Below are 129,398 nucleotides of genomic sequence, written 5' to 3' on the forward strand. Positions count from 1 at the left end.
TGTTGCTCATAATATGAATAAAATGCAAGAGCAGCAGCAGAATCAGTAAAATATACCAGAAGCTGGCAAAACCTTCAGTCACAATAACAGAGAGTGAATACTCTTATTGGGCAATGGGATGCCAGTGGATGGCTTAGAGAGCAGTACAGAGCAGCTTCCCCTAACCTGGAGCCCTCCAGATGTTTTGGACTGCACTGGTTGGGGTAGATGGGAGCCATTGTCCAAAATATCTGGAAGGTACCAAATTAGGTAGGGAATGTTAGTATAGCTCCTTAACAAAAAGGTGCCAGGTGGACAGACCAAGGGAGGGAGTGTCATGGCAGGCCTTCTCCAGTTTCCCACCTGGCAGACCTCTGAGCACCTGGAGAAACCTCTGAGGGAAATCTTAATTGCCAATGAGGTTCATGTGGAGAAATGCAGTTGTTTGATCAGAGGGTGATGAGCCTTGGATGTGGCCCTCCAGTCTTCTCTGTCTGGCCCTCAGAGTTCTGCTCCTTGCTACACCCCTGCGTAGGGCTTCTCTGCATCCTCCTCAAGAGCTTTTGTCTGGATAGAATGTTTCTTCGCACTGTGATTGTGCCTGGTGCTTACCTGGATGGAGGGATGTGGCCGTCCGCATGTGGAAACGCTCTGACTTTTCCTGTAAAGAAATGGGCAATATTGTTGCTGCCTCTGCTTCTGCCTCTAGCCCCACACACCACTGGCATGTCGCTCCTATAAGGTTGCCAACGTGGCCTTTGTGCTGAAAAGGGTCCCCCTGCCCTGCTTTAGATCTTGCTACATCCACCTGTTTTGGATTGTTACCCCTCATTTCCTGAGCGGTGAGAAGTCCAGGGTTTTGTTTTCTTTGGCGCCGAGAGAACAGTGGAAACTGAAGTGTCTTTGTATTATTTACAGCTAGTGAGCTTGCAAAAAGATAGGATTCCCAGAGCCCCCAAGCCTGCGTTAGATTCCCAGAGCCCCTAAGCTTGTACCGGTTTCTAGTCAGCTCCATCAGAACTCTCTACTCTCTTTAAATTTAAGGTGCAAAACTGGTTCCAGGCCATTGCTCTGTCCTCCCCTCTCACCAGCCGGAGGGTGCCACCTTCTCAAACATTTACAAAACCCAGCTGTTGCATCAAATACAATCAGCTTACAAAAAGGCAGCCTGTGACTTCCTTGGCCTGAATTCAGACTTTCCAGGTGAAAGGGTTTTTTTTTTTGCTCCGTCAAATTTGGCATAGTACGAAACAGTGGATGTGTTGTCCTGCTAGGCAGAGAACATCAAAAGTGTTTCTTGCCCCCCACTTCCTAAATTGCAGCTGACTGTTTTTAGTGCCAGAAGATCCTGGGAGTTGCATTATTGGCCTCCAAAGTGTTCAGGCGCATTACTTGACAGGAGAGGAAGCAATTTGTTCCAACTAATTTATGAGGAATAAGCTGGGGCCTGCTGATCAGGGGCATGTTGCTGCAATGCCAGATTTAGGGTGGTATGGGCAGTCCCCCCCCCCCAGTATGCCAAGCTGTGGGGGGCACAAAATCAAGAAGACCCATAATAGAAAAGATCTATTTGGGGGCACCAAATTTTGGCTTCGCACAGGGCGCCATTACGAAAGACTACCAAAGTCTGTCCCTGGCTGCTGTCCCAGGGATGATATATCTGTTTTGCAAAGTGGACAGGTTTCTGGAATGTCAAAATAATTCCAAGGAAGAGAGAAGCTTTGTTTGGTTGCAAAATCCTGTGCAGAGGCAGTTCTTTTCTTCAACGAGCCCCAGATTGGTTTTGTGCATTTGAAGAACATTTGCTGCACCTTCCTAAGAGATTAATGGTTTCTGTTTCATTTCTGACAAGACTGGCTGTATTAATAGCTGGAATGTGATACATTATTTGGACCAGATGCCTTTGGGCTTGGAAAAATTCTTTGATCCTGAAGATGTCCCTGGTGAAACAGCTTCTTCCTCCCCACTTTAGGATGTGATTGTTAAGAAAACAGTACGTGAGCCAGTGTAAAATTGAACTGAGTCCAACTACTATTCCTATCTTTTTATTATTTGATGGGACCATACAAAGTGGCTGTGCCTGTTTGTATCTGATTGGAAGAGGTCCATGTCAATAAAACTGCAGCCGTAGATAACTTAAGAACCGTACATTAATGTGCGTTAGGCATACCCTCAAGATTTACAACACAACACACTGCAAAATAATTTGGCTACTTTATGCTCTTACCACTCAAAATTGATATTGTTATGCCTCTATTTTATTTGCGAAACTATTTAAAAGGCATCAGCACACTGAACAACGATAAATAAAATTCCCCTCTAAATTAACACATTACTGAAATTTAGGGCAAATTAAAACAGAAGGCCATGTTTTTAAAAAGGAAAATTCCACAGCCATTGGATGAAAAGCTCAAGCTCCTAATTCAGTTTCCAGCGTTTAAAATATATTTGATACAGATGCCAATGCTTGTGCGCAATAAAAGAAGGTTGGAGGTGGGGAAAACAACTCACAAACAGATTCAAAATCTCCCTATAATGTCTGACTGGCCAGATTCCAGAAGATGATTATTTCTATTGCAATAAAAGCCATTGCTAGCACCTTAAAGAATAACAGATTCATGGCACAATCATATTCACAGACTCATAGAATTGTAGGGTTGGAAGGGACCATGAGGGTCAACTAGTCCAACAAGGCAGGAATCTTTTGCCCAACGTGGGCATGTTTACTTAAGTCTTATGCTCAGGTGAGTGTGAATTGAGTCGTAACCTTACTCTATAGCATTGACTTTCATAGGAGGAGCTCACTTTGATCTGTAGCATTAATTAGATGCTGAAGGTTCAGGATGGGTGTTGCTTTAAAATGTTAGAAATGGAGAATTCTCTTTATTCTGGCCTTATTGGCTGTTGCTTTAATAGTATTATGATGTCAGCCCCCCCATACCCAGCCAATATAAATTATACATTGTTTCTTTTTTACAATCTTGCTTCAAAATCTGTCAAAATGGACAGAACATTTTGTGGATATCCAAGGGTGCTGGATCTGTCTGACTGCGATTAGATTGGAGGCACCGTTTCCGGTGTTGTCTTCTCTCATAATACCTGGAAGTTGGAGATCTTGTGGGAGATGTGATTGTGCAGAACAAACAAAGGGAAGCTGGAAGTGTGGGGAAGTTCTGGGGAACTGAGAAATGGAGGCTGGGAGCTGCAAATGTCATTTCCTGCAGTTGTTCGTTGTCCACCTGTGTTTTCCTGTGCATTTTTGAGTTTCTACTCTTCATTCTGCAGCTGGGACAGGGCATGATGCTGTAGCTTGGCGTGTTCTGCTCTGAGCATGGCCACATGGTCTTCTCAGTGACGACTGTTGGGAAGCAGCAGCTGTGTCCTGGTTCCTCACCCTTCTGAAGCCTGATATGGGCAAAATGTTGAGTTGCCCTTTGGCCACTCTTGCCCCAAGGTGGTCTTTGATCAAGTGCCAAGAAGTGAGACCTGCATGGTGCCACAGAAGCACATTGGCTACAGGAAGGGCCTTTTCCTATTTTGTGCCACATGTAGTTGCTACAGCCTTACTTTCATGGCCAGCTGACGCTCCTGTCTGACTTGGGATGTGGAGTTAGGAGGTCACCAACTAGAAGAAGCGGAACAGCCAACTTTTGTTCATGGAGCTCTAGAATGCATTCATGGCAAAATGGAATAAGGCTGTAAGTGCACATCCAGCAGGAAGTGGGATCCTTCTTTCGGGCTTGTATTACTTAAGAAGTGCAGCAGGTTTGCATGTGTGAATGGTTAAACCTTTTCATCATACGTGAAGTTGATGGGCTAAAGCTAGGTTGGTGAAGGCAGCATTACCTGACTTAGGGAAGGAGCTGTCAGCTTGGAAACATGAGTAGACTCTATGTATGGTTTGGTTTGGGCTTGCTTCTTCATGAAGAGGGGAGGAAGTGGGGCGTTTGGAAGCTGGGAAGAGGATCTGGGCCTAGGGCATCTGAGGGGACTTTCTCTCTCAACATGTTCCCTCCACAGACTGAGAGTCCACCTGGGGAAGCCTTTGTCAGGTTAGGCCAGTGGCCTTTGCACTCATGGTATTGTCCAGGAGTGGCTAACCCATAGTTTGGAAACCTGATCCAGCACCCATTTATTCTGGCCCACCAAGACGCTATTAATTTTGGCAGCACTGGCAAAGAATAATGTAGTAGTAGTAGTAGTAGTAGTAGTAGTAGTAGTAGTAGTAATGGCATCACAGTGAGGTAGGCAAAGGCTAGTGCCCTGGTGATGAAGAATGAAAATTGCTCCCTCCTTCCTGAGATGAGGAAGCTGTGTGTGCCTTTAAGAGTTTGTGAGAGAGGCTGTGGGGTGGTTATACCCACTGCCAGCATCCAACCCTTGGAGGTTTAGCCAAGGGTGAAGGCAGCACTCAGGCCAATGATGGTTGGGCAGTCCTCGTGTTTCCCTTTGGAACTCCCTGCTTGAGGAGATCAGCCAGCCTTGTTCTTCTCACTTCCCACTCCAGCCCATTTCTGTTCAAGGACTGAACTCCCTTTTAACCACTGTATGTGGTAGATGCATTCTGGATTTTCCTCTGCAGATGCCCAATTGTCTTGGATCAACCCCATATGTCAGTGAAGAAAATGATGGTATGATGAAGATGAAAGTGGCTCGTTTCCTCTACTCACGTATCTGTTTCTTTCCTCTTTGCAGTGCTTAAACCCATGTGAAGAATGGAGTCCTATGTGGGCAGCTTCAGGCACATGCAGCAGCAGCAGCAGCAGCAGCAGCAGCAGCAGCAGCAGCAGCAGGACTGTGGGATCCACTTCAAGCTTGCAAGCAATGTGCCTCCAAAGGCAAAGAGTGCACTGAATGCAAAAGATGGGTCCTATGGAGTCAGCATCCGGGTCCAAGGGATTGACGGGCATCCATACATTGTGCTCAACAATGCAGAGGGATGTTTGCCTGACAGTCACGTAGCACCTGCAAATGGTCCACAGGTTGCAACCGAGACACCTGATAGGTCAGTGCTGGACTCCAGTTCTGCTCCTGAACTGGGGAAGAAAACTGGCGAAGAAAGACAGTGTTTGGGAACTTACAGCACATTGCCAAATAAGTTTAAAAGCCTGCAGGCCAGTGTGGATGAGGGAGAGAGCAGCACCTTGCATTTCAAGGCTGGGTTTGCCCAGTCGCCCAGTCTGTTGAACTTCCAGAGGCATCCTGAGCTTCTGCAGCCCTATGATCCTGAAAAGAACGTCCTGAATTTGGAAGGCTTTGAGGCTCCCCCATCCAGTAAATCCAAATCTCTTGCAGATGAAGAGAAACCAGACAGCAAACATTGGAGCTCACCATTGAAGGTTGCTTCATTAGATAAAATGACCCTCCAGTGTGTAGAACTGGCCAAGCCCAAACCAAAAACTGTGAATTTGACCATGCCTGCAGTAGGGGCAGACCAAAGCAAGCAGGAATTGGAATGCCCCAGTGTTGTTGACACTCCTAATGGAATGCATGGATCACATTCTTCTAGTGATGGATCTCCATCTGCTATAAGTCCACCCACCTATCAGGAAACAAGGAAATGCAGACCTGATCTCCTTCCTTTCCGCAGGCAAGATTCAGCAGGATCAGTCCTGAATGGCTCACGGCGGTCGTCGTCATCATCAACGACCCCAACTTCTGTTGCTTCCCTGTACAAGTTCTTCCTTGATGACCAAGAGTATGCCATCTATGCTGACAATGTTAACAGGCATGAAAACAGAAGGTATATCCCATTTTTGCCTGGGACTGGTCGCGATATTGACACTGGTTCAATTCCTGCAGTTGATCAGCTCATTGAAAAGTTTGACCGGAAGATGGGTCCTCAGAGAAGAGGCAGGCTGGGAATCAGGAGCAGGATTCACCCAGATGACCGTAAGCGGTCAAGGAGCGTCGACAGTGCCCTTCCCTGCGGGCTCAAGGTGAATTCCAGTTGTTCAGATGAATTTAGTCAAAGTTCGGCAACGTCATCCAAGCATTTACTACAGCCCTCTAAGGTTTGCCTTCAGAAGGTGTTCTCTTCAGATCAGAAGTCAGTGTCTTTTGGGGATCAGGTTTCTCCTCGGTCTGTGGGCAAACTCCAGGCAGCAGCAACAGCAGCAGCAAGAGATTCTCCCAGCAAGCATTTCAACTCTTTGCAATATCACAAGCAAAGTAAAATAGTCAGCGAGAGTTCGGCTTATAAATCATCCACACTTCCAGGCCAGACCAAGAAAAGTGAAAATAAAATGGTGACTTCCACTCTCTTGTTACCAAACCGTATTGCGACTCCGAAACTGCCTGTGAAAACATTTGCTTCTGCTTCAGGTGCTCAGGTATGTTTGCCAGAGTGTGATCTGTTGACATGATCCAGTGACAGGATGCTGTGCTACAGAGATGCAATTTTGGACATATGCATGAAAGAGCTGGTTATCCCTGCACCTTGTGGCCTCAGCCACTCGGAGGTGAGGTTGTTGAATGGAAAACTTAGAGAGACAGAAAGGGGGAGTTCAGCTAAGCAGCTTCCATGCTCTGGGGAGGTAGTGCGGGGTGGTGATGGCAAGTTAAGACATATTTAGGAATAATTCACATTTTTGGATTTTGAGCCATTACCTTTTTGAAGGCAAAGTATCAAATAAACAGAGCTCTCCGGACACAGAAGTCCATTTCCCCTCCTGACTTTGGCATCAAGGCAGTCATTTGCAAATCCTCTTCTCTGCAACTTTGCAAATATTCCTGCCGCACACCTCTCAGACCATCCTATAGCACTGTTTTGGGTTCACCCTGCTTGTGGCACAGAGGCTGTTCTGTCTGAAGCCGAAGGCTTTCCTTGCAAGGGATATGACTGATACCTGGCTTTGTCTTTCCAGGTCACTCCTGATCTGCTGAAGGGCCAACAGGAACTTGCACAGCAAAGCAACGAGGAAACAGCTAAGCAGATTCTCTACAACTATCTCAAGGAAGGGTTAGTGGGCTTGCACAAACTTGTAGCTTGTGGAAATGGCATTACGTTGAGGACTTGAGCAGATGAATATTTGATATTTGGGACTGATATGGTGGCTGTCTCCAATTAATACATTACACCCCCCTCCCGATTTTCAGTCCTTAAAGCAACCTTGAGGTCTAGGTAGGCATCTCTGATTTACTACCAGGAGGTACAATTCCACTCTGATCTTAACCTACTAACATCTGTGGCTGAGTGTCTTTTCATAAGATGGTCACTGTAGGAATTGGGGGCTTTCAGGTGACTGTGAGACATCTCAGTCATTGCCTTGCTGGCTGACGTTTGTTCATGTTTCAGAAGCAGCGAAAATGATGATGCAACGAAGAGGAAAGTCAACTTGGTATTTGAGAAAATCCAGACTCTAAAGTCCAGAGCAGCAGGGAACTCACAGGTAAAGTACACAAGGAAAACAAGGTTGTCTCTCTCTTCAACTTTCTTGTGTTTATCCACATCCCTCACCTTGTTGTGTGAAGAAAAAAGATTAGGGCTCCTCTGGGCAACCCTGAGGCTTGAGCACCCACTCTGATTTGCTTCCAGTCCTTATTGTTCTGATTTGTTTACAGGGCAGTTAGATGGCAATGAGTGTTCATCCTGCAGTCATCCTGATTTATTTGCAGGATGTTTGCATGCCTTTCCCTTAAATATCTCTTCATGTTTCCATGCATTTTCCTGTCACTTTCAGACTACAAAGTCCATTTCTTTTTTTAAAAGTGGATTTTTCATGCTAGGGTGACAGAGCAATATAATCTACTTTAATTGAGCAAATCTAAAGTTCTGGAATGTGCATCCATCCTGCAAAAGCGTGACAGTCTGAATTCCTCCTCACTCTATAAGATCTAGTAACTTGGCAGGGATTCTGCTATTTGGATCTCTGTCCTTTTTCAGCATGTAAACTCCAGAGAATAATGAAGCTTCAGACCATGCCAAGCTCCATAAGTGTGTTGGCGCACTGTTAAGCTGGCAAGCTGTGCTTTGTAACTGTTACACACACTTTTTATGCCTGTTCTTTGTTTTATGTAGATATCAATGGTTAGCTGAGCACTATCAGGTTCAAATGTTAGTTTCAAATTTAGGCTGAACTCCATTGAAGTAAAAACATGATCCAAAGGTCCATTCACATGTGATCCTGCCTTATGTTAAGCATGATATTAATACAGGAAATCCTTCTGCTAATTGGTACTCAGTGTTGAAGATGAAAAGGGATGCTGTGAGGTGAAACGGGGGAGGGGTGATGTTATGTATTCAGTGGTCTATGTTCACCTGAGCTCGAGTCTGGACTAAGGATCCTGAGCCCCTGCGTTCTGATTCGATACACGCTATCCAATCACGTAGCATTAGGGTTTGTGCTACTGGCATTGGCTCTTAAGCTCTGAGTTATGATTCGCTGCTTGCGGGGCTTAGACAGCCAATCACGTTGAGAGTGGGTGTGGCCCAGGCCTCCAGAAATATAGTTGCTTTGCCCTTCTTATGCCCCTGATCCTTTTGAGCTGAACTTCAGCCTCAGTCATGACTGAACCCACCTACACTTCACGGGAAGCCCCTCCCTTTGACCATTAGGACTAGGGCTGGGCCTGCGTGGGGTCCTTGAGACCCCCTGAGTTTAGCTCTTGCAACGGATTCAGAACCTGGATGGAAAATGAGAGTTAAATCTGCTGGTGAAAACAAAAGCAAAACCGAATGGACAATTTTGTTTCAGGCCTAGTTTAAGAGGGTCAGCTTCGGCCTGAGGGGGTCCCTTGGCAAAGGGGCTCCTTGTTTGCTTATTCGCTTGTTTAATTTATATACCACCTTTTCCTCCAAGTAGTTCAAGGTGATTTACATGGTTCTTGCCCTCCCTGTTTTGTCCTCACAACAACCCTGTGAGGTAGGTTAGGCTGAGAAATGGTGACTGGCTCAAGGTCACTCAGCTTCATGGTTGAGTCAGGATTTGAACCAGGATCTCCCAGGTTGTAGCCCAGTGCTCTAACCATTACACCACACTGGCTCTGAGTTGGACCCAGTGGGCTTACCTAGGAATGGTGGGTAGCACCAATGTGAGTGGTCCTTCTCTGTGGTGCACGCAAAGGACAGGACTCCCTGGTGACACGTGTTCCGCCCCCCCCCCCTACAATACATTATTTAGATATAGTACAGTGATGCTCCTTCAGGGACAGTGTGGGATAATCAGACCTGCTCCGAACTGAGGCATTGGCTCTTTTAGAACAAAACAATCTATAGATTTTTCAGAGCAAGGATGTGTTCTTTGACTGTAGGCCTCTGATACGTCTGCTTCAGTCAAGGCGTTGATGGAACAGACAAAGGAGCTGGAAAAGGAGGTTTCTGATCTACAGAGGAGGCTGGATTTGGAAGTCAAGGTAGGTTCCCATCCACCCTGTTGTTGCATCAGTGCTGTGCGCTGCACATTGCTCTGCTTTCTCAGGGAGAAGCAAAATTGTTTGCATGGGCAGGGACTGTCAGGGCAGCTTCGCCTTTGCATCAGAGTGCCCTTCTTTGGGGAGCCCATACCTCTAGGTTGGGCCTAGGCTCTGTTCCCCACCCGGGTCCAGGTAGCACCCTGTCTGCCCGAGAGCCAGTGCTGGCCTAGTTGGACCAAGGGCCTCTCAGAATACAGAAGCTGCCTAAGCTGGTGGGGGCTGGCTGTGGATGTGGCCCCGAGCCCTGAAACTAGGGCTGCTGCTGGTGCCGAGCCCAGCTGCTGGGTACAGTGAATTTCTGCAAACATTACTATTTAAAAAGGGGGGCACCTCTTATTATAGTAACTCAATGTAGTGCCTGCCCCTTTTCTCAAAAAGGCAGCATTCTTTCCGAAAAGGGCCCGCCCCAGCCTCTTTCCGGCATCTTGTCTTTCTGATCTCCCCCGTTTGCAGAACCAACAGAACATTACAGATGAAAGAGATGCAGTGAAGGCAGAGTTGAGAGTGCTCCAGCAGCAGCTGGAAAAGACCATAGAAGATAAAGACACCTTCCGGAAGCAGCTGGAGGAGAGCGAGAAAGACCTCAGGCAGCACCTTGAAGAGTGAGTTTTGTGCAAGAGGACTTGCCTGCCTGCCTGCCGGGGTGAATAGTGGGGCGTGATTGTCCGCCCTCTTGGGAATCACCCCGTCAGCCCACAGATCCCATCTTAATCTCCCTCCCTCCTTTGCAGCCTTCCATCAGGAGCCTGATAGGGATCCTGGCTTTAGGGGCACAATGTTCATGCCACTTTATGGTTTCAGTCCATTTCCCTCAAAAGCCACCCTCCAGACTTTGCTTCTTTGCGGCTCTCTTGCTCCTCTCCCAGCCTGCCTCTGCTCTGCGCCAGGAGTGGGGAACCTGGGGGGAGGAGATGTTGCCAGGAACCCCAACTAGCATGGCCAGTGGTCAGGGATAAGGGCAAAGGGAGAAGCTGAGCACTGACTGCAATTCTTTTCCAGAAATGATGAAAAAAGGGAGTGGCCAGAACAGAGGAAAACATCCCAGAAACACAGTTTGGTTTCACCAGATGTTTTTCTCTTACTGCCAAAACTGTGGCTCAGGCATTCCTCCATTGCTATGTTTGTGTAGGAGCTGCCCCCCCCAAACTACACCAGCGGCCTTGGCTTCCCTCTGTTCTCACCAGAAACTCTCCCAAATAAACCAGCCTTGAACCTTTTCCTGTGACTCTGGAGAGAGTTGGCTGAGAGCGTCTTCTTGGGTGGGGAGTTCCCAAGGCAAGGGGTTGGGAGGTCGCCAGCACCATGAAGGCCCCAACTTTCCATTTGCCATTACCTGAAAGGAGGGGACCCCTTTGGCCTTCCTCAGAAATCAGGAATATATACAGTGGTACCCCGCAAGACGAACGCCTCGCGAGGTTTTTTCGTTTTCAAGTTGCCTCGCAAGACGAATTTCCCTATGGGCTTGCTTCGCAAAACGAAGCTTGCCCCGCAAGCTCCGGGGACAGCGGGAAGCGCAGCGCGTCTTCCCCGCTGTCCCCAGACCTCTTTTGAAGCAAGGGGCGGCGGGGAAAAGCTGTCCAGGACCTCTTCTGAAGGCGGGCGGGGGGCAAAAGTCTTTGTCCCCCCTGCCTGCCTTCCCAGGGGCTTTTACATCGCCCCGGACAGCGGAGAAGTCCTCCGCTGTCCCAGGCGATTTTAAAATGCCGCCCGCCAGCATTTTAAGATTGCCCCGGACAGCGGAGAAGTCCTCCGCTGTCCCGGGGTTTTTTTAAAATGCTGGGGGTGGGAAGAAAAGCCTTTGTCCCTCCCCCCCTAGCCTTCAGAAGAGGTCGGGGGACAGACTGTCCCCGGACCTGGTCTGAAGGCGGTTTCCATAGGAACGCATTAATTGATTTTCAATGCATTCCTATGGGAAACCGTGCTTCGCAAGACGAAAAACTCGCAAGAAGAAAAAACTTGCGGAACGAATTAATTTCGTCTTGCGAGGCACCACTGTACATGAAACAATACATGACCAAATATAGGTAGAAAACATGATTCCGTTTCCCTTATGGAGGCTTTTTCAAGTGAAAATGGAGCAGGAGCAACAGCAGACGGAGATCCGGGACTTGCAGGACCAACTCTCTGAGATGCACGACGAGCTGGACAACGCGAAGCACGCTGAGGATGGCGAGAGGGAGATGCTCCTTGGGGTGAGTCATGAGGGAGGCAGAATACGACCTGGGGGAGGGGCCGTGGTTCTTTTTAGAAGAAGGGGCAGGAACCAGCAGGCCTTCTGCTGTGGTAGTCCAGGCCTGAGGGAAGTGATCTCCTATCCAAGGTCCCTGAGGTGAATTGGTGGCACCAGGGCAAAGGGTTCAGTTTAAGGGCCAAACAAGAAGGGATGTTGGAAGATAGCAACTTTTTCCTGATCACTGACCAAGCAGTGAGGCACTGCTTTTCATCCCATAGAACAGGTGGAGAGGGGAATTCTTGTCCCCAGTATCTTTTTCCTCTGTGTGGAGCCAGTGTGGTGGTGTGGTTAAGAGCGGTAGACTTGTAATCTGGTGAACTGGGTTTGTGTCTCCGCTCCTCCACATGCAGCTGCTGGGTGACCTTGGGCCAGTCACACTTCTCTGACGTCTCTCAGCCCCACTCACCTCACAGTGTTTGTTGTGGGGGAGGAAGGGAAAGGAGAATGTTAGCCGCTTGAGACTCCTTCGAGTAGTGATAAAGAGGGATATCAAATCCAAACTCCTCCTCCTCTTCTTCTTCTTCTTCTTCTTCTTCTTCTTCTTCTTCTTCTTCTTCTTAGCGAGAAACAGCTGGGGTGATTTGGGTTGCGAGAATGGTTAAGCACTCTCCTTCCTGCAGCTTCTGCCTGCTGCTACAGTCATATTCAAGGCCTTTTAAGCCTGTGTTAAGGTTACAAAATCTTCAGAAGACTGTGTTTCATCTTATTGTGCCCTGAGCTGGAGTTGGGTAAGGAGATGGATTTGAGCCAAAGCCAAAAGTGCATCTGTTTGGGCCAAGGGAGGAAATCTGGGCTCCTGGGCTCTGTACCAAGCCTGGCCCATCCAGAGAGTTCTTGCTGCCTGCCAGTGATAGAGGCTGAGGCTCGGGGTGGTGGCCTGTCCCATTTCGCCACCTGAAAATCTACATTGAGAACAGGCGGGGGAATCAAATCGACCTAGCCCAACGGTTGAAGTGGGACTCAAAGGCCACCGTGGGGAGGAAAGAGGCCCACTCTGAATCAGGCTGAGTGGGTGCAGAGTCCACAGAGGACAGCCCCTGCCATTTTGTCTCTAGGGATGGGAGGAGACCAGCAGACCTCCTACTTGCTGAGAGGTTGCTGTAGAGGTGGTTTGGGGGGATGGGTTACTGCTGAGGAGGAGGAGGCAGATTTGGCCTCTAATAAGGGCACCATCACTGCACTGCGGTGGCAGTGGCAGATAGTGCATTTCTTGAAGGCTGGACCTGTGGATCCTGCCGCCTGAGGCATTTGCCTCACCTTGCCTCTTGGGTGGGCCAGCCCTGCTGATGCTCTTCACTTATATCCTCTTCTGTGGCTGAAGAGGACTCTGCGGCCTGAGCACCAACAGTTTCAGGTAACTCTTCAAGCTAGGACTTGGTGCTGAGTTTCTGAGGGCCTTGGAAATGACCCTTCTGCTCTCAGTGGTTTTGACCTCTCTTTTTAAGCAGTGCTGGCTACAAGTCTCTTCTTTTTTTTATTGGTGCAGGAGCTAATGCAGCTGAAGCAGGATCTTCAGGCCATCCTGAGGGTCAAAGAACAGCAGGAAGACATCCTGAGGAAGCGAGAGCGTGAACTGACAGCCTTGAAGGGGGCCCTGAAGGAAGAAGTGTCCAGCCACGACCAGGAGATAGACCGCCTCAAAGAGCAACACAGCCAGGAACTCCAGACCCTGAGAGAGAGCTTGGAAGAAGCTACAGAGGTTAGTGTGGTGCAGAGCCAGACTTAACATTCAGCCAAGGCTGTTGTTCATTGGGAGACCCTGGAGGTGAACAACTGGTTTGCTGGAGCAGGGACTAGCCAGCAGCTAGAAGGGGACTCACCCAGCCCAGGACTCTGCTTCTCTTTGAGCCAGGTTGCTGTGCTGGGGTGGCTTTCATCCTGGGGTTCCCTATCACCCGGTTACTCCCCTGCCCCTGTTTGAAATGAGCCTCTTCCTGCTCCCTGGGCCTGGTCACTCCTGTCCTGCTGACACCCTTGGAGTCACCTGGGAGCGGCTGGGGCCATGTCCCTGAGTCATGTATTACAACATCTGCCTTTGCTGTTCTCGGTTCCTGGGCTGACACCCTTCCTTCCAGGGTGGGCATTGAACCCAGCTGGACAGGAAGGACCATGAGGGGGCAACAAAGGCTTTCTGGACTTTTCTTGTCTTCTTTTGGTTCTGATACCTGGCTTGCCACCTGAATGGAGCCTTCATTTGCAGAGGAAGTCTTATCTCTGAAACTGGATACTGACCATGGGGTGGAGGGCAGGGTAGGGGTGGGGGGCACCAGAACATGGCCCTAGAGAGACTTTTGTCCGGTTGAGCAAGAGAAGTCTTATAGAGCAGTTGCAGCCAGAACAGAGGCGGTTGCCCGTGGTCTCAAACAGCTCCCTGCTTTAGTGCTCAGAAGCCCAAGGCTCTTCCCTGTACCTCCACTTCCCTTAATAGGAACTGGGGGAGCAGGGGTAGAAAATTGGGGTTCAGACTCAGGAGGAGGATGTAGACTGGTGGGGAGGAGTGAAGAAGGCCTTTGAAATGGAGCAAGATGATCTCCTGGCAATTATGGGATGCTCTCCTGTCCTGACTTAGGTCCTTTTTAGGGTCCCATAAGCCCTCCTGGGGGGGAGAGGATCAGAGTCCAGAGGCAGAGCCCCCGAGTTGCATGCATAAGGTTCAATCCCAGGGAACCTGGAAAGCGCTGCCACTTGGGTGACTGGACTCAGCTAGCTGGAGAAATTAAGTGGCGTGGTGGAAGGCTGTCCCCATGTTCTTCCCATCTCCTTTGGTGGAAGATTTGTGCTGGCCCAGGATTTGTTTTTTTGTTTGTTTTGTTTTGTTCCTGTAGCTGTTGCTAAGGAGTGCAGAGAGGACAGAACTCTGCACCCCCCCACTTGCCTGCTGCCCTCTGCTGGTGCAGTGAAGGGTACTGTGCTATTGCCCGCTTTGATATAAGATTTAAGTGCCCACCACAGGCACTTCTCTGTTTGTAAAGGGGGAACCTAAGGTGTCAAAATGTATTCCCAGCCCTGGGAATGAAGCCGTTTCATACATCCTGGTGGATTGTACCCCAAATGGGGCCACATTTGCCTGTCCCCCCTACTTTGCCACACTGAGTGGCACATATAAGCCACTTGCTTGTTGCTTCCTGGCCAACTGGTCAAAAATGGAATAAACATTTACCTCCCATTTCAGATACTTTGCTCTGTTTATTTGCTGCATGTTCGGAATGTAAAAGCCAACCTACATCCTGCAGCAGAACTTCTTTGGCCTCCACAGAGCATCCTTGTGAAGCTGAGTCCATGCACATGTAAAAATCTATTTAATGGTCTTGGCAAGTCATTAGACAAAGCCTGCAAGGCACAGATTATCCCTTTAAACACTTTGTGGAAACTCAAAGGCTCTGATGCCGTCATCCTTCCCCTCCCCGGTCAGTCCCTTTAATCTTGAGTGTGCTAGATCCATTCAGTTTTTAATCTGACCAGACCACATTTTCCATTGTGAATATCATATTGCAGTAATAACAATAAGATATGTTAACACAGGCAGCACTTGTTTGCTTCCTGCCTGTGGCTTAGGCATAGGCCACCAATGTTTTGGGTGAATTTCACCAGCAATCTTCAGTAGCAAGAGCTGGTGGGAAGGAGCCAGTTCTGTTGACAATTTGACCCTTTTCCTGTGGCTTCCACAGCCACCGCCCTGCTCTGCCATGCATATATGGGTGAGGGGGAGGGGGTTGGCCCTTCACTGCGTCCCTTCCCAGCATTCTATCTCTCTGATGTATTCTTTGTGCATTACATAGCTCACATGTCCCCAGCCTGGTTCCCTTTAGCTGTTGTGAACTGCAACTTTCATCAGCCCCAGGATTATACAGTTGAACTGGCTGAAGTGGTGGGAATTTGGAAATCCAAGTGGTTGGAATTTGGAGAGCACCAGGTTGGGGACGGCTGGTATTGTTGACTGTCCCTGCTTTTTACACAATGATTTCACTTGATTTTTCTGGTTGCGTGGTGGAAATGGTGACTTATCAGAACTGAGCAGTTCTCCTACTCAAGCCTACTTAAATCTGCTTTGTGGGTGGGTGGATATTGGAAGTAAAAGGAGTTCCTTTAGATGTTTTGTTGTTTATTTGTTGCATTTCTAAACCATCCTTCATTCAAACAAATTCCAGGTCAGTTTACAAAATGAGTAACATTTAAATTATGAATAGAAGAGTAAAAGAGCAGTTTAAAATAATGAGACAAAATACAGCAGCAGGCATAATCTGCCTGGATTCCAAAACCTGTTCTGAGACTGATCAGTTCCACCAAGAGCAAGTCTGCTTGAAGAAGGACATTTTAACTTGGTACCTGAAGGCCTGATCAGTGCTGATCACACCTCTAGTGCAGGGAATTCTGTAGTCAAGTTGCTGCTGCAGAGAAGCCTCTGAATACAGATAACTGCATATCCCAATGGGATGTTCTGCTTGATTGTCAATAATTGGCTGAAAGATCTGGCAAATATATGTTTATATTAGCAGTTAAAAAACACACACCATGTGGTTAAAAAAAACCTAACATTCTGCACGGAAGGGTAATCATGTGGTTCTTATTGTTTGTCAAGCTGACATTATTTATATCTGGAAGTTTCATTTGAGCCACTTTGTTAAAACCCTCCCATGTTAATTCTTTTGGCCCAACTGAACTTTATATAACCAGCTTACTTTTTGGCAGAGGTGTCAAAATCTTCTGCTGTTCTGTTATTTCCATTTATTTGAACTGAATAGTCTGTTTGCCTTTCTGTGTTTGGGTTTTTAAAAATCATTTTCTTATCTACTTGGCTGCAGCACTAATTACAGCCATAAAGGCCCCATGAAGCAGCAGCGCATAGCACAATGTGGCACTTCCTGGCCAGAGGCCATGTGATGTGATTTCCCTCTGCTGTTGAATTTTTGGTGCTATGAAGGGGTGCAGAGAGAGATTGGGCCGGCCCATCAGGAAGTTCTCTAGCACAAACCCCACTGACGTGAACATGAGATGGAAAAAGAGCTTGGCTGTACTCTTGCATATTTATTTCAGTGGGGCTTGTGCAGGAGAATTTCCCAGTGCTCTGTGTTGTACAGAAGTTGATTTAAGAAGTGAGATGGTCTGTCTTGGGCACCAAAACGTTTTCATGCTGCCCCTGGTATCAGGTGTAATACATGCCATGCTGCCTTAGTTCTCAAAGCTTGGCCAGTTCTGCTGGAGTCTAGTCTCGCTCTTTTCCTAAGGCTATCTAGAAGCAAGAGAATACTTCTGTCTGATGGTGTCACATCTGAAACAGGGAAACCTATATTGGTATGGCGGGAGCTTTGGGGTTTCCCTGTTTAAAGCCTAACAAGTCCACAGGTTGAGGCCCTGAGGGAAAACAATCCACCCGTCTAGCGAGACCCAGGCCATTGCTGGGAACGCGAGTTAATCTTCTACTCGATTGGTATGACCTTGGCTGTGCTGGAGAGCCAAGCAAACAGAGTGTGGCAGAAGCAATGTACGGCTAAGAGGATAACACAGCCCTGAAATAACCACTTGTTGATAGGTTAATCCTTTTCCTGCTCTGGCTGCTTGTAGCCACGTTAGGCTGTGTTTATGCTGTGAATGAAGTGGCTTGTTTAGCGTGAACTGTACGTGGTAATCAAAGATAGGAGTGACACACTCTGTTATTAACCCAGGAACAAGGCTCTGGAGTCCTCTTTTGACTCAAACTGCACCTTGGTTCACACAGAGCAAGCCATCACTCAATAGCTGCAGCATCTGGCAATGACTAGAGGAGATTAGGCAAATTCATGGACAAAGAGAAAGCTAGTTGTGGCTCCATTGGACTATCCAGAGGCTGGATGTACTGCTAAATATACCAGTTTCCAGTCGCCCCTGCTCTCCCCAGCTCCTCTCTTCCCAGGGACGTCTTATGTCCTTTGATTTCATGCTTGGCAGGGGGTTGGACTCGATGGCCCTTGTGGTCTCTTCCAACTCTATGATTCTATGATTCTATGATTCTATGATTTAAAACAACAACATCCCCAAATTAAAAAACACACAAGTTAAAAAGCAGTTAGAAACAATTAAAACATTTAAAACAATTAGGGCACTAATAACAGCAACATAATCCCTCCTAACAGCAACAACGCCCCCCCTCAAACAATTCCCCAACCCAAGAGTCTGTTCAGCCACCTCAGCTTTGGTAGCTGGAGTCAGTCAAGGCGTCAGCCTCCCATGGCAGGTGGAAAAGGCCTGCAAGGCAGGGAACAGGTCTTCCAGCCGAGATGTGAACGGATTGCACCAAAGGCTCAATGTCCAATGCCAAGCGATGTGAACAGTCTGCCTGTGACACTTGGTCTGTGGTGATGGTCCATAACACAGACAAACCATCACATGATGTTGTAGCCCCTCAAGTGATGGGCAGGCTGCCACTGGGATGGTTCGTTCCCACAGCAAGCCCACGCTAGAGGTATTCCTTTTTTTCATATTTGTAGGCAAAGCGTGAAGACGGTGGCATGGAGTTGAGGCGAAAGTAGTGTTTGACGTTGCACACATTCCCCCCACTTGGGTGGGGAAATTTCTGAAATCCAGAAAAGCTGTTATTCCAGCACATGTGTTATCTCCAAAAGTTTTGTGTCAGGCCAAGTTTTGTTGCTAAGTCAAAAAATGGGTTGGGGGTGGGAACTTTGAAATGAGTGACAGGAACTGAGCTAACCCAAGGTATTTTTATGCCCATCTTGCCTCTTCTGGAATTAACACAGATCGTGATTACATGGAGATTTTACCTGTTGAAGTCTTCCTAAAGCGATTCTGTGCTACAGAAGCCTCCTGCCATTGGTGGAAATGTCTAATGAGTCAGACTTGCCTGTCTCCTAGTTTTCAGCTTTTAATGGCATCCCAAATGGAGAAGCCTTCAATTTAGAGTTCAAATTTAAGTTTAGATGTTAGATTAGAAGCCTTCAGAAGGAAGTCCAGTGATCTTCCTTTCAACTAAACCCTAATTCTGAGTGATAAACTACCAAGGTAAAATGGGTTAATCCAGCCCCCACTGTCTGTTATTAGCATGTCTTTTGATAATTAGGCTAAGTATACAATAATCTCTCAGGCGATGTACGCACCCAATTCCTTCTAGGATTTTAGTACTGAGAGTCAGAATTCAGATCCATTCTCCTGGGGCTACTGCATCACTGTATCCCTGGAAGGGAGTTGGCCTATAACTTAGGTGGGTCACAACTGAGGTGTTGGAAGATAAGTCACCGGGTCTCCTTCAGCATTGTGTCCAGTTATCCTTTGACCCAAAGGAGGAAAGGTTATTTACTATAAGAACTGCTTTGAGAGTTAAAGCAAAACAAACAAAATCCAGCCTTATTTTCCACCTTCATTTGTTGATGCAGTTTTTCGCCCCACTGTCTTTAAGCTAAGCAAACTCTCTAAACTGCTGTTGTATGGCCAGACTGCTGGCTTGACCTGTGGGGCAGGGGTTGTTTTCCCAACCCACAATATGCTTGTTTTTTAAACTGTCCAGACGGTGATATTCTTATATCCAGTTAAGATAACCAGCTTATTCCACATTCAGCACTAAGTCTTTTCTGTAAATTCATCAGCAGGATTGCAGGGCAACTCTTGGGCCCATCCAAGATGACCAGAAACTGAAAATCTGCTTTGAACTTGGCTTCCTTCTGACATGAAGGGAATGTTGTGAGTCACACTTAGCTGTGTAGTTAAATGGGCCTCCTGAGCTGCAAGGACTTAGCTGTACTTTAGCAACAGAATCCTAGAATTACAGAGTTGGGACCCCAGGGGTCATCTAGTCCAACCCCCTGCAATGCAGGAATCTCAGCTAAAGCATCCGTGACAGATAGCCATCCAGCCTCTGCTTAAAAACCTCCAAGGAAGGAGAGTCCACAACCTCCCAAGGGAGTCAATTTTTGAGCCACGTTGCAGATCTGCCCAGATTGATTTGTGCACTTGAGAGGGAGGGTGCAGTAGCAGCTAGAGTTGTGCTTCTGACACATTGGAAAGCGGCATTTTGGAAGCAGGAGAGGAAGAATTTGTATTGGAGAGACTTGGATCCGTTTTGGTCACCAAAGTGGATAGCTTTCTTGGTTGCTATGCTAGCCCATTGAGCAGCATGTGCCTCTTAGGCTGCACTGCAGAACTGGTGCCCCGGCAGATATTGCCCTCCACTAGGGAGTCTTGTGGGCTCCTTCTGCAATTGCACCATCCATGGTACCTTTTATGTAGTGGACCTGGAATGGTGTGTGTGTGTGTGTGTGTGTGTGTGTGTGTGTGTGTGTGGAGATGCTGGGAAGCTGGCTTTGGCTATAGGCCCAGGTGGTCAGAAATGCCTGGTTCTGCCCTGTGTGCTTCTCATGTACATTTTATGTTTATGTATTTTGTTAAAATATTTCTAGCAGAAGGATTGAAACAGTAGCAAATTATAAAAATGGAAGCAAGACAACATTGTTACTTAAAAATAACAGCTGAATTGAGTAATTAAAGGATGAATAGGCCAGGCACTTTCCCTAGGGCCAGCAAAAGTGCTGGGTATACATTTGTAAAAAGGGAGTTTAACGGGGGGGCCACCACTAAGGAGGCTCTTCTCTTTCTTAACTCCCAGGTCACTGAAGTAGAAGCACATGTAGGAGAAAATTTGAAGTTGACCTGCCAAGCTGGTGCCCTCCAGATGTTGTTGGACTACAACTCCCATTGGCCCTAGCCAACATAGCCAGTGATCATGGATGATGGGAATTGTAGTCCAATAAATATGGAGGGCACCAGCTTCAGCAGACACATCAACTTGGTCATTTTTATCTCCTTTTTTGCAGATGGAGTGGGTGGGGGCTGAGCAGGGGTGCAGTGCAGTAATTTAAGGCTCTGGTCTTATTAGGGCTTCTCTCTTTAGAGGACAATGTGTTGTGCTTGGCTGACGTCTCAATGTGGCAAGCCAGCCCTGCGCTGCTCAGAGCCTTCCTGCCATGTGGGGCCCAAAGCCTCTGCCCTCTAGTGTGGCACCAATGGCACTGGGGGTGAAAGGGCAGCAATTTGCCACAGGCAGCCTGACAAGTTTGTGGCTGAGCCAGCATTTGGCCTGGGGGGTTTCCCACCTCCCCGTCTTCTCCTTCTCAGTGTACTGCTGGCTGACTTCTGTACAGATTGGCATCAGCTCCTGGGGTGGGAGGTTGTGTTGTCCCAGGTGCCTTCCTAATAAATACTTGCTGCATTTAGCTATATGCAACCAAGCCTAACAAAATTGCCACTTGCCGTTGGCTGTGCTAAAAGAAACCCACCCTTCAAACCAGTGCAGTGCGCTGCTCTTTTTGTGGCAAACCAGCCCGGCCATGTGCCCGCCTCCCATGCCTTCTTGGCACACACTGAGTGTTGCAAGGAATTAGTCTCAGAAGTGAAGAGCTCAGGTTCAAGGCCAGGCCAGCCGGCCACTGAAGGCTCTTTTTTAAGTGGGTTTTTTCCACCTAGGTTCTTGAGATATTCTCAGCCTATCTGGATAAGTGAGCAGGTGATTTTGGCCTTTGCCTGCAGGAATCTTGCACAGCCGGTTCTGTGGCTTGTATTCTGTGCTTTGTGTTAAATCAAGTAATCACGTTTTAACCCTTGGGAGAGCTGCTGTGAATCACAAATGAAGGAGGGCAGAGCGTGGTGGGGCTGGGGTGGGGTTACAGTAAAACAAGGTTAGTCCAGCACAGGCATCTAACTCCAAACTTTGTATAGCCTTTAAACACTCTGCTGTTGGTTTGGGGGCATCTGGAACAAATCGATGTTGTCAACCTGGCTTAACCTGGCTGCTTCTGGATCCCAAGGCTCTGTATCTCTGTGTGTTTGAGTAGGGCAGGGGGGAGTAGGGAGAGGGTATGGTGTTCCTTACACAGTGCTTCCCCCATGTGCAATTCTTGTTATACGTAACCCAAGTTGTTAGGAAATAACAGTGCCTTTGGGCAGATCCAGAAGCTATCTGTTTCTCAGGTACGGAACACCGGTCAAGTTAGACCCCCAGGATCTGGCCACACCACAAATCCCCCCGCTTCACTCCAGCAGCTGAATCTTTTCTTAGCCTGGATTTGGGATTATTAGCAGCACTTTTGAGGCTTTCAGGACCATTAAATAAATAAATAAACAATTAAATCTCTTTTAAAATGTCATCTGCTTTTGTTTCAAAAAATCGTGCTATTTCTTTTTTCCCCCATTAGTTTTTATTGAAGATGTTCTTGTATTACAAAATTGACAAATACACAAGGGAAAGTACATATAGCACCTCCATTTTTGATTCATAGAGTCTTTTTCACGGTTCGTTAATGTTCAGTATGAGACACTAATGTCATAGGCATCTTATGGTTGGAGGAAGAGATGGGTAGGTCCAATATTTATGTATTTATCTTCATTGGCATTGCGAGGGGTTGGAGGGCCTGGGGTTTGGTTGGTTGTGTTCAGTTGGTTGCAGTGTGGCTTGTTTATATGTGGGGGTGGTTGTTTGGTCAGGTTAGCCATATTGGTTTGTATGTTATTGTGGGGGGTAGGTTGTTGTCTTGTTGTGCTGTGTATGTGATGAAGAGGAACCACACTGGGATGAAGGCGTCTTCCTTTGCTGGTCCCCATGCTAGTTTAAGTATGTTGGCTAAGTTCTCCAGTAGGGCGGTTTCCCATACATTTTGGTTCCAGTGGTCTATGTTTGTTCCTGATAGGTCTTTCCAGGGTCTACTTATGATGTTTCTAACTGCTGAGAGTAAGTGACTCATGAGTTCCTTGTTGTGTACATTTGCATTGTTGTCCTGGAAGTTATTTAATAGAGTTACTTCTACAGTGGTACCTCCGGTTACGAACTTAATTCGTTCCGGAGGTCCGTTCTCAACCTGAAACCGCTCGTAACATGAGGCGCACTTTCGCTAATGGCGCCTCCCGCTGTTGTGCTGCTGCCACGTGACTTCCACTCACATCCCAGGGCACCCTCCCAGTTTGGTGTCATCTGCAGATTTGATGAGCATCCCCTCAATTCCTTCATCCAAGTCATAAAGACATTCAGTTCAGTTTATTGTGTTTACATTACACACATAAAAATAATAAGAAGAATACTGCTGCTTATAGTGGCTCACATTTCTACTCCCCGACCTTTAGAGGATAAATGATTTCCTATTCCTCATTTAAGTTTTATTACACGAATTTGTAAAGCCTTGGCAAAAAAATTGTTCTAAAGGATATATACTTCTCTACATTAGACAACAAAAATCAAGCCTTTGCAAGAGACGTACCTCCCTTCTGTGATCTTAACAATGGGTGGATGTAATTATTTCTAAGATCGTTATAAAATGGGGATCCAAGGAGTACACGAATTATGTCTTTGACTGACACAGAGTTTCAGCCGCAAACTCTGTCCTTCTTAGGAACTCCTTTATGTTGGCCCATTTTTATAAAGACATTGAACTACAATGGGCCCAGGACAGAACCCTGTATCACTTTCCCCCCAGGATGATGAGGAACCATCAATGAATACTCAATCAACCAGCTACAAATCCACCTAGCAGTTACCTCGTTCAGCCCACATTTCTTCCAGCTGTGGGAGATGAGGCAGGTGCACAGACCAGATTGAGGCTGTTGGGATCCTTAGGAGGCGGTTTCCATATACACTGACCAGATCTTTCAAGTAGAGTCCATGTATTGAAATAGGTGGTACATTTGGAAAAAGAGAGCATTGTAAAATCCTGCAGTCCTTTGATATATAGAGCAGGAGGTGTCTTCTCTGTCTAATGTGAAACGTAAGACTGAAATGGCAGCTGCCAGAGTATTAGCTGCAGCAAGACAATCCTCCAGTTCTGTAACATCTTTATTGGTTCCAATCCTGGGACTGTCTCCACCCACAAATTTTCTACCTGGACTCTTCAATGGACACCAGAGGCCCTTCCTTCTCTTTCTTCCACCACCTGAGGTCCTGTGGGTGGGCACACGAGACATGTCTTTGTGCCAGAACTGTGGGATGTCTTCGGAATGAGGCCTATCCTGTTCCATTGAGGCTACTGCAAGGAAGACTGTTTGAGGGAGGTGCCCTTTTAACAATGATTCTGTATTCAGCTATTACCGTACCTCTCCTGGTTTTTAGCACAAGACTCGGCTGTGCTGCATTTTCCTCCTTGTCCCATATTTCCCTCATATTCTTTTTTTGTTTGTACAGTTAGCTTCTTTTTTAAATGGAAAGCTTGGGTAGAGATATTGGTTGAAGACTAGATCATCTCTATGGATTTAATAATATAATAAATAATAATAAATTTTATTTATATCCCGCCCTCCCCAGCCGAAGCCGGGCTCAGAGCGGCTAACAACAGTAAAACGATAAAACATTCTAAAATCATTTCATTCTAAAATTAATTCCAATCAAATTAATGGCAACCATTGGGCTAGAAACTATTTCTTGTTTTAAACCCTATAATAAGCAGCAGATATTGAGAGTGATCAGTGAGGAGTTGGTTAATGCACAGTTGCAAAGTATTAATTTGAAATATTACATCCCCACATCCCCGCCATTCAGTCTTGAGCTATGAACAACATAATCTCCCTCAGCTTTCACTTTCATGTGCATAATGGGATTCCTTTAGCAAAGTTTGGTCTGAGGGTGACAGGATGGTGGCAGTGGGACAAATCCCTCTTAAAAACATTTTGTACCGCAATGCATGGGAGAACTGGTTAAAGGGCAGCTCATTTGAGCGAAAGTGTAACCTTTGCATAGCTGCCAAGGTGGTTGGAGACCTGTGGCGGTTGGTGACTAAGTGCCGGTCACACAGCTTTGGGTTGCCTTCAACAGCTTTTACTCGTACACCCCCTTCCCCCCCTTCCTTCCAGCCTCGTGATTCTAAATAACATGGGGGGGGGGGCAGAAAGCCTTGGAATAGGTTCTCATAGCATGGCTCTTTACTGGTCAGCTCTGGGGAGCCGAAAGGGGCAGATGAATTGGCATCGAGGAGCTGATAAACATTAGGGAGAGCAGGCAGCAGCCCAAAGTCATTCCCCATCCAAAAGGGTTCAGTTTTGTACAAAGGACGTTGGGGATGGAGAGCACTCTCTCTCTCTCTCTCTCTCTCTCTCTCTCACACACACACACACACACACACACCCCTCCCTTCTCTGCTCTGTTTCAATTAATCCAATTTAAAATGCTCGATAGAAAGTAAGACAGAGTTTGGAAAGACTGGTGCTTCCAATACCATCTCTGTGCCAACTTCTCCCAATGGCCCTTGCCTTCTCTGGCTAGAAAACTGCCACCGGCATCTTTGTATGGAGCCACATGGCAGAATGCACGTCCAGCGAACCTTGTGAAAGCCCCTCTGAGAGTTACTACTTTCCCCCTGTTTCTCTCTCTCCCACTACCACATGGGAGCTGCAAAGCCATGCTGCCCGCATGACAAGAGCCCGTGTGCCAGGTTGATGGCGCTGGAAGTTGCACTCGAGTTGTCCCTAAACGTGGGTGTGACCAGCACTTGGAGGGTTATGAGAGACCTCAGCAATGCATTCACTGAGTTCTGCGGCTCAGCAGGTCCTTTCAGTGTGAGGCCAAAGGAAAGGCAGGCCCCTCTCTGGAGTGTTTGCTAATGAGCAGAAAACTCTCGGCTCTCCTTTGTGAGAACTTGGAACAAACCTGCGCAGCCACAGCAGAGGCAGACCCACCTGATCTGTCTATCTTGCTAGCTATCTGCTAGCTAAAGCCTTTCTAACAAATCATGCAATTTTAAAAATGACGTTCAATCTGATAGGCACGTTACAGTGGGGAAAAGGAAGGAGGAGTAGAAAAGCAAAATAGGCAAATCTGTGTAGCAACTCTTAGAAAGTATTAGATGATGGAGTGGCAGGCTGCCAATGGGAACAGTTCTGCGAAGGGAGGAGTCAAATGGCCAGTGGTGCTAGCCAAGCCAGTGGGACGGGCCCTTGCATCAGAGGCTGGCAAGAGCCCAGGAATCTCAGCTAAAGCACCCATGACAGGCAGTGGCGTAGCGTGGGTTGTCAGCACCCGGGGCAAGGCAAGTAATTTGCGCCCCCTAACCCGTGGATTTGCGCCCCTAACCCGTGGATTTGCGCCCCCTAATCCTAACCCCCAGATGTTGCGCCCGGTGCGGCCGGCCCCCCCTGCACCCCCAACACTACGCCACTGATGACAGGTGGCCATCCAGCCTCTGCTAAAAAACCAAGGAAGGAGAGCCATCATACCTGTCAATTAATCCCAGTTCTTCAACCCCAGCTCCATTCCCAGTGTCCATTGTGCGTTTTTGGTTAGAGAGAATGGCCAGGGAAGCTGTTTTAGTGCTGTCCATTGAACCATTCCTGTTAAATTCTGCCTTTCCACACTGTGGGACCCAGTGATGTCCAAAGCTGTTGCCCTCTGGTATATTCTTCCTAGTAGACTTGCAGCAAACCAGAGTTGAAAAGAGAAACCATATACAGTGGTACCTCGGGTTACATATGCTTCAGGTTACACACTCCGCTAACCCAGAAATAGTGCTTCAGGTTAAGAACTTTGTTTCAGGATGAGAACAGAAATTGTGCTCCGGCGGGGTGGCAGCAGCAGGAGGTCCCATTAGCTAAAGTGGTGCTTCAGGTTAAGAACAGTTTCATGTTAAGAACGGACCTCCAGAACGAATTAAGCACTTAACCCGAGGTACCACTGTATTTAGAAGACAGACTGTGTGAGCCCCAAAGCCACTTCCTTCACTGCCTCTCCCTGTTCACGGCATTCCTGCTTTGATGCTGATTCTCTAAGATATGTCATGCGATGGTTTCCTCCTCCTCCATGGCAGATGGTTCAAATGATGAATCCCAGGTGGGAAGCATGGACTCTCCTGGTTCATATCTGCCTAGTCTGAGTTTCTGCTGATGCAAATCTGCTGGTGGAGGATCTTCTATAACAGTGTTTGTTCCTCTTTTTTTTTAAGTGTTTGTTAAGATGGAATTGCATTTAAAGGCTCAGGACCCCCTCCTTGGCCACCTGCTAACTCCAAGCCCGTGTGTTAAGCAAACACATCAACAAAGTCCATCAGGCAACAGATGGAGCCTCTGCCAGCAGCCTGCTGAGAGGGTTCAACAGCTTCCTGATTTCTACTTTCTAATGACCCAGCATATCCTCTCCTCCCCACTCGCAAATGCTTAAGTTGCCTCTTTTTTGAGCAAATTGGTCAGACCATCTAAATTCATCAGCAAACAGGACTTTGGCTTCTGCCACTTTAAATCCAGAGCAATTCTGCCCCCTCCAGTCTCCATTTACAACCCTGTGGACATGAAGCCACATACTTTGAGGTTCAAGATGCCAATGTTGACCATCTCTTCAGATACAGGCCAGTGTGACTTTCCAATGGAGGCACATTCTATACATTGTGTGTGTGTGTGTGTGTGTGTGTGTGTCTGTCTGTCTGTATGTGGTGAGTCTTCTCAGAGCTGCCGTCTTCTGACCCATGTCATGTGTTGTGTTCCTAGAAAATGGGCTCCCTGTCCAGTGCCAAGGCTGCGGCCGAGAAGATGCAGAGGACAGCAGAAGTTCAAGTGGCCAAGATGGTGGAGCAGAGCCAGGAGTTGGAAGGAGCCATTGCAGAGCTGGAGAAGCAAAGCAAAGAACTCCAGCAGGAGCTGGAGAGCATGAGAGGAGAAGGAGGGAAAAGGGAGGAAGTAATAAAGAGCTATGAGGTGAGCATTGATGCACAACCCACAGCCAGCATGTGTGGTTTTTTAATATCTTATTTATTAAGTCTCCAAAAATGTTTCAAAGCATTTGTCATCATATACAATTTTTTTAACATCCAAAGTTTCTTCTTCACTTCCCATCCCTCCTTACCTGATGCTTGTTTTTTTTATTCCTTTTTATTCGTTGTTTTATAACAGATATATTTTTTATTATCTAAACCCCACTAAAAACACTAAAACTACCTAGTCATCATGTTGGGCTGCTTGGGCAAATGAAAAAATCTGCCCATCATCCAAATACACTAATCCACTGCTTAGCCACAGCCAACATGTTTAGAAGCCAAAAGAAACCTGTGGCTTTGAATGCTCAGCTGTAGCAAAGGCACAAGTGGAAGGGTTTAGGGTGACCTTTGCCGGCCTGGAGCCTCTAGATGTTTCAAACTACAACTCCCATCAGCCCCAGCCAGTATGGCTTGCGGGCCTTGTAACAAGGGGCTGGGCAGAGTAAGGAAGGTGAAGTCTGAACAAGATGGTTTCTTCTTTATTTGCTTTATTTTGTAAATACTGTACAGAAGTCACCCTTCTGCGTAAGATTGTTAGGTTGAACACAGTAGTCATGCCAACACAATCATAGTAACTAAAATCACCCTTGAAGATACACACTTTAAAATTAACTTTGTGCTGCTATTGCCTTCACACACACACACACACACACACACACTGTGTGAGTTTCACCTTTTACTCAGTGTAGACCCACTGAATATACCGTATTTTTCGCTCTATAACACGCACCCGACCATAACACGCACGTAGTTTTTAGAGGAAGAAAATCCGTAGGCATGCCACCTGTAGGCATTTCCTCCATAACACGCACAGACATTTCCCCTTACTTTCTAGGAGGAAAAAAGTGAGTGTTATGGTGCAAAAAATACGGTAATTAAGTTAGGCCCATTAATTTCAGTGGGTCTGCCCTGAGTAAAACTTAGTTGAATATCACTCCCTGGTTTGTTAAAGCATTGTGGATTGTATATTTATTTGATTTTGTTTCTACGGGGATATACGCTCGGTATTTATCACTCCTGTTATTCAAAAATCTCCAAATGGGTCCGAACTTCAATGTCTAAAACTCCTGGTAGAGGACAAGGATCTAGAGATCACGCTAAGGGTGGTCAAATTCTGTGCGACTGCCATAAAACTTAGGGAACAAGCTGTACTACCAAAGTGATTAAGTGATTTTAAATGACAATTTTAGGTTATAATTTAGTGATCAAGATTTAATATATATTTTTAACTGCCACTATATCTGAATTGTCTCTGTTATACCCAATGGCAATTCAATGTATTCCTGTTGTGTTTTATGTTTTTCCTGATATTGTAAGTGAGCCGGAATTGGTTTGTGACCGTAATAATAAATTCATTTGATTTTTAAATTGTGAACTGCCCAAAGGACACCATGGATTAGGCAGAATAAAAATGCCTACAAAAATAAATAGAATGAAAGCAAAGTAACAAAAGTAGTGGACCATATCCAAGGAAGGGCATAAAAACTCTAAAACTACCTAGTCATCATGTTGGGCTGCCTGGGCAAATGAAAAAAATCTGCCCATCACTCAGGTGACATCACCACTGACTCCAGGAAAGCTTCTCATAGAAAAATTCCAAATATGTGGTGCCTTTAACCCCCACCCTCCCACTTGACTTCTGCTGGGGCAGGGGGTGTCAAGGGAGGGTTTCAAAGGATGTGAGTAAGATAAATGGGGAAGGGCTGTAGCTCTGCATGCAGATGACCCTCAGCTCGATCTCTCTGCTGACATCTCCAGGTGGGGCCAGGGACCCTGGAGAGCCTCTGCTGGCCCGTGTAAACAGTACTAAGCTAGGTGGACCAATGGCATGACTTGGCATCAGGCAGCTCCGCGTGCAGCTGCAATAGCAGGGTTCAGAGGGCAATCCCTTGGCCCTCGTGGGGCATGCAGAGAGGGTGGTGAGGCCACATATTATTATTATTATTATTATTATTATTATTATTATTATTATTTATTTATTTATTTATACCCCGCCCATCTGGCTGGGTTTCCCCAGCCACTCTGGGCAGCTTCTAACAAAATATTAAAATACAATAGTGTGTCAAACATTAAAAGGTTCCCTAAACAGGGCTGCCTTCACTTGGTTTGAGGAGCTGGGTAGATAAAAGAGCAGAATTGGTGCCACAAGAAAGAGAGCCAAACTAGGTGAATATGTAGACTCATTGTACGGGAGCAGAAGTTTTGGAGTTCCAAAATGGGCAGAAGTTTGAAATGTTGTATCTTTGGGAGAAACACCATGGGGAGAAGGCTTCCTCAGTTTTTTCAAAGATAACCTTGTCTTTTATGGCAGAAAGAGAAGCAGCACTTGGAAGAGGCTCTGGCACGTCTGGCAGAGGAAAGGCAGGAACTGGCACTGACCAAAACCGCTTTGGAAGCCCAGCTGGAGGATGCACAGGTAAAGGAAAACCTGACCCTCAGGCTTGCATCAGGCCTGCTCTGTCCCCTTTTGCCCTCCCTGCAGAGTCTGTGGGCTTCCATGTCCTCTGGCCTTTACTGGTGTCCCTGGTGGTGTCACCAGCAGGATTGCTTTCCTGCCACAGTTGTTGAACATCAGCATCGTATTTTGCTTTCTAAGTCTGTATCCCTTCAACTTGCTTTGCAGCATTCTAAGCTGTCATTTTCTTCCTACAAAGCTGGCATGCTTCTCATAGAACGATGAGCAGCAGATCAACAGAACTGCTGCCGAGACCTGCTGGTTCAGGGGACTTTGAAACGGGCTGGATCTGCTGCCGCCACTACTCCAACTTTATCTCATTGGTAGTCTGGCCTACAGGCAGAGCACGCATTTTTTATTCTCCAGCACTTAATGCTTTTGCCATGCAGCCTCCATCTCTGTCAGATCTGAGTTGGTGTTGGTTGTTTTTCAAGGATTTGTAAACAAATGGTGAAGTTAAATGAGCTGTGAAAGATGGATTCATGGGGCTGCAGGAGTGTTTTGGAATGGAGCAGGGCTGGCAGATTTAGTTTAAAAACACACAGAGAAAAACACAGTGGTAGCTTTTAACATCATCTTGTGTTCTGGTTAAGTGCTACATTGCCTGCTAGGCTCTTTTTCTTCAGGATTCAAAGATCATGCTACTTTTTGCACCCTGTTCTCCTATTTAAATCCTGGTGTGAAACTTTTCAGCTATAAGAACTCCCTTTTATACTAGGGTAAAGGACGCGGGTGGCGCTGGGTTCTAAACCACTGAGCCTAGGACTTGCCGATCAGAAGGTCAGTGGTTCGAATCCCTGCGATGGGGTGAGCTCCTGTTGCTCAGTCCCTGCTCCTGCCAACCTAGCAGTTCGAAAGCACGTCAAAGTGCAAGTAGATAAATAGGTACCACTCCAGCAGGAAGGTAAACGGCGTTTCCGTGCGCTGCTCTGGTTTGCCAGAAGCGGCTTAGTCATGCTGGCCACATGACCTGGAAAACTGTCTGCGGACAAACATCAGCTCCCTCGGCCAGTAAAGTGAGATGAGCGCCGCAACCCCAGAGTCATCCACGACTGGACCTAATGGGCAGGGGTCCCTTTACCTTTAAAGACATAAGAGTGACCCCTCCTAGCTTTACTTGTGCTGCTGAGGAGTCTCATTTGCCCCATGCTTGGCGTGAACACTGGGGTGGGGGGAAACCTAAACAATCAGATTCAGAATATGAACTGTACACATTGAGCAGGGTGAGGTTTTTAGGTGCAGGTGTGTGCAGCACATGAAGCCACATTTACATAAATGCCCTTCATCCACCATTGTCCGTTTTGTGCACTGAATTTGCACTTCCCTGGTGCTCAGCACAGTCAAATGCTAGGTGTGCTTCTGGGCATGATTTGTGCTTGGCGGTACTTTACTTACAATGTAACCTCTGTATTTAACCTTTAAAATAGTGATTGTGCCCACAGAGCAACATTAAAAGCCCAGGTCCCTGCGCCAGGGAACTTAAATCAGAGGACCCCTTCTCTGATTTTATTTTATTTTTTAAGTTTCTTGTTACAGCAGGGATTCCCCCCCCCATTTGTTCTCATTTCTTGGAAGAATGTTAAGTGCATGGGATCAAAAAAATTGCAAGAGAGCATCTCACGTGGTGGCTTTTTTTCATGGCTGCAGAAGGACGTCAGCCGGCTGAACCAGGAGCTGCAACAGTTAACTGACCGGCTGAAAGATGAAGCTAACCAGAAGGATCAGTTAAAGAGGATGAAGAGTGAATTAGAGAATGAGAGGTGGCAACTGGACAAGACTATTGAGAAGTTACACAAGGAGGTACGAGCTGGCTGGAGATTAAATATCAAGGGCAGGGGGAGAGAAAATAAAAGACCAAATTGTACAAAAGGGTTGGAGAGAAAGAGAGAAAGAGGTACAAATGAAAGTGAAATGTGAACTTTGCACTTAATGTTTGGGACCCAGGGAAGATCAATAGGGGCTTTTAGAGCAGGAGTTGTAGCTGGGGCAGGCGCACAGCCATCTATCCCAAGCGCAAAACTGCAGGAAACGGACAGCACTTCACCTGGGGCCTGAAATGTCAGCAAACCTGGTGATTTATTTCCAGCAAAACTTAAGAACAACACATTTGTTGCTGGTTTTTTTTTTAACCCAGTGGCCTCGGGGCTGGCTGCAGCAAGCACAGCCAAATAAACACACCTATGGGAGCTCTTAAAAGGGCAGCATAGATTAAACATGAATTAGTCAGAATGACTGCCCCTTCTCTCTCCTCGCCCCAGCTTTTCATTCCAACCCACAGCCCTTCTTTGCTGCTCCTTTTCTTGATATAATTACTTACGGGTTCATTTTTTAAATGTTTAGAACCACTTTTCTGCTTGTATGCTGAAGGTAGTGTTCAGTGTAACCGTAAGAGTTATCTTTAAAAATGCAAAATGAACTATTATTATATTAGCCATTTCATGAAGCCAGATGAGACCATTGTCTCAGGCCTTCTCCTGGGTCACTCACTCGCCCTCTTCATTGCCAACCAGCACTCCTGGAACTGCCACTAGCATGCTCACCCACCAGTGCTGAGAGCCAGGCCAAGTCCCCACGGTTTAAGTAGCCACCGTGCCTCTACAAACACTATTCAAAGACTTTATAGCAGAGGTGGGGAGCCTGGTGCCCTCCAAGATGCTTTTGGACTGCGACTCCCATCATCCTTGACCATTGGCCATGCTGGCTGCCGGGGCTGATGGATGTTGGGGCTCCAGCAGCATCTGGACAACCAGAGAAGTTCCCCACCCACCTTTCACTTTAGATCGTAATTTGTGAGCAACACAAGCTGAGAAACCACCAGTCTGTGATTTGCTCTTTGGCCTTCTGTGTTCAGCCTAAAGCAGGGGTCCCCAAACTAAGGCCTGTGGGCCGGATAAAGCCCGAGGGACTTGTTTATCTGGCCCGCAGTGACCCCCGCTGCCTGCTCTTACCAGCACTGCACTGCGCAGATGCCCACTTCTGGGTCGGAGGAGCACTGGAAATAGCTTGTGTCCATGTGCATGCGTTGTGCGCATGCACGTTATTTCCGTTGCACATCTGGGTTGGAGGAGGCCCGTGCACATGCGCACAAGCTATTTCCGCTGCTCCTCCTACCCGGAGGTGCACCAGAAATAGCGTGTGTGCACGCATATGGGCACGCGCTCCCCCGCCCTCCGGCCCACCGCCGCATGATTGGCACTGGAGACACCAGCCCGAGGCGTGGTAAGTTTGCTGCCCCTTGGCCTAAAGCTTTTGGATATGCCATTTCGTAGTTGGAGTGATGATGGGAACCTGCTTTGGGCATCTTTTGATTGCTTCCTGTTTCTTGCTAATGCTTCCTTTCCTTTTTTTGCTAGATGGCAGAAATCATTGAGGTTTCACGAACATCGACGCTGGAGCTGCAAAACCAGCTTGATGAATACAAGGAGAAGAATCGCCGGGAGCTTTCCGAGACACACAGGCAGCTGAAAGACAAGAACCTGGAGCTGGAAAAGGCCCACTTGGCGTCCCTCAAGATGCAGGAGGAGGTAATGGCTCCTCAGCCTGGAAGAATCATCCTGATTCTCTGGGACAATGTGGACTTTTGCTGGGGGGGGGCAGGGAGAGAGAAAGAGAAATCCCAATCTCACCTGAGTTAGCTCCATCCAAGTCCTTGCCAGCAAGTGTCCTGTTCTGGTCTCCCATGGTCAAGAGAGAGGTAAGAACAGACACATTGGGCAAGCTTCAGTGTTTTACAAAAATTTGAGAACTTATCAGTGGAGGATATAAAAGAATGTGGCCTCTTCATCTTTGAAAAGAGGCCATTTTCTATGTTATGATTTACACACGAACCTCCCTGGGCAAAGTGGTCCAACAAGAAACCTGTATTCCAGCATGATTCAGTAACTGACTGTAAATCCTATAATGAGTTTAAAGGGTCACTGATCATGTAAACAAGCTCCAGGAAGAAGGGAGGGTTTGGCTTGCTGTCCAGGGTTACTGAGTTATTATCTAAGGCTTGCTAAACTAGGAGATGGTTTCGTTAGAATGTTTTTTATCCCATCCCACACCTATATCCCCAAAAAGCCATTGGCATGCTGCCATCTTGTGGCTGGAAGAAAATCATGCAAGATCACCGATACAAACAGTTAAGAAGTGCAAGTTCTGACTTAACAGACTTTGCTCATGAAAGAGCCTGGACTTTTAAAAAAGTCTCTGCGTGAGTGATTCCACGTGGAAACATTCCATGGAGATTGTTAATCTGCACACTATATATAGAGCTGTATCCGTGAACAGGATCTTACAGAAATCTAAGATTCTGAATCTGGAAGTGGTATTGTACTAAAATAATCTTTTCCCACATGAGATGCTCATAAAGTCACCCAAGAAAGTCCATGAGCACAGAACACACCTCCAAAGGCAATTTGTACAAAGCTGTGCTTCTCTTTTGGCTTGCCTAATGAGCCACAACTTCCAGATATCTTGTTCCTTTGCACAAACGGCTAGATCTTCATTTGCCTTGCCTCTCTTGCTCCCATGTTCCCGTTTCCTTTAGACAACCTTCCTCAACCCAGTCCCCTTGAGATGCGTTGGAGGTTTCTAAGCAGAGGTTGGATGACCATCTGCCATGGATGCTGGACTAGATGTCCCTTCCAACTCTATGATTCTATAACTACAACTCCCATCAGTCCTAGCATCATTCAGCTGTACTGGATGAGGGTGATGGGAGTTGTAGTCAAGAACATCTGGTAGATACCAGTTTGGGGAAGGTTGTCAGGAGGCTGGGGTGAGTTTTTTTACTTGCTGATTGATCTGGGCAATGCCCTTTGCTTAACAAATGTAGCCACAGATTCCCAATATTGAGAAAATAGAGCGGCCTTATTTGGTATTTCTTTCTGTAACCAGTTCCTTTCTTTTCAACAACCACTTCCTTCTTCTCATACTGGAGTGGGTACCCCAAAATGGTTAAGCTGCTTTCAGTGTTGGCTGGACAGGTGAATTTTCACAAGACACCTCCCAAATGGGATTGCTTGCTACACTAGGCCAGGATTCCTGCACAGGGCAAGGTGGTTTGTTCAAGGGGTGGGCAGTTAGCCTTATGGGGATCCACTGCCCCTTCTCACCTTTGAATCAGGCTTGGAGGGAAGTCAGGCTTATAATAGCAAATGGGCCCATGAATCTGTACTTGGAAAATGCAAGGTGGGTTGACTTTGCCCTATAAGTTTCTCTGTCCGCAACAGACCAGACTAGTGATTGCCTCCTACCCAGGGGGCTCTTTAGCCCACAATTTCTTCTTCTTCTTTCAGATGCATTTTATGGAGAAGGAATTACGAGATCACCAGAGAGCTCAAGATGAGGCTATTACCAAAACACAGCTTCTGGAACAGACTTTGAAAGCCTTGGAATATGAACTGGAGGCCAAAAATCACTTGAAAGAAGATAGAGCAAGACAGGACAAGATCATGGAGGTAGATGAGATGAGTGGGGTGGAGGGTGGGAGAGAGCTGAGTCACCTTTTCAGACACCACCAGGAAGATGAACATGGGGAAGGGGACTGACTCCAGCTCCAACTCCTTTCCATAAGCATCACCAGAGGCCAATGAGGTTTGGTTTGCTTGGCTCTCTCACTTGTCTCACACAAGACTATTTAGCTGCCTGGCCTTTGCTTACATGTTTCCTTCCTCCCTTCTCTCTGGAGAGGGAAAGACATGTTGCCCAGATGTGATCAGCTGGCTATTTGAACTGGAGCAGGCCATCCCTGGCACTGGGAGACAGAGCACCCACAGAAACACACCCTACACACAGGCAGAGTTGCAAGGGTTCTGGGAGCGCATGTTTCAAATCTCACCCTGCTCCATTCACACTCCATCAAATGTTGCCCCTCTAAGTGCCCGTTGAGGTTGCTGGTACATTCAGCCCAGCCCTTTTCTCTCCCCCCCCCCGCCACATTTCCACACCTCTTTTCAAAGACTGTTTCCAAGGCAGTATTACAAAAATATGACAATATAAAACAAAAAGGAATTGTAAAATGGTAATAGAATCATAAAACAGCAGCTAAGCTATGTTTTGGCACTCACGGCTCTGCTGGAGTATGTAGAAGCCCCTCAAGGCATCACCGACCCCTTTTCCAGGAAGGGGAACTGTGAAAGTTGCCCGCCCTGTGGGCTGTGTCAGATGTGGACCTCTGGTTTTCCGGGGTTCTTCATGTGATGCTGCCATCATGGCTGAGGGGAATGAAACTCTGGTTGCCCTAAATAACTGCCCCAGAGAATTTTTGGGGGATTTCACATCCAGTTGCTGATTCCTTTCAGCTTGAGAGATATTGAATGATGATCAACGCAAGCCAGAGATGGGAGCCTGTGACCTTTTAGTTAATGTTGGACTATAATTGCCAGAATCTCTGGCCATAGACCATTCTTGTTGGGGCTGATGAGAGTTGGAGCCCAATAAACCTTTGGTGACCCACAGGTTCCCCATTCCTGAGATAAACACTTGGGAGCACACAGTCCTCACCAGTGCTCCCCACACCCCCCCGTTGCTCCATGCCAGTATGCAGCACCAGCACTGTTTTCCAACAGCTTAAGCAGGAGAGCAGTGACTGGGGGCTGCTCAGTCCTCTGCACCTTGGAAGTGTTTCCAAGATCCCTTTTCCCTGCTTCCCACTTCCTCTAGTTTCTTAGCATTCCCAGTGACAAACATCATAGTTGCCATTGCTGTTGTCATCATGGCAGGTTATTCAGCCAATCCCATCTCCAGAACTTAACCTCCTCCCCGGCTGTTCCCTGAGTCCACTGTCTCCTCTGTCCACTCTGATTTGACCAATGAGAGAGACTGCAATATAGAAGGTGACTGACAGCTGGTTCCTGGGTGGGTGGGTGGGGAGCAGTGACCGGCAACTCTGCAAGCCATTGGGGGCATGATTTGCAAAGGCGGGAAGCCCCAGCAGCCAATGAGCTTTGAGAACGGAAAGGAAGGGGTTGAGGGAAAGAAGCCATGCAGGGAAGGCACTTCCGGTGCCTCGTCCCACTGCACAGGTACAGTTTCCCTCTCCTCTTCCCGCCTCAACGCCTGTCTCCTCATGTGGCTGTGTCGCCAGTGGAGATGCTACAGCTGCTGTAGGGGCGCATGTGGGACTTCGCCTCTTTGGGGAGCAAGGCTGGCGCGCCTTTGAGTGGTACGGTGAGTACCAGCACCATTTTCCTGGTAAAAAACACTGGTCCTCACCCAGTGTCTAGTCCTGAATTCTTATCTTCCAGAGTTTGCCTTGGTCACCCACTGCTACTCCTTCTTCCCACTCTCAGCCACTGAGCCAATGTTGTGTCATCTCTTCTAGTACAAGATGTCCCAGCTGGAACTGGAGCTTGAAGAGGAGCGGAACAATTCAGACATCTTGTCTGAAAGGATCAGCAGGTGCAGAGAGCAGGTACCTGAGCAGGGGGAATTCTCCACTGGGCAGCTCTGGCTGGAGGGAGCACATTAAGATTCCTGACAATCCTCTGGAGTTCTCTAACTGGGCCCAACCCACCAGCCACTACTCAGCTGTGTTTCTAGGGATTCCATTCACATTCTCCTCCAGACAGCATACAAGACGATTGCTCTGTGTCATCCTTGCAGCTTCTCTGTGTGGCAGGTGGCACTGGGAGAGTAGGACTGGCCTAGGGTGAGTTTGGGGGCCGTGCAAGGAGTGTGAGTCCGGCATTCTGTCAGCAGCATTAGCTGGCAATGAATCCCTCCGTTTCTTGTTGGTTTGAATTGGGCATGTACAAGCCTTCTCTTCTTCCTTCCTCTCTCCTGCTTAAAAGTTGTTTGTATTTATGCAGCATTTTGTGGGGGTAGGGCAAGGGGACCCTTATTGGACCCACAGACCATGCCAGTGTTCAGTGGGGATGCTGCAGCCCATTCTGTGCCCGGGATCATGGAGTGGAGGTAGCCTTCAAGGGATGTAGCTGTAGTTTTTAACCAGACGTTTTAAAGGAAACGCAAACCACCAACTTTCTGACCAGCAGCATATTATGTAAGTTGGGAGGCGGGGTGTTGGGTCAGGGCAAAATAGGTGTTCGTCCCAAAGGCTCTGGAGCCCCTAATTTTATACGAGCTACAAAGTTTTCCTTGTTCTGAGTCAACACTAGGATGGCCAAAGGATGGATTCCCAGGAGACTATTTCAGGGTCTGCTAAACATTCACAATAAAGCAAGGACTAATAATGGGTTTGTTTTGGTCAACATCGTTGATTAAGGGTGCCAACTGACCCAGCCCGGTTTGCCCCTGTGCCTTTAACAAAGGTTTGGGCTGTGGCAATGTGCAGGTGTCATTTCCATGGCATGGATGAAGCTAAATGTTGTTACCACTTGCTAATTGCTGCTGAAGTGACAGCAGCAGGGGCTGGCTGAAAAGTTGGCAAACCTTTGGGTGACCCAGAAAACTCCCCTCCCCCATTGCTGGCAAGCTCTCTTAATATGAAGTTAATGGAGACTAATCTGTAGAGTGATCGGCATTAAATAGAAAATATTGCCTAAGTTTTATGGGGCATTTAACTCCTTAAATTGCTGTTTGTCATGACTGAGAAGCTGCACATTTCTGCTTTGAAGTTAATGGCAGCTCTTCCAGCTCAGCAGGTGAGAGTTGCAGCTTCTTCATAGCCCCATCCTTCAGGTGGCTTTGAGAGGAAAGAAATAATTGAAATGTGATTGTGGGACTCCAGGGCCCTGGATTGTGTTCACTGGATTATGCCCACTGTGTTGCTGGTGTGTAAGAAGGAGAAGGGAACATGTGGCTTGCTTTTGCAAAAATGTAAGGAGATGGTAGAACCAGTTGTGTCTCTGTATCCTTTTGTTTAGTCAGTCCCTGTGGAACGCCCTCCCATCAGATGTCAAAGAGATAAATAATTACCTGACATTCAGAAGACATCTTAAGGCAGCCCTGTTCAGGGAAGTTTTTAATATGTAACGCTGTACTGTTTTTAACACTGATTGGGAGCCGCCCAGAGTGGCTGGGGAGACTCAGCCAGATAGGCGGGGTATAAATAATAAATTATTATTATTATTATTATTATAAAGGGACGCCACCCAGAATCAATGCTGAGGATGACACTATCAGCAGGAACAAAATCCTGTGTTATTATTATTTGCAAAGCTTGCAGGGGTGACTTGAACCCGAGTCCAGCTGTGGCTATGAGAGAGCCTTCTTTGGCAATGCCACTGTGCCAGTGGCCAGCATTCAACAGCAGCCCTTCTTCCTCTACTGCCTGGATGCATTCTCGTCCTGCAGCAACTAACAACTGGGGCCGGGGGACGGACGACCAAAGAAATAAAGCTGACTGAATTAATTGACTCCGGAGCAGCTTCTCTTGAGGGGCCTGTTTCCATAGCAATGGCACAGTAAATGAGCAAAGGATGAAGTTACATTGGCAGGGCTGTCATTCACTTCTTTTGGCAAAGCAGTCCCAGTGGATGCTGCACACCTGCTCCTCACTTGGCGCAGGTGCGTGGAGCAGGCAGATGAAAATGTGGGAAGTGCTGGCTTTTTTTTGGCCAGAGAGGCATCCATGCTGCCATTAGTTCCCTTTATTGAGCAGCTGAGTGTTTCTGCTGAGTCAGGCGGCCCAGGAACAGGGAGGGCGGAGGCTTTATTTTCTCCTGGCTTTCCCCTCTTGAGGACTAGTGAGACGTGTGTGTCCAGTGGGAGACGGAAGACAGCGGCTGCAGCCGTCTTTAGGCTATTATTAGAAATCAAATTACTTTTCTCCTTGACAACGAACTCCGCAGCTGCGCCCAGTACAGAAACAGACCCAAAGCACCAAGCTCTCTAATAAAGGCCCCTTGGACCGGACGTGCTTGCTCTTCAATGGGCCTCCCTTCCAGCTGGAGCAGCTGCCACCTGAAGCCGTGCAGTTAATGCTTGTGCTTGTCATAGAATTAGAACATCTTTGATGCATTGGGAGGGAGAAGATAAAAAATTCAGAAGAGCACAGTAGGCCCATGTCTCTTCTGTCCTAGTGGCCAAGATGTGCCAGTCTGGGGCTATCAGGAACCTGCCCCTAAATCAAAGGTAGGCAAACTAAGGCCCGGGGGCCGGATCTGGCCCAATCGCCTTCTAAATCCGGCCTGCAGATGGTCCAGGAATCAGCGTGTTTTTACATGAATAGAATGTGTGCTTTTATTTAAAATGCATCTCTGGGTTATTTGTGGGGCATAGGAATTCGTTCATATTCCCCCCCCCAAAAAAAAATATAGTCTGGCCCCCCACATGGTCTGAGGGACAGTGGACCGGCCCCCTGCTGAAAAGGTTTGCTGACCCCTGCCTAGATCCTTCACTAAATTTGATCTTCTCCACCGATCTTTTTTCCTTAAAAAATGTTTAGGGGTACTCTCATTTTGACTCAAGAAAGTCACCATTCAATAGTGCAAATTGGGGAAAAGAAATACAGTAAATGGACAAAAGTACAAAGAACATGCATTACCTCATATTACACAGCTGACAGCTCGCAGTAACGCTCACTTCCGTCCGAGACTCAGGAAACACCAGGAAAGGAAAGGAAGCCGCTGTTGGAGGTGGTGGTAATGAAACTGACCAATCACCGTGCTAGATTCCAACTCCTACTTCACACATTAAACGCTCGCTTCCGTGTGAGACTCGGGAAACACCGTGACAGGAAATGAGGCTGCCATCGGGGGTAGCAACGAAACTCACGATTCACCGTGCTAGAGAAGAAACTAATTTTTTAAACATTTTTCGTTTCTTCTCCCGTTAGATTCACAAAATGTTTAGGGGTATGCATACCCCCCCCAAAAGCACTTTCTCCACCAAGGAAGAACAAGACCCTCCCGTGGCCCACAGCTCAGTTAACACCCCTTGAGAGCCGCGCCAAGGGTTGCAATTCAGAGAAGCCCAGTAAACCCTGAGGAGACCCCTGCTTCAGACCCCCCAGCATTGGGCCCAGTGAGATTGGCATCACAGGCAGCCCTTGGGGAAATGTCCACCAATAGACAATTCTGTGTTGACCCTTCTACACAGAAGCATCCTTCAACCACCACGGCAGCAGCATCCATCACCTCAGTGCCCCTTGCTGTCCTACATCCATCTCTAATGTGAGACCCAGGGATGGCCGCCCACATTTTTCACAGCCTCTGAGCACACAGAGGACACAATAGCTCAGTGTCTGGAACCTCACTGTGACCAGCTACATCCAAGCCCACTGACAAACATCTTCCATTTAAAAGCTGCATCTTTAATTAGTTGCTCATTAATTCCCCCCTCCCCTTCAGAATTTTCTTTCATTTTGTCTGGGCCTCCTGAAGCAATTATAGCAGAGTTTTCTGCATGACCCCAATAAAAGGGCCTTGTAAAAGATGAAAGTAGGGATGGTGGGCACTCCATAACAAGATCTTCCAATGGCCAGACGACAACATTGGTTTCAGAAGTTCATGGTACTTGGTATGTGTGGGCATATGGAGTGCACATGCTGCCATTTGGAATTTGGTGCACATTGGAATGGACACTTTGTAGGGAACTGACCCTGTTTTGGATATGATGCCAAACTGAACCTTCCACTGGGATCCTCTTTGACCTCATTCTCCTATAAAATGGCGCAAGTATCTTTGGCTAGTATCTCATTCCACCTCTCTCTCGGTGTTTGTGTGGCTGTGTTTTTTACCCTCAGAAAATGACTTTGCTTTCCCAAGCTCTACTTCCCCCACTTCATGACCCTTCTTGACCCCCCCTTCTGTGGCTAAGCTCCTCCTTTGCCAGCCCCCTTTGTCTTCACCCAAACCCACCATTGGTCTTTGCCCTCCCCACTGCTCCCTTGGGTCAGAAATAGCTCCCTTCCTTCAGAAGCAGCTTTACAGCAGGTCAGACTATTAGTTCGTCTCAGCACTGCCCACTTTGACTGGCAGGGAGGCTCTCTCTAGTGGTGGCACATGCAGAGAAAAGTCCCATGCGCATTACCTGCAACCTGAGCTTTTTTAACTGGAGATGCTTCTGGAGATTAACCTGGGACCTCTTCCAAAATATGTCCTGGGCTACATTGAGCTACAGTTTCTCCTTTCCTCCCATCTGGCTTCTTTTTCCACAAGGCAGTCCCTGAGCAAGCCTGATCCTCCTTTCTTTCCCATCCTCATCCATCCTCATACAGTGGTACCTCGGGTTACATACACTTCAGGTTACAGACTCTGCTAACCCAGAAATAGTACCTCGGGTTAAGAACTTTGCTTCAGGATGAGAACAGAAATTGTGCTCCGGCGGCGTGGCAGCAGCAGGAGGCCCCATTAGCTAAAATGGTGCTTCAGGTTAAGAACAGTTTCAGGTTAAGAACGGACCTCCAGAACGAATTAAATTCTTAACCCGAGGTACCACTGTACTAATATTCATGCTGCCCTTCCTGCCACTTGTGCCCTTTCTGCCCATTTCAGACTGGAAATGCCCTTAGCTGTGGCCAAGTGGGTGAATACTACCCATGATGGTTGTGTACTACTTTCAGGATCAAAGGCAAGGCCAGCTGCCGAGTACAGTGGTACATCGGGTTAAGAACTTAATTCGTTCTGGAGGTCCGTTCTTAACTTGAAACTGTTCTTAACCTGAGGTACCACTTTAGCTATTGGGGCCTCCCGCTGCCATCGTCCGATTTCTGTTCTCATCCTGAAGCAAAGTTCTTCAGCCAGTGTGGTGTAGTGGTTAAGAGCGGTAGTCTCATAATCTGGGGAACCAGGTTCGCGTCTCCGCTCCTCCACCTGCAGCTGCTGGGTGACCTTGGGCCAGTCATACTTCTTTGAAGTCTCTCAGCCCCACTCACCTCACTGAGTGTTTGTTGTGGGGGAGGAAGGGAAAGGAGAATGTTAGCCGCTTTGAGACTCCTGAAGGGGAGTGAAAGGCGGGATATCAAATCCAAACTCTTCTTCTTCTTCTTCTTCTTCTTCTTAACCCAAGGTACTATTTCTGGGTTAGTGGAGTCTGTAACCTGAAGCGTCTGTAACCTGAGGTACCACTGTATCACACCTGGGGACGTGCTCTTGCCCTTGTGCCTTGCTGGTGGGCTTTCAGGAAGCCCCTCGTTCACCCCTGTGGGAAGCTGGGCTGGATAGGCCCGCTTGGGTCTGACTCACCTGCAGGTCTCTTTTTAGTGCCCGCAATTCTACGGCATTGCCTGGAGCTGTAGAGGAGAGTGTTAAGACGTGTTGTTAGGTTGCTACCATTTGGAGGTTTCAGCCTTTTTTCTTTTCTTTTTTGCTTATCACCTACAGATTGAGCAAATGCGGAGTGAGCTACTTCAGGAAAGGGCTGCGAGGCAAGACTTGGAATGTGACAAGATTTCGCTGGAGAGACAGGCAAGGATTGCGGCTTGTTTTGTGCTCAGGCTTGGGGTGTTTGATGCCAGGACCGGACAATGGGAAATGTGGATGTTAGCAGGCAGACTGCCCCAGACTGGGTACAGAGTGCACTCCCAGTGCCATGGAGTGGCCAGAGCCCGGCTCAGCCTCCCCCCCCCCAGCCTAGATCCCTTCAGATAGTTTGGGCTGCCACACCCACAGCTGTACTCCCAGAATCTTATGGCTGTGCTGGCCAGGGCTGTCCAAAACAGCTGAAGGGCATCAGGTTGGGGAAGGCTTGCCTAGGCCCACACCTTCAGGGTTAAGGAGCAGGGCTGCCTCCTAGCAGGTCTGGACACCAGAGCCTCTTCTCTTGGAAATTACACAGGAAAAACCCACCCATGGCCATCCCAGCTTAAACACTTCAGGAGCAGAGTGCCACCTAGTGGTGGACATGCATCTTAGCTGTCCCAAACTAAAGGCTCAGCCAGACATCCTTTTGTCCACATTACCAGGCACAGGTCCAGGCTTTGAAGCTCTGTGTCCAAGCGGTTTCTTTTTTGTCCCAGCGCTTTCCCCATGAAAACCTGCATTTGCCTGCTGAATTGGAGAAAATGGCAATCGAGTTTTCTGCGGATTGTCCTTTTGCTCCAGTTCAGTGGTAAAACATGGGTTTTCATGAGGAAAGCGCTCGGACAAAAACAAAAACAGAAAATGCTTGGACAAAGAGCTTTAAAGTGCAGATCTGTGCCTGAAAAGTGCGGCAGTATCTGAAGTGTGGATGATCCCTACGTGTTTTTCCTTCTCCAAAGGATCCACTATTTTCTTTGTGTTTGTGTAGCTTCAGCATAGAAGCCAACTCTTAGGGGCTAAGGTCCCTTCCGCCCCCCTAAAGTATTTGACTTCCCCCCCAGGTTGATGGCCATTGCCATTCAAATAGGGTTTGTGTGCACTGTGTATTGTGATTGATTATGTGAGGTGGGGCTTAGCTAGGCCCCCCCAATATTTTATTCAAGTCGGCCCCCGTGATCTTCAGCAAGACTTTCACTACATGTTGTGAAATACAGAAACTTCACATCTATAACTTCCATATCCACAACAGTTTCTGCCAGCCAGTAAAAGCCACCAAAAGAGGTGGGTCTTTAAGGCCCATTTCAAAATATAAAGGGGTGAAGTTTCCCTGATTTCCCGTGGGACTGAATTTCACAAATGTGGAGTCACTCAAGAGAAGGGCCTGTTCCGTGTGCCCAGCAACAGAAGCAGGGCCTGTGAAGCAGACTGTTAGGCATAGGCAGGTTGATCTGAATTGTTGATCCTTTCTGAGGAATCTTAAGGGCTTTCAGGGTTATCACAGCACTTTGCATCAGACCTGGAAGGCACGAAGGTCAGATCTGAGCAGTGGGCCACAGTCCCTTCAGAGGTTTCCATTAATCAAAATGAGAGACTCTTCTGACAGAGTGGGACTCATATTAACTGGAGAGAAGAGATGGATGCCATTCGCCAGTCAAAAGTCTAGGGCATGCAGCTGTCCAGGCCCTGTGCTGCATTGCTGATTTGTCCACAGACTTATCTGCTCAATAAGCTCTGCATATTCTTACTCTAGAACAAAGACCTGAAAAGCCGGATCTTTCACCTTGAAGGTTCTTACCAGTCCAGCAAAGAAGGGCTTCTGGTTCAGATGGAAACCAGGATCATGGAACTGGAGGAGCGGCTGGAGAATGAAGAGAGGTAAAGCAGACTGCAAGACCACCCAGGGAACACCATGTCCCAGTCAGATATTCATCTACCGTATTTTTTGCTCTATAGGACTCACTTTTTCCCTCCTAAAAAGTAAGGGGAAATGTGTGTGCGTCTTATGGAGCGAATGCAGGCTGTGCGGCTATCCCAGAAGCCAGAACAACAAGAGGGATTGCTGCTTTCACTGCGCAGCGATCCCTCTTGCTGTTCTGGCTTCTGAGATTCAGAATATTTTTTTCTTGTTTTCCTCCTCCAAAAACTAGGTGCGTCTTGTGGCCTGGTGCGTCTTATAGAGCGAAAAATGCGGTATTTTAAGAGTCTCATCTAAATACTGGAGACCCACCACCTCTGTTAGCTTAAAAAAGAATTGAACCTATTTCAAAATTTGTACTGCTTACAATATTTCAGATCAATACAAAGTTTATAATCCACCCATCCAATAAAAATAACACAACAGCAGAGCCACATATAAGAAGAACAGGTAGTAGAAGCAGACCATCCATACTTACTGGCAGTGGACATCAGAGTATCTCATGCTGGAGACACACCATACGAAAGGGCTGTTGTCTCCATGCCCCGGTTGGCAGACTTCCCACTTGTCTAGACAGGCCTTTGCTATAGAAGTGTTCCAGGTCTTCCTTACCCTTAAAAGGTCCCTTTAGGACCCCTGACCGTTAAGTCCAGTTGTGGACGACTCTGGGGTTGCGGTGCTCATCTCGCTTTATTGGCCGAGGGAGCTGGCATACAGCTTCCAGGTCATGTGGCCAGCATGACTAAGCCGCTTCTGGCGAACCAGAGCAGCGCACAGAAACGCCGTTTACCTTCCTGCTGATGTGCTTTTGAACTGCTAGGTTGGCAGGAGCAGAGACTGAGCAACGGGAGCTCATCCCGTTGCGGGGATTCGAACCGCCAACCTTCTGTCTGGCAAATCCTAGGCTCTGTGGTTTAACCCACAGCACCACCCACATCCCTTACCCTTAGAGACATATAATTCATGGGTTATTTTCCTCAATAGCCAGTCAACATATTTTTCTTCCACAATGAAAGGTTTTAAGTCCAGTAATATATTTCATTTCTGGGCCAAAGAAGTTCTTATTGTATCTGGCATCCATGTAAGAAGTTAACTCGATCTGAAAATTGCTGTTTGATCATCCCATAAGTTCAAAATGACAAGTTGTGGGGAAGCTTGGATGGAGTATTTTTCTAAAGAAAAAATTCTTCAAAAACACCACTCCAAAATTTGGATGTCAGGGGCATTCCCACAAAAATGGAAAAACGTCCCTCTGCTACTGGAGCTGCACCAACAGCCCTGTGTGGCAATTGATGTCATGTGAGAAAGCTGGCCAGGAGTACGATGCTACCTTGTAGAATTTTTAAGGAACATCCCCTTACACAAGCTGCGGTTGATTTATAGGGCTTAAGTACCCATGTTGCATTCTACTCTGAGTCATCTATTTTCAATTGTAGGTCCTTCTCCCAGGTAAGTGGAACATTTTTTGGTTCTTACCTTGCTGTCTGTGAGTATGTCCTTCTCTTTTCCTAGGGATCGAGCTAACCTCCAGCTGAGTAACCGCCGGCTTGAAAAGAAAGTTAAGGAGGTCATGATGCAAGTGGACGATGAGCATCTCTCTCTGACAGATCAGAAGGACCAGGTAAGGAAGAAAAGCATCACTTAGGCTAATGTAGTTACCAAGGATTTGTCCCCCAAATTTACTTTTATTAAGTTTATAGCTCACCCTTCATCCCCAGGAACTCACTAAAGACACTAAAACCATCACAAATATCACACAATATGAACTGGCTTCCATTTTTAAGAAAGAAAGATGCTGGTAATCACCGTGAAGTTGTTACATTAAGTGCCACGCTTTTAGCATTTTGGGGTGTGTGTGTGCCAGTACTGCATACTCTTCTGTACTCCCAGAAATAAACACCGAGTACACCTCTGCTTTTTCTTGTTTGTGGCACCCAATGCCTTCTGTTGTTCTAAAGCAGGGATTTGCCCACATGGTGTCCTTCAGAGGCTGGGACTCCCATCAAGTCCAGCCAGTGATGATGTTGATGATGGGAGTTGCAGTCCAGCTGCATCTGATATGCTCCACTTTAGTGACCCATTTATTTTCCAAAGGGTAAAATGCATACATTCATACATACTCGGTCAAAGGGATCCCATGGAGGGTTGGTCACTTCTGGAGCAGGTCCTTCATCGGGATCCAATTCCCAACCTCTGGCAAAGGCTTTGAGCTTAAGCTTTCCTCTGACAATAAAAATAGCATTTCCCATGATTGCTCCGTTGCTCACATAGGCTCCATGCCCTCCATCAAGGGTTGCTGAGGATGACTGACCCCTTGACCTGCCAAGCTCTAACTGGCCCCTTTCTTCTTATTTCTCAGCTGAGCTTGCGTTTGAAAGCAATGAAACGCCAGGTGGAGGGAGCAGAAGAAGAAATAGATAGGCTTGAGAGCACCAAGAAAAAGCTTCAGAGGGAGCTGGAAGAGCAAGTTGACTTGAATGACCAACTGCAAGGACAGCTGAATGCAATCAAAAAGGAACTCAGGTGGGAAAGGAGGAGCCTTGGGACCCAGAAAGGTTTTCATCAACCCTTCTCAAGATCTGGAAAGTCACAGCTCCACTTGCCACATTGGCTCCTTGCTCATGGGTTGTATGACCCAACTCATTCTCCTCATTCTGGATCTAAGAATCTTTGTTTGGAAACCTTAACCAAGCTGATTGTCCCTGCCTCTTCCAATTTATAATTTTGGGGTTCCATGGCACTTTGGATTGGATTTCCCCCTACCCTAACATTCAGACCTCTGCTGGGAACTAGTTTAAAATGTCCACATTTGGAGCTTTCCCTCAAATTCCTTCCAGAAAACATGTAGGACTTATGTGTCATGCCAGAACCTTCACTGCTGAGTTTCCAAGGAGCTTATTTTTGTGTAAGCATTTGGAGAAAGAGGAACTTTGCAGAAAGGGGCACATGCCCAAGATTGCAGTGCTCATTCTGGTGTTTCCCCCCAGGGCTGTGGAGAAGACAGTTGCACCCATTTTCCTAGCCTTGTAGGCATTGGATTGGCTCATTCAAATCAACCAGCGTCTTTAAAATACATCATGAAAGCAGTCCAAATGTTGACAGCCAGCTTGTAAAGCCACACTAACATGTTTATATATTTTTGCTTTAGCAGGCACAAAAAGACCTCTAGTAAAATGCTGAATGACCTTGAAGATGACGACGACGACTTCAGCACTGATGGGGAGAGCCTTTATGAAGCACCTTCAGGATTTAAATTCTTAAAGGACGATGATATCAAAAGCTAAAAATTCAGCTGCTCCATGAGTTGTGGGCTGTTCAGTCTTCATTGTTGAAAAGCAATGAGCTACGGACTCTGGAAGCCAATGGCTGCAGGAATATTGGTGCTGGTTGGCATTTCTCTCTCTCTCCACAGTGTGCCTTTTTCAGACTTGAGATATTTCAGAAATAAACAGCCTAAAACACAAAGGATTTGCTTTCCAAACCCAAAGCTGCCTGCAGCCATAGAGAGCACACCACTAAATTAGGATGACGTTTCTCAGCAGAAATAGGATGGTTGCTAAAATTGTGTCCTAAGGAGCCAGCGCCTTCTGTTTCTAAGCATGGTTAAACTGCTTCCATCTGACATGGATGCTAGAGGTTTTTTTTAAGGAGAGAAAAAGGGTATTTAACTGATGTAACTAGAGGAAACTGTATAGAATGTACATATTTTAAATTAGATGTTTTAATTGATCACACTATAGCTATTTTTGTAAAGCTTCCCGTTTTTATAGAGCACATGCAAAGTACTGAAATCTCTGCTGAAATATCATACTATTTTTCAGCTTGAAAAAGCCTTACATTCCAAGTATTCAGCAAGCAAGGTTTTAGGTCTCCAAGCAAGCAAGCAAGACTCTGTGGGAGGGTTAGAAAAGCTTTTATTCACAGGGCTCCTAGAACATAAAGAGCAAGTTTTGAGCCAGAAGCAATGGATGCAGCTATTCCAGTCCCCAATCCTTGGTTTTCAGGAGTGTGCGGATGCACTCACTGTGCCTTTCATACTGATCCTGCCGTTTCAGTGAAGGAAGAGAATTTTGGGAGCTAGGTCTGCATCCCAGGAGCAATGACCTCCACAGGAATGAGCTCCCATGGATCTCGGCAAGGCTTTCCTGACATATGGAAGTACAGCAGTTTGTGGTGCCTTGAGCTTCTCTCACATCTAAATCCTCTGCTGTTCATGAAAAATGAGTTGAGAAAAAACGGTTCTCCTCTGGATTTGCAACTTATTTTTTCCACAACAAAGTCGCCCTATTTTCAATTGGTCTGTTTCATTCTGACCCAGCAAAGCCCTTGAGAGCAAAAGAACCAGGTGATTTCCTGCTACAGCCAGGTACAGAATCCCCAACTCTTTACTCCAGCTCTAGTGCACTCCCACTTCTGGTGTTTTAGGCTGGGTACACATGATGTTAGCCATATTCTATATGAGTCTTAGAGTTTTTGCCCAAACTGATATACTGTTGTTTGATGCATTTCCCTCAAACCAGCTTCCATCCCGATTCCGAAAACTTAAGCTGCAGTTAAGTTGAGGTGTGTACATTTGAGACAGTCATTGTGCATGTGCAGATGACACCTTCATGAATAGGATTTTCTGGGGAGGGGAGAAGGGGTTGTAGGCACAGAAAACCAAACAGGTAATGTGCATTAGGTGAAGACACCTCCATCCCATCTCAGGTGTGCACAGCAACATGCAAATGCAACTTGAAACACATGGGGTTGGGGGAAACAACCTCATTGTGTTTTAAGCTACTAATGTGTACATGGCCAGTCTTGGACCAGAAGCTAAAACAAGCCACTTTGTTCTAAATGGTTTACCAAATCTACTGTTGTGGACTACAAAGAACTGCACAACAAGCATATAAGGAACAGCTATCCCACCCCGACTTTGCATTTTATCTACAGGCTTTTATAAACATGCTTTTGTGTACACTGGGGAGGCTAACATGTGGCCCTTCTGATGATGTTAGACTACAGCTCCCCTCACCATTCTTGACCATTGGCTATGCTAACTGGAGCTAATGGGAGCTGCAGCCCCACATCATCAGGAGGGGAACAGATTAGCAAGGATTAAACACACACACAGAGGTTTTATTGCAATGCCATATTGCCATCTATACAGCTTTGGTATTCTACAAAAGGAAGCATCCTGATTCATCAAACTGCTATACTGATGAATGCTGAATTACATGAGAATTATGTTAATTATAGTAGGTGGCCAACTCTGAGGAGTTAATCAGTTTTGGAAATCCATTGCTCAAGATGTTGAGAATGAACTCGAGTTGAATGCTGCCTAGTTAGCAACAAAAACAAGTATGTCTCAAGTGTACTTGGGATTTTAAGTAACTATGGTTATAATAACAATGAAAATCTTGGAAGCAAAAAAAATGTGCATATAGGTCCACAGCAGCACTGTTAAGGGAACAAAGATACCAATTAAAAATGAAGGGTAAGAAACCATTCCTGATGAAGGAAACTTTGCTTCTGTATTGGAACAGGTAGAGCAGTGTTTGTATGGCTTGAGTCTTGCATAAAAGCAATTAAGCCTCCATAATGCCTCCCATTGTGCATACATTAATAAATTCCCCACAACCCCCAAATTGGCAGTACCCTTTAATAGGAGAAGAAGCCTTAGATGAGTTGCAGGGCTATAAGGAAAGTGGGCAGGGGAGGACATCAGTCTGTGAAGTTTGTTTGATCATCTAAGCAAAATCAAATCCAGGCACTGAAGATCCCGTTAGAAATGGCAGCTCCTGGGCACCAAATGAGTCATTTGGAGTGCTGCTGCTGCAGCCGCTGACTTTGTAGCCTGACCTTAATGCTAAGAGTTCCTAGGGGCAGGTAGAGGCTTCGAGAGAACTGGAATTGGGGTGTCACGGAGGTCTGAAAGAATCTGAAAGCACCCAAGTGGCTTTCCTGTGGAAGTTTGATTGGCAGAATAGTCTGGTCCATCTTACAGGGCAGCAGCTGTAGGGAATGGAAAGGGAATTCTAGGTACAGTCAGAGCACCAGCTTTGTATGCAGAAGGGGCCCGGTTCAGTCCCTAACCCCGCCATATGAACACAGAATAGCGCTGCTGCTTTGGGCCAAAAAGGCCTTTCCAGTCCAGCATCCTGCTCTCATGGGGATAAACCAGATGCCTATTATGGGAAGCCCACAAGTGGGACCTGAGCACAACAGCACTTTCCCCGCCTGTGATTCCCAGCAAGTGGAGTTCAGAGGCACTCTGCTTCCCACAGTGGAGGGAGAACCATGAACCATTGCCTTATCATCCACGAATTTGTTCAATCCTCCTTTAAAGCCATCCAAGTTAGTGACTCTCCCTACCTCTTCTGGGAGTGAATTCCATAGTTTAACTATGCACTGTGTAAAGAACTTTCAAAATACTTGTTATAGGTATTTCAGGTATGCTGGGGGGAAAACCCACCTGAGATGTTGGAGAACCACTACCCATCAGAGTAGATCATACTAAGCTAGATGATACTCAATATGAGGCAACTATTTCTGTTCAATTAGGGAGGTTATACTGTGCAAATCCCTTGAAAACAAATCTGAATTGTGGTTCCTGCCAATGTTCTTTTCAGTCCTCTCTCTCCGTTCCAGCCCATCAGCATCAACGAGAGGATTGTCACTAATATCTGTAGGAGGCAGATTGCACCATACTCTGGCAGCATTTTTAGAAGGGAAAAAGAAACTGGAAGTCTATTGTGTTGACAATCAATAGAGGCTACCTCTTGTGGTTTTATGTTTGTTCTGAAACTATCATATAGACATTATTTTACACTGGTGTTCAGCTGTCCTTCCAGAAATATAGGGCAGAATCTACCAGGAGGTTCCCTTCCAAAGTCCCTGTTCATGTCAAGGATTCATGCAAGAGAAATTTCCTTGTGGACTCTGCCCATAAACTGATTCACTCAAGCCATTTGTGTGTGGGGAGGTGGGAAATCAAATAATTCTGGCAGCTACCTCCAGATATGCTTAAACTGTAAAGGACTAGTCATTCTGAAATAAAATTACATTGGCTAAATATCATCCAATTTTGGAGTCTCTTTGTGCAGTTCCAACACCCTCTTTCTCAAGAGTAGAGGCACCCGGTGGACAGTGGTAGCCCAAACAGAGTTGGATCTCGAACATTGTTAAGGGTGGCAGAGTGGAAGACAGTTCAGTGGGAACTTTTATATAAGCAACATGGAAATGGGTCAACAGGAATAGGCCCAATGGATGAATAACATTCCCTCCATCTCTTCACAATGAGAGAATGGAAGCATCCTGGGGGTTCCTGCGCTTTTCCCTTCCCTTTTTAGTATTAAGCATGTTGCCATGTTATGCCTGCACTGAGATTAACAAAAATGGTGGTAACCTTTTAATCCAGTAGCAAAGTAGCTACAAGCCTCTTTTTCAAAAACTTGTTTAAAAACCAGGCATGGTTAGCAGAGGAGCTGTCGTAACACTACATCAAAGCAGTGCTTTTCTTCTAGGAAAAAAGTGCCAGTACAGCATAGCCTTGAGTATCCCCAGAAAATAGCACTGCATAAAACAGTATGTCCTGTGTCAAAGGAGAGGTTTAGTACAGTCAAACCTCAGTTTTCGAACGTCTTGGATGCCAAACAATTTGGAAGCTGAATGCTGAAAACTCGGAAGTGAATGCTTCCATTTTCAAATGACTTCTGAGGTGCATTTTTCATTTTTTCCCATTGACTTTGCTGCCAGCCCTTTGATCCTGTTTTCGAATGTTTCGGAAGTCAAACGGACTTCTGGAACGGATTACGTTTGAAAACCAAGGCTCCACTGTAATACAGTGGTACCTCAGGTTAAGTACTTAATTCGTTCTGGAGGGCCGTACTTAATCTGAAACTGTTCTTAACCTGAAGCACCACTTTAGCTAATGGGGCCTCCTGCTGCTGCCGTGCCGCCAGAGCACAATTTCTATTCTCATCCTGAAGCAAAGCTCTTAACCTGAAGCACTATTTCTGGGTTAGCGGAGTCTGTAACCTGAAGCGTATCTAACCCAAGGTACCACTGTAGTTAAAATGTGACAAAACTGGAGAGGGGGATTGATGAGGCCTTTCAAAATGAGACCCACTTAATGGACCATCTTTTTTCATGTGATGTTTGGTTCCTTTTTTCTCCCATTTGGCATACCTGTGCTTGCAGATTGGTAGGAGGTAACATGGCAACTGAGACAGTTGTGCAACTACAGCAGTTGGCTGGCAAGCTGTTGTGAGAACAAGAGAACATAATTCCTGGCCAAAGAAAATGCAAAAAGGGGGGGGGGAGGGAGGGGAAAAAAGGAATATAAAACAATACGATGCAAAACATTGTTTCCAACTAAGTCAGCCTCAGAATATGCCTACTGTATTGAGCTTAAAACAGTCACGTCCATCGATTCCAGGCGGTCTATTCTGGGTATGACCCACTATGCAACATATCACTGAGTATAAAGTAAGTGATTTTATTTTAAAACAATGTCTTGAAATAAGGATACTTGACTTCTGAAACAACAATGGGATATTAGCTCTGCCCAAGGCATGATGGAGGGCAGCAGCAGCTGGGAAAAGATTGATAAAACGTTTTACAAGGACAGGAAGGAACACTATGGCCAGAATAATTGTCACACACAAGAGGAATGAAGATAGTTTGAATGCTTCACCTATAGATTTATAAATCACTTAATGTGTCAAGACGAATGGATGTCGTTAACATTGCAGTTGTTATTTTGACTGAAATGTAATTGAGATGAATAAGATTTTGGAATGCAGAAACAAAGTAAATAATCAAACCATTGATGCTAGCACACAGGCCACCTAAATTATATACCGGTAACTTGGCATTTGAATGATTGGGATTAGTAATTGTATTATAATTTGGCATTGTTATGATGAGGCTATCATTGGATTATTGTAATTAAAAACTAATAAAAAATATTGTTAAAAGAAATCAGGATACTTGAAATCAGGATAAGCTACAGTTGTTGAAGGCTTCCACAATCATAGGACATACAACTTATGTGGTAACATAACCATGGTTAAGTCAAAGCATGGTGCGCAACCTCACTTGGAATACGTTTCATAGCCTGACTTGTGGCCAGTTCCTAAAAATGATCCATGGCCTTTAACACATCACACTAAGCCATACCATGACAAATGTGTGGTCTCCGGGAAATAAGATTGTGTACCTTGCTGATCCGGAGAGAGTTAAGTCATGGTTTAACATTGTTATGTCTGAACCTGGACTCATAGTTATTTTTAATATTTTTGAAGCCAACAAAGAGTGGCTAGAAGGATGGATCCGTGTTGTGTGAATGGTAGGCTGATGCTGGACCTCTTGGTCATTTCGGTTAACACATTTCAATTTAACCATGGGAAGACTGTATCTGCTTTGGAAGGTCCGTCTCAAACTCTGAAAGCTTAAGTCTGAAAATTATCTGGATCTTAGCATCTCTCCGACATATTTAAATCGGAAAATCTTGTTAGGCTGGTTATGTGATTGCTTTTGGTCTGACCGTTTAACTTGGTATGTGAATCAGATCTATGTGAAATAGCCTATTTCCGTGGAAATTACAGGAGTAAATTTCCGTTTACTACTACTAAAGAGCTCACATGCAAGAGAATATTGGCTGTTACTGAACTGTAGAACAGAATGGATGATACTTGAAAATACTAGGAAGAGCTACTCAGGAGGTCACCTAACTAAGAAATCTGGGTGTGTTTCCATGTTTTCTCCAGGGTAGGACCGCTCATTAAATGATGGGTGCTGCTACATACTATAGAAATTATCACAAAATGATCTCTCCTATTGGAATAATTGTAAGTCACTTGGTCACCAGATCTCTAGTTCTTCCTTCTAAGCATATTCTCCATGCTGATATTCAGTCGTTAGAAATAAATTTTTAATAGGAGAAGGGAGTGCATACATTTCTCTTGCACTCTTACACTATTAAAATTCAAGGTCACCCAATTAAGTTAATAGGCAATAGGTCCCAAACAGAAGCGAACCACCCTGTGATCTTCGGATGAAGGGCGGTATTGGTTGGCATCCGACTGTCTCAAGAGTGCGCCTCCAGAGATGAGATCAAAGCACTGTTAGCAGCACCAGTGACCTCCCCACTGCACAAGCCTCGGAAGTGTGTATGGAGGCCCTGGGCTGCCAGATGACAAGACCCCCACTCTCAGCCTTGCAGATGTGATCCAATGGAAAACAGAGCTTGGCACCAGCTTGACTGCAGGTGTTGCTGGAAGGAGACATACAATGTACCATCCAACCATCTTAGGGACTCCACTCCGATTTGTGTTGAATTTACTCCTTAGCCTTTTCCTATCCTGAAGATATCTCATAAGGCAGCAGAGGTTTTGGATCAGTTTTTTTCATTCTCCTAGATGGGCTACCCTCCCATGTTGACGAGCCCAATCTGCCCCTCACTTTCCTCTACAGCCCATGCAGAAACTGCTTTTTTGACTGTTAGACCCACCTTGGTCTCGTCCACTCAATCCGCTGGAGCCTGTCTTAGCATGCATGGGAAGTCCCTAACGCACCAAGGGTTTGAGATCCATTGGCTACTCTCACCTGGTTTAGCTGGCCAGTCAAAGCCATTTCCCAGGGTGCGGCTGCTGTCACATGCTGACAGCTTCTAGAAGCCACAGGTGAGAGCTGAGTGCAGGTTGGGGACCAAAGATGGGCAAACTACCCCAGGAGCACAACATGCCCCCACCAGAACTACCAGTACTACCCCTCCTCTAAGGCCCCATATACTCCTAAGGGCAGTATACAAATTAAATAATTTATCCACAAGCTGTGCAATTAGCTAACAGAATTCACTCATAGAATCATAGAATCATAGAGTTGGAAGAGACCACAAGGGCCATCGAGTCCAACCCCCTGCCAAGCAGGAAACACCATCAGAGCACTCCTGACATATGGTTGTCAAGCCTCTGCTTAAAGACCTCCAAAGTAGGAGACTCCACCACACTCCTTGGCAGCAAATTCCACTGTCAAACAGCTCTTACTGTCAGGAAGTTCTTCCTAATGTTTAGGTGGAATCTTCTTTCTTGTAGTTTGGATCCATTGCTCCGTGTCCGCTTCTCTGGAACAGCAGAAAACAACCTTTCTCCCTCCTCTATGTGACATCCTTTTATATATTTGAACATGGCTATCATATCACCCCTTAACCTCCTCTTCTCCAGGCTAAACATGCCAAAGGATGTGAGGATGCCCTCTAGCTCAAATAGATTTTAAAAGGATTAATGGGAGTCAAATTCATGGGAGGATTTATATAAAATTCTTTGTTGCTTGGAGTTCACAACCAGGTAGAGTGAGCAGCAGCGCAGAGTTTTACCCCCTACAGCAAACATTTGTACAGATCTGGCACTGTTCATGTGCACAGGTACATACCCAGAACAGAAGAAAGGAAGTGGAGGGTGTGGAAGAAGTGTTTGTGGGGTTGAAATACAAAGAAACCTACAAATTCATTTCATCAAGTCCCATCCACTACTGTGGACAGAAGCAGCAGAGCAAAAATGAATATCCATGACTGAAGTAAACAGAAATGTATGACAGCTAATTTGTCATGTGTACACAAAGAAAAACTGGATCAGTGTCACACACTCCAAACAGGAAGCACCTTTAGTGTTACTGAAATGAGCATGTATAAGTTCTGAATGTGCCCATTTGAAGCAAATTTGAAAGTTTCAAATTAAGGGAGACAGTATTATTAATGATATTTTTGTCCACAATTAATTTTTGTCCAATTAAAAGTATTATTAATAATAAATATTTTCATCCACAATCTAACCCCTTCAACTGATTATATAATCTGCAACTAAGCACTAAAGTGGTTTGATATTGACTGTGTCTCATCCAAGATATACTCTGATGTGCCCTACAGAACCATCAAAGTTCAGATCTCTTATTCTTCTGCAATTTCCTCTCATTCCTCAACAGTAATTGGTCATCACATTTTGGATTTGACAGAATAGGAAATCATAGCCCTAAATGATTGACATCCGTTTCATTTGTTACACACACTGTTAACTGTGATACAGGGTGTGCCATGTTCTGTTCTTTCATCTGGCTTAATTACTCAATGTATATTGTAAGCGTGAATCTTAACCCTCATGCAGCAATGCTGCTATTCCTGTACTGCACATTGTTAAATGACACGTGCATATGTTTAAGCAATCTGCCTCTGCGTATTGTGAAGCTTTTTGAGTAAATGTTGGATTTGTGCCAGAAGAGAGTTGAGGAAGAAGACATTTCTAACCCCTATAAAAAAGCAGTGTGTGGAACATCAAAAAGAGAAAAAATTGATCTGGTAACACTAGAACGAAATCTTTAATTAGACAACAAAGTCACAATGAGCACCAAACAAAAGGAATTAGGGTTGCTTGTCTATTTACTTTATTGGCAAAGATTGGAGAAGAATGATAAGACCCCTAGAAACACAATGCTTTTCTTGCATTTATCATAGAGCTTCATTCAGAGCAATTTGGCTGCAGAAAATATTAGACTGGAAATCAAAAGACTGTTTGTACACCAATGGAAGGATCTTGTTGCTTGTCTTATTTTGACTAATCTGATTGGATTCATGATCTTCAGTCTTTTCCATCTTTCTGAAACCAAGAACCCCTTTCAGTTGGGGCTGGGGTCCTCAACATGGCATCCAAAGGTACCCATGTATCTGTTACCTTTTCTGGTGCACACCCATTCCTCCCCACCCTCATCCCCTGGAAAATGATTTCCTATCTCTGGTTCCTACTTCTTTAACCAATTCCTGATCCACAAGAGGACTTCTTATTCCATGACTGCTAATTTTACTCAAAAGTCTTTGGTGAGGTACTTTGTCAAAACCATTTTTTAAGTCCAGGTAATGTCAATGAGATCACCTGACACTCTCAAATAACTCTAAAAAGGTTAGTGAGCCAAGATTTGCCCAAAATCAGTTTTATTGCCCGCCGTTTCTGCTCTGGTCAGGAGCTATAGGGCATGGGTAGGCAACCTAAGGCCCAGGGGCCGGATGCGGCCCAATCACCTTCTCAGTCAGGCTTGCGGATGGTCTGGGAATCAGCATGTTTTTACATGAGCAGAGTGTGTCCTTTTATTTAAAATGCATCTCTGGGTTATTCGTGGGGCATAGGAATTCATTTTTTTGTTTTTTTAAAAAAATATAGTTCGGCCCCCCACATGGCTGAAATAGGTTAGTGATCCCTGTCATAGGGCTTTGGATGCCGAGGTAGCTATCTTGCCCCACTGCTCCTGGACTGCAGCTTTATTAAAGTACTTATAGATCCTTTTATGCCCCCCTTATTTGAGGCTCTGAAACCAAATTTAAATGCTTCTTAAAGTCTAGTAGAGGAGCAACATTTGTGAGAGCTCCCTTAACGCATTCAGCCTGGCCAGGCAAGGTCAAAAATGTGCAGAGAATAAGGGTGGAATTATGCTGACCATGTATTCCTGTTGGCTACCAACAGGAACGATTAAAAATAATAGTTATTTCATGAATATTTGGGAGAAGTTATTTAAATTGCTGTTTGTGAGTGTTAGGTTTTACAGATCTTTTAACCTAATAGCTTGTACAACAACAACAAAACAAATCTCCTGCCTGATTAATGGGCAAGCAACTTTTTGAGTCGATTAAAATTTCTCAGCTGCGTCGCATCACAAAACTCATGTTTTTCTGGAATCTCACTGAGGAATCCCACTCCTAGGTTTTTTTCAGAGCTCTACGTTTGTCGTGGAGCGCGAGGCTCCGTTTTAAGTCGAATGAAAAGTTGAAAAACAGATTTATCGAACCCAATAGCCGCCTGATCACCAGTGGCGTAGCGTGGGGGGGGTGCAGGGGGGGCCGGCCGCACCGGGCGCAACATCTGGGGGTTGGGGTTAGGGGGCGCAAATCCACAGGTTAGGGGGCGCAAATTACTTGCCTTGCCCCGGGTGCTGACAAGCCACGCTACGCCACTGCTGATCACCCCCCCCCTTCTGTCCCCGTTTCAGCAGGAGGCCTGAGGCGCCTCCGCCTCGCAGGAAGGATTTCCTTCGGGAGCCGCTTTGAGGCGCCGTCGACTCGCCTCTCCTCCCCCCGAGGGCCCTTCGGCCGCCCGAGCGAGCGCGCCTCCTCACTCCGCTCCGTCCGAGCAGGCGGGCGGTCTGGAGGCGGGGAAGAGGCTGGCCGGGCCGGGCGGCTGCCCGCCACGCCCGCCGGGTCAGGAGGAGGCTGTCAGTGGCCCGTGGCCATTGCGGGAGGGAGGCGGCGCGGGGCGTGTGCGGCGGAGAGAGGAGCGGAGCGGAGCGAGGCACAACTCCAAGGCGGCCGAGATGTTGCGCTACAGCTCGGGCTTGACCCTCACCACCACCACGCCGAAGAAGCCCGACGGCCAGGGCGGCCCTGCTCAGAGAAAGGTGAGCGGGGACGGGGCAACGAAACAGCGCACGGCGATAAAGGGAGCCCCCTCGGGCGCAGAGACCCCAAAGCGGCGGCCCCCGAGCGGGTCTCTGCTAGGTGTCGGAGGCAGGGGCGCAACTTACCTCAGGAACAGGAGGCGCATGCGCGAAGCGAGTTCCCTCAGGGGCGAAAAAAGGCGGGAAGGGCGTCGAGGCGAAACCTCGGGGGAAATGGGAGCCGCCTCAGCCGCTGCTCCCCGCATGCCTTCCTTAGCGCTGTTTTGGGCTTGGATGCCTTGAAGGCAGGGCCCCTTCCCTCTAGGGGTTGCTGGACTCCAACGCCCATCAGCCCCACCCAGTATGGCTCATGGGGTGGTGGGGTCCTGCAACATCTGGAGGGCTACAGGTTGAGGAAGGGCAGGCCAAGGTGGTTTTGTTCTGTACCCCTTACCTGTGCCAAGATGCCCTTGCTCCATAAAAGAGATAATCTTGCATAGAATGGTATGGTAAGGTAAAAGGTAAATGACCCCAGGATGGCTAAGTCCAGTCAAAGGCGACTATGGGGTGCAGCGCTCATCTCACTTTTGGGCTGAGGGAGCCGGTGTTTGTCCGCAGACAGCTTTCCGGGTAATGTGGCCAGCAGGACTAAGCCGCTTCTGGTGCAACAGGACACCGTGACGAGTGCCAGAGTGCATGGAAATACTGTTTACCTTCCTGCCACAGTGGTACCTATTTTTCTACTTGCACTTGTGTGCTTTTGAACTGCTAAGTTGGCAGAAGCTGGGGCAGAGCAGTGGGGAGCTCACCACCATCGTACAGATTCGAACTGTTGACTTTCCGATCGGCCGGCCCAAGAGGTTCAGTGGTTTAGACCACAGCGCCAGGGACCACAAGGGTCATCTAGTCCAACCCCCTGAAACACAGGAATATTTTGTCCAATGTGGGGCTAGAACCCACAAGTCTGAGATTAAGCGTCTCATGCTCTATGGATTGACTTATCCTGCATCATAATATACTTACTTTCAAAAAAAGAAAAGAAGTAGTAGCATATATTGGTCCCTCACAACAGCTTTAAGACGGAAATATGGATATTGGTGTATGATATGTTATGCCTTTTGTGGAGAAAGTGGATACAGACAAGTTTCCCCCTCTCTTTCAAGACACACCTTGCCTCAGATGGCACAAACCAGACTCTGGCTTCTTTTTGTTTCTGGGGTTGAGCAGTGTGAGGAGCGTCTTAGGACTTCTGAGAAGCTGGCACCAGAACTCTGCTGTTTCACATTAAACGGTCTATAGCTTGTTTTAAACTGTATTTTATATGACATGCAAATCAGGACGCTGTCACAAGGTGTGCTGATGGTCTGTGGCTCAGATGGCTTTGAAGGGCAATTTGACAAATTCACAGAGCCCTAGGAGGAAATGCCTATTTATTTATTTATAGAAATATTTATATACCACTATGTGAAAAACCAAACCAAAGCCCAAAGTGGTTTACACCAGTAAAACAAAGTCGTACAATAAAAACCATATTAAAACGTTAAAAACAGAGATTAATTAGCCATTGCGGAGAGAGGCATTCTTAACTGTTTGTGTAGGCCTGGGGGAATAGAAAAGTTTTCAGCAGGTGTTTAGAAGTTGGCACAGAAGGTGTCTGCTGAATCTCTCTTGTAGAATGTACCACAGGATTGGGCCTGTGACACCAAAGGCTCGATTTCTCGTCAACTGAGCGTTGACAACGGTGCTCCTGTAGGTGATCTCAATGATCGAGCTGGGATATAAGGGTTCAGGTGATCCCTGAGGTAACCTGGACCTAAGTTGTTTAGGGCTTTGTAAATTAATAATAGATGGATGACCTTTTGGAGCCTCCAAACTTGAAGCAGTCTACTACTGATTACCAAATACAAGGGAGCAACAGTGGGGGAGCATTGTTGTCTTCATGCTGTGCTGGTAGGTTTTCTTGAGGCATCGGGTTGGCTGTTGTAGGAAGCAGGATGCTGGACAAGACGGCTGGATTCACCATGGTCTCATCCAGCATGTCAGTTTCTGAGCATGTGCAGACTGCTCTGCCTTCTTCCGAAAGGTACCATTTTAAAGAAATAACAATGAGTCAAACTCAGAATTTTGCATTCTCTGTCTACATTTATTCTGGCAAAGAAACAAAATAATGGCCATTCCTGTAAAATTTTGGCTTGTTGGCAACCTCCCCTAAAATGTAGGAGGTGTAAACTATGTGTTTGTAGAGAAAGTAATTTACTATGGTTGGCATGGGTGTATCATTGAAGAGGATTAACCTCAAAGGTCAGCATATATCTAAGGAAGTATACATGAATGCATGTGAGTTGGCTTGAGAAACCTGCTAAGTGGCTGCACTCCAGGATCTCTTGCAGCATCACTGAAGATGTTTGGATTCGAGAGTCTGATTCTGTGCTATTCCAAAGTGTTGCTTTGAGCAGCTGATGTGATTGGGCCAACCTGGTGCCATGCAAATATTTTATTAATCTGTGTTGTAGTGGATTATGTGCTGGACTTTGGTAGTGGAGACCTATGCTGGAATCCCTGTTTGTTGATGAAGCTCACTGGGTGCCCTTAGGCCAGTTATGTGCTTTCTTACTTTTACCTATCTCAGCTATCTCAGAGGATTGGTGTGAAGATAACATGTGCTCTCCATCTTAGGCCCTTTGGTGAAAGAATTGATTTAAAAAGTAATAATGAAAAGGATCTGAGTACTGTAGTTACATTTTTAGTTCCACCCTGAAAGGCATGAACCCAGTGTTACTAGTAGCCATTGATTGAGCTTTCCTTTATATAATTGTCTAAGCCCATTTTCAAGTTGTCTTAGGCTGTGAACACATGACTGCTTTCTCTGGCTCCAGTGTGCTCCCAATGCTAATGTTTGAATCTGAGTACGTATGACATTAGTCACAATGCATAGGCTTCGTATAGTTTGTTGAGAAATGTTGCTGTTTGATACATTTTCCCTCAATTCCCTCAAACCAACTTCCATCTGATTTGAAAATATAAACTCCTGTTAAGATGAGGTGTGTACATTTCAGACATCCATTGCACATGCACAGATGACAGCACATGCACAGATTATGGCTTTACTGAATAGGAGTTTGGTGTGTGTGTAAGTAACAAAACAGGTAATGGTGTGTTCTGCAAGTAAAAATACAACTTGAAATGCAGCAAGGGGGAACAACTTTGCTGCATTTTAAGGTCAAATGTGAACATAGCCTAAACCAGTGACCCATCTTGCCGTGATAAATTCCACCACACATGTCTTAATCTGCGTGTCTCTTTTACTGTCTTGGTCAAAGAATTTGGAGGGCTGCCTTTAGGCTTCTGAGAGAAGTTACCCAAAATGCACCTGTTCAGTAAAGCAAATGTAAAATAAATTGTTAGTTAAAAGTACTTTGACTATTGTAAATTTTCTCCAGAGTTACTCATTCCTCCATTATGCATCCATACTTCTGGATTCATATCAAGGTAACCTGGCCACAGCTGCAATCCTATTCCCCCACCCCCACCCCACCCCTGACTTAATGTGACTAGAAATGCAGAAGTGTTGGGTTCACAGCACATTTTTAAACCTGATTGGATTTAATTTGTACCTGTATGCTTTAGAATGTGTGCTTATGATGTGTGTCGGGTACAACACATTTGTTTTGCTGAAGCATCAGTTTATTATTTTTAGTGTGGTCCAAAATACGTACAGTATTTTCCTGAGTCTGAAGAGAAGTTGGTTGTAAGATTGATATTAACAGAGAATGGTCAGCATAGAGGCATTAGATTTAGCTACTAAGAGCTTGGGTCCTTCACCAAGAATGTTGTTATTCATACATTATGGGTTTTTTTAAGTGTGTACCTAAGAAGTTTGAAGTGGAAACAAGCAGGAACTAGAGGGATAAAACTTGTGTTGGCATAAAAGTGTATCATGTGTTTGCACACTCAGGAATCTAGGCTTGGTTGTAGCTCTTTGTGAAGTGTGCTTCCAGAAATAAACCCAGGTTTGCTGCTGCTTAATGAATGAAATGGCCCTAAAGGAATGAGGCAACAAGGATGATGTTGCTGCTATCTTGGATACTGGCAATTATCACTTCGAAACATTAACTAAAACTATGTAAATTATTTCTGAAATGTTTCATAAACCAGATTAAGATCGTGACTCTTTAATGCTGTGTTAAAACACTGGTAGATCTAATGAAAGGGCTGTTAAAACAGTCATCCTCCTAAATAGCTTTTCCACTAATTTGATAGTGTAGGCTGTTATCATTCCAGGATGCACATTCTTTGTATGCTGTAGGGGACAGAAAACTGAGATCAGCTGATAACACTTGCTATTACAAAGCCATTATTATGTTTTGGAACACTTGCTATCTCTATTCATGTAGCAAAGCAACACTCATAGGTTCAATTTTAATAAAAATAGTGGAATGTTAACACGTCTCATGCAGTAACATAATGTCAAGCAAAATTTGATCCCAAGAAGCCTTAATACTGGGGCAAGAAAACTCAGACCTAAGGGCCAAATGTGGCCCTTCAGGCCTTCCAATCCAGCTCTTGCAATTCTTTCTCCTCTACATTATCTCTTTAGTCACAGCCCCTCTCTCCAGTCCACACCACTCAATGGCCCTACTTTGCGCTGCCCTTTAATGTCTTTGTCTGGACTATGTCCTTGAACTCTCAAAATGCCTCTTGCTTATTTGGATGGGGGACAGAGTGAGCTTTGTGAATGTATGTGGAAACTACCTTACAGCACAGTGGTAAAATTTCCATTCATTGCTCTTCCCGCTTTTGCTTCTGGTCTCACCCACCACTGGCATGTTGCCCCTGGGAGGCTGTCTAGAAGGGAATTTAGCTGTCAGTATGAAAAAGTTCCTACACCCCTATCTTAACGTGTTATTTTATGCCATCTGTAAATATTACAGCAGGGGCCAGCAAACTTTTTCAGCAGGGGGCCGGTCCACTGCCCCTCAGACCTTGGGGGGGGGACGGGACAGACTATATTTTGAAAAAAATATATGAACGAATTCCTATGCCCCACAAATAACCCAGAGATACATTTTAAATAAAAGGACACATTCTACTCATGTAAAAACACACTGATTCCCGGACCATCCACGGGCTGGATTTAGAAGGCGATTGGGCCGGATCTAGGCCCCGGGCCTTAGTTTGCCTACCCATGTGTTACAGTATCACAATACGTGTTCTCAGTTTATTTTATTGTGTCTTGAAAAAATATACTGAAAACCATTTCAAAATGTTTACTCACCAAAATGAAAGCAGTGAGAAACAAAGTTTTTCAGAGGAGTAAGGCTCTTCCTTCCAGCACTGCTGTGTGATTTTTAATGTATTTTCTCTGGTATACTGTTATTAACTTTCCCCCCACCTAGTTCAGTCTCTATTTATAAAAGATGAAAGACTCATCATTACCAACAATGGAGGAATGGTTATTAAAATTATCAGATTTAGCTGAGATAGTGAAATTGACATGTTTAATAAGAAAAAAGTCATTGTTAACATTTACTAAAGACTGGAAGCCTCTCATAGACTTTTTGCATGAAAAAGAAATAATGACATTTGGGTTTAAAGGCTGCAGTTTATAGAAAGTATTTTTCTCCTTCTCTGTTTTAATCCTATCTCTCTTTCTCTCTTCTTTTTCCCTTTTCTTTCCATCTTTTCCTCTTCTTTTCCTCTGGGTCTATGTTTTTATTTTACTTAGATTAACTTTTTAGTTTGAAGAAAAGGGTATTTGATAATTATCTTTGTATCACTCTTTATAAAATCTAATAAAATTTATTCAATTTTTAAAATAAATTTGCAAATACCTGTTGTCCATGAGAATATTGTTATAGTAATAATTCCATTTGCCATGGAATGAGTTTGACTTATGGAGAAAACTGTTGCTTGTAGATAGCCCTGCATTTGACCCTTGTCTTTCAACAGTATTTAATAATTTTTGTTATAAAAACGTCTGTTTTTCTTGTTCCCTGAAGTAAACAAGCTAGCCCTTAGAAAGTTACTTTTCATTCTTTTCACAAAGACAGTAATGTTTTCAATATACTGAAAGAAGAGCTTTGTCTTTCTTCTAGGCAAACGTGTGTCGGCTACGCTTGACCCTGCCCCCTGAAGAAAACTCGCTCTCTCAGGAAATTAAAAGTAAGACTGAAAGGACAAAAAAGGTAAGTTAACGAAATTTTGCTGATGTTTGCTTCACCCCTGTAAATATTAATCCATCTTTAAAAAAAATCAGATGAGTCTGTTGGTATGCACTGAAAAAAAGTTCTAGAAATCTGCACTACACATCACAGATTTTGCAAATGGTGTAAATTTTGGTGGTTTACAAAATTACCAATTGTTTTATTGGAAGGCATGCCCCCCCCCGTTTCCTTTTGGGGGAAAAACTAAGACCAAAGTGCATATCCATATTACTGTATTTTTCGCCCATAGGACGCACCTAGTTTTTTGGGGGGGAAATAAAGAAAAAAAAGTTTATTTCCCCCCCAGGTGCAGGGCTGGGGCGGGGGAAGCCCAAGCTTCTCCCGACCCCAGCCCTCAGAACAGGCTGATATCCGCTAGCTGTGGCAGAGCCGCGCGGCTCTCCCATGGCTAGCGGGGCGCTGCGCGAAGCCCGAAGCTTGGGGCGTGCTGAGCACAGTGCGTCCCAAGCTTCTGGGTGCCGGCAAGGTCTCCGCTAGCTGTGGGAGAGCTGCGTCTCCCACGGCTAGCGGATAGCTTCCTGAAGCCTGGAGAGCGAGAGGGGTCGGTGCGCACTGACCCCCCTCACTCTCCAGGCTTCAGTGAAAGCCTGCATTCGCCCCATAGGACGCACACACATTTCCCCTTCATTTTTGGAGGGGAAAAAGTGCGTCCTATAGGGCGAAAAATACGGTCCATTGTTCACTCTTTTTAAAAAGCATGCATAAGCTGGCCAAATTTATTCTGAAGGAAAAGCAAGCAGAGCTGCAGCAGGACATGGGAACTAGGTGGTTATGCCAACGGAAACAGTGGGTTTTAAGGAGGAATGTGAAGTAAGTAAGAGGTATCTCTCTTACTTACATCTGTGTAATGGGAGCAATTCTAGGCATATGAAAGAGCAAGGGAACGAGGGTAGTTGATTTTAAGACCTAGGATTCAGAACTGTTATGGCTGTCTTGATAGAGGGATTTGAGTCACCGCCAGTTCAAATGTGGTTAAATCATGAATCTACTAGTGACCTTAGGGAGCTATTGTTCTCTCCGCACCAGTCCCTGATTAGTAATGTGGGGATAATAATTCTATACTATAGGACTGTTGTAAATATTACAGAATGTTAATATGTTACATGAGCATGAAGTATTATTATTTACACTGATAAATAGTAATACATAAATACAACAATCCCAAAACATTCTACAGCAAAATATAAAATCATCATTATAAACAATATTCTGATAAAAGCCATCTACGTAACTGCTCAGAAAAGCCAATCTGTGCCCCCAGCTCAGTCAGCAATTTTTAAATTCCCTCCCGTATCTGTGTTGTCTCTAAACATTAATTAAAAGCTGTGAATTCCACGATTCCTCTTCAGATGTGGCTGCAGTGCTTTGTTGTCAGACAAGTGCTGTGCTACACCTTCTGTTGGTGATGCTGTTGGCCAGTTGACAGCTGTAAATTCTCAGAGTTTTCCTTTAGGGCCCTGACCAGGGTTAGTACAGTAGCATAAATTTTCAGTCAGCATCTTCTGACTTTTTGAGCACAACTAATTGCAACTCAGAAAATATGTAATTAGGATCTTGGTAATTAGGATTTCCTGTGGGAGCCCTGATTGGATCTGGGGGAGGTTTTTGGTTCCTACCCCTACTTTTATTCCTTGTGGTGCTTTCCTGGTTTAAGTCCTCTCCATCTGTCCATGGGAAGAAACATCCAGGTGTCCATATGCACCTGTATGCATTTCCCTACAATGGAAAAAATAGTAGCTGGAGGGGTGTAATTGAAACTGGGGTGCTTGAAGGAAAGAGTTAATCCTACACTCATAGATCCAGTGTGGGAACTTGCGTATAAGAACTTTTATATGCAGAAATGGGTATGGTGCTGAATGTGCAAGGCACAGGTGACACACTTCTCTCCCTGCCTCCATGGCCTTCATTGCAAAGTGAGGCTCACAAAGAGGTGAAGCAGCGTCAAAAGCTTAGTAATAGCTCTATTATCATCACACCCACAATTTCACGAGGCCATATGGAAATAGCTGTGCTCCATAAATGCCAAGGTAGGTTTTGAAATGGGGCTGGGCTTCATTCTTTTGAGGCACAGTGTCAGGCTGGTGGTTCAGTGGCACCAACTGGATGACCCTGCCAAACAAATGTTGTAAGCTGATCAGCACATTTTATTTAACCATTACATGCCTCATTGTCTTCATGACTAAATGTGTTTTATGAGATGCCAGAGTTGTCTGTGATAGAAGACAGCCTTGCAAATAAGTTCGCAGAAACTACTAGCTCAGATAAAACAATGACTAGCTTGTCTGTCCATGTAAATGTGTTACAACAACAGCCAGAACAAAAAAGAACCAGCTTTCTTTCTCTATGCTTGTCACCAATTCTTATTTGCCATGGGCAAGAAGTTACTAAAAAGCCACATCGGCCAAGCTAAATGTGATGAGGCAGCAACATTGTTATCCACTAGTCTGTCCTGTGAACATATGAAGGGTTTATGTGTCGTTTGCTTTTAATATGAAATTGAATGTGTGGGAGGTAGAGCCATAGCTGGGGGAGGGGGGGCTAGCCATATTTTTTGCCCCAGGTGAAGCCTCCATAGTGGCGTCATTGAGGCTCCGAGCCTGTATCTATGTGTGTGCAAGTGTGTGTGGTGTATGTGTGTTTGTGCATGCGCGCCAAGCTAGATCTTTGACCTGGGTGAAACTTGCCCCCGCCCTTGTCTTACCTTTTTGTGCTCAGTTGCATCTAGGAATATTCTCACTGGTCTTCTCCCCAATATTTGGTTGTGTCTTTATATTTTATATATGTTGTGAGTCACTTTGTAGAGCTTGGTTCTTTAAAAAATGAATTGAAAATCTTGTTAATTAATAACCCATTTCTGGGGATGCTGCTAAGCTGGAAGAACATCTGTGATTTTTAATAAAGGGTGGTTTAAATATAAAATGAATAAGATTGCTTTGAGTAGCAGAGTGCTAAGGAAGGAAAGAGGGGTTTTGTTCCGTTTCATGGGTCGGGGACGGGACAGGACACTAATTTCTGTTTCTGGGAGAAAAGCAATAGAGAGGTAACAAAAAGGGCAGAGAAAGATGCCATTTTTTAATGTATGCTTAGTGTGACATTGCTAAGGAAAGTGCATTGGCAGTTACCAGCGCATAAAAAGATATACCTTTGCTCTGCTTAATATCTGCTCTGGAAGGATTTAGTTTTTTAATAAGGCAAGGCTGGGAAGCTTCCTCTAAAACCTGTTTCAGTTATTGCCAAGTACATGTTCACAAATGTTCTAAAGCTTATATGCCTCATTTTGAACAGTATTTTTCAAAGCTTGTGGCTTGAAAACTAACCCTCTTCCATTGATTAGCTTTTTGTATGTCAGTGATTGTAAGCATAGAACAAGGCTTTTGCATATTTTTCCAAGCTGCAGCTCAGCTGCCTTTATATTTGTAGGTGTCTGAAAACTCTGTTTGTGATGTGGCATTGTGTCTATAAGAGTGATAAAGAAAAATGTTAACTTTGGATGTGGATCTTCCTTTCTTGCTTCTTTGGCTCCGGGCCAGCATGATTTTTAAAATGTAGATGTAAGCTAACAGGCATGGTTGGAAAGCTTTCACAATGGCCCTTATGGACTACTGGCTGTATTTGCATATAAACCATGGTTTCTTTTAGCCATGGTTTATTCAATAACCTATAAGTCATCTCATAGGCAAACTGGTTTGTTTCAACAACAAGAACAACAACAATACCCCATTCATCTGGCTGGGTTTCCCCAGCCATTCAGGGCGCCTTAGAGCATATCTAAAAACATAAAACATCAAGTGTTAAAAACCTCCTGAAACAGGGCTACCTTCAGATGTCTTCTAAAAGTTGTTTAATTCTTTATCTCCTTGACATCTGAAGGGAGCTTGACAGTTCCACAGGGAGGGCGCCACTACCAAGAAGGCCATCTGCCTGGTTTTCCAGCTACTGATGTCTCATGCTTTTGTAACTTGGTGAGTGTCTGAGATGAGGTGGACAAACAAGCCATGGTTAAGGAATGCTGTTGGGTTCGGAAACAAACCACATTTTGTTAATGTTAAAACTAACCACATTTTGGCTTAACAAACCATGGGTTAGCATTATGTGTGAACCAGGAGACTGTCAAACATTTAGCAGTCAGGGCAGCAGTGAAAGTCCTCTGAGGAATCAATAACTAGTTTAAAATATACAAAAGGGGAAAGGATCAGTGTTGGCCCATTGGAAAAACTCGCAAATCCACATTTGGGCAATACCTTTATTAAATCAATCAAAACGTTACAGAAAAGTTTGCAAGTTTCAAGTTTTCCAGAACTCTTAATCAGCCTAGATGGTAAACAAAATGTGGGGAGGGGAGAGAAGAGAAGAAATGGCAGATGTTGCAAGAACAGGAAGTGCAGGATAGGAATAAACAGGCACATTTCACAATGGAGGGAAGTAAACAGCAGAGTTCCCATGGGATCTTTGTGCTAAGGCCAGTGCTATTCAACTTAGAAATGATCTAAAGTCAGGATTGTAGTGAGGTAGCCATTGTGCTGGGCTGAATATCTTCAGTTTTCACCAACTTCTTTGGAAAGAGAAGGGACCTGTAGTACAATCTTATACATGTCTACTCAATAGTAAGTCCTATTGGGCAGAATCCAAGTAGATAGATCTGGTAGCACATTGATTTTCTTGCACAATGGCACTTCTCCTTCCTCTCCTCTTCATGTTTCCCCCACCTCTCCAGATCCCCTCCGGAGGGTTGGAATAACCTCCAGAACAGATATAGGGGCTATGGGGAGAGGAGGGGAAACTGAATAACCAAATGTCATTGTGCAAGCAATGGGTACCCCTCAAAGGGGTACTACCTTTGAGTTCAATGACTTACTCCAAGGTTATTGCCTATAAGGATTGCAGCTTTAAGGAGGATAAATGACAGTCTACTGAACTTTTGCAAAACCTAGGGTTTCGACATGGAAAAGTATGATTTCTAAGGTGCGCTGTGCAAGAAATATGTCTGTGTTTGATTTAGCACACACATCCTTGGAAGTTATTTCCTGACAGATTTCCCCCTGTTTGTTACTCCCTGTCATTGTTCAAAACTCCCATTGTTCTAGTTGCATTTTGCAACAGGGAATTTCACTAGCGTGAGCAGTTTCTGAGCTCTGAGTGCAGTACTGCGCCTAAGATTTCAGATTAAAACTGCAGAGTGGAAGGAGCTTCCTTTAGCCAATCAGAAGCTGTGCTTTGGTTTCCAAACGTTTTGGAAGTTGAACGGACTTCCAGAAGGGATTCTGTTCGACTTCTGAGGTACGACTGTAGAAGGTGAAAACTCTTCATGACAGTAAAGTGATACCTTGGTTTAGGAACAGCTTAGTTTATGAACAAACCCGGAAGTAGGTGTTTTGGTTTGTGAACTTTGCCTTGGAATAAGAACATGTTTTGCTTCCTGTTGAGTGTGTTCCATTTGTAAATTGAGTCCCCCGCTGCTATGGGAAAGCACGCCTTGGTTTAAGAATGCTTTGGTTTAAGAACGGATTAAGTTCATAAACCAAGGTAAAGGGACCTCTGACCATTAGGTCCAGTTGTGGCTGACTCTGGGGTTGCGGCGCTCATCTCGCTTTTTTGGCTGAGGGAGCCGGCGTACAGCTTCCGGGTCATGTGGCCAGCATGACTAAACTGCTTCTGGCGAACCAGAGCAGCGCACGGAAACGCCGTTTACCTTCCCGCCGGAGCGGTACCTATTTATCTACTTGCACTTTGACGTGCTTTCGAACTTCTAGGTTGGCAGGAGCAGGGACCGAGCAGCGAGAGCTCACCCCGTCATGGGGATTCGAACCGCCGACCTTCTGATTGGCAAGTCCTAGGCTCTGTGGTTTAACCCACAGCGCCACCCGTGTCCCTTTAAACCAATGTACCACTGTACTAATATAGAGCAATCCCCCCCCCCATTTTGTGCACGTGGGGAGAATGCGATACTTAGAATTCTGTCAGAACTTCTTGTTCTGTGTGCAGTCTTCAAGTCCTTGGAAGAGTACATACTTCTAAAACAGTTGTTCCCAGTTCAAACTACTTTGCTCTTTGGTATTTCACAGAAATAATTCTTGAATGTTTCAATGTGAATAATGAGGATAGGGGAGTGGCTGATACCAAAGCAACAAAGGAAATATTTAACCCAGGAAATGAAAAACTGTTTTTCAGTGTGGCGACACACCCATTTCAAATTGCATATGCTTGCTCCCCCTCCTTTCAAAACAAAACAATGTATTTTTATTGATGAGTCAGAATTCTGAGGCAGTCTGGTCATACACATGTATTACAACGTGACTTTATGTAATTATTTGACACTTTAGGCTATATACTTAAATTGGTTTTAAAATGCCTCTGTGGATGTGAACCATTTAGCGCAAGGGCTTCAAGAAGTTACTGGTTATTTAGATAGATGATCAGTACCAAGCTTAATTGACCTTTGTAGTCGCCATCTCTATTTTTCATGGGATTTTCGGAACCCTAAAAATAGAATTCTAAAAGCATTTACTTGAAAATATACACATAACTATTCTTAATTGAGTTCACAATGGTGAAGGAAAGCATCTAGTATTTGGGAATTGTTAGCTGCTCCAGATTTGTTAAAATATTTTGAAATTCAGAGTGACTGTAACACAAGTCTGTTTATTTTTATATAGCAACTCTACCAGGTTCCCAATGGATTGTCTGCAGGGAACTTATCACACGGTGTGGTGTATGGTGTGGTGCGTAGATCTGATGATAATCATAACAAAGAAATGGTGGTTTATGGATGGTCAACTCAACAGCTGAAAGAAGAAATGAAATATATAAGAGATGTGAGTTGAATTTTCTGTACAGGATGCTGTTCATTAAAAATAAAAATAGGATTCTGCTGTATTGGATTTAGTTGGTTATCACTAGTGCTTTTTTCTAAAAAAAATGTTTAGGGGTACTCTCATTTTCCTACTTATATTGAAATACTGCCCCTCAATGAGACAAAACTTAGATTCACAAAATGTTTAGGGGTATGCATCTCCCCTGCACCCCCCCCCCCGAAAAAAAGCACTGGTTATCACTATAAATAGATCCAAATGTTTGGGCTGTGGAAATGATAATCTACACAGAATTGGAAGCAAGATTCAATATTTTGATTTATATATTTTATTTTATTTTCTTAGGTAAGATTAACATTGGAAAAAGTAAGAAAGAAAATGTATGGCGAATATGATGAAATGAAACGCAAAATCCAAGAGCTTACAAATGAACTGGCAGTAAGTACTCATGTACTTTAAAGATGGCAAAAGTGATAAGCTTAATAATTACTGAATTCTCAGTACATTGATACTGTTTAGGGTGGAATGAATAAGAGTATTTTATTCCCATCAACATTGGATACAGCATTGGTCTGATGCTCAAAGATGGTTACGTTTATAAAACATGAATAAGTCAGAAGCAAGGACTACTTCCACAACCAGTGTGTCTCTGCCTAATGTAGCTACTGTTCCTTCCCTCTTTTTAGCTTAGCGTGGAAATACAGGTTATAGGGTGCTTTCATGCTTCCATTTTCTTTGTCCTCCCTGGTTAATCCACCCTTTAAAATCTGTCTGTGTTTCTCTGGTTCTCTGGTTCTCTGCATATGTCTCCAAAGTACACCCTGCTGGCCTAGCTGCCACTGGTTAGTAAGCTTTTTGTGGAATAATTCACATATTTATGGAGGAGTGCCCCCAGTCCATGCACATTTCATCTAGACATGGCTCTCATTGGATGTTGGCAAGTCTAGATCTTTCATCTTACTTGGCATTGGGGTTTTCTGGTAGTGTGTTTTTGTGATCAAAATTACACATGCTGGTCAGTGTGCTGTATCCCTCTCTCAGATTTTGCTGCTGTATGCAATATCCTCCCTTCCTTCTGTTTCAGTGAAGCAGATCTCTACATTCACTCTTGTCTTGGATTTGTCGTTTTTTCCCTTCAAAGCATTAAGCACAGGCCCCCTGATTCCTTATCTAGTCTCTCTCTCTACATCTATGCTATATATCTGGCTGCAATGTCAGGATAGTGCCATTTTGTATTTTACCCTGAAGATATTCTGGGTCAGGTGCTTAATGCACCTTGTGATCAATATTTTAACAACTGTGGGGCATTTTTACAGGAGAGAGCTGTATTAAGTGCAAATATTGTTTGAATGTGACCTCTAGGACAGCCACCCACTAATGCATTATTACACATCATTTCTGAAGCTTTGTAAGTTTCAAGTGTCTTTTGCCATACAACATGGGCTACTGCTCTGCAGGAACCACGAAGTCAAAGATGATTCATGCCTTTGACGCTTCTTTTGAGGAAGGTGCATTGGGACAGCTTTAGTGGACTCTTAACGGCAGCCAGGACATATATCATTGCCAAGCATGGAACACAACTTGACTTGCCCTTGCAAAAGTGTGAACTGTGGCAAGTAATGATGGAGCACATGTATTTCCATAGATGCCTGTAAAACACATTGTATAAACAGGTAACCTTAATACAAAACAATTGAAAAAATTTCTTCCAGTAGCACCTTAAAGACCAACTGAGTTAGTTCTAGGTATGAGCTTTCGTGTGCATGCACACTTCTTCAGATACACTGAAACATGCACACTTCTTCAGATACACTGAATACACTTTCTGTGCATGCACACGAAAGCTCATACCTAGAACTAACTCAGTTGGCCTTTAAGGTGCTACTGGAAGAAATTTTTTTATTTTTTATTTTGACTATGGTTCCTGCTATCTTAAGTTAAGGGGAAAATCTTGCTTATATTTCTCCAGGTATCAAGTGCTCAACAAGAATCATTGGATAATCACATAGAAGTGCACTCTGCAGCTCTGAATAGCTTCAGTGAAATGAATAACTCGTTGACCTCAGCCTCAATTGAGTTGCAGGTAAATTGCTGATAGTATGGTCACCATAGATACATGATTATGTTGGCAAATATCACTGCTCTTGCGTCAGTTGTATAAAGCATCAGTAGGCCAAAATGACAATTAGTTAAACATTTAGAGATAGGACTCTGTTCGTTTAAATATCCAGTGGTAGAAAAGCATTGTTAATTAAAACACATAACTTGGGTACATTTTAGAGTTAAGTGCTTACGTCATTTTCTGCAAGATAAATTAATATTAAATGCAGTGGGCCCACAACTTAAGTTTGCTTTAATTATGCTACTGCAACCTTATGTGTGGGTGTGAGGGTGGAGGATAAATAAATAAATGAAGAGCAGTGGAAACTCGATGTTCACTGCTATCCATTTATTTATTTCTCCACCCACTTGCACACCCAATGGCTTTTCCTTGCTTACAGGGATCTGAGAAGCTTGCAGGAGGGTCCTGGGAAGCTGTCAAAGCCCATGTGCCTCCTTCCTAGAGCCTGGTGAGCAGCTTTCCACCTCATTTATGAGGCTTTGGTAAGGAGGCGTGAAGGCTTTGGAAACCTCCCTTGCACCTCCTTCCTTGAGCCTGGGCTGTTTGAGGACTTTGGGAGTGTCCCAGAGCGCTCTGGAAGCTTTCCCAGAGCCCAGTAAGCAGTCCTCTGCCTCCCAGGGAGGCAGTTTAAGGGGTTCCTGACTTTGCACAATACAGTTGTGCCCCGCAAGACAAATGCCTCGCAAGACAGAAAACCCGCTAGACGAAAGGGTTTTCCGTTTTTGAGCTGCTTCGCAAGACGATTTTCCCTATGGGCTTGCTTTGCAAGACGAAAAAGGCTTGCGAGTGTTCCGATTTTTTTTCCGCTCCCCCCCTTTTTCTAAGCTGCTAAGCCGCTAATAGCCTTTTAGCCGCTAATCCGCTAAGCCTTTAATAGCCGCTAAGCCTTTAATAGCCGCTAAACCGCTAATAGCACTAATCCGCTAAGCCGCTAATAGGGTTGCTTCGCAAGACGAAAAAACCGAAGAGACTCGCGGAACGGATTAATTTCGTCTTGCGAGGCACCACTGTATTGCCTTTGCATGTTGCCCCCAGGAGCCTAACCCTCGTGTAAGTGGTGAGCCCACTGTATTAAAGTACTGTGTTGTAATGTATTGTGTTGTAATGTATTGTTTTTTGGTCTTAAAGCCAGTATTTCATGCTTGGTGGTCTGCTATTTCACAGTAATCTACAATGCTTCTTGGTTTATTTTTTGATGGATTTGCACCAGAAGATTCTCCTTTCCATCACTATTCCCTATTCACTAGTAATCCTAGGGCAGGGGTGGAGAAAGTTTACTGGATTCCCCCACTTTCTGTGGGCAAAGTTTGACAAGTGGATAGGGACCACATACCTTTCAATCTCCTGATATCAAAATGACATCAGAGAACCCTTTTTGTTGAGAGGGCTTGAAACCAAACCATGTGGGCAAATGCACAGCATGCAAAGCCCCTATCAAAGCACTCTGCAAGTCTCGAGGAGTGCTTTGTAAGGAGTGTTCCAAACTGGTGGGTAGGGCTAGGCGATTTATCAATACATCACACAAAACCAGTTTGAAGTCTCTATTGCGGTAACAGTTTTGGAATTTCTGACCTAGCAATAAATTGTGAATGCCAGCACCGTGCCTTTCACTCCTGGGCATCACCAGTGTTTTGCTGAAGGTCCCTCCCAAGATACTTGAGTGGGTCTGGGGGCGGCAGCTGTACCTGTGCCCACGGAAAGCAGCCGTGGCTTCTCTTCCTTGCCTCTGATGCTGTGTGCTTGGCATGTGCTGGTAGCTGTGATTGCTGCAGCTGGGAACCGCACCTTAGCACTAAGGCAGAATGGAGCCACTTCTGGTGCCTTGCACAGCATGAGCCAACGCTCTGGAGGGGCCATCAATATGAGCCAGAGCTGGTAGCAGCCCCGGAGCGGCTTTGGGGAGAGGCTGTCCTGCGAATGGCCTCGGTTTCAGGGAGGCTGGTGCCCCAGGAGGCCAGCAGTGCCCTGTGGCTACTTGGCATGTATGGCGCCTTGCAGCACCCTGACAGTTACACTCTGCCTGCCTAACCTCACCATGAAGTAGCAGAACCTGTGAACAGTGTCACTGATCACCTGTGTGGCTGCCTACGAAGGGCTGCCTACTGAGCCAGTTCAAACCGCTTTGAAGTTCACATCCAGGAATTAACACTGGCTGCTTGCTTTTCCCTTCCCTGCCTTATCTCCCCATTCTTCCTTCTTTCCAGACATCATGATATATCACTACATCATGATGTTTAGCTGGCGATCTCTTATGAGGTTGTAAACCAGATATCGCCCAGCCCTGCTGGTGTGTGGTGCTTGCAAACACCTTTAGGCTGAGCCAGGGCTCCACTTGCTTCAAACCTGATGTCATATATGACATCAAGCCTAGGTCAGAGGGGTATGGCTTGGCCAAAATGGTTTTGCTGGCCAAATGGAGAGGCTGAAGGTTCTCCACCCATGCTCTCAGAAATCTTACATAGAACTGGGTCCTACAAATAATCTGTTGTATTTGTGGGTCTCTTGTACAGCACAAACTTGGTAAGTCTAATCTTAAAGTTTGTTCAATATGTCTGGTCCTTGCATCCCTCTCAAGGGAGTAACGGGGGGGGGGGAGGGAATGCTGGGAGAAAAAAACAGGAAGCCTTTTTTTCGTTTCCCCAGTTTTTCAAGCAACTGAATTAATTTTGTATTTTTAAAAATATGTTCACAGAAAACTTTAGTTGATGTTACTTTGGAGAATACAGTTATACGAGACCAAATAAAAAATCTGAAACAAACACATGAACAGTCTATGGAAAAACTGAAGGAAAAGCAGAAACAGCTGGAAACTGCCAGAGTTGAAAACGAGCTGCTCAAACTCAAGGTAAGCTGAGGCAATACAATTCATGGGTGGTGGAGGATCCTACTGCTGATGACGCCTAGAAAAGGAAATTGCAGTGCCTCACAGCATGAGGAACGTGATAATCTTTTCAAAACAGTGACTGGTTGGAAAGGCAGTATCTGTGGAATGTTATATCATTACTCATTTATTGACACAGTATTCAGGATGTGTTTACCTCAAAACTTGCCTATTCTCCTGCCCCTTGTTTTTGTTGGTAGTGTTCATGAATTTTAGTTGCAACTCTGTTTTCTATTATGATGGGGAACAGCTGTGTAGGCTGAGAAAGCGGAGAGTAAAAGCCTAGTATATATAGTCTTGGTATTTGTAAGCTGGTCTGGGAGCCTTTTTTCTGCCGAAAAGTAAGGTAAAATGTAATATAAGGTAAAATGTAATATATATATGGTGCCAGTCCCATTGAAGTGACCAGGAGCTGTGTTCCTGCATAGGTCCCTTTAATTTGAAAGAGGCCTGTGCCAGGCAACTCTCTGGTGGTTTCAGGATTGTGTCCCAGGTTGGATCATAGAATCATAGATTTGGAAGGGACCCTGAGGGTCATCTAGTCCAGTCTCCTGCAGTGCAGGATCTCAAGTAAAGCATCCATGATGGATGGCCAACCAACCTCAGTTGAAAGGCTGGGGGGTGGAGGGGGTTTGGATTTTCAGCTTCAGGCATAATATGTCTTAGGCCAACTTCTTGAGCTTCTGCTTTATGGCATCTGATTTTCTTCTGCCAATATATTCCTTTCGCTTTCTGTCTTACCTGTTTCATTTGGCTGTGAGAAATGTCCTCATTTTTTTAATAGGTAGAATGTTCACAGGAAGCAAATGCAGAAGTAATGAGAGAGATGACCAGAAAACTATACAGTCAATATGAAGAGAAGTTACGAGAAGAAGAACAAAAACATAAACTTGAGAAAGAAACTCTAATAGTACGTGGGAAGCTTTTTCCTGTGTTGTGTATTATTGTGGTGGTGGGAGAGTCTTACGCTAAACAGAACATGGAAACCCCAGGCTGTGAGTTTCAGCAGGCCTTTTGCTGCATAGCTGTGCCTAGTCCATCCACTTGTAAAGAGGAAATGGTTTTGATGGGTTGCTGCAAGGCTAAGCGATGGACACATGCTTTTTTATAGGTTTTTTTTTTGTTTTGATTTCAACTGAACATGTTTGTGATACGTACAGACTAGTTTACCAACTAGTGTAGTATCAGGAAGCCAAGTCATCTTCCAGTGTACACTGTGGTGTGAGGATATGTTGTAAAATCAATAAAAAGGGAAAAAATAAACCTAAATATTTCAAAGGAAGAAAATTGAAATGCCTTTAGTCTTGTGCACATTTACTTGGAATTTAATTCCATTTAACTCAGCAGAACTTGAGTCCAAATAGGGATGGAATGATTTGTTCATACTGGTTCTCTCGGTTTCTCATTTTTCCAATCTTAAAATCAATTCTCAACATTTTTGCAGCAGTTTGCCATTAAAAAGCCCACATGAAATTGTTTCAGATTTTAGTGTGAATTTCTCCTAATAAACATATTTTTGTATGTAGTTTGACTAATGTACATATTTTTGCAAGCAATTTCTCTTAATATAATGAATATTTCACTATTATATTCATTTTTATGCACACTTTCCACTGCATTATTGTAACTGTTGGTTATTTGGAGAACTATATCACAAAATTTGGATGTGGAAATTTTGAAGGATGTCTGCATTTTGGTTTTCATATTGTCTGGGAACATGCAAATTTGATAGGTTTGGCTTTAAATGTGTGAACTGATTTTAATTTCTCCTTCATCTCTACTTCCATATAAACAAGTACAAGATTGGGTTATAATAGGTTGCTTTTAAGATAATTTGTTTGCCTTTGCTAAGAAAAAGTAAGTTAATAATGTTATTTCCAAAGTGCTTACTGTCAATAATCTTTCAATGCCTGTAGTTCTAGGGTCAGAAGGAACAAAGTGGGTGTGTTTGTTGTAGCTGTAGCTTTTCACATAGTTGGATCTTCTGGGGATCATGGGGGACTATGTGACTGCAAAATGAACTCTGGTAGCTGATGCTTACTGCCCTTCAGGGGAAGAGTTGTAGACCAGTGAAGGTGCTCCTGCTTTGCATGCAGAAGGCTCCCAGGTTCAATCCCTGGCATCTCCAGGTAGGGCTGGGCAAGACTCTTGCTGGAAACCCTGGAGAACTACTGCCTGAATAGGCAGTGCTGAACTATGTGAACCAATGGTCTGAGTCAGGATAGAGCAGCTTCCTGTGCTCCAAGCTTTCCCCAGGGTCTGGGAGAGGAAGATTTTCAGAGTGGGGATGAGGCTGACAAGAGAATTGGAAGCAGAGATATATTCCTGATAGAACATTGCTTTAGGACATTACCCTGCTTATACAGAGTATTGCTGATCCTGCCTATTTTAACCTTTTCTTCACAGTCTGAAACAAATAGACTACTTACAGCCATTGAAGATGCAAATAAGAAGATGAGACTTACTGAGATGAGTTTACAAGAAAAAGACCAAAGAATTGGCGAGCTGGATCAGTTTATTTTGCGCATGGAAGATGTAAGTGTGTACACTAAAATTCCTCAATACAGTAAATTGTCTGTGTGCTTGCTTCATCCATTTTACAAAAATACAAAGATTGTTTAAGTTTCCTCAGTTGTTGTGGTACAGAGAGTAATTCGTATATAAAATAGCAATTAGGGACATTTGTTTTTACACTTATCCTCCATTTCTGTGTGCACAGATAATTTAAAAATAAATAAATAAAGTTGTATATACCACTATTTGATTAAATGTTATCCAAAGCAACTTGCAGCACATTAATACCACCCCCAATGCTGAGGCCCTTTGTTCCTTTGGCCATAGTGTCAACTTTCTTCTTCCAATGGCTGTCATAGGGCAATTGACACAGTTCCGTTGTGGCAGAGAGCGGAAGAAGCAGGCTTCCTACATCTACTCATTCCCTTGCCTTTGTCTGAGTCTAGACCAGACTTCCTCTTTCTGTGGCAATTTTCTTGCGAGAGCAAGGGGAGGCACAGCCTTCCAGTGGCCCATAGTCCTCCGAGTCAATGGCAGAGGGTAGAGTAGGGAGAGGAAAGTTCTGTAGCCCTCCAGATGCTGTTGGACTCTGAGCTCCCATCAGCTGCAGCGAGCCTGCATGGCTAATGGTGATAGATTAAAGAAGCTGGAGTCCAAGAACCTGCAGAGCCATAGGATGCCCATCAGAGGGGTTAGGGTGCCATTCCTTTTACTTCTGCTGCCACAGGGCAACTGGCTCAATATTCAGTTTGTTTGTTGAAAATCACAGCCAAGCATCAAATATGTTTTTACAAGTGACTGCAGCAAGCCTGCTGCCCACATACCTCTTGTGACATTCATAGTACTGCTGTTGAACAAGTTGTGGCAGATTTCCTCTTGCTTCCTTGTGTCTCCTGCCCTGCCCTTTTCTTTTCATGGACTTTGCCCTGGGTGAATGTCATGCTAGTTTTGAGGCGATGGCTATATCTCAATGTGATTTAACAAGATTTTATTTTGAATTTAATGTAAGCTAGGAAATCTATGAAGTAGACCTGTCTTCTCACACATCTAAACATTTTATTTTAGTGATCCTCCCAATTCCAAACCTATTTACTTTACAAGACTTGCACATTCCCATATGTGACCATATTTTTGAAAGTTTAGTTTAATTTATTGATTCAGACGCACACCTTTTTGTACATACTTATAATAGATAAGATAAAGCGTTCATGCATGCTGCTAAGCCAAACTATGCCTTAGCATGAATGACAAAAGGTGTGGCCACGCTGAGACAGGATTGCAGCCACTTTGTTGCTCCCCAGTTGTTTTGGTGGTGCACTAAGTTGTGGTCTGCCTTAATGTATTGCTTAAACCCAAGCTTGTGGTTTAGCTCTCCAGGCAAACCATGATTAGTAAACCATAGGAAAGCCTTGGTTACAACTCCTGGTTGGCTAGAGCTGTCTCAATCATGAGCTCAGTTTTGGAGGACATGCTCATTCAAGCCATGTCATAGCACCACAACATAACTGGGAAGGAGCAAAGCAGCTGCAATTTCCTTTCCAGGAGCCCACACGTTTGCTTGTTCATTCTAAAACATGGTTCTAGATTCAGGTAGGTAGCCGTGTTGGTCTGACACAGTCAAACTATATAAAAAAATTTGTCCAGTAGCACCTTAGAAACCAACTAAGTTTGTTCTCGGTATGAGCTTTCGTGTGCATGCACACTTCATCAGATACACTGAAACAGAAGTCACCAGACCCTTATATATAGTGCGGTGGGGCTTGGTTTGAGTTAGCATTTGGTTTGAGTTACCATGGTTTGAGTTAGCATTATGTGCAAACCAGGCCAATATCAAAATGAACAAATTGCTGCAAGCTAATATCTTTCAAGGAGGCAACAATTCTAAAAAAAAACTCTCTAGAAAGTACACTTTTCACTGCCTGTCTAAAAGCAGGCAGTGATGGGGGAGGGCACGCCTCTCTAAGGAGATAATTGCACAGTTCAGAGTCCACAATGGAAAAGTCCCTTTCCTTTGTGGTCAGCTGCTGCATCTCTGATGGTGGAGGAAGATGAAGAAGATCCTCGTGGTCAGTGCAATTCATCCATTTTCATCGATGTATTGTACAATTCACTCCAAGCTGGGGGGGTTATAGCCTGAAGTTGTTGCTGAGGATCACATTCTGAAACACGGCTGTTGGAAGACTAGTTTACAATTCCAATTAGATGCGGGGTATGTGTGTGGAACTCATCAAGCAAAGGATTTAATTAATATTGGAACACCACAGTGGCAATTAATATGAGCATAGGAATTTTCTTCTGTAGAAGAGAAGATTAGTGCTCACATAGCTGAGAGGGGGAAACACCCACCTTATGCTGGTAACATATGCCTATATACCTGATCCATTAATGTGCATTGGCAGTGTGCAGTTTTTGAAAATTATGACATAATAACAACTCAAAGAGAGAATGAAGAAGACTTTTACCCTTGCCAGATTTAATGTCCTTCCATCTGCATTACTGCAGGGCATATTTGAAGGCAAACTATATTCAGAGCAAATATGCCTATATGGTTTGAAGGAAGTCAAAACTGCTACTCATGCCCTACTACATTGTCATTATTACAAAGCTATACTGTACGTTCTATGTTTATGACTCCAATCATGCAGCAAACCGCAAGCAGAACTGATGATTGCTACTTAAAATATTTAATAGAGGATAGGGAACCAGAGATTACCTTAAAAGTGGCTAAATTTTGTGCTGCTGCTATAAAATTAAGGGGATAAGCTTTGAATGAATCTAAAAGCCAGTGTCTTAATATGTTTTAAATTAGTGGTTAAGGTTTTAACTTAAATAATGTAGCTGTTTTGTATCTGAATTATTTATCGTGTATCAGCTCATAAAACTTAATTTTAATCTATTATTATCTGTATGCTCTCTGTTGTTGTATATGTTTGCACTCTGGTCAGACCGAAATACATCAGTTCATTCAAAGATCTCAAAGGCTCTCTAAGTGTATGGATACCTTTTCCTCCTGGACTCTATTTTGGTTCCATTTCTAATTTGGCCCTGATGTGAGGATAAGGTGGCAGTGCCGGGAGGCGTTTATGTAAGGGATTATTCAAAAATTATATCCCCCACTTGTAGTCTGGAATGGTACAATCCACTCTTATCACCTCATTCTGATGCATATGTAGACCAGGTCTCATTCTTCAATATGAATTTTGAGGCTAAGCAACTACCTGTATCCAGGTTCAGTGTTTAGTGCAGAGGGAAAGAAGGCAACCCAAGTAGGAGGTAGAAGTAACAGTGTTGAAACTAGAACAACCTTTTCTGGTGGTTTTCATCAGTTTGGAAGGGCTGGATGAAAAATAGCCATTCATAAAGGTGTCCTGTTCTGTGAGAATTTGGGGCTGTTGGGGGAAGCTTGATGGTGTCCTTTCAAAAGGCCATGACAGGAGTATAGGATCGTGGAGAACTCCCAGGGTCTTGCTATGGTAGTTCTACTAGCAGTTGTCTCTACCAGCCCTTAGCACCAATTGAAGCCTTATCTGTGTTGTCTCTACTGTGCTGCTGAAAGCCCCACCTCCCCTGTGCCAACCATTTACAGCTTTAAAAGTAAAGCACAAGCACTAAGACCTGGGCTCAGGAGTGAATGGACCTTGTTTTTTTTTTAAGTCTACGTGTTTGGATCTCTATGAGCAGTGTGTACATTCCAATGAAAAGTGTTTTGTATACTGTAGTTGATTTCTTACATGTTAAAAGACAGAAATATATAAAAATGTATTTTCCCACACAGGAACGCCATCAACTGCAAAAGCAACTCATAGAATATGAAATACAACTTAACGGAGCAAACCTTCACAGTCAGTCAGGCAGACAAAGGTGAGGTCTTGATTCTTTCTAGGATTCTTGATGCTCATAAACTATCCCTAACTGTAGTTGATAATTAACTTTGGATGATATAATGTTAGAATTTTTTTAAAAAAAATTCCCAGCATGCCATATATACTGCTGCTATCTGCATTCTCTATAGAGAAGGAGCCCTGTACAATTATTCCATAGTAATTTGCAGTGGTGATTGGTATGGTGGGGTCATCACTGCCGTGTACCTGGACAGGGCTGGTGGGGAGGAGGGTGGCTGCAAAGTTGAGGTTATGTTGTAAAGAAAATCCAGTGCTCTTGCTGTGCATCACTGACCTTAGTCCCATCCCTAGTGCCATCCAGGTAAGCTGTAGTGATGTTGAAGGGGGGGGTCTTTGTGGCTCCACCCCACCTACTATTACTGGTAATATGCATGCATGGATTCTCAGTTGTAAAAAACAAAGTTCCTTTAGACGTCTTTGTGTGGAAGACCTTAAAGTTTTCTTCAAGGCATTAAAATGTCTCAGGCATTTCACTTGTCTACAGGACCCGACTAAAGGTCATCTTCTCATTTGGAGAATGTTCATTACTGAGCAGAAGAGCATCACTAACATTAGTATTTCCTTTGAGAATTTTATGTACATTCTTTCTTCCCTAAAAATCCAGATTTTCTTTGATACCTTGTGGGCTATTTTCTGAGAACCATTTATACTTTCTTTGCCCAACAGCTTTTATGGTGACGATAACAATTAGGAGCTCAAGTCCTGGAAAACATGGAGAAAGAGAAGGGCAATTAAGAAAACTATGCAGAGGTGTGCCTTCCAGTCAGGAAAATTATTTGACAGGAAATTTTTATAATGGGAAGATAAGAAGAGCTGGATCAGACACACCAAAGTCCCTAGGGATCCAGTCTGTCTGTGCATCCACATGTTGAAGGGGCCTTTCATGCAGGAGCCCCTCCAGGTGGGCACAGAGGCATTTGTTGTATGAGGAGCACCTAATCTGCCACGGGGAGAAAATCTGTGAGGAAATTTGAACTGAGCACAGTTTTACATAACTCTGTCAAGCAGGCCTGGACAATGTGTTGATGTATCGCCCAGGACCGGTATGAGGGGCAGACCATGATGGCAACTTCACTCGGCAGTATACTGCAGGAGAAACCAATGCCGCTGCTGAGTCCTTCTGCCACCAGTGCTGCTTTCAACATTGGGCTGCTGGTAGCAGAGGGACTCAGGAGCAGTGGCGGGTTCACCCGTGATATACTGCTGGGTGAAGCCTTCTCACTCCCCAGCCGAGCTATACAAAGAAGCCCTAAGGTTCCTCACACTTGCTTGCTTGCAGGCAAGCAGGAGGGACTTTGGGGCTTGCTCAGATGGGGGGCAGGAGCCTTCCCACCCCCCAGTTGAGCAGCACAAACAAGCTGTGTGGTCCCCAGCACCTCATGGGGTCCTCATGAAAGCGCCTCAGCTCCTGCGGTGAGAGCCAAAGCAGTTTCACCCCGTGCATTGTGGGTTGGGACCAATGCAGCTCTTGTGGTTTCAGCTTTGTGGTGTATGGCCAGTTTGCAATGTTTGACTGGTGATACATTGCAATGTTGAAAAGCTGACATCACCCAGCCCAGATGCTCCAGAATGTACTCAAAGGGCAGGCAAGACAAGATTTGAAAAGCTGCAGCGCTAGCCCAAAGCATACATGATGGTGACAGCCACGTCTGCCCCATTCATAGATAGACTGGTCTAACTTTAACATTAAAAGGGGTATGCAAGTGGGGTGGGTGGGAAGTCCAACTCTCCCTAGCCACACCTGCCCATCTTCCATCTCCCTATCTTTGGGCCTAGTGGGACGTGGGTGGCGCTGTGGGTTAAACCACAGAGCCTAGGACTTGCCGATCAGAAGGTCGGCGGTTTGAATCCCTGTGACGGGGTGAACTCCCGTTGCTCGGTCCCTGCTCCTGCCCACCTAGCAGTTCGAAAGCACGTCAAAGTGCAAGTACATAAATAGGTAAACCTTCTCCAGCGGGAAGGTAAACGGTGTTTCCGTGTGCTGCTCTGGTTCGCCAGAAGCAGCTTAGTCATGCTGGCCACATGACCCGGAAGCTGTACGCCGGCTCTCTCGGCCAATAAAGCGAGATGAGTGCCGCAGCCCCAGAGTCGGCCACGACTGGACCTAATGGTCAGGGGTCCCTTTACCTTATCTTTGGGCCAGGCTCCAGCACCAGACATGAGTTGTGCTGAGAGAAAAATGACTGACTCAAAGGCCTTTGGCAAAGTGAGGAGGGTTCAGTTTCCCTCATTTGTATGGTCACTTTTCTGTTAAAATTGGACACACACACCTCTGAACAGGAAAGGCATGTCAACAAAATGTGGCTGACACCAAATGATGTAAAAAGCAATGGGGAGAGTATCGTTGCTGTTACACCCAGGTTATATGGGCTTCCCATAATGAGCATCTGGTTGGCTACTGTGAGAAGAGAATGCTAGACAGGTCCTTTGACCAGTTCCGCTGCATACAAGCTCTTCTGATGTTCTTATGTACATCAGCTCCTCCTCCACTGCCACTCCCCACCACTACCACTTGTTCATCTCCAGCCTCCATTTTTTGCTCCCTTGCTACCTTCAGCATGCCAGGGCTTCCCTGGGCTGTCTCCAGTTGCCTCGGGAAGCAAAAAAGAGTTTGAAAGCACATCAAAGTGCAAGTACATAAATAGGTAAACCTTCTCCAGCGGGAAGCTCCGTGTGCTGCTCTGGTTCGCCAGAAGCGGCTTAGTCATGCTGGGCACATGACCCAGAAGCTGTACGCCGGCTCCCTCGGCCAATAAAGCGAGATGAGCGCCGCAGCCCCAGAGTCGGCCATGACTGGACCTAATGGTCAGGGGTCTCTTTACCCTTTACCTTTACCTGTAAAATGTACCAGGCATACATTTAACAAATTATTTTCTAAAATTAAATTCTAAAATCTCCACCAATTTTTCAAATTAAATTGCTTCTCAATCTTCCACCTCCTCTGATTCATACTCTAAAATAGATTACTTTGCAACTGATGAAAAGCTTCCTTTCTATAAGGTAAAGATTATCTAAGGCAGGTGGTAGTTGGCTTACTGAAGACAATTATGAATTTGTAGATCTATGTTGCGAATTGGACTAGATGACCTTTGGGACCCTTCCAACTCTATGATTCTGTACTTCCCATTTATGTGTCATTGGTTTTATTATTGACAGACCTTTTTTTCTTAAAGTATTTGATACAGTGTTGGGGAAGCAGCTATTCTACAGATTTATATCTTACTAATTAAAATTTACTAATTTAGTATTCACATTTTTGTTAGGTCACATCAGTTAGAGGAGGTTACAGCTAGTCTGCGAGAACGAATCAAACATCTGGATGACATGGTTCTTTGCCAACAGAAGAAAGTCAAGCACATGGTTGAGGAAGTAAGTTGTGGCATTTTTATTTATTTTTTACTCTGAATAACCTTATATTCTAATGTGAAGATTTTCTTAAGGCAGAGATTGGAAACATATTATCATGTAATGATCATAAATATTTTTTTTCAAGAACAAACATGTTAAAATGTTTTTAAAATGTTAATTTAAAATTTCACTTTGACCCATCACAGTTACACCAGAAATCAGACAATAGAGTCTGTGAAATTCTTCTTCTTCTTCTCCTCCTCCTCCTCCTCCTCTTTCTCCTTCTCGTCCTCCACCTCTTCCTCTTATCAACATCAACATCATCATTATCACCATCACTATTTATTATTAAAAATATTGACGTTTTCTTAATGTTCTTGGCCAATGTGGCAGTTGGAACATGAAATGCAAACATAATTTCTAGCTAATGAAGGTAATGTCAGTAGATTTTATTGTTTATAACCAATGGCCATCACAATACAGTTTGAGCACAAATCACACAGCTACAAAGGTACATTTAAGGCTCACACAGCTTTATGGAGGATTGTAAAGCAACTGAAAGATATCTGCTTGTTACATTCTCCTATTTGTAAGCCCGTTATCTGCCATATTCAAAAATACTAGTATAAGCAAATCAGCTTCCCACCTCCCTTTGCTTCCTGCTGTAGAGGCTTCTTTGTGCTTGTCTTTGAAAGGGTTGGCATACTCCCTGCCACTGAAAATGTACCTCATGTTGTGCATCATGGTTTTTTCTGTGTCCATTTTCTCTGAATTGACATGGTTGTTTGTGAGAGCCAAACTGACCTCTAATGGGTCTAAGCAGGCAGCAATTTGGGATCTCTGCATTGGTGGGTTTTTGGATAAGAAATGCCAGCACAAAGTAGTGTCCAACTAGTCATTACTTTTTCTCTTTTTCAAACAAGTAATAATAATAATAATTAATAATAATAAATTTTATTTATATCCCGCCCTCCCCAGCCGAAGCCGGGCTCAGGGCGGCTAACAACAATCAAATAATCAAACAGTCAAATAGTCACACAATCTAAAAATATTTCATTATAAAAATTAATTAAATCAAATTGATGGCAACCAATTAAGCAAAATTCTGTGCAGGTTGCCAGAGGAGGGAGTCAGGCTGCGCCCTGGCCAAAGGCCTGGCGGAACAACTCTGTCTTGCAGGCCCTGCGGAAAGATGTCAGGTCCCGCAGGGCCCTAGTCTCTTGTGACAGAGCATTCCACCAGATTGGAGCCGCAGCCGAGAAGGCCCTGGCTCTAGTTGAGGCCAGCCTAACCTCTCTGAGGCCTGGGACCTTGAGGATGTTATTGTTTGCAGACCGTAGATTTCTCTGTGGGGCATACCAGGAGAGGCGGTCCCGTAGGTACGAGGGTCCTAGGCCGTATAGGGCTTTAAAGGTTAAAACCAGCACCTTAAACCTGATCCTGTACTCCACCGGGAGCCAGTGCAGCTGGTATAGTACCGGATGAATGTGATCTCGCAGCGAAGACCCCATAAGGAGTCTCACCGCGGCATTCTGCACCCGCTGGAGTTTCTGGGTCAGTCTCAAGGGCAGCCCCACGTAGAGCGAGTTACAATAATCCAGTCTGGAGGTGACCGTCACATGGATCACAGTGGCTAGGTCAGGGCGAGAGAGATAAGGGGCCAACTGCTTAGCTTGGCGGAGATGAAAAAATGCCGCCTTTGTTATAGCTGTAATCTGCGCCTCCATAGAGAGGGAGGTATCGAAGATTACACCCAAACTCTTAATGGACGGTGCTGGCACTAATTGCACCCCCGCAAGAGATGGGAGTTGCCCCCTTGATCCCATATCGTCCCGCCCCAGCCAGAGGACCTCTGTCTTCGAAGGATTTAACTTCAACCGGCTCCCACGTAACCATCCAGCCACAGCTTCCAGACATCTGGTCAGTGTGTCTGGGGCCGAGTCAGGATGGCTATCCATCAACAGATAGAGTTGGGTGTCATCAGCATACTGATGGCAACCCAGCCCAAAACTCCGGACAAGCTGGGCGAGGGGGCGCATAAAGATGTTAAAAAGCATCGGGGAGAGAATCGCACCCTGAGGCACTCCACACACCAAGGAGTGGCGCAATGACAATTCCCCCCCAAGCGCCAAAGTATTCTTTGGATTAGATTTAAACCAGAGTTAATTTTATCTACTTTATGCATCCTGTCCTGTTATATAATCCTAGTGTGATTAGCAACCTCATTCAGAGATTGTGGCTAACTCTGGTTCATAATAAACATGAAATGCATTTTTATTTATTTAAAATATTGCTTAACCACCCTTCATTAAAATGTTATAGGGTGATGTACAAAAGTGCAAATAAAATTAATTCACACAACATATAAATATTGGACACTGACAAATATTACAAAATACAACAGTGGCACAATCTTATGGTCCCTGGAGGATGTGCCAAGATTCAAAATAGGATTGGATCTAGTCACCAAGGTGCGCCTTGGCCCACCCAGCATCAGTCAGTAGGGCCAAAAAGGGGGCATGTTGGGTGTTCCACAAAGTGGCTTGGACCCAAAGACTCCGAAATCCTCCTGGTCCCATGAAACCACCTGGAATACAGTGTATTTCTCCACCGTCGCTTCTGCTCTAACATATCAAGCCCAGCCACACATGAAAGTGGTTCATCCACCTTCATCCCCCACCCTCCTAGAAATGCATGTTCGAAATATTGAAAGCTGATATGGTCCAGCAGATTTTCATCTTAACTGAGCCTGGCTTTGTGCAAGCCATTATGCTTATTTGAGGGCCAAACTATACATTATGGCAGTGGTTTTCAATCTTTTTGAGTCCATGGCTCCGTTGACCAACTACATTCTTTCTGTGGCACCCCTGTGGGGCTCAGGAGCGCAGTTATGCCACCCCTTGCCAGAAGAGCTGGCAGCCTCTCACCCTGTCTCGAACACCCTCCCTTGTGCAGTGTTCCCTCAGCCTCCTCTTCTCTCTCCTCTCCTTGGGAGTCCTCCAAGCAGCTGCTGCTGCCATCCCTTGTCTCTGAGCTGCCCTCCCTGCCCCAAAGAGAGGTGCCTCCTTACGCTGCCCCACAGGGCCTGGGACTTGTCTGTCTATTCCCAACAGCAAGGGCTGGTGGACTGGCTGGCTGGGTTCCCTTGCCCGCTTGCTTGCTTACCCCGAGGCCACTTCAGTTCCTGGCAACCAGCACCCCCTGACCAGCCCCAGAGGCAGCATTTGCCCTGTGAGCTTGTAGCCAGGGCTTCAACAAACAGCTGTGGAAGCCTTGGGGAGGCAGAGATGCGAGAGGGCATCAGAGGAGGGACAGAGGACAGTGTTGTCCACAGCACCTCTAACCATCATTCAAGGCACCCCAGGGTGCCAAGGCACACTGGTTGAAAACCACTGCATTGTGTTAATTGTATAGATTCAGTTAATACACTGTTTTTGCGGTTTATTTATTTTAAAAATATTTATATGCTGCTGTATCATAAAAAATATATCACAGCGGTTTACAAGCCCATGGCCAAGGGTATCAAAAGCCGCTGAAAGATCAAGTAGAAGTAAATAGTATATAGCAGCCCCAGAGAAGCTTGAGCAAGCTCGTTCTCTTCCGTGCCACAGTCCCAACAAAAAAATGACTTTCTGAAGCTGCTATTTTTATTTCAGCAGAACCTTCCCCAACCTCCATGGTCATGCTATTTAAATAACAAAAGCCACACTGATAAAGCACTGATAACATTCATGCAGTTAATGTCATGCCTAGTTTTGCCCTGAGCCTTGCAGTATCTGCAAAATGAGAATGTTAATACTCTACCTCTCAGGATGGTTTGAGGAAATGAAGTCAGTTATACCACACTTTGCATTAAAAAAATGGCATCAGATTCTTATGTGAGTTCTTTATGTACCAGCAACTCTACAACCTCTCCCTCTCCCTCTCTCCTTCTCTCTCATTATTTGGTGGCACAGGAGGGGTTTGCCTTTAAAATGAAAGAATCACCAACTTCATGGAATGTGGCTATACAACCATCATGACCAGTTGCCACTGATAGCCTGAAAACTCTCCATTAATTTGTCTAATCCCCCTTTAAATCATTGAACTTTGTGGCCACTGGAGAAGTGAATTTGCTGTGTGAAGAAGTGCTTCCTTTTTTCTGCCCTGAATCTTCCAACCGTCAGCTTCACTGGATGGCCCTGAGTTAGAACTCAGGTATTATTAGAGTATTATGAGCTCAGTATTATGAGAGAGAGTAGTTTTTTTCTTTGTTCACATTCTTCACACTGTGCACAATCTTATGCACATCTATCACGCCCCACTTTATTCCCACTTTTTTCTAAACTAATGCCCAAGTATTGTAACCCTTGACATTTGTGGTTACCCTTTTCTTCACTTTTGTCCTCCAAGTTTCATTTCCTAGCATTTTTGTTTACCTCTTAACGATATTAGGTGATTTATAATTTGCATCAGCTTTGTCTTTATGTTGAGCAGTTGTGTATAATTAATGCTTGTACAGGGCTGTAAATATGTAAGTAGAGCCAAACAAATAACAAACCTGAAAAACTAGTTTATAGGAACTAATTTATATGTAAAATCTCTTAGAGTTTCTGGCAGGTGTTGCTGTCACTTACATTCTAAAATGAAGAAAGCCAAGTAGCATAGAGGAAGAAGGGAGTGAATTAAGCTGCATGCACTATGCCAGGGGTCAGCAAACTTTTTCAGCAGGGGCTCGGTCCACTGTCCCTCAGACCTTGTGGGGGGCCGATTATATTTTGAAAAAATAAATAAAAATGAACGAATTGCCCCACAAATAACCCAGAGATGCATTTTAAATAAAAGCACACATTCTATTCATGTAAAAACACACTGATTCTCAGACCGTCCACAGGCCAGATTCAGAAGGCGATTGGACTGGATCCAGCCCCCGGGGCTTAGTTTGCCTATGCATGCACTATGCCAAGACTAGAAAAAATAATTGTATGTTTGAATGTGTGATATTTAACATGGATAGAAATGTTTTAGCTCACTGTAGGAAATGTTGTTTTAACCTGCCATTTGTGAATAATAAGGAATTAATGGATGGGTGAAGAAACAGATGATGATGAAACAGATCTGACAGACCTTAAAAAAAGAAATTCAGAGTATGAATTTGGTCTATGTTCCTTGAAGAAATGTCATTAATGGCCAATCTTCAAGAAGTTCCATTTCAGGGAATGACCAGCCCCTATAGTGAAGGTGCTGTTTATCATAGTTACTTTCCTACACCATTCCAGAAGGTTTGGATATGAGACATGCAGAGATCAAATAACGTTGTTACTTGCAGTGCCAGTACTAACTCTTTGTGTCTCCCTGCCAACCTCTTGGAAGGCTGGAAAGTAATGACATAATACATCTCATCTGTGTGACCTCCCTAGTTCAGACATTACTGAAACGATATAGGTAGGAACTACAGAGAAGTAGCAACTGCTCTGTTAAGAACAAGCTCTAAGCGTGAGAAATGCTGTTTCCCCTCTACTGTGGCCAAACATTTTATTTTCATGGTATAATTTGTGGTAATTGTTTTGCGTTGCCTGCACATACAGCATCTGGAAATTAATGGAGCCACTGCCAAGCTACACAAATATGATTCTCTTGTTCATAAACTTTACATTAACTCTACAGAAATTCATATAGAAACAGCTGTCTAAAATATGAGCATCCTGATTAGTAGTTAGTTGGGAGCCCAGCTGTATTCATATTTTCCTTGGAAGGATCAGGAAGATGAGTGGAGGTTTAGAATAGGCTCTTTCAGGATTTGGTGCTGGTGACCCTGCCAGACCACTCCTGTACTTAGTTCCCTTGGAGAGCTCAGAAATATACTTCTAATAGAAAAAGACAGCATTGTTCTCTTGATATTTCTTGGCAAATGTGTTAATCTAGATTTATCCAAGCCCATGCAAAATAAATGGGAGTAAAACAAACCATTAAGTAAAAAGCTAATTTGACCAAGCAACAAAAGTACATTTTTAGTTTGAGAAATCATGTGCAACAAAATAGCATAGAAAGGAGAAGAGCAAAAAAAGTCACTGTTTTGCTGATTACATAGAACCACATTTAACACCCTCATTAGTAAGCCATCTATTCTCTCTCATCATAGGAAGAGGGTAATTGTCAAAGCAGTGCTGATTGATAGATGGGAATTTACAGAATGAGCCAAAAAGGAGTGGTTTTTGTTTTTTTAAGGAAATATATCCCTTGGTTAAGGAGCTGTTTGCAGAATACAGATTTAGAGTGACATTCCCCTAACCAACTGAATTGAACTGTCTCTAGGTCATGGCACATGAGCTGTTCTCCACATTTAGTCTCAGATTCATTGGAAGATGATAAATGGTGACTACCTGAAACAAAACGATGGAGAGAAATAACATGGATGCACCACAACCAAGGAATAATCTCTGATCCGTTCTGTAAAGTTACCCTATATACCCAGGCCAAACTGAATCTTGGTTCCTGTAGTTACTTCGAAAACTCCAGTGTGGTATGATGACAATGTTTGTTTAGCAGGCACTTGAAAACCCAGCTGTAAAAGAAGCAATTCTTAAATGCCCTGTTCATACAAACTCAAGCTTTTGCAAGCTGTGCGATGTTGCATATTTTTCCATCCCACAAAAGTTACTTGAACTACTAAAAAAAGAAGACAATGAACCAAAGAGGTCATGGGCTCAACTTTTTGGTGGATCTGAGAAATGTGTGCCATAAACTACAACAGTTACGTTGTGGCAGGGATGTCAATTCTAAGCACCTGTAATGCAGGAACAAAAGCAAATTTCAGAATTTTACCAGCTGCTAATTCCAGTCCAACGCTTGTGCAATATATTCCCAAAACCAATTACTTAGGTACTTATAGTAGAGCACTAACTTGTTGTATAATTGACTGGAATTATAGTATCTGTAAAAACAAACTCAGCAAAATGACAATTTTACTGAAAGTTTATGTAGAGTAAATAATAATATTAGTAATGGACTGGAATTTTCAAAGGGCATAAGAGGGAGTTAAACTCTAATCATAAATCTCAGTGGGAAAGTTTGGGCAATGAGAATTTTGTGAATCTCTTGGGGAAACTCCACTCCAGTTTGGTTAGGTTAGACTCTAGACAGCTTTTGAGTAGGCACAAACAGAAACATTCAGACTCCAAGGCTCCACTATTTAAAAGCCTACTTTTGAGTCAGTCTTATTTTACTGGATTTAATAAACAATGGAATGTATTTAGGTTGAAACCTGATCTTTCTTGCATATAATTTGTCCATTCTGTAACTGCACTTTCTGTCTCTTGCATACAATCATGTTTCTGGTGTCTTTTATATCTAACATCATATTCACACAAAAAGCAAATGAACAATGTGGTGGAGGGCCTTGGCTTAGCGATACAGTGTGCAGAGAGCCCCAGGTTCAATTCCTGACATCTTCAGTTAAAATGATCTCTGTATGAAATACTGGGTTTGTTTCTGCCTAAGACCCTGGAAAGCCTCTATATAAGTATATAAGTATAAGGCAGCTTCATCTATGCTCCTCTTCTATGAAAGCCAATATTGTTTGTCTCTGTTACGCTGCATAGTGTATGATGACAATGATATTGCTTTATAATTCCTGGAATAACCAGAAGGAGGAAATGTCTATAGGAAATGCCTATGGACAACATCCTGAAGAACAGGGACTTCTGGCCTTAAAGGGAAAGGAGGATTAGAGATTGTCCAAGAGAGGTATTGAAATAACAGGAGATGATGGGAATGAATGATAAGGAAGTATTGTCATGAAAAATGATGTGTTTTGAGGGGAGGACATAGAAGTGAAATCATTTTCATTTTTTAATTAGCTTTTGTTTCTTCTTACAAGTTACATGGACATAATTTCACACATCACTCTGCTCACTTCTAATGGCAGCAACCCCATTTTTCTGTTAATCCTGAACATTGGCCCTGTTTCATATTATACTGTGAAATGTGCTTGATGGTACCATATGCTCAATTGAATCACTGAAGGCACATAGTCGATGCTGGTGGTGAATGGCTTGAGATCTCTGGAGCCCAGTTATGCGAAGTGCCCAATAGCACTCTCCTGCCATTGCTGGTGTTTATTCTTGTCGATAGAACTTAAATGCAGCATTATCTTTTCATGTGTTAGGAATATGGGTTGGTTGTTTCACTTTAATAGATCTTGCAAAGTGTCAAGCTCCTTTAAATGTTTTAAGTATTAATCTGGTTTTTAAAATGCTTTATCAAAACAATGCAAGGATGAGCCAATAACCTTATCAGCCAGTGCACTTTTATTTTATGCAGTGTTAACTGCATAAAAATACTATTATGTAGCAGCAACATTTTGTGTTAGAAGAGTACAAATTTTAATAAATGTTTTATAATACTTTTAAACTGCTTCCATTTTCTTTCTTTTTAAAACCCAGGCTATGTGTCATTTTTGGGAAGGCAAAGTGTGTTTCTGTGAGGCTGAGAAACAATCCTTCTTAGCTGACTTTGGTGCTATGTTGCCATCTCTTTGAACGCATCCCCTGGTCAAGTGACAGGTTCTGGTGCACAATGCTTTAGACAATTACTATTCCATTAGTTGTTATCACACTGTAAAAGGGATTCCCAATCACAGAAGGTGAGGTCCTTCCAACATGGCCCAAGACGGCATCTGCTCACCCAATGGGCCCTCTCCTTTCTCTCCTCCTCCTGCATCCCCAAAATCTGCTTTGGAGAACTAGGGGACCACTCAGAGCAAATTTTGGGAGCATCTGGAGGCTGTAGAGGGGAGAATAGAAACTAGATGTCCACTGTTGCACAAGTGGTGGACTGTTAGCAAGGTCACTTAAATAATGTTGGCAAAATCAAGAAAGAAAAGAATTCCTGATGAATTTGAAGAAATAAACAGAAAGGTTTTGACTTCTTAGGTCAGGCCTAGTACATAACAGGGAGAACGTCAACCAAACATATAGAGAAAAACTCCCTCAGAACTACACAACCAATTAGGGCATCATGCCACTCTGCCTAGTTGCTAAGTAACACCTCCCCCATCACCCTCTTGGCTAGCTGACCTTAACACTAACAGAATATAACCCTTTTCTTGCACACGGCATGATTTTTGCTCTTGCACTAACATCACTGGATGTTTCCCAATATGTTTATTTGCAATTCTTCCATGATTCTATGAATTGTATTAACGTTCTTCAATCTGTAGCCATGAGATTTTACACTGGTTCCATTGGGTATGATCCTCCCAAATATTTAAGGGTCCCTCCAGGTTTTGTTTCGGGCACTGTATTCTGCAACATGTCAATAATCCCATTATAGAGCATCAGTGGTGCATCATTCTGCTTTATTATTTGTTCTGTGATGTTCCCCCATTATTGCTGTCTGGAAGGGCGCTTTTGACAACAAAAACAGGTCAAAAATTAAATCTGAATTTTGTGGTATAAAAAGTTACAGAATTTTGGCAGGAAGCTATGAGACATTCACCAAACTGAAACAAAGCAGCCTGTCCACTCTGAAATTTTGTGTTCACAAAGAGTATTTTGAAAGTGGGATCACATATAACTGTCCCAATGCCATCATGAGCAAAAATAATTATGAATTCACAATAAAAATGATATCATTGGGGCTAGGTACGGTAAATCCTTGACTCTCCAAATAAAATCAGGAGGACTTCTAAAAGTGCTCAACTTTTGCTGGATCACGTTCATCATATTTCAGTGGCTGCTTGTATGTTGCTTTAAGCTCTGCTGTTTGAGAAGAAATGGGTAAATAGCACACATTATATACATAATGCTTCAGCAGTTGATCTTCTGTAAGTGCATTTCAGTGGTAGCTGATAAACGCGTATGAGTGGTAGTTCCCTTTAGGTTTCTAGAAGCAACAATTCTGATAGAAAATTTTGCTTGAAAAATACTCTCATTTTATCAATGTCCTTCTTGTTACAATTCTTCTTTTCTCATTTGGCTCAAACTTTTTGTTATATATACATCTGTAAACAGTGGACTTGTTAAACATCTATTTTAAAAGCATTAACTTGAATAAAAGATCAGTTACACAATCATAGCATTCTAAACACATTTTATGCATGTGGGTGTAAGTGTGGTGATAGTTTTAGATGGGAATTTGATTTATTTTGAATAAGAAACCAAAATTTCTCAAGAGCTAATTAAAATAAACAATCCCTTTGCTGCAGTTTATCTTATTTATTTAAAAAATATTTAATAAGCAAAGGTGAGTGCCATTCAGAAATCTTTTTAATTAGGTGTACATTTTATAGAAAATTCCTGTTTATATTGCTGTGATTTTATTTTACCATTCTCTTACAGTGACGTAGTAAAAGCTATTTATTATGATTTTCTTTGGCTCACAGTCCCTGTTGTTGAATTTATTTGCCCAAACAGGGAAGTTTATAGGTGCACTTGTCTTTGTTACCTCACATTCAATACGAGTGGCAGATGGTACATAAAGCACATAGCCTGCTAATGTGCCATTATTATTATTATTATTATTATTATTATTATTATTATTATTATTATTATTATATTTCCTGCCTTTTCCCCAGTCTGGGATGCTAGGTGGGTAACACAGGTAAACTAGAAAAAGCTAAAAACATAGAAAATACTATCACTAAAGGGTAAAAAATTAGGATAATCATTACAGGATAAAAAAGGTGTGCAGTGTGCTTATATCTGTCATTTGTGCTCATAGGGTGTCTAACCAGTCCTCCTGTTCTTAATTCTGCATCTTCTGTTGGCAATTTAAGGCATTTGCTGTAAAGATCCCAGAACTTAAGTCCTGTTGGATCAGACCCAGCACCAATCTACTCCCAATATCCTGTTCTCACAGTGGCCAACAAGACGCCTCTAGGAAGCAAACAAGCAGTACAGCAGCCATCATGACTAGTAGCCACTGACATCGCTTCTGTCCTCCATTAATTTATCTAATTCGGTTTTAAGGCCATCCAAGTTTGTGGTCATCATTACATCTTGTGAGAATGAATTCCATTGTTTAAACATACTTCAACAGCTGAACCCTGGATATGCTTCTTGGCTTTGGACTGGCCAATGTTTCTGAAATATAAAGAAAATACTAAATAGGCCTCTCAGATATAAAGGAAGTATTCCAACCCCAACCCCGAGTTCCAAATAGTTGCCTGCAGTGGTCTCCTGCAGTTAGATAGGTGGTGACCAGGGACTGGGTCTTTTTAGTGTTGGCACCCTTCTTTGGAACACCCCCTTGGTCCACAATCCTAGTGCCTCCTCTTAGCTCTAGCTGTCAGGTAAATACAATTTTATTCACCCAGACTTTAAACTTGCTAAGCATTTGCTGCTATTGGAATGCTACAATTTTCAAATCAGGTCAGTTTATCTTCAGTTAATTTAGAGTTTAAATATTTTGGCATTTAGTGTGGATTCTTTTTAAAGTTCTGTTGATTTTCATCCTATTATTTGTTTGTTTTTATTTGCTTGCTTGCTTAGGTATATAAATAGTTGTTTGTGATTGGAGGTAAACAAATACAGTGATGACTGTAATGTCGTGGGAGCAAATAAGGAATTGTACCTAGCTGCCCTGAATTGCCTTTGATCTAAATGAAATAAGATAATTACTGTCTAGTCATCCATGGTATGGTTTTCCGGACCCATCCTGGTATGTTGTGTACCAGCCCTAACAGGTATTGACAAGAGGCACTATCTTGTTTGGTTGCCTCCTTCCATGTGCAGACGCATTTCCTGCCATGCTGCCTGTCTCTCCTGTCTTCATACACTGATGCAATTCTCCAGGGACTTAAACACACACACACACACACACACACACACACACCCTTCCTCCTTTGTCTTAATTCCCTAGAATGTCATTTTCCTGGACATTTTCAGGGCTTTCCCTGTTTCCTAGCCATTTCTCACATACGTTAGTAGGGAGTGCCAGGCAGAGCCTTGAGGTGGAAACCACCAAGACGTGAGCTCAGTTGAAATGCACGGGCGCAGAGCAGTGCCGTTGTGCAACTCCTGCTCATTTCACTGGTTGTGTGGGGTTTTTATTCAATTACCGTATTTTTCGCTCTATAAGATGCACCAGACCATAAGACGCACCTAGTTTTTGCGGGAGGAAAATAAGAAAAAAATTATTCTGAATCTCAGAAGCCATAACAGCAAGAGGGATTACTGCGCAGCGAAAGCAGCGATCCCTTTTGCTGTTCCTGGCTTCTGGGATAGCTGCGCAGCCTGCATTCGCTCCATAAGACGCACACACATTTCCCCTTACTTTTTAGGAGAGAAAAAGTAAGTCTTATAGAGCAAAAAATACGGTATGTCCTGACTTTCCTTAAAAATTCACGGTGTAATCATTGTTAGTGAGTCGTGAGGGTGCCATTTGGTTTCTCTGCTGATGCAGGCACTAAAATAACTTGGGGTGTCCCTGTTGCCCACCATCATGCCCCCTCCCCTCTGCCCGTTGTCTCTGCATCATCTTAGTAGCCTTTAGTTCCCTCTCTGCTGCTAGGTCTCCCCTTCGCCGTATCCAACGACTTTTTGCCCGGCAGAGAAGTGAAAGAAAACATCTGCAGTGGCAGAGCAGCACAAATGAAAGGGAAGACTTAGGAGCCATGGAGTAGTCTCACATTGTGCAGTAGCAACACATGCATGGGGTTTTTTTGGGGGGCAGGCTTTTGTTAGGGGGCAGAACCTCAGATTTGTATTGATTCCTATTGATTGGGGGGCAGCTGTCCCCCCTGCCCCCCCTTGGCTATGCCCATGAGCACATGGTTAGTTTGTGCAGACATTGGGTATAATCTGTCATCAGCACAACATGGGTATAACAAATTGATTTCTTGGGGTGAGAGGGGATGTGCTTGTGCATGAGATATAAGCATGTTTGTATTTGCCCCCTTACCACAAGGAGATCAAGACAGCATATATGGGGCTATCACACATCTATACAACAACTCTGTAGGTGTGAGAGAGTTCAGTTTTATTATTAGGATTTATCTCATGATAGTTTTGATTTTTATACATCACTGAATATTGTAATGACGGAAGGGTGGAATAAAAATATTTTAAATAAATAAAATAAAAAGTAACATTAGTGCTCTGAACCCTGAAACTTATTCACCGTTGCCATTTGTTAAATTTTTATGTGTTCGGCAATCACAATTTGACCTGTTTACATTCTGTAAAAACATTCAGGCTAAGCTATAAAGTTTGAGATGAGTAATTTCATGTTCCAATGAATGGGGTATTTCATGGGTCTTGTTTTTGCTGCCGCACAACAGACTGATACACAGCTATCCCTCTGGAAATCATTCCTATGGATATGTACAATCTAATTTCCGGTAGGGAACTTACTTAGTGACAGAGCTTCTCCCTCCTATCTACATTTACATTCTTTCTTTCTTTTCTTCATAGATTGAGCTGCAAAAGCGAAAGATGAAGCAAAAGGAACTGTTTATATTACAACTTTTAGAAAAAATATCATTCCTTGAAGGGGAGGTAAGGATTATATTTGGCTAATTACTGAAAGTTATTGTTTTTAACTGATACTTAGCCGATTATCTTTCCCAATGTAAAAATGCCTCAAAACTCTGCTAGTTCTGTTAGCCCAGTACAAATATAAATACAAATTTAATAATATAAAAGTTTAACAACGCAGAACATTTATATACTCTCAATCTGGAAAATTCAAAAACAAATATGAAACATCTGGCGGTTCCCTCATTGCGAGAAGCAAAGCTACAGGGAACCAGGCAGAGGGCCTTCTCGGTAGTGGCGCCCGTCCTGTGGAACGTCCTCCCATCAGATGTCAAAGAGATAAACAACTACCTGACATTCAGAAGACATCTTAAGGCAGCCTTGTTCAGGGAAGTTTTTAACGTGTGATATTTTAGTGTATTTTTGGTTTCTATGGAAGCCGCCCAGAGTGGCTGGGGAGGCCCAGCCAGATGGGCGGGGTATAAATAATATATTATTATTATTATTATTATTATTATTATTATTATTATTATTATTTTATTTATTTATTTATTATTATTATTTCTGATCGAGGCAGCATAAACAGAAAACAATACACTATTAATTGAGTACACTCGTCAGCTGTATTTGAGTGGCAGTCTAGAGATTTGAGTGAGTCAGGAGCAGGGATGATAATGAACTAAGTGCTTCCTGTATTAGGTAATGCAGACCAGTATGTGTTTGTGTGAATGTGAATGTGAGGGGAAGGGCAGAGGAAATGGAAATCCAATGCTTTTTCCTTTTATAGGACCACTGTAGCCCAGTGGTGTGCAGTCAATGGACTGTTAGGGGACTAGACTAGTCCCCTAAATGTTCTGATTAAATTAAAGTATTAAAGCCTGGCGCCTCCTTCCCAAAGCCCAGGAAGCTTCTGCCCAGCTTAGGGAGGGAGGTGTGATGCTCACGTGTATGGCATTGCCCCATCGCCCTCGCAAGCTGGCGCCTCTGGCCCTGACTGTTCTCCTGCAAAATACGTTGCCGCACGCCACTCTTGTAGCCATGTAGAGCTATATGTTACAAGGGGGATTGATTATTGTCTGGAAGACTTGCATACATAATAAATTAAGCCAAACTGTTGTGAAGTTATCCTTTTGTTTTTGCTCCTTCAACAACCATAATTTATTAGTTAGTTTTTCCACTAGGCCAATGTCCCATACACTTTTGTACGAATGATCTAAGTTTACTCTGAAATATTTTTCCAATGTCTAGCTAAAATATTCCTAGACATTATATCACAACAAATTTTGTTAGATTTTAATTATGGTGTGTGCTGCCTTCTACTTTTGGATTAACTTGTAGGTTGGTTTTGTGGTTTGTATTAGATAGCAAGTCTACTTAGGTAGCACCTATCTTCCTACATGTTCTGTGAAACACCTATTTTTCAGGCACTCAACAAATAAAAAATAAATAAATTATATTTTGCACAGATGAGCAGTAACATGTAAAGAGAAGCCTGTGAAAATTAATAGAAACATCTTTTCACATTTGTGGTTAGATTTGGGAGGGGAAAACACAGGAAGCTGCCGTTTGCAGAGTCAAGCCATTCCTCCATCTAGCTCAGTATTGTCTACTACACCAATGGTTCCCAATTGGTTAAGTTTTGTGGACCTCCTGTTTTTCAAAAGCCGATCCATGGACTCCATGTTTTTGACTATGGTAGTTTGTGTTACATGAATGGTGCCATGGACCCCCTGGGTCAGTTACACGGACTGCCCAGCGGTCCGTGGACCATCAATTGGGAAGCATTGGTCTATACTCTACATTGACGTAACAGCAATTCAACAGGATTTTAGAAAGAGGTTTCACCCAGCTCTACCTGGAGATGCTTGGGACTAAACTTGGGGCCTTCTGCACGCAAAGCAGAGGCTTTACTGCTGAGCGACAGCTTTTCCAGGAAAACCCTGGAAGCTAGATCAGAGTGTTAGCATCTAGGCTTCTCATTGCTCCCGCTTGCAAAACCTGTCAGGACCCATGGGAGCTGTGACATGAAAGGGAGCGAAGCACTGGATAAGTCTCCCCTGTCCATAGGACACTCTCCTCCAAATCACTCAAAAAAGGAGAGGGAGAAAATCCAGATTGAGAGAGGAGAATGTGTGGGAAGGCAGCTATAGGAGGAGAATGTCATATGAACAACAGAAAATTAATGGAAGTACAGGAAGCTTACTATCCACACTGAATGACAGTAAGGATGAGTCCTAAGTCCAACACTCTCCACTCCTCTCCCATGCCAGCTTTCATCTTTTTCCTTTCTCACTTTCTGCACCTCCAGTTTAAGAAATTCCCTATAAGCTTCCTTTTAAACACCTCCTGCTCCCCCACCTCTGTTGTCTTAATGTTCTCCTTCAATGGTAAAAATAAATAAAGCAAGCCTCTCTTAATCTAAAGAGATTAAATGATAGGCTATGCAGTGGCTAAGAGTGTTGACTTAGGACAGGGAAGGAGACTGGTTCGAGGCCCTCCCTGGGTGACCTTGGGACTGGTCACCATCTCTAACCGGGTTCAGCAACAGGGGTGGGGCCTGGAGCAGGATGAGTCATGTACACTATCCTGAGCTTCTCTCAAAAATTAAAACAGATACTAATGAAGAAAATTTCTTCATTGCTTTACAGTATGCATGTGTAACAATTAATTGCAGGGCCTGCTGGGATATTGAACTGAAGAATTGAGTTGTCAATTTTGTATATTTCAGAATAAAGAATTGCAAGACCGTTTGGATTACTTGATGGAGTCACAGTCAAGGACTGATGTAGAAACCAGAGATGTTGGAGTAGGATGTGACCTTCCACTGAGGTATCTGGGCTTGAATCCATTCAGGGGGAATCCTTTTTAGCCCACTTTGTTGAGAAACTGAGACAACTAAAGCAGCTGCCACCCCTTTGCAAATTCATGGAATTGTGAAGTTTTTTTGGGGGGGGGAACGTGGGCAGGTGGGCATTTCCGTGGGTGAAATGGTGCTTCTTCAAGGCCAAATGAGGAACAGTGATTTGTCACGCGTAATAAACTTTTATATGCTTGCTGTGTTTCAGCTTGCCAGAGGAGCCTGAAGTCTTAGCGGCACGCTGAATAAGTCATTTCACTAGAGCAGTTTAATGAAGCACTAATAAGATTACTCAGTTATGATTTTGCCCTTCTGACATTAACAACCAGCTACGCTGGTTTCCAGAGCTTCAGCCTAGAGGCGGCGATAATAAGACAAGTTAAGAAATTTCCAGACCGTGTGACAGCTATTTATGTGATGCTTCCTGGGGACCCTCAAGGTGCCAAAGCATCTATATGTGGTTCATTTGGAAATTTATCATTGACCTTTACTCTGCTTAGCTTTATGGAGCCCTTAATTTTTTCTGTTTAATTTTTATAAGTAAATAAGAATTAATGATTTTTTATGGCTTGAGGAAAGCTCTTAAGGCCCTAAACCAAAAGAATGTGTATGGGGAACGTGGCAGATGTTCCTCAGTTTGTAGAAACTTGGCAAATGCCAGTAAAACAAACAAACCAGGAAGAGGCTTTTTTCACGCTGTTTATGAATAGCTAATTGCCATTCATCAGGCATAGGCTTAATGTATTTTCTGCACAATGAAATAAAGAGACCCAATAATATCCAAATACAACCTATATTATACTAATAATAAGTTTTCAACCATGTGCAAAAGTGTTAAGTAGCAATTAATACCAACAACTATGGGTCACTGGTAAAACATCTGTTTAAATAAAGTCTTTTGCAAGTTCTTATACATAAATAATAACTTCTAGTTCCTGGGGGGAAAGTTCTTAATCAGATTCCAGTTTGAATGCTGAAGTCTCTGAATGCATGTGTCTCTGGGGACTTGCATGTACTTAACATGTGACCCTTAAACAGACTTGTGAGAGGGGAATGCTTTCTGTGGGTTGATCGTGTGCCACTCTGGCACATGGTTCCAGGTTCCAGGAATTCACACCAAGAGCTTGAGTTGAATGCTGAAGTACAAGATATATTAAGGTAGGGTGGGGAAAGGAAGTTCAATTACACACTAAATAGTGTGTTCCTTGGGCTCCCCCCCCAATAATCTACTGCACTCAAACCCCCAAAGTGGAGAAAGAGATCTCCAGTGGAGAACAGAGAAAGAGAGAGAGGTTGCTAACTAGAGTAGATTTAAAGGGTTGGGAATCAGAGGAGTTCCTGCAGTTGCAAATGACTAAATGACTAGTGGGTGTGGGTGGGTGTTGATTCTAGGGCCAAGCATCTAGGCCAGAGTTCCTCTGCTTCAGGTTCTCTTACGATTTTTCAGCTCTTGGGACCCACAAGCTCTGACATTCAGTTGCTCTGAGTAAGACTGCAGTGGGAAGCAGAGGAGAATGGTGGGTGTGTACAGAAAGAAGTTCCAAGCATGTGCCAGAATCTGTTCTCTTTTTTTGGAGTCTGGTTTCAAAGGAATGGCTGGAAGAGAAAAGGAGAAAGGAGACAAAGGCTGAGCTTTCCCTACCCTTATTAGTTAAAAATTCATTTGAAGCTCTGCTTGAGATTGCTATTGTGCCTCAGGTGTGATGTTTTTATGCTGGTTCCTCAGGAAGTATGATACAAGTATTGTCTTATTTGCCCAGGTACATAATAACCCACATATGAACCAAAGGTTATTGTTTACCTTGATTTTGCATGATAGGTAGATCTTATACCTACACTTTGGGAGGGGGGTGATTGAAGTCATCTTTTGTGGGGCTCACTAGGTCAGCCTTTTGTAAGCCAGTTACTGTCAATTCCTGTGGGTGTTGCAGTGTAAAAAATTTGAGAGTCAAATTACCTGCCCCTGGGGTTTAGGGAGCAGAGCTATTCCCATCATGCATCACTGTCCTCCCCACTTTTCCAGTTCAGTGTCTGGAGACTAAAGGTGGACTGCAGTGGGCTGCCATGTTACTACAAGTTGAATGTTAGATGCAATTCTTCCAACATGCTGTGTCTTTTTTAAAAAATAAAGAACTAGCAGCCTCATACCCAGTGTTGCTTGGGAATTCCAAGAAACCAAAAACCAGTGCAGTTTTGAAAGGTTCAGTCCAACATTTTGATTCAAAATGGCATCCAGATGTATCCAAAGATAGATCAAGACTTGCTCCTTGGTCTCAGGAAGCATCATGCAAAATTTGGTTTTGATATTTTAAGGTCTCCAAATATTGAACAGACTCTATAACGAACCATCAAACAATTTTCTAAAACATGTAGAAGATTTGTTTCTGGTTACCAGCTGTGCTGCATGAAGGACTTTCCTCACTCTACTGGCTCAAGGAAAGAGTTATATTTATTGTGGATTCCTTTTCATTGGTTTTGATCAGCCAAACAGTATTGGTTGATTTCTCGAATGTCTAACATTTTGTGCTGTTGGTTTTCATTCCTAGCACTGAGAACAGCGGCACATCTTCCGAGACATCAAAGCCTGCCAGGACATACACTCCATTCAAGAGAGTCTTGGAGTATTCATCAAAGCGCAGCACAACTGCCATCATTCCAGGCCCAGGAACTCCTCACACATGTTCCAGCGTCTTGAAACTCTGCAGCTTGAAGGACTGATGAGGCAGAGAAGCCTTTCAGACACTTTGTTCATGAAGCTGCCCTGTATTTATTTGCAAGGGAACCAAAGGTGAGCAAAACCTCTGCCCCTGTTCCTTTTTTAGAGGAAGGAGTATGCAAAGTCACCTGCCACATTTTGAGCACACCTGAAGGAGAGGCTGCTGGACAGCAATCCTAACTGCACATGGAAACTCATTTCTCGTTTGAACTTTAATCTAATTCTACTTCACAGAAGTGCCATTTTCTTTACTTGAAAAGGGCATTAATTTCAATGTTACTCTTTTCCTTTTTGGAAAAGTGGTAGTTACAGCCAAAGATATATTGGCCGTTTGCTTGGGAAGGAAGTCTCTGCTTTTTTAGCTCTTTAAGATGCTGATTCTGAAAACACTGAATGGGACCACGGTGCTCCTGAAGAGGGAGGCAGGGACCACCACCAAGGAAGCGTGCCAGTGGTGCTCTTGTGAGCTTTGTGGAAAGGAACGAATTTGTTGGGTTTCTGCAACAAGGCACGTAGCTTTCTAATCTGTTAACTACCAAGTTTATTTCTGAGATCCACAGTTTCTTTTCAAAGGGACTTTTTCAGTCTTTCATACCCACCTCTCATCTGTCTCCAGGAAATATAGCATTGGTTCTTCATGTATTTTAATACCTGGAAATACTTACGTGTCTATTTATAACCTTCCTGTTTAACAAAGCCTATTATTTTGTATATTGAAAATCCCTGAATGCTGTTCCCCTGAAATATGGTTAAAAATCCTTTGTTCTGAAGCTTAAGCCACATTTGACTAACTCACTGTATATGCATTTTTATAATATGCTATGTTGTATTTTAATGTCATTTAACATCAGTTCTGGAGGGGCTAGCTATTCCTCAAGGAATACACAATGTGTAAGAGTTAACAGGGAAAATGTTGATTTAAAATGATTAGCATCATGCTTTTAAAGACTCTGGCCCATTGTCACTGTGTTTCACATTTGCCTATACTCTTTCAACAGAGCTCTTGTTATTTTCATGTATGTGCACTACTTAATTAGTAAATAAAAAAGAACACTGTATAGGAAGTCTGAGGCCATATGAGTCACTTGGATAACTCTGCACAAGAGAACTAATTGCTTAGGATATCCAGCCACCTCAGTTCCTTCCCACTTGGCTCTAGTGTGCCTGTTTGAATAAATAATTTTTGCAAATTGTACCAAAGGCAACATATTCCACATTTACAAATGGAGGGAAAACCTAAATATGAAGTATATATTTCCTGTGATGTTATATATTCCATTTATATTGTTATGAAATTGTTACTGTGGGTGGGACTATCATGCCTTTGCCCTTGGCTTCCCAAGGCAATACGTGGTCAGAGTCTGGGATTTGATGAAGTAATGTTAATGGTTTCCAGCGTGACTGAATGCCTAGGAAGTAGTTTGAGATTGTTCTGGAAGGTTGTGAATGGAGAGAGAGAGACATCGGAGGTTGAGGAAGAAGAGTGGCATTCCTTTTGCTGTCATGGGGAGGAGGCTGAAGTCTCTGAGTGAAGCAAACTGCACTTTGCAACAGAAGGAGAGAGTGCAGCGCTGAGGGAGCTGAAACGTTGAAAGCACCTGGGTGTGCCTCTTTCTGGAGATTTGATTTATTGCCATTTGTAAATAAATCTGATAATACAAAATGCTGCAAGTCTCTAGTGTTCCCTCCTCCGAAAAAATGCAAGCACTTGGGAAGCACCTGCACACCTGGAAATCTTCATCACTTGGGGAAGTGATGACCATGTGACAATATGTACTGTAGGTATATATAACAGCAAAGTGGATTGGGTTCAAAATGGCAAGAAATATGGGGCTTGAGGGCCCAGTCTCTTCTAGTGCTTTGCCTTTTCTTCATATACTTTGGACAAAAAATCTTGAGTCATGTGTGGGGCAGTCCTACAAACAAAAACAGAGTCTTGCTGCTGGAATCAGACTAAAGGGTCTTCTGGTCCAACGTCCTGCAAACAGCACTCTCCTAGGCATGTTTACTCAGAAGTAAGTCCCAGTATGTTTGTTTAAAGCATTTCTACCCACTCTTCTGCCCAAACAAGCTCCCAGAGCAGCTCACAAGCTAAAAAGACATGACAAAAAAGAAACAGGAGGGAGGAGGGGGGAAAGCAAATTCATGCACTAATTCTGCAGGTCATGGAACCAGATCTACTGCTCCAGATTCCGGGTTCTTGCACTAGGGTTCTTTGAACATAATGGAGGAAATCAAACACTGGCAAGGGCTTGTCATTGAGCCTACCTAGTGGCAATGAAGGCAGCAAAGAAGGAATACTTTACTATCTCCATTGCATCCTCTTTGTACCATCCAGCAGAGCTTTTCCAGGTGGTGCAGGACATTTCACAGTCTCTCCAGAAGAAGGTGACAGAAGGTGGTAGCTTGCTGTGATTTGTTTGCAAAGCAATTTTAACGATAAAATTGCTTGCATCTGCGGGGACCTTGACTCCTTTAGGCACCAAGCAAAAAAATCCTCTTCTCCTAGGCCTTTGGCTAATGAAACAACATATGACCTTTTATACAGGAGCCAGGGTGGGTATTATTTTTCTTTGTTACTATGTTGCACATTTTACAATATAAAACTGCCCTGTGATCCTTGAATGAAGAGTGGTATACACATTTAATAAATAAATTAAAAATAAATAATAGTGTACAAGCCCAGGACACCTTAAGAACCGCCTTGCCCTAGACATCCCAAGTTGATCACTGAGATCATCTGGGAGAACAGGGTCCCCATGGAGCAGAAGCTTGACTTATGTCAATGAGAAGTTGTGCCTTCAGTGTTCTGGGCCCAACTTTGGAGTTCCCTGCTTCTAGAAGTCAGACAGGCTTCCTGATGAGTTTCAGGTCCCTGGTTAAAATCATATTTCAGGAGACTGTTTTTATGCGCTAAAAACACATAATCCCACCAGACTGCCCCACTCACCAACTACTGCATTCTACTCTAGCTGGTTTCCGGACAGTATTGAAGGGCAGTCTCATGTAGAGTGTCCTGCAGTTGTCCAAGAGGGAGGTCACTAGTGCATGGACCAAGGCTGGGCTATCCCAGTCCAGGGAAAGCCATAGGTGTTGTGAGACATAGGTTCAGCCCTACCAGGAAGATTTCAGAGATTTCAGGGTCTACTGCGATTAGGACTAGCAATGGATGCAACCCTAAGGGGTGAAGCACTGTATAAATGGCTGAAATAAATACAGTGGTACCTCGGGTTAAGTACTTAATTCGTTCTGGAGGTCCGTTCTTAACCTGAAACTGTTCTTAACCTGAAGCACCACTTTAGCTAATGGGGCCTCCTGCTGCCGCCGCACCGCCAGAGCCCAATTTCTGTTCTTATCCTGAAGCAAAGTTCTTAAGCTGAAGCACTATTTCTGGGTTAGCGGAGTGTGTAACCTGAAGCGTGTGTAACCCGAGGTACCACTGTAAATGAAATGAAAACAATTCAATTGAAACTTGGAGATTGCAGAGTTTTGAGAAATTAAAGGATAAAGTGCGAGATTGGTTACATTATGCTCAGATTAGGGAGGTTTTCAAGGCAGATAAAAAAACAGGTTTCCAGGTGGAAAAATCGAAACTGGAAACAGAACTGCTAGAACCTAAGATCAAGGTACTCTCAAAAATGTATAACTTGCTGTTGAAATGGAATACACAAGATGAAACTGTCAAATCAACTATGATAAAATGGGCACAGGACATTGGGTATAATATAATGTTTGCTGACTGGGAAAAGTTATGGACCACCGGAGTGAGGTTCTCGGCATGTAATGCCTTGAAAGAAAATATTATGAAAATGATATACAGGTGGTACATGACCCCAGTCAAGCTGGCAAAAATATATCATCTGCCTGATAATAAATGTTGGAAGTGTAAAGAAAATGAAGGAACATTCTTTCACCTCTGGTGGACTTTTCCAAAAGTGAAGGCCTTCTGGGAAATGATCTATAATGAGTTAAAAAAGGTATTTAAGTATACCTTCCTTAAGAAACCAGAGGCCTTCCTTTTGGGCATTGTCGGCCAAGGGGTGTTAAAGAAAGACAGAACCTTCTTTATGTATGCAACAACAGCAGCAAGAGTACTTATTTCAAAGCACTGGAAGACTCAAGATTTACCCACACTGGAAGAATGGCAGACGCAGCTGATGGACTACATGGAACTTGCGGAAATGACTGGCAGAATTCGGGACCTGGGAGAAGAGACGGTGGAAGAGGACTGGAAAAAAATTAAAGACTATTTACAAAAACACTATAAACTGTATGAATGTTAGGAGAATGCACGATTGAAAGCAATATGGCAGCAGCAAATTTTGTTGTAAGACATACGAGAATAAGTGAGACTATAAGGAAGTGATGAAATTTGAAGTAATATTATGGTTAAATTAAGCAGTTTAATTTATGATAAAGTTATTTGAAATTTGGGACATAATATTCGAAATTTATACAATAAGAATTGAAATAAGCTAATAAATTGCTGTCTATAATTAGGTAACCGAGAACGCAGGGAAGTGTGATGTGAGGAAGTCCAAAGATTATGAAAATATGATTTATGAACAGCTGTATTTTATATGTACTTTTTTATTTTTTGTTTATTTCTTAACTTTGTTTTAACCTTTTTTGTGTGTACGGTGATGGTATTTTATATGTTTGGTGGTTTATTTGTCCTTTAAAAAATTGCAATAAATATCTTATAAAGAAAAAAGAAAACAATTCAATTGAAAATGGTACTACCTCCTTGGATAGATAGCACATTTGGCAAATTAGCTTGCACATTACATAGTCAATGGAAGAGGAATAAATGTGAGCTTGCCTAAAAATGATGAACAAACTTGTTAAGAGTTGAAAAATGAATGGATATGGAAATTTTCTACAACACTCTTCCAACTGTGCAAACCAAGCAGGGTATAATGGGCCAAAAGTTACCCCTTAGCAAAGGCAGAAATGAAACTTCCTATTTTGACAGGGGAAACCCCAACACTATACATGCAAGTCACCCCTGGAGATGACCTTGGCTCTGTGACTTCACTTTGCTGAAGTTTTATTTCTATTTAAATACTGATATTGTAAGTAGGGCACCTCCCGAAATATACTGGAAAACACCTGCCAAGTCAGATATGAGTGTGGACTTTGAAACGAGGAGGGGAATGTAGTTCACATTCTTGCAGCTGAATGATGACTGCTGCAATTACTTCAATTGTAACTTGGAAGTGTGTGGGCAGAGAATTTCTCTGGCACTACGGAGGTGCTAATGAGGTTGCCTCACATGGCTGATGCTGTCTGTCGCGTGATTTTGAATTAAAGTTATGGTCACACAAATATACTGTATGCTTTATTTTCTCTAAGAATTCTGTATCTTTTCCCTCACATCAACATCTTGTCCTTAGCTAAATTAAAATAAGTTCAACTTCTGAGTACCTTTAGAGCAATATAAAACAAAGACCACCTGATACAATAGAGCAGGGTTCCCCAAACCTGGGTCTCCAGCTGTTTTTGGACTACAATTCCCATCTCTAACCACTGGTCCTGCTAGCTAGGGATGATGGGAGTTGTAGTCCAACAATAGTTAAAGACCCAAGTTTGGGAAACTGCAGTAGAGGACTAGAGTCTGGGTTTTCCCCAGGCAGACTCAACTACCTTCCCCCAAAGTCGAACCACTAGATTCTAAGTGCATTTCAGTTTTGAGATTTCTGTATAGGGTTTAAATGGCACTTTACAGAGCAATGTTAGCAAAAGAGATTCCTGCCCCAAAGAGTTCATGATCCAAATTTGGACTGTTGGCTAGGTGTAAGTCAACAGAGAAAAAACATTTCTCCCTTTGATATGGAGCTGGTGTCTCTCAAGGCCAAGCCTATAGGACACCAAAAAGACCTCATCTATGAAACTGCCTTGTCTACCGAGATCACCTGATGAGGCCACTTTACTCACATGTTATCCACCAACTTCTAAGGCAAGGGGGGGGACCTCAGGCCCATTCCCAGGCCATGCCTCTCACCAGTCCTTCCGCATGCCCTCACCCTTGAGTGTTTTTATCTTGTTGTATTGTGTGCTTTTGCTTGGCTAGATGGAAGATGGGGAGGGGAGTCTATACCTATTGTACAAAGTGTCACACACACCCCATTCATTTTTTTGCATCTGGCTCTGCCCATCACCAGAATGCCCCCACCTCTGTTGTCCAAAAGGGAATGTGGCTCTTGGGCTGAAACTGGTTTTGCACCCCTGTTCCAAAGTGAGGCTGGTGGGGAGATAGTGGGCCTTCCTTCAAGGACTACTAGCCACAGTGGCTATGCTCTGCCTCCATAGTCGGAGACTGTAATGCTTCTGAGTCCCAGCTGCAGGAGGGGAGAGGGCTCTTGGGCTCGGGTCCCACTTGTTTGTTTCCCAAAGGCATCTGGGTGGCCACAGTGAGAACAAGGCTGCTGGACTAGATGGCCCCCTTCCTCCTGATCTAGCCCTGGCAAGGATCGCTTGGTGGAGGGTAACAGTGGGAAGAACATAATAATAATAAAAAATTCCTTCCAGTAGCACCTTAAAGACCAACTAAGTTAGTTCTTGGTATGAGCTTTCGTGTGCATGCACACTTCTTCAGATACACCCAAGTGTGCATGCACACGAAAGCTCATACCAAGAACTAACTTAGTTGGTCTTTAAGGTGCTACTGGAAGGAATTTTTATTATTATTATTTTGACTATGACAGACCAACACGGCTACCTATCTACTACTGGAAGTGGGAAGAACGTTTTGTTCAGGCAATACTTTGGTTTGACTAGGGTTAATTCTTAAGGAGCTTTTGGTTCTCTTGTTTTGATGGGTTCCCTTACTATTCTTCATATTGTTAGGCTTGGTCTTGCAGAATTTATTTTGATACTGTCATGCATTTATGGGTGGTGGGAACCTCAGACACTACCACATTTCAAAAAAGTGGGATAAATAAATACTATATCTGTAGCTGTTTCACAAATGATGTGTCTGTCGCGCAGGAGCTGTGCACATAGAATACTTTTGCCAAGTACTGTGCAGTACCGCAAAGTGGTAATGCCCTATTTCACATTTTGCTTGCTTGCTCAGGTCAGAAGTAAGGTCCACTGAACTCAGAAGGATTCACTTTTGATCAGGTGGTTGTAATTTCTTCTCAAGAAGAAACATCCTTTGCAGAGTACATTTTACACTTTTGGCTGTGGCCTGCTTTGTTTTTGCTGATCTGAAACCCATTCACTTAGAAGAAATATTAGGAAAACCCTCCTAGTTTGGTGGCTTTTTCTTCTTAGGGAAAAAGAAAAGAAAGCCCAGACCAGTACAATCAGTTGGAAAACGGAAATATGATGATGCAGTTACCGTTCAGCCAAATATCTGATAAACAGGATGGGCTGTGGCATGGGCCTCATCCCAGAGGGAAGGAAGGAAGGAAGCCTATTTCAGCGGGAGCTTGGACTTTAGGATGGAAGCAGGTCCACTAAGTGCTCAGCTTTCTCCGGGAATGTTTTAAGAAACGGGAGGTGTAAGGCCAGAACGTGAGTCTGGCTGGGTTCAGTATTTCTGTGAGAGCTGAGACTTCTTCATCTAAAGCCATCCATGTCCCCTTCTAAATAGAAGGGCTTGTAGCTCAGTGGCAATGCCTCCACTTTGCAGCAGGCAGACGGTCCCAGGTTCAAATCTCAGCATCTCCAGGTATGGTTAGGAGGGAGCCCTGCCTGAATCACTGGAGAGCTGCTGCCAGGCAGTGTTGACAACAATCTGACTTGGTATAAAGCAGCTCCTAAGTCTAGGACTTGCCAATCAGAAGGTTGGCGGTTCGAATCCCTGCGACGGGGGGGGGGGGGAACCCGTTACTCAGTCGCTGCTCCTGCCAACCTAGCAGTTTGAAAGCGCATCAAAGTGCAAGTAGATAAATAGGTACCACTCCGGCAGGAAGGTAAATGGCGTTTCTGTGTGCTGCTCTGGTTCACCAGAAGCGGCTTAGTCATGCTGGCCACATGACCCAGAAGCTGTACACCGGCTCCCTCGGCAAATAAAGCGAGATGAGCCCCGCAACCCCAGAGTTGGTCACGACCGGACCTAATGGTCAGGGGTCCCTTTACCTTTAAGTCTTCCCAAGGGGGCAAACCATTGTGCCTTCGCTCTAAGGAACAGTAAAAAGGTAAAGGTACCCCTGCCCGTACAGGCCAGTCGTGTCCGACTCTAGGGTTGTGCGCCCATCTCACTTAAGAGGCCGGGGGCCAGCGCTGTCCGGAGACACTTCTGGGTCACCACTTCCGGGTCACGTGGCCAGCGTGACGAAGCTGCTCTGGCGAGCCGGCACCAGCGCAGCACACGGAAACGCCGTTTACCTTCCCGCTAGAAAGCGGTGCCTACGGTATTTATCTACTTGCACTTAGGAGTGCTTTCGAACTGCTAGGTGGGCAGGAGCTGGGACCGAACGGTGGGAGCTCATCCCACCGCGGGGATTCGAACCGCCGACCATACGATCAGCAAGCCCTAGGCGCTGAGGTTTTACCCACAGCGCCACCCACGTCCCTGTCTAAGGAACAGTATCTTTTCTAAAAAAGCAGCAGTAAGGAGATGCTAGTTCACCTCAAAGGAAATAGTTCTACATGTGCTCTGAGGGCGCTTATAAAACTTAAAAGTCTAGCTCCCACTCGGAGAATTTTAGAGTTGAAGGGGACACCAAGGGTCAACCAGTCCACCCCTGCAATGCAGGATTTACAGGTAAATCATCCGTAAAAGATGGCCGTCCAACCTCTGCTTAAAAACTTCCAAAGGAGAGTCCAACACCTCTTGTTGGAATCTGCTTCACTGTCAAACAGCTCTTACTTTCAGAAAGTTCTTCCTGATATTTAGCCAGAATCCCCTTTCTTGTAACTTGAATCAGTTGGTTTGAGTCCTACCCTCCAGAGCAGGAGAAAACAAGCTTTCTCCATCCTCCATGGGACAGCCCTTAAGATATTTGAAGGTGGCCAATCATATCTCCTCTCAACAGTTCCTCCTAAGGCTTGGTTTGCAGATCTTTGATCATCTTGCTCGCCCTCCTCTGCATAAGTTTGCCAACACCCTTCCTAAATTGTGGTGCCTAGAACTGCACACAGGACTCCAGGTGTATTCTGCAGAATAAAGTGGTACCATTCTTTCCCTTGACGGAGACTCTATACTTCTGTTGATGCAGAGTAGAGTAGCATTAGCCCTTTCTGCTGCTGCACCACACTGTTGATTCATTGGCCATCATTGGGCATTAATTAGTATTGTTGACGATTGGTTTTAATGATTAGCTCCACATGCGCCCAATGCGTTTTGCAATTAATTTTATAAATAGAACCGACTTATATATAAGGGAGAAGAAGGAGGAGCCAAGCAGCCTAAAAACGTCGGAACGCGTTTGCAGCAGCGCCTCTCTGGCTCCTGCCGAAACGGCTGCCTAGGAAGCGAGCGAAGGCGTAAAGGCGCCACCGAAGTGTTATGGCCACGCTGGGGAGCCGTAGGGCGCTTCCGGAAACATGGCGGCGCCCACCGGGGGCCGGAAGCGGCGGAGGTGCCGCTGCTGTGTCCGTCCCCGCCCGCTCTCCTCCTGCCTCCGGGACCATGCGGGCCTCCCCTCCCCGGGCGAGGCATGGCGGCGGCGGCGGGGGCGCCGGAGCAGCTGCGAGGCCGGAGCCTGCCGGAGCTGCGAGAGATGCTGAGTCGGCAGGAGAAGCTGCTGGGGGACCGGTGAGAGGCCGGGGACGGGAAGGAGGGCCGGGCCGACTCCCCCTCCGCGGCTGGGCGAGCAGCTCCCCTTCCCCTGGAGAGCGGCGCTCCCTCCGCTTTTACCTTCCGGGGGGCGCCCCTTCAACCCCGGGAGAATATTAGTAGCAGTAGTAGTAGTATTAACGATATTATTATTATTATTATTATTATTATTATTATTATTAATTATACCGCCCTTCACCCTAGAGCCCCAGGGCGGATTACAGCATCAAAACGCAATTATAAGTTGTAAGAACAGTTAAAACAACTTGCACAGCCCTTTGTTCTGGTACCAACGTGAACGAGGACTCTTAAAGCATTTCTGTTATTGTATTTCAGAAATGTATCATTTGCCTACTTTTCTACGAAGATCAATAGCTGTTATTTACGTGCTGGTTTCCTGCTACTTGGTGCCCCTCAAAGCACCTCACAGTCAATAAATAACACATACACACGCACGTGGGAGAAAGGTAGTAGATAGGTAGCCGTGTTGGTCTGCCATAGTCAAAATAAAAAAATTCCTTCCAATAGCACCTTAAAGACCAACTAAGTTAGTTCTTGGTATGAGCTTTCGTGTGCATGCACACTTCTTCAGAAAGGCTAAGTCATAAAACCATTGGTCTGCCTGGCTCACTGTGTTTTTCACTGATGAGCAGCAGCTCTCCAGAATTTCAGGTGGGATTCTGGGCCAGCCCTTGTTGGAGATGCTGAGGACTGAAATGTTTGCATGTGAGGCAGGTGCTTTAGGTCCTTCTCAGATATGACAAACTAAATGAAATTGTGCAGCATCAATAACAAAAGAAACACTAGAGGCTTCTATGGAAATGGTTGTCACATATAAATTGCACACATAAAGGCACACTGCCAGTGAGCTGCTGTTTTTTAATTCAACTAAAACTGTTTTATCTAAAAATTAAATGTTGTTGAATGTGATATGAACATAGAAACACCGCAGGAACACTGATATGCCTATTGTCACCTGTGAAATGTTAGAAGATCTCCCCCTCCAGAAATGAAAGCTCCAAGTAAGGGTGGCCAAATGTCACATAGGGTCATATGTGCCCCTCTACCCTGTTATATGTGCCAAGGCTGGGGGGGGGGGCGTCATTTCCTTATCTCATTAGTAGCATGAGATTGGGCTGTGGCTCAGTGGTAAAAGCATCTGTTTAGCATACAGAACAGTCTCTGGCAGGAAGGTGAGAATCCAGCATGAAATCCTGCTGTGAGTACAGTACCAAGCTAAATAGGTGAATCGTCTCATTCAGTATAAGGTAGCTGCCTATGTTCCTATGATGCCAACTTCAAATACTGTACAATATGGCAATCTTGGTAGTTTCAACATTTTTAGTTTTCTTTATTAAATACAAGTAAAATAAACATGCTTAATTAGATTGTTCTCTAGGACATAAAAAGATTTTATTATGCAAACAATTTCCCCCCTGAAAATCTTCTGGGAAAAACCATGCTGTTGCATTTGACAACCTCAAACAAATAGAAGGGATAGTAGCAGACTGTTTGCTAATGGGCTTCAGAGGAATTCAAAATGTGAATTAGAACTCATCCTTGAATTCTGTTTACCTTAGTGTGTATCTTCATCACATCTATTATAGGAAATTTGTATCCAGGCTTCCGGATAAAGGTAAAAAGATATCCAACTTCGTTGAGAAATTGAAGATTGCCATTGCACAAGAGGAAGAGCTGCAGAGAACAGCTGAGCTTCTATCTGCTGTTAGATTAGAGTTCCAGGAAAAACAAGAGGCAATCAAATCTAGCAAACAAAAAGGGGTTGTCAGCAACAAGTCAACATGCCAAGACCCACCTCTTATTTCTGAACGTCACTACAATGAGATTGAATCATCTCTGCAGAACAAGCAAAGCGTCTGGACCAAGAAAAGAAGCAAAGGAAACAGAAGTGCATTAGTAGGACAAGCCCCTGAGGACACCAGTTTTCTTCAAGGAGGCAAAAATGTTTTGGAGGTGTCAGTAGCCAGGCTTCCAAAAGATGCTCAGGAGGCTCCCAAGCGAAATTCTCTAGACAAAGCTGAGAATCCAGCACAATCTGCAAGCAGCAGCAGCAGTGAAGCACTGGTGGATGCCTTCGAAAGAATTTCAGTTGGAGGGGGAGAGAGTGGGGAGAACTCTGAAAATGGGCAGAGTTTTGACTGTAAAGGCCGTGCTTTTCAGAACTTTCCAAACACACCACCCAAAACTCCACATTACATGCAAGTGCTGGAACTGAGAGCGAAGAACCCTGTGGCAAAAAGAAGCAAATTTAAAGCGAATGTGTGAGTACTGTAGGAAACGCGCTCTCGCAGAGAGAGCTTTTGCTATAACCACAAGTGTGGGTATGTTTTATGCATACTGGGAAGTTTATGATACATATTTTGGGGAATAAATATTTTTTAAAGGTAGGATTATAAAATAGTTATTATTTGCTGTGATACATTAGAATCATAGAATTGTAGAGGTGGAAGCTACTCCCGAGGATCGCCTAGTCCAACCCCTGCAATTAAATGCAAAACCACCAAGCTATGGCCCTTTCCCGAATGCAGGGGGAGCTTAGCCCAAGCAGTGCAGAGCCACAGGGGTGTCTTCCACTCAGAGACCCCTAAATTCTCTCTTGGGCGAATGCCAGGTGGACTTGAAGGAAACCAGGCAGCAGCTGCCACCTGACCAGAGCTGCCATTTTCTCTGCCATGGAGAATACATAGGAGAATACAAAGTGTTTCAGTCCTCTTATAAACCATAATCCTTGGGACAGAGCAAGATGGGGGGTCATTTTAATTCCTTGATTGCTTCATGGCCCCACTCTTCTGTGCAAGCACAACTGAGGAAGCAGATGTTAGCCTCAAACTCGTCCACACCTGAAATTTCAGAGCGGAATAAGAGTGGAGGGAAGGAGCAACTTTATGTGCCAGAGGGCCGGGAGGCATTTCATGAGCTGTGCTCTTGGTTTCTTCTAGATTGCTGGCTGAGTCAAGTGGATCGTCTTGTGGCTCCCCAGATATCCCTTCACCTAGAGGCCCCCCCTTTTCCCTTTCTGCAGAGGAAAGACGCCACAGAGATAAGAAGCACTTGGATGACGTCACAGCCGCTCGGTTACCCCCTCTGCATCATGAGCCTACGCAGCTGCTCTCCCTAGAAGATTCAATAGCGATTCAGATCCAACAAAAGGAAGCTTATGAGGTATAGATGAAAGCACTGGTGCTTTGCGCGAGCTCCTGTTACATATTATGGGAACATGCAGATTGGGGTGGTGGAGGGGGAGAAGTGTCTGCTAGGATTTTGTTCCAAGGAGGCAAAGAGGCTTCAATACTTTTGCTTTGCCTTGGGCTGTGGAGGACAGAGGAAAGAAAGGAGGCGCAAGGTCCAGCCCCAGCCCCAAACCAACATCAGGGAGAATGCATTGCTTGGTGGTGGTACAGCCCAGCTTATCCTGCAGAATCTGCAGGCTCAGTGGAAATGTAGCAGGAGGTGGGAGAGATGTGCCGTGCATCATGTGGGAAAGGTGGGTAGGAAACTTCTCTCTCTCCCATAATACTCAGTGGGGGTCATCTGGTGTAGCTGGGGGGTGGAAGGTTGAGGACAAGCAAAAGAAAGTACTTCTACATGCAAAATACAGTCAGATTATGGAATTCACTCCCACAAGAGGTAATGGGGGCTATCAATTTTGGTGGCTATAAGAGAGACTAATTCATGTAGGATGAGACTACCCATTGCTACTAGTCAAGATGGCTGTGTTTGAGACCCCGTTAGAGGCAGTATGCTCTGCAAGCCAGCTGCCAGTGCTGTTGTGCTCCGTTCTTGTGGCTTCCCATAATAGGAACCTGGCAGGCCACTGTCAGGAGAGGATCCTGCAGTAGATGAGCGCCTTTTGGCCTCATGCAGCTGCTGCAGGGCTGTTCTTGTTTCTGCCTGAGATATTGGAAAACTATTGCCAGTCAGAGGAGGCAATACTTTGATCAGTGGCCTGACTCAGCAGTACCAGTATTCAACTTCACCCAAAAGATGCTGATTTCTAAAAACACTTGGATAGGAATATTCTGAATAGAAATGTTCAGAGCAAACTTAGCTTATTTCTTTTGATACTTATTCCCCATTTGTCTGTGATTGCAATCTAACTCATGTTGACTTACAAGTAAAAATACGCAGATTGCAAATAAGCCAGTTTTGCATAGCTTTGAAATTCTACATGCTGAATTTGAGTTATGAATCTTTTTCATATGCACATCCACTTAATTTACTTGCAAGCCTTAATTTAATTGAAATGCAGGTGAGAATGGAATGAATACAGAAGAGTATCGGGCACTAAATTAATACGGTCTTGTCACGCTCTGCTTTGTTTTCTTTTGCTTATTGTGATGTTAATAAACAACTTGGGACGGTTTGTCTGTAATTAAATTACAAATAATGTCATATCTGGTCCAACCATCTCGGATTTGTAGACTCAGCTAGATAAACATCAGCCAGAGTTGATTTTTTTCTCTGAACACCTTCGCCTGAAGTGCAGTTTGCCTGTAAAGGACAATTACTTCCAGCATTTAACAGCTAGTTTGCTCTATGATGTCTCTTTCTTTCTTCAAGTTCATGAATTAATACACTGGTGTTGAAACTCAGTGGTTAAGGATGCCAGAGAAAAGAGACGACTGGATCTCCCTCTCCACCTACCTGCTTGCACTGGGCTTTTTGTCCTTAGGGTCCCCTTCACCAGCTTGTTCTGCAACTCTCTCTCTCTCTCTCTGTGTCCAAATACTTCCCAGTGTTCAGCACAATGTGTCAAAGTTGCTTTAGCACTGTGAATGGCGGTCTTGTTTCCCCCCCACCCCTCTTCTCCACTGCCTTTCTTTCTAGCATGGCACTGCGCCTCGACACCAGGGGATTCTGTGGGCAGCTCATAGTATATGGCTTTCTCTGGTGTGTTTCTGTTGGGCCTAGGGACCACCCTGGCATTTACTCACTTTCAGTAAATGGTTTCTCTTCTCTGTTTTTATAGGAAATGCTAGCCAAACTTGCAGCCCAGAAGCTTGCCGGCAGACTAGGCCCTCAGATGGCCAGCTATGAGCCAGAGGGGGAGACGCTGGGCAACTACAGAGAAGTGAGGGACGAGGAATGCTACAGCTCGGCTGAAGACTGAGCCCAAGGCAGAATCTGCAGCGGATGCCTGGGCGAAGACTCAGAAGGATCGCAGTGCTTTTTGCTCTTGTGGGCTGCTACATCTTAGCCCAAGGATGTTAGGAGTGCTCACCTGCGGAGGCCCTGGATTAACCAGAGTGCTGCAGAGGTTTCCAGATTCCCTGTTCCCTTTTCTGTTGCTTGCCAAAGAAGTTGGTGCATTTTGAAAGCTTGTAAGTCATAGAAGCAGCAGTCCACAGTGGCCTGCCTCAGTTGGGTTTGTGCAGGGGCATACTGAGTCTGCTGTGCCCCCCATGTAAAAGGGGGAGGCAGCGGATGCAAGAGCAGCCAAGTCTCTGTCTTCTAGTCTTTGACTGATTCCAAACAAATGTAGGATTTGTTAACTTGTGTAAAAGATTACAAATATTTTCTATTTAAAAATACAAGTGTTGTGTTTCTATATTTTTCTATGTGGCATTAAAATTCAGGAGCAGCATGTTTCAGTGTGTGTCTCCTTGTGATGTCAGGGTTAAGATACCTCCCCATCAGTTAGTTGCACTGCCTGTGAAGGCATCTCCTGGATCAGGGCTGACCAAACCGGGGGGCGGGGGGCGGGAGGGAAGAAGTGTACATCTCTGCTCTGTAGATATTTGCTGTGGGGAAGAGAAGATCCAACCCTTTGCAGATCAATAGTCTCTAGGAGTGCTGCAGGTATGAGGCACACGTGCTGGGGTGGAATGAAGGCATTCAGAGGCAGGAAGTGACTCAAGAGGCAGATCAGTCATAGTCCTTCACCTTCTCAGAGTATGTCCAGTTCAGTTCTGCAGTTTCCTTTTGCTGCCTCCTGATTAAACTTTGTTGGAGCCACTGTTGGGGGGTGGTGTGGTTAGATAGAGCCCTTGGGACTGTGGCAAAGGCTCATAGCACAGTGTTAGTACACATGATTGGCATGCAGAAGATCCTGGTTCAATCACAGCATCTCCATGGGGTTGTGTGAGAAGCCCTGGGAAGCCTCAGCATAGCAGGTCATGAGCTAGATGCACTAGTGAAGGCAACCTCCTCTGTGTTGGCTAAAGTGTGGGGTTGGCTAACCTGCCCATGGGGTGCGTCTACCCCCCTGAAGAGGTTATTTTGCACCTCCTCACCCCAATTTGTCTTTTAAAAAAAGTTAATTTTAAAAGGTCTTTTTACTGATTTGAGTCTCCTGCTGTGAGACCATGGTCAAAAGGTTTTTTGTGACCTCCCAAGCCACTCCCAATTTTTAATTTTAATTATGTGTGTGTGTGTGTCCATTTCAGCATAGTCCATGGGTAGGCAGACTAAGGCCCAGGGGCTGGATGCGGCCCAATCACCTTCTAAATCTGGCTCGCGGGTGGTCCGGGAATCTGCGTGTTTTTACATGAGTAGAGTGTGTCCTTTTATTTAAAATGCATCTCTGGGTTATTTGTGGGGCATAGGAATTCGTCCCCCCCAAAAAAAAAATATAGTCCGGGCCCCCCCAAGGTCTGAGGGACAGTGGACCAGCCCCCTGCTGAAAAAGTTTGCTGACCCCTGGCATAGTCCCATCATCTTCATCCACCATTCGTCTCTGGTCGGGACTGACCATTTAATTTTTAAAAGTCCTTTACTCACTGGCCTCTCCCACAGGCCGCCTACTGTGTATCAATGATGCCTCAATGGTTTTGTGACACCCCACCATTTGCCCTTGAAAAAAAAAGTCCCTGTGCCCCTTTACGCATAGGCTACATACTCAGTTTGACATGTGGCCCCCAGTGTAGTGGAATCCAGTGCTAATCCTACTCCAAATAGAACCATTGAAGTTAATGGACATGACTAATTTAGGCTCATTAATTCCCATGGATCTACTCTGAGTAGGACTTGTTAGGATATGGCCCTCTGCTTAGACTTGTTCTGCATCACCCAAGCACTTGCTTCTAGCCTCTTAATGGCAGTCAGGTCTTAATGGCAGTCAGGGGCCTCATTTGAGACACTGCCTTGTGGGAGTGACCCTCATCACATCTTAAATGCGGTTGCCTTCAAAGCTGCCTACTTCCCACCATCTAGTCCAGAGAAGATTCTTGATGTGTGTGTGTGAGAGAGAAAGATTACACATGGAAAATATGGTTCTTTCTTTCCCACCACCTTTGCCTAAAATGGTGAACACCAGATTTTTTTTTTTTAGCACTACGCTCCTTTGAAGATATACAGTGGTGCCTCGCAAGACGAAATTAATCCGTTCCGCGAGTCTCTTCGTCTTGCGGTTTTTTCGTCTTGCAAAGCACGGCTATTAGTGCTTAGCGGCTATTAGCGGCTTAGCGGCTATTAACGGCTTAGCGGCTTTAAGAAAAAGGAAACAAACTCGCAAGAACTTGCAAGACGTTTCGTCTTGCGAAGCAAGCCCATAGGGAAATTCGTCTTGCGGAACGACTAAAAAAAGGAAAACTCTTTCGTCTAGCGAGTTTTTCGTCTTGCGAGGCATTCGTCTTGCGGGGCACCACTGTACTTCATTTTAAATGCTGTCAGACTCCGGGGTGTAACATAGTTTAAAATCTTAAATGCATCAACAAAAACGTACTCTAGGCTCCTTAAAGTCAGTGAAAGTGTTGCCATTGGGCTGCTGGGAGAGCGGGGGCCCTGGGAGAAGCACATCTTAGTCCACCCAAAGTGTAAGGTAAAAGTAAAGGGACCCCTGACCATTGGGTCCAGTCATGACCGACTCTGGGGTTGCGGCGCTCATCTCACTTTATTGGCCGAGGGAGCCGGCATACAGCTTCCGGGGCATGTGGCCAGCATGACTAAGCCCCTTCTGGCGAACCAGAGCAGGGCATGGAAACACCATTGACCTTCCCGCTGGAGTGGTACCTATTTATGTACTTGCACTTTGATGTGCTTTCGAACTGCTAGGTTGGCAGGAGCAGGGACCAAGCAACGGGAGCTCACCCCATCGCGGGGATTTGAACCACCGACCTTCTGATCGGCAAGTCCTAGGCTCTGTGGTTTAACCCACAGTGCCACCAGCGTCCCTACCCAAAGTGTACCTCTGTTCAAAACAGTGGGAGACGTATAAGTCCTCTTACCCTTCCTTCTTTTGCCCTGTAATTCTGCTGCACCACCCCCTACTTATTCCCCCCTCACCCTGTTTCTTCTTCCTACCTGCTGCCCTCCATGCTCTCCACTGAACCCTCCTGGAGTCCCATTAATTTTGCAGCGTTTCCTCCTTGTGCTCTTCTTGACTACGATGTTTGCTGTCTGCAATGGGGGCTCTTTCCCCCTGTACAGTACCGTTCGACATGGATGCATTTGTGATCAAATTCGGTGAATTACAGTTTTCAATTAATAACAAAGTTTATAAGTAAGAAATAGGCTGTGTTATAAGGCTGGTTTCTACAAATTGCAGATAACCCCCTCCCCAAGAATGTTTTAGCCAATGAAAATGCTTGAGAACCTCTGTCCATTTCTCATGCATGCACGCATGTGCAACACCCCTGCACTCCTGCCCTGCCACAGCCAGGCTCGCTCTCTCATGTGGGCTTGCCCAGGGAGGTTGTCACGACGGTTGTGCCTCAGTTTTTGAGAGTGAGATTTCTCCATCCACCATCCCTGAATTCACCCCCTCTCAGCTTCATAGTTATACTCTTGTCTTGCTTTTTCTTTTCCCCTTAAAAAATAAAGTGCAGGAATTTGCTAACTCCCAATTAATTTGGTGGACACCTTTTTCTGACTTGTGTCGTTATGCACCACCTTTGGTTCTTTTTCCCTTAAATTTTTTGGGTCCATTTTAAGCTGTTCTGATTGTCACCACACCAATTATAGCGAGGCTTTAATGACAGCTGATGATAAATATTAGCTTTCTTTGGTCGTATGTCATGTCTGCAGGCCTCTCTTTTTGCAAGCCAAGCAGGGTTTTTTTTTGGTGTGTGTGGCAAAGGGCCAGGAATTTTAATGAAAGAAAACATCAAAGTTGCGGAAGAAATGAGAATATTAGTCAAGGAAGATTCGCAGGGCCTGCTCCCTGATAACCCCCTGCTAACGGACTTCAGAACTATGTGGGAGAAACTTAAACAAACATCTGGACACCAAGTTTAGCCATCCCCAGTGACAGAACCCAGACAGATCTTCTGAGCTTGCAATAATAAATATCTTGGGGAAGCCTCCATGAATCAACTTTAAACCCCTGTTTTCAATTATTCTCGTTTTTAGAAAGACATCAGAGTTAATTATCCATGGATAGAACCTCTTCTGATGTTTATTGAATCGGAGTTTGGTGTGGTTCCCCCCACTCTTTTGTGCTAAGCTTCCCATTTTTAATAGGATCCTATTTACTTTTGTTTGCCTCCAAAGCAATAGCTACAGTGACTTGCCCAGTCTCGTTAGGGCAAAAGGGTGAAGGAAAACCACTTTCTGAAGCACTGGAGGCAGTGGGATGGTGCCATTACTTCTCTGTTGTGAAGAACAGGAAAAGGTCTTTGTCATTTTTTTGTCCTGCTATGATGGGATGAAGCAGACTGTAAGCTGGCAGTGGAGGGGTCCCATTGGCTGGTGCCTCTAGAAACACCACCCCTTCAGGGGAGGGTTTTTAAAATATCTTTTGCAAGTTGAGGGATAAACATATAATATAACATATCATCTGAAAAACTGAGCTTCTTGGGCTTGCAGATTGGAAGGTCAATGGTTCAAATCCATGCAATGGTGGTGAGCTCCCGTTGCTCTGTCCCAGCTCCTGCCAACCCAGCAGTTCGAAAACATACCGGTGCTAGTAGATAAATAGGTACCATTGCGGTGGGAAGGTAAATGGCTTTTCTGTGTACTCTGGCTTCCATCAGAGTGTCCTGTTGCAACAGAAGTGATTTAGTCCTGCTGGCCATATAACCCGAAAAGCTGTGGACAAACGCCGGCACCCTTGGCCTGAAAAGCGAGATGAGCGACACAACCCCATAGTCGCCTTTGACTGGACTTAACAGTCCAAGGGTCCTTTACCTTTTATATATAACATGCTGTTGGATCAGACCAAAGGGCTATCTAGCCGCACACTCTTCTTGCAGTGACAAAGCGCTATTGTGGTTCGTGGTCCTGTGCTTTGTGAAAGGGCCTTCTTGGGGGCAGCTCCCTGGCCTCTTCTCCTTGAGCTCCATCTAAGCTGACACTGACATCTAAACGGATATAGGTTGTTAGTCAGCCAAAGGCCTGGTTGGAGAGGATATTTTTGCCTGGTGCGTAAAGGTGTGTAATGAAGAGCATTACACAAACGGGGAGCCACTGCAGAAAAGGCCCTGTTCTCGTGTTGCCAGACTTCTCACAGAGGACGCACACAAAGAAGGGCCTCACATGATGACTGCAGGGTCCAGGTCAGTTCATATGGAGAGAGGCAGTCCTTGAGTATTGCAGTCCTGAGCTATTCAAGGCTTTCTAGGTCAAAACCAGCACTTTGAATTGGGCCTGGAAGCCAGTGCAGCCGGGCCAGGATAGGTGTGATATGCTTAACCTGTCTTGCCCCAGTGAGCAACCAGGCTGCTGAATTCTTCACCAGCTGAAGTTTCTGAGCCATCTTCAGAGGCCGCCCTAAGTATAACATATTACTGTTATCTAACCTTGAGGTTACTAGAGCACAGACAACAGAAGTTAGGCTATCCCTGTCCCATCAAGAGCAGGCAACCTCCCGGCCATCTGGTCCAGGGACCAGCTCGACAACAATGCCGCCCTACTACTTAGGAAAAGCTCCTCTGCCCCACCTTCAGTGCAGCATGCATGATGTTCAGACTTGCTAAGCGCTTGGGTATTTCCTGCAATATATTTGACATCTGTTCTTAATAGGCAGGCATCGCTCTTCTGGGTACAACTGACAAATCACATACCGGTATTTGTAGCAGTCTCCTGTTAGTAAGTTTTCTCACTGTTCCTATTACTCAAGAGTAGCACCCATCTGCAGTGACTGAAATTGAACCAAATTACCACCCTCGCCTTTGCAACACAAGCAGTTGCTGCTGTTGTTTTTAAACTCCCATAAAATGTGTAGCAGCTTTTAAGGATACTGCAGATTAAAAGCACAGAACAGAGAAACAAATTCTTTGGTGCATCTTAATAGACTGTAACAACCGAGCTAAAATCCAGTCATTGATTAAGCAAGCCAGCTTCCTTCCAGTTGCACTTATACTGATTCTTATTTGCTGTAATCAAATGTTATCACCTTAAGTCCAAGTTCAGCCATTTAACTGAACTGCCTATGTGCTTACCACCCTTGGAAACACAATTAACATTTCACTTTCAACTTTGTTTTCCTCTGATAATTAATATTTTAAATGTTTGCAACTGGATGCAATGAACACACACACACACACACACACACACACACACACCCTTGAAAGTGTTACCTTCAAATTAAAATAAAAAGAGCCCAGTGGCTGCGAGACCTGGAAGCTTGCATCCATCCATGGCAGATGAGCAACTGGTGATCCTTAGAGCCAAGGGCACCTCATTTTGGACACCTTCAGGAGTACACAGGTGGCTGATGTGGTTGTGAGATTAGAGGGGCAGAGAAGGGCACTATTATGACAAAATGACTATGACCCACAAACTGGGAGCAGGGCTATTTCCCCCCAGTTCCTAAAGCCATGTGATTTAAATTAAAAACGTAATAATCCAAAGAACTCTTTGAGCGGCCCTTGCATTTTAATGCGCAGTTTTGCCCATGGGGGCAAACTGCATCTGGTGCAAGAGATGGGCTAATTCTGGTGCTTTCTATGAGCACCCGAAGCCTAATTAGCCTAGGTAATTAACATGGGGCACAGCAATAAGAAGTTCTCCTGCTCAAGTCTGTCGAAGTCCGTTTCGCAGCTAACTGGTCCGAACACAACACAAGCAAACTTGGTGTTCTGTCCTCCTGGCTCCAGAAGTCTGCCGCGAAGAGCAGGGCTAGCCTGTCCTTCCCCTATTGAGCCAGAAGATGGCAGCAAAGGTATGAGTTTGCAATGTGGTCCCATCAACACACTTTCCCCGCATTTGATACTTGATGGGGTTGTGCAGGAATAAAGTGCAGTGCTTCGCTTGCAGTGCCCGTTCATCTCTGAGCCTAAGAAAATCGGGGTTTGAAGCAAACATGGACTTGAAGGTCTCCTCTCGCTACATCTCTCTTCATTTCCCTCCCGTCAAGTCTGCCTCCGGGCTAGTATGAAGTAATGCAATATGACGATGGCCAACATCTTGCTTATTTCTTTTTAGTAAGTCAAAACCGTGGGAATGTTTTCACATCATTGGATTTAATCCTTGTCTCCTACAATATACTTGAATGTATTTAGAATTGCACCCAATTAACCCTTCAAAAAGTCAGCGGCAGAGAAACTCTGGTGGGATTCAAAGGACGGATCCATTGCAAAGGCAGGCTGGGGGGGGGGGAGGAAGAGCTGGGGGGCTCAAGGGGGGGGGCTTCCTCCATCTTTGCAGCACAGCTCACCCTTCTCCCTACAATGACCGAATCTCACTGAAGACCCCCTGAGAATGGCTAGGCCTTCCTCTGCCTGTGAGACTGATGACCCCAAGGACTGAATCTCATTCACTTCCATTGATGGGGCTCATATATTGCACCTCAACATTCAGCAGACGCCTGGCTACTTTAAAATCTCACCGTGCAGCTTCCCCTCATTGCACCATGTGTGTTTGTGTGTGTGTGGAGATAGAGAGATAGATATAGAGATATAGAGATAGAGTTTTCCCAGTAATGATGTATGGAAGTGAGAGCTGGACCATAAAGAAGGCTGATCGCCGAAGAATGGATGCTTTTGAATTATGGTGTTGGAGGAGACTCTTGAGAGTCCCATGGACTGCAAGAAGATCAAACCTCTCCATTCTTAAGGAAATCAGCCCTGAGTGCTCCCTGGAAGGACAGATCCTGAAGCTGAGGCTCCAATACTTTGGGGCCACCTCATGAGAAGAGAAGACTCCCTGGAAAAGACCCTGATGTTGGGAAAGATGGAGGGCACAAGGAGAAGGGGACGACAGAGGACGAGATGGTGGGACAGTGTTCTCGAAGCTACCAGCATGAGTTTGACCAAACTGAGAGAGGCAGTGGAAGACAGAAGTGCCTGGCGTGCTCTGGTCCAGGGGGTCACGAAGAGTTGGACACGACTAAATGACTAAACAACAACAAGAAGAAGAGATATAGAGAAGCAAAGTGTGTGTCTTTTCCACAGGTATGTACCCACAGCCACACGCCATTTTACTGTCTCATTCATGCATTGGACAAAGCAGACTCTTGCCCATAAAGTCTCCTTCTAGGACAATGACTCTGCTAACTTTCCAGGTGTCACCATGCATTTTGTTGGCTCTCCTTGAGAGAGACTTTAGGGGAAGGGCCATCGTAGCTGCTCCATCGTTAGAGCACCTCCTTTGAAAGTTCAATCTACAACAACATCTGCAGGTAGGGCTGGGAGAGTTATCTGCCCTGAAACTCCATAGCAACAGCTGCCCACGGTAGTTGACAATCTTGAGCCAGGTGGACTAAGGGTCTCA

The 129,398-nt window shown here is 44.6% G+C and overlaps 2 protein-coding genes across 8 annotated transcripts in view; both read left to right on the forward strand.

Moving 5' to 3' along the window:
• Positions 1 to 51,889, forward strand: part of CGNL1 (cingulin like 1) — a 90,362-nt gene extending 38,473 nt beyond the window's left edge. For 4 of the 7 annotated variants that reach the window (XM_083475589.1, XM_083475587.1, XM_083475586.1 and 1 more), the window contains 18 exons: positions 4,675 to 6,311; positions 6,846 to 6,940; positions 7,277 to 7,370; positions 9,232 to 9,333; positions 9,847 to 9,995; positions 11,450 to 11,585; positions 13,113 to 13,325; positions 27,059 to 27,265; positions 29,636 to 29,740; positions 31,427 to 31,579; positions 33,133 to 33,303; positions 35,062 to 35,223; positions 37,089 to 37,178; positions 42,994 to 43,077; positions 44,663 to 44,787; positions 46,340 to 46,448; positions 47,187 to 47,350; positions 47,976 to 51,889. In XM_083475589.1, the coding sequence (XP_083331715.1) occupies positions 4,695 to 6,311; positions 6,846 to 6,940; positions 7,277 to 7,370; positions 9,232 to 9,333; positions 9,847 to 9,995; positions 11,450 to 11,585; positions 13,113 to 13,325; positions 27,059 to 27,265; positions 29,636 to 29,740; positions 31,427 to 31,579; positions 33,133 to 33,303; positions 35,062 to 35,223; positions 37,089 to 37,178; positions 42,994 to 43,077; positions 44,663 to 44,787; positions 46,340 to 46,448; positions 47,187 to 47,350; positions 47,976 to 48,111 (3,912 nt within the window). In that variant the 5' untranslated portion in view covers positions 4,675 to 4,694 and the 3' untranslated portion in view covers positions 48,112 to 51,889. The remainder of the gene's footprint in view (positions 1 to 4,674; positions 6,312 to 6,845; positions 6,941 to 7,276; positions 7,371 to 9,231; positions 9,334 to 9,846; positions 9,996 to 11,449; positions 11,586 to 13,112; positions 13,326 to 27,058; positions 27,266 to 29,635; positions 29,741 to 31,426; positions 31,580 to 33,132; positions 33,304 to 35,061; positions 35,224 to 37,088; positions 37,179 to 42,993; positions 43,078 to 44,662; positions 44,788 to 46,339; positions 46,449 to 47,186; positions 47,351 to 47,975) is intronic. The other 3 variants (XM_083475590.1, XM_083475591.1, XM_083475592.1) reach the window with 2 other exon arrangements.
• Positions 51,890 to 58,844: 6,955 nt separating this feature from the next.
• LOC310693816 (uncharacterized protein) lies at positions 58,845 to 121,394 on the forward strand. Its single transcript, XM_083476193.1, has 17 exons — positions 58,845 to 59,248; positions 65,323 to 65,412; positions 72,105 to 72,263; positions 72,606 to 72,698; positions 74,230 to 74,343; positions 77,075 to 77,227; positions 78,048 to 78,173; positions 79,670 to 79,798; positions 83,553 to 83,638; positions 86,943 to 87,048; positions 100,422 to 100,505; positions 103,213 to 103,313; positions 105,888 to 106,056; positions 115,375 to 115,766; positions 117,395 to 118,069; positions 118,748 to 118,970; positions 120,778 to 121,394. Exons 1-17 carry the CDS (start codon positions 59,165 to 59,167, stop codon positions 120,916 to 120,918), a joined length of 2,925 nt encoding a protein of 974 aa, XP_083332319.1. The 5' UTR covers positions 58,845 to 59,164; the 3' UTR covers positions 120,919 to 121,394.
• The last annotated feature ends 8,004 nt before the right edge of the window (positions 121,395 to 129,398 follow it).

This window comes from Podarcis liolepis (assembly GCF_965112155.1).
Source record: "Podarcis liolepis genome assembly, chromosome: 14".
In the NCBI taxonomy this organism is placed as follows: domain Eukaryota; kingdom Metazoa; phylum Chordata; class Lepidosauria; order Squamata; family Lacertidae; genus Podarcis; species Podarcis liolepis.

Bases quoted from the DNA above. Each gene is read 5' to 3' on its own strand.
- LOC310693816 (XM_083476193.1), top strand. From the start codon at position 59,165: ATGTTGCGCTACAGCTCGGGCTTGACCCTCACCACCACCACGCCGAAG. The intron at 72,699-74,229 runs GTAAGTACTCAT...ATATTTCTCCAG, and splicing joins AGCTTACAAATGAACTGGCA to GTATCAAGTGCTCAACAAGA. The intron at 115,767-117,394 runs GTGAGAGGCCGG...CATCTATTATAG, and splicing joins GAGAAGCTGCTGGGGGACCG to GAAATTTGTATCCAGGCTTC.